Raw genomic sequence first — 135,987 nt, forward strand, 5'->3', positions numbered from 1 at the left:
CATTAAAGCTGTCAGCCACGTGTGCTCGCCCCAGGACCTTCCATTTCACTCCCAGGAGTTTATGTTAAAGAAATGGTTGTGGGGGCGCCGGGGGGGCTCAGTCAGTTAAGCGTCCAACTCTTGGTTTGGTCTCACAAGGTTTCCTGGGTTCGAACCCCACGTCAGGCTCCGCGCTGACAGCCCAGAGCCTGCTTGGGATTCTCTCTCTCCCCCTCTCTCTCTGCCCTGCCCCTTCTCTCTCTCTCTCTCTCTCTCTCAAAATAAATAAATAAGCTTTAAAAAATGAAAAAAAAAATTAGTTGTGGACGGTCACACAGATTAGCTCTCAGAGCATCTTCTGAAGCCCACTGGTGATAGAAAAGAAAAACAAGGTGAGGTTTCCTTAGTCGGATTAGTCGCAGTGTCCTAATCTCCGACAAGAGGAGATGGGCTAAGTCAGCAGTGGGGCATCCAGACAATGGACGTCGTACGGCCATTAGAAGGAGCCCCCGCGTGCCCCGCGAGGCCTGACCAGAAGGGTCCTTGGGGCTGCGGCGGAATGGAAAGCCCATTCTAGCATAGCCTGCCGGTTCCGTGAAAACAGCACAGCGTGCACCTGCGGATCCTCAAAGACACGGAGCTGAAGAAAATCCGCCCCACCACTGGTGACAGCTCTTTCTGGGGGCTGGGAAGGACGGCTGGACCGCCCGCCCTCTTGGCGCTGCCTCTAAAAGCAAGGAGACTTGGACTGGTTGTGCGTGTGGACTTTTCCAGCTGAAAAAACTTGAGGAGGAGATCGATTTTGCGGAATAGAGGTGTCGACACAGAAAGCCGGTCATGATCCCTGAAGTGAGAGAGCGGTTTAAAAATCAGTATGCGCCCTCCGATTCCATTTTGTCCCTCACACGCACGGAAGGAAGCTGGGGAGGATAGGGGACGGCGTTATCGACAGCCGCTCTTGCTGAGAAAAGGGAGCTGTGGGTATTTTCTCCCTGTATTTTTCGGCGTGTGTGTTTCATTTCTCGGCAGTGGGCGCGCATGATAACATTATCGCTGCCGTTAAGAAAGGCGCTTCCATCGCTCAAACATCGCTTCCCTGCTTTGAGGTTTGCCTTGTTGCACCTCTGCCCCCGACCCTGCTGCCCACCCTGCAGGCTCCCCGTCGCCGGACAGGTCCTTTTCTCCTTTACCAGTGTGGGAGGGCTGGCCCCCGGCTCCGCAGCCCAGGGAGCCCCCTCCCAGCAGGCACTGGGTCCAGTCCTTTGCGTCCCGGCCCCCCACAAGGTCTCGAGTTGAGGCTCCCCTGTGGCAGGCGGGGTGGGACCCCTAAGGGGAGGCCCCTGGCTTGGGGGTGGTGGGGCGGACCCTGGACACGCAGCGCTTCCTCTTGGCCTTGGCGATGGGCCGGACCCTCCCACGCGCCTCCCTGGTGTCCAGCTCTGAATGGGCCCCAGCCGGGAGCCAGGCGGGCCCCGGGGGTTCTGATGCTGGGGACCAGCTGCAGGAAAGCAGGAGGGAAATCTGAGGCAGGGGCATGTGCCGAGCGGCCGGGGCTCAGGTTTAGCCTGATAAGTTTATCACGCGGTGCCGGCTGCCAACCGTCGGCTCGGAGCAGGCCAGCGGGCCTGGGCAGGAGCGCGCTCCCAGCCGATAGCGCCTTCCAAGTGTTATCAAAGGCCCGGTGGCCCAGGGAGCGGGAGAAGCGGAGCAGGACGGAGGGAGAAAGAGACTTGCAACCATTTCACCCCCACGACAAGAGCCAGGGAGGGAGAGGGCCCCCGAGGTGCCTTGGGGGGGGGGGCCTCGACATCCCAGCTACACCAGCAAACACAGTTAGGAATTAGCCTCGTGCAGGCTGGACAACCCCACTTCTCCCTCGTCACGGATGCTGCCGGCAGCCCTTCTGCAAGGCCTCAAGAAAAAGTCTCCTTTTCTGGAAGGTTCTTCACCCCCGAACACGTGAGGGAACCGGGGGTGGTATTTCTCCACCATTCTTTTTTTTTAAATTTTTTTTTTCAACGTTTATTTATTTTTGGGACAGAGAGAGACAGAGCATGAACGGGGGAGGGGCAGAGAGAGAGGGAGACACAGAATCGGAAACAGGCTCCAGGCTCTGAGCCATCAGCCCAGAGCCTGACGCGGGGCTCGAACTCACGGACGGCGAGATCGTGACCTGGCCGAAGTTGGACGCTTAACCGACTGCACCACCCGGGCGCCCCTCTCCACCATTCTTGAGAGTGAGAGTCAGACTCAGTCTAGCCCCCCGAACGCCCAGCCTGGGGACCGGTCACCCCCCTGGAACCACCACTCAGGACTCAAATGCCTCATCCTCCCTGCCTCTCGCGAATGAGGAAACGGGGTCTCAGTGAGTGCAGACGAGGGGCAGGGGGACCAGGACTGGGGGACGGGAGGGACGAGAGGCTGAGGCCTGGTGACCGCCCCCCCCCCTCCCCGCCATGTTGGGAGGGAAGAAACGCTCGTGGCCACTAAGGGGAAGTCGCTCCCCAGCTGGTGCTGCTCCGGGCCACGGCATAGGGGCGCAGACAGACTGACTTCGGCTGTGAAAGCACCTGTCGGGGACCAGGGACACCCCGAGGTCCACAGGGCTATAACTGGGGGGCAGGCGTGGCATCACAGTAGATTTAAAAATTCCCTTTTCTAGGCTTTTTCTTTCTGCGTTTTCCGTGAAAGAAAAGAGCGGACAGCTGTGCTCCCAAGAGCCCACATGACAGCCCAGGCCCGTGACCTTCCAGAGGCACATGCCACAGGCCAGGCACCATCTAGGCCAGCGGGGAAGCTGACACAAGGCCCACCCTCAGTGGGGACGCGGAGGAGAAACAGAACAGGGAGGCGGGGACATGGGGGTCGCCAGTTCCCCGGGTGGCCAGGGTGGGCCTCATTGACAGGGCTAATTGTTCCCTTCCTCAAGAGGGAAGTGGGGAAGGAGAGAGCCCCAGACGGAGTCAGGAGGCTGGGGCATCAGTCTGGCCCCTGCTTGGCCAGGTAACTTTCAGGCACTGCCCTCTGGGCCTCTGTTTCTCTTGTCTGTAACAACGGCACCTGTGGTCTTTAGAACTCTCTAGATCCTGTCTGCAGGCTCCAGGGTCCCAGATGTCACGTCATCAACTCTTGAATGCCGGGATAGAGAGCTGGGTGTGGTACCCGGGGGCTTGGGGGGGCCTGCGGTGTGCACGGGCGCAGGGCGAGCATCCGCACGCGAGGCGCAGCTTCAGACGGAGGAGGCCTGGGAAGTGGTTCCTGACACGTTCCTGCGACTTAGGCCTCTGCCGCGAGTGTCTCACACTTACTGAACTCAGAAGTGCAAGCACTTTACAGGAACGAACCCTTCGAGGGAGGCGTCATCATTCCTGAGTTCCTGGGGAGGAAACAGAGGCGAGGCCGGAGAGGCGAAGCGACGTGCAGGCACCCCGGCCATTACCGGGGCCAGCCCTCAGGGACCCCTCTCAGCCCTGAGCCGCCGCTGTGCACAAATACAGTTGTCGTCCTTGCTGAAGGCTCTGACTTTGGAGCCCAGGCTTCCAGGCTGGCACCCGGGGCCCGGCGTCCTCCCTGCCGTCGCGTGGCAGGCTGACCTGGGCTCGCGGGGGCGCCCCTGCGGACAGCTGGAGCCACAGACACCAGAGCGAAGCTCGGAGCTATTTCTGCAAAGGGTGACTTGGGACTTCCTCCCAGATCTCTTAAAAATAAAGGGGTTATCGTGGCCCTCAGGCTCCTTCCTCCACACGAGTGAACCCTGACATGATTTCTGGGGAAGGCCTGAGCCCCCGGGCCTCCCTCGGCCCAGCGAGGACTTATCTCTGAGCTCAGTTGGGCAGCAGGAAGGGAGGGAGGCGACCACCGCGGGCAGCTCTTCCTGCCCCAGAAGCCCCTTTTGGGAGCAGCGGGGGATGTGGCCACTGACTCAGGGGCGTCAATCACCCCTCTGCCCCGGCCTGCGGTTGCCCACCAGACTCTGAGGGGAATCAGAAATCAGGGAGCAGAGAGCATTCTGGGGAAGTTCCAGCACATCCAGCCTGGCCTCTGCTCCAGACCCTCCCACTGCATCCAGCAGGACCCCTGTCTCTGTCTATGGCCCAGCATCAATGCTGGTGGCACATCTGTCTCCACTAGAGTGCCAGCCCCTGTGGGCACCTGAAGATCGGCCCCTCCCTGCAGGAAGAGTGAGGGGCAAGGTGGAGGGACCAGGTAGGCCCAGGTAGGCCCAGGCCCAGGCTACCCTGCCACCGGGTAGGCTGTGCGGCAGAGAGAGGGGCCAGGGGCCTGCCCACACCCTCGGGGGATCTTCTCCCCACTGCAGGTCTCAGACTTTCAGTCCCCATAGAGGGCAACTCTCAGGGTCCTGAGGAGCGAACCCCAAGACTCCGTTCCACAAGCATTTGTAGGGTGTCCACTCCGGGCTGGGCCCTGGTGGGGCAAGAGACAAGGCATCTAGGGGACGGTCAGAGGCTGAGGGGCCACCAAGCCCAGCCCTGGGGCCAGAGAAGTCTTCTTGGAGGAAGCAGACATGTGAGAGACAAAAGGAATTTGATCTGTCAAAAGTGAAAAGAGCTGCCCCAAGCCAAGGAAACAGTAGTACAAAGGCCCTAGGGAGACAAAGGCCTCAGGTTGGCCCCTAGCGACACTCTCAACCTGCTGGGGGCCTGGGGGCCACCCAGTGCCCCCCTTGGGCCGCCAGAGGCCAATGCGTAAAGCCAGGGTGACTTAGAGGGTCCCGGGAGCCGTCCTGTGGGGGCTCAGCGCCCAGCCACATTCGCCCTGCCTCACCGTTGGCACTCGTGGTCCCTGACATCCAGTCCCCAGTGGCTCACAGAGTGCCCCCCCGCGGCCCAGTACCCCTCTGGACTACTTTGGGAGGGAGATTCAGGCTTCCAGAGCTGAGTGTCCCCAAGGCACTCTGCAGAAGCCAACAATCTTAGCTGGAAACCGTCAGGGTTCGGGGTTTCCTCCTGGCCGGCTCCCCAGCGCCCCTCAGCTCAGCCTCAGACTTATCACTGCCCTCCAGCTGTCTCGCCCCCAAGCCCCCTCCAACCACCTCCCCCAGATGATTCAGCAAATCTTCCCTCTCTGGGGGGAAAACAAGGTGAAAAAAATCACAATGTCAGATTACAAAGCCCCAACCGTAGGGCAGGCCCCTGGCAGGGAGATAAGGGTCCCCCCCCCCCCCCACTCCCGCCCTCAAAGCCCCTCGGGTAGATAAACCTTCTAAAGCAGCAGCCGGCTGCTGCAGGTGCGGGGGGCAGAGACCCGGCCTCGAGGAAGTGTGGCTGAGAGAGACAGGTCGCTGGGTGGCCCTGCAGGGCCCAGGGCCCCGGGCCCCGGACAAAGAGGAAGCACCCACGACTGGTGTTGCCATCACGCCCCTCGCCTGGAAGGGAGAAAGAGAAGGGCGGGGGCTTTCTTAGAAAGTTCACTGGGAGGGTACCCACAAATGCCCTCCACCCCGGGTGGCCCTCTGCCAGTGCGGCCTGCAAAACATGCTACATGCAGGGCCCAGCTGTGCTGAGGAAATGGAGGCACCAGGCCTCACGGGAACCTAGGGCAGCTGGGTTGCCATTGACAGGCCCGGAGCCTCCTCTGGGGAGGGCAGGGCAAGGCCAAAGTCGGCTCGGCCACGTCAGCCTTGGAGACCTCTTCAGGGGCAGTCCTGGCTCTCCAGGCTGGAGTCGGGCCAGACCGGGGCCTCCCTGGGGCCTCAACTCCATATCCAGAGACCTCTGGACGTGGGGAGGAGGCTGGGGAAAGTGAGGCCACCCGGCCTCCCTCCACCAGCACAGACAGCGCGCTAGACAATGGGTTTGCAGTTAGGCCTCGTGCAGGGCTCTGTCACCCAAGGCAAGTCCCTTCTCGGCTCTGGGCCCATTGCTTGTCTGTAAAATGAGAACGAAAATAAAATTCACCGGCAGAGCTGTCCCGGGGAGTCCGTGGGCACACGTCCAGCACGAGTGGCCCCAGCCAGTCTCGGGTGTCTGTTTCCACGGCTGGGGGATCAGCATCTGGTTGGAATAGGAATGACTCAGGGACAAGTGCTCACACGGTGCTTGGCACACAGGGCCAAGTGTCCAGCTATCCAAGCGTCTGGCTACCTCCCCCGCTTTATCTGGGGAAGTTTGCGGAGGTCATTTGTCAGGGGACGGCGAGGCTGGCTAGTGGGCATCTGTGACACAGAGAGCTTTCCAGGTGCAGGCCTGATCCCCAGGGCCCTCTGCCTATTTTTTTTTTTTTTTTAAACGCTTATTGATTTTTGAGAGACAGGAAGAGACAGAGCATGAGCAGGGGAGGAGCAGAGAAAGGGAGACACAGAATCCGAAGCAGGCTCCAGGCTCCGAGCCGTCAGCACAGAGCCCGACGCGGGGCTTGAACCCACAGACCATGAGATCACGACCTGAGCCGAAGTCTGACGCTCAACCGACTGAGCCACCCAGGGGCCCGCATTACGTATATTTTAACACCAGAAACAAAGCTGGTGGTTGCAGGGTGGCCTTGGTATTTGCTGAACAGAGGCTCGGGAACCAGAGCCCGGCCCCAAATGGCTCGCAGTCCGTGGAGAGGCCCCTCCAGGCGGGCCAACAGAGCAAGGGGGCCCTGCTCTGGGCTGGAGCAGGGAGGGAGCTGCGGGGCTGCGGGAGAAGCTGCGGGGAGACCAGCTTCTCTTGGGGGTCAGCAGCTGAGTACTGAGCAGAGAGCAGCACCGGAATCCCCGCGTCCTTCTCCTCTTTCTGCCAGACTGGCTTTGCCTGCCTCTGGGCCTCCTGGAGCGCTGTTCCCGCTGCCTGGGAGGGGGGGTCCCCTCAGTTCTTCACCAGACTCGCGCTTTCTTCATTCTACCCCCATTGTACCCTGTAAGAGACATGCCTCATAGTTACAGACCCCCAGCAACGGCCCCATCTGGATGCCGATCACAACTGTCACTAAATAGCTACGTGTGCCACTGACCGAGCACAGTCTATGCAGGTCTCATAGCGTCCCAGCACTTAGCAAAGAAATACTTTCAGTGGGTGGGTGGATGGGTGGGCAAACAAATTAACGGGCCTGGCCCTCCACCCCCCCCCCCAAAGGGGCTGATGCACAATGAGTGCTCAAAGCTTGAGACAGGTAAGGCTGAGGGTGAAGGGACACTTCCTAATCCTTTGCCCCTCAACCTGAGCCTGTGTGGGTTGCGGACCTATCCCTCCCTCCCCCATGTCAACGAGAGGATACGGGGGACCCAGCCCAGGGCTGCACCTGGAGGGCAGCATCTCCACCCTTGGGGAAGACAGAAGAACCCTCTCAACCCACCAGCTGATCTGATCGGCCGAATGGCACCCTTTGTCCACGCTAAGCACTTCGCGCGTAGATAGCCTAACGGGGCCACATATCCCTCCCAGCAGTGGCACTGAGGCACAGGCTTGTCCAAAGTAGAACTTTGAAGAACCTCTTCCCCGTCTTTCTAAGCTGAAGGCAAGCCCTGCCCACGGAATTGAGGGGCGTCCTGATTCTGCTGCTCTCTCCTGGGACGCGCAGGTCTGGCTGTTGTGTCTCCCCCTTCACCTCCCTGCGCCCCCTCGCCCTTTCTTGCCCTGCTCTCCTCGCTCCCCACCTTCTTCCTTCCTCCTTGTATGTATGTGACCGCACGGGTCATCCCTCCCTGCTTCTCAGGGTCCCTGACCCCCTAGACTGGCCAGGCTCGGGGTGGTCCCCCTTCACTTGCTGAGGTGTTCCTCTGCTCGTCCTCACCCGACTAGGTGTCTGTCTGCCCGTGAAACTGGCCAAGGAGACCCAGCCCCCAACAGTCAGGCTGGGGTGCCACACGTGGGGGGCTTTCAAAGTGTGAGGCAGACACCCCTTCTCAGAGGTCACCCCCAGCTGAAGGGGAAGGGAGAGCAAAGGCAAGGAGGCCCGGGGACGGGGGCCAGGAGTTGGGGGGTTGGGGTGGGCAAAATGTGTGTGGTTGGAAGGAGGCAGGAGAGCCAGGGGGAGCTGGACCCCCAGACGCTCCGTCAATAGGGAGCCACGCCAGGTACTGAGGCGGCCCGGCGGGGAGGGACTGGATTTGCGATCCAGGGGAAACAGCGCCCCCTGGCTTCTGCAGGGAGAAGGTGGTGCCGCCCTGAGGCTGAGGGAGGTGAGGCTGTCCAAGGGGGGGGGTCCCCGCAGCCCCTCAAGATGAAGCAGCCTCCAGGTCTAAGGAACCCTGGCAGGCGGGTGCTGGGGAGTGCCCCGTGACCCGGACACAGCCTCCTGGCCTCACCCGGAGACAGATTACAAAGGGCGCAGGCCCTGATGGGGAACCATTTGGTGACGTCCCACAAAATCACAGGTGCACGTGCCCTTTGACCCAGCAGTCTCTTACAGACCTCCAGCCCGTGTGTGAGAAACGACACACAGCAGTGATTCATTGCTACGCTGTTATTTGCAAAAGGTTGGAAACAACCTAAGTATCCCTCAAAGAGGGTCAGTGGAATAAATCATGGGCCAACCTTACAGTGGAATAGTGGGCGTCTGTTCAGAAAAAGGAGGAAGCGCTGTGTGAATTGATGTGGAGTCATTTCCATGATACATTGCCAAGTGAAAAAGGAAGGTACGGAGGGGAGTGTAGAGCGAGCTACCATTTATGGTCAACTAATTTATAGTTGACTTTAACAGATCGAGGAGTCCTATTATCTCTCCAGGGAAGCCAGTAAAAGTATGTGCAACTATTTATTAGGGGGGAAAACAGAATAATAGCCCATTTGTGGGTTAGCTGTTCACATTTTAAAGGGGGTGGAGACTACGTATATATATGTATATACATATACACATATGCATATACAGTTTTGCTTACGACCATGCAGATTATTTCCAGAGAGATAAACGAGAAACTGATAACATTAGTCACCTCGAGAGAAAAGATGATCTTAGTGATTGGAGAAAGGAGTTGGGAGCTGGCTTTTCCTTGTAGGTTTTGTTTCCTTGTAGGTTTGAACGATGCGTATTATTGCCCAACCCCCTGCAGGAAAAATGTCAGGGGCCAGTTAGAAGCTGTTCACAGGGCTAACGCTGAGAGGTGATGTGAGCTGAATGGGGTGATAGAAGCGGTGGGAGACGATGGACCCCTGATTTAGGGGATGGAGTGGACCACATGGCAGTGGACGGACTGGGGGACCAGGGAGCGTGGGGAACCCACAGTGACACCCAAATTGCTGGTGTTTCCATTCCTGAGAAGGGAATCCTGAAGGAGGAGGTTGGGGGGAAAGAGGTTTGTGGAGAGACAGAGGAATCCAATTTGGGTATCATCGGTCTCTTCTCTCCTTGACTGTCCAGGACCCCCTCCGCCTCCTTCGTGGAGAAATTTCCCCCCGTGGGTGGTCTGGGGGGAGGGCAGTTTCGAGCACCACCCTGGGCTTGCCTACCTCCCGGAGCCCTTGGGCCCCAGTCTGGTTTCCCTGCCCCGTTGGTGGGGTGAGTCACTACAAAGAGAACCAGAAAATTCTTGGGGTGATTGGAATATTCTCTGTCGCGACTGGGGTGGTGATTGCATTCGCATATTTGTGACTATACTGAACTACTTAAACCGGGTCTGTTTCATTGCATATAAATTATACCCCCAGACAGCTGATTTAAAAGTACGTATGTGTTTTTAATAGAGAATACTTACACATTATATATTTTTGTATGCAATATATTAAAAATATGTGCATATTACGACGGGATGACAATAGTGTAAAAGGCAAGAGGGGTCTGAATGGGTCTTTGCGTTCCTAAGGAAGTGGGGAAAGTATCAATTTACATTTGGCTTTCATAGAACAAGGATTCACACCACAATCTCTACGGTGACCAGGAAAAGTGTGCCCAACTATGTAATAGAGGGAAAACAGAATAATAAACTATGAGTGTAAAAGAGGAAGTGAAAGGGGACGGGAAGACACGGAACAGGCAGGACAAATTAAAAAAATAGGAATATAAAAGATGTACACCCAAATTTATCAGCATTGCATTAAATATAAAACCATTAAACACTCCAGTCCAAAGACCAAGGATACTGGAAGACCAGAGCTATATCCTGTTTACAAAGACACACAAAATCTAAGCAAGCAGAGAGACCAGAAGTGATAGAAAATGATATATACCAGGGAAACACTAACCAAAACACATCTCCTGTAGTGATGTCAGTATCACACGATTCAGGCCTTCCTAGAGAGGAAGAGAAACATTTCGGGAGGACTGCAGGGCCATTGCTAAGTTTGTATACACACCGCAGCGCGGACCTCAATTAGAAACAAAATCGGGGCGCCTGGCTGGCTCGGTCAGTTGAGTGCCAGACTCCTGATCTCAGCTCGGGTCTTGATCTCAGAGTTGTGAGTTCTACTCACATGCTGGGTGTGGAGCCTGCTTAAAAAGAATAGAAAAAGAAAGAAACAAAGCAAGATTGACAAATCTGAGAGAATAGGCGAGGTCACGACTGCAGTGGGAGGTGGTAACGTTTCTCTTATAGACTGAGCAGACTCACACACACGTGTGCACGCATGCGCCCCAGGAAGGATCGAGGACATCGTACCTGACACGTTCTTTTTGGATGTACCTGGAACACTTCACAAGGCTGACCATAAAACAAGTCCCAATAAATTTCATTTTAAAAGATTTATTTTATTATTTATTCTGGGGAGAAGGGGCAGAGAGAGGGGGAAACAGAGGATCTGAAGTGGAATCCGTGCTGATGGCAGAGAGCCCGATGTGGGGCTCGAACCCATGAACTGAGATCATGGCCCAAGCCCAAATCAAAAGTTGGGCGCTTAACCCACTGAGCCACCACCCAGGTGCCCCCGTATTATCACATTTTGATAAAGAACTTCCACTCTAAGTGTTGACGAGAACCAACTTCTCTGCCTCCCATCATTTTTTTTTTTAATTTTTTTTTCAACGTTTTTATTTATTTTTGGGACAGAGAGAGACAGAGCATGAACGGGGGAGGGGCAGAGAGAGAGGGAGACACAGAATCGGAAACAGGCTCCAGGCTCCGAGCCATCAGCCCAGAGCCCGACGCGGGGCTCGAACTCCCGGACCGCGAGATCGTGACCTGGCCGAAGTGGGACGCTTAACCGACTGCGCCACCCAGGCGCCCCCCTCCCATCATTTTTAAAATGTGGTGAAACACACATGACATAAAAGTTACCATCTTCACCACTGGAAAAAAAAAATGTTTTTAAGTTTATTTACTGATTTTCAGAGAGAGAAAGTGCGAGTTGGGGAGGAACAGAGAGAGAGAGAGAGAGAGGGAGAGAGCATCCCGAGCAGTGCTCTACACTGTCAGTGCACAGCCCGATGCGGGGCTCGCACCCAGGAACCATGAGATCACGACCTGAGCTGAGGCTGGACACTTACCCACCCAGATGCCCCCATCTTAACCATTTTTAAGGGCACAGTTCGGTAGCGTTAAGTACACGCACAGCGTTGTGCAGCCATCACCACCGTCAGAACCTTTTCATCTTGCAAACTGAAACCCTAGATCCATGAAACACTGGCTCCCCACTTGCTCTGCTCCCACAGCCCCTGGCATCCAATGATCTACTCTCTGGATCTATGAACTCGACTGTTCTAGGTACTTCAGGTCAGTGGAATTAGACAGCTTTGGTCTTTTTGTCACTGGCTTCTTTCACATGGCAGAACATTCCCAGGGTTCGTTTATGTTGTAGCACGTGTCAGAATTTCCTTGCTTTTTTAAGGCTAATGTTCCATCGTAGGGGTGGACCACATTTTGCTCACCCATCATCTGTTGATGGACACTTGGATTGCTTCTGCATTTTGGACGTTTAAAAAGAATTTTGTTTAACATGTATTCATTTTTGAAAGACAGAGACAGACCGCAAATGGGGGAGGGCTGGACAGAGAGGGAGACACAGAATCCGAAGCAGGCTCCAGGCTCCGAGCTGTCAGCACGGAGCCCGACGCGGGGCTCGAACCCACAGACCGCGAGATTATGACCTGAGCCGAAGTCGGACGCTCAACCGACTGAGCCACCCAGGAGCCCCTCTGCTTTTTTTTTTTTTTTTTCTTTAAAGGTTATTTATTTATTTTGAGAGGCAGAGAGCATGAGCAGGGGAGGAACAGAGAGAGAGAGGGAGAGAGAGAATCCCAACCAGGGATTCTGTCAGCGCAGAGCCTGATTCAAGGCTCAAACTCATGAACCGTGAGATCATGACCTAAGCTGAAATCAAGAGGCGGACGGACACTCAACTGACTGAGCCACCCTGGTGACCCATTCAAGACTCTGCTTTTAATTCCTTTGGGGGCACTCAGTCACTTAGGCATCCGACTTCAGCTCAGGTCATGATCTCACGGTGCATGAGTTCGAGCCCCACATCAGGCTCTGTGCTGACAACTCAGAGCCTGGAGCCTTCGGATTCTGTGTCTTCCTCTCTCTCTGCCCCTGCCTGTCTCAAAAAGAAATAAAACTTTAAAAAACTTAATTCCTTCGGATATTTACTCAGAAGTGGGATTGTGGATTATATGGTCATTTGACATTTAATTTTTTGAGACCCTGCCATACTTTCGCCCACAGTGGCTGCACATTTTCCATTCCTCTGCTGGAATCTTCCAGACTGGCTTCTGGCTCTGACTGCTAGACTACCTTTGGCCCTGGACCTTCGTATCACAACATACCAGGTAGGTGTCACGGAAGGTGCTAGAGTGTGTATGCCTGGAAGCCATTCCTACATAGGACGGCCGGCGACAGATGAACTGTACCCAGATGCGACTACGGACCACGCATATGTATTCCACGCAATCCACACTGAACGTACTCCCAATGGGACTTCCCCTTTCTCAAGTCCCTTAAGTACCTGTGACCACTTCAATTTGTCCCAACACAAGGGCAAGTGGGATGGAGGGCAGGGTAGGTAGAAAGAGACAGTAGTCTTAACCGATTGCAGTTAAAATATCTTACTGTTTTAATTTTTATAAAAACAAACGCCCACGTGAACACAATGATAAGGCACCTCCCAGAGCCTTGCGAAAAGGTACCTGCAATCGAGGGGCCCTGATGTCTCCCATCCGGGTGCTAACCAGGCCCGACCTTGCTTAGCTTCCAAGATCAGACCTGATCCCGCCCGTTCAGGGTGGTACGACATAGACCCTGATATTTAAATTTTATTAGTGTCATTGTAAATTTGCCTCTGCCTGGCACATTTGTGAAACTATTTAACTTGGCAACCTAAACTCCATTTACGAACGACCTTTGAAGTTCAGTCCTGTATTTAACTTTGCTTTGGGACGACAAGCTGCCTAGGGAGGGGAAGGCTCCTGGCGACAGTGGGTTCCACTTTCAGCTGAAAAGAAAACTGAAGTCTCTGAATAAACCCTACTTCCCGGGTCCCCATCGGTTGCAGCGGTGGGATTGTGCGGGGAAATTCCTGCACTGGGGAGCGCGTGCAAGGGTGTAGAAGGGGCGTGGCGTCCCTGCGGTCGGACGTGATCGGAAGCTGCTGACCCCGGCGGCTCAGCACAGGACTCCTGGGAAGCTCTGTTCCCTGCGCTCACAGCCCATCTCTCTTCCTTCGGCGGCCACTTCCCCTTCTTCCGGGTGTCATGGGCACCGATGACCACCAGGTGGCGACGTTGCCTGCGAGGACGCTCTGTCGCCATCGGGTGGTCAAAAGTGAACACTACTTCTCTCCAATTCTAAGGGCGTAGGGAGAATCCAGCCCCCGCTGGAGAGGAGTTTAAACACCTGTGCGCTTCCCAGACCGACCCAGCGGCCCGGAAAGGAATATTGATTCGGGGGCCCACAGAAAACATTTTCCAAAGCCCTCCATGCCCTTCGCTAACACAGAATCAATAACCTCCCAAGCCCAGGGCTCCCCGTAGAAGGGGCTCCCCAGCCAGGACTCAGTATTGACTCATGGGTACCAAACGCATGGGAGTCTGATATAACACACCAATGTATTCATTTACAATTGTAGGGAGGGGTTCAATCCATATGCCATTTAGCGTCTCCCTTCTGGAAAATGGAACAAACCACCAGAAAACTGCTTGGTGAACATGGAATGAGAACAAAAGGACGCGAAAACCTTGAATGAAATTGCATCTCAAGGCGTGAAACAAATATGGAGGATTGTCCCAGCCTCACTGCGCTGAATCTTCTTTGGTGATAGCAAATGCACCAGTTCCTGCCAGAGAGGCAGGTCAGGGACTGCCAAGCCCTCACATGCGGGGGCCTTTCTTTCATTTTAGGGGACTCCTGGCTGGGTCTTCCAATTATAATATAATGACATATATTTCACACACAGCTTACAGGTTTTTCTTTTTAAAATACATTTAATGGCCTTTGCAGCCGTTTATGCAGCCTCCTTACATCCTCTAGAGCAATGAAGTAAATCTCCGTTTGATTTAAGAATCATTTCAGAAACCTAGGGTACCCACATCCAAGGGGTCCCCTGCTTTTTTTTTTTTAATTCCTCCTAATATTCGCAAATCCAGCCCCTTCTTCCCATTCTCACTGCCACTTCCCTGGCCCCGGGCAGCATCTCTTGCCTGGATTATGCAGCGTCTCAGTGGGTTTATCTGCGCGGGCTTCTGCCCTCTCTGATCCATTGTCTACACCACAGCTAGAGTCTTTTACATGCACAAGTCAGATCAAGCCACTCCCGGTATAAAACCCTTCAACGCTTCAACATCGCACTCAGAAAGAGCCGACAGGTTGGACGCACACATTTTTAGGCTCTGTCTGGCATATGTCGACCTCTGACCCCTCCCTCAATGTCCCCCAGTCTGCTCCCTACAGTTTTGTCCTCTGTCACTTCCTGGAATGGGCCATGCCCCTCGCTTCAGGGTCTGCCACAGGGCCGCTCACTTCATGCTCCGCTCCTCTGTTAGGTTCTGAGTAGTTCCCAGCACACGGTAGGCGCTTAATAACTACGAAACGAGGGACTTCACGCCGCTTTCCGACCCGAGCTCCGGGGTTTTTCTGTGCGTGGACGTGAGGAGAGCTTTCAAAGCGCAATGTCTTCACGCTGGCACTTCCAGGTCCACCTCCCCCCGCCGCCGGAGACTCCTCCCCGGAGCAGCCGGCAGGAGCGGGCGCCGGACCCCACGAAAACCCCTCCGCGCTCCAGCCCGGAAATCTACTCAGCGCAGGGACTGTCCGTCGCCGGAAGGCGGGCCGGAAGTCTGCCTCGGGCCCGCCCCCTAGCCGTCATTGGAAGGAGCCCTAGGAAGGGACGGGGACCCGGCCCAGTTCTGGCTCTTCATTGGGTGAAACCTAAGAGCTAGTAGAAGGGGCGGAAGCTGGCTTCCCCCTGACGCTTCATTGGCTAAAAGCGAGAACTGGGCGGTGTCTTACAGTCCGAGTCCCACTTGGGTTGCTGGGAGCGGCAAACCGTCGTCCCGCCCCTCGGGGTACCCTCATCATTTTAATCACAGAATTGAGGACCAGGCGGTCGATCACCCCGAAACCTTGGGGCCTCCCCTCGGGCCTTCGCTCCCAGAGGCCTCGAGTCTCGCTAAGCCCAGGGATGTAGAGAGACGCGAGCAGCGAGGGAACCCGGAACAATTCTTTGGCGGAACCACTGCGACAGGCCCCTAGGAACGCGTGGAGGGCCGGACCGCGACGAGCCGGACCAGACGTGCAGGGATGGCGGCTGCGGACGCGGGGCCAGGGACCGCGGTCCCCGTGGACCTGCGGCGCGAGCGACGCATGGTGTGCGTGGAGTACCCAGGCGTGGTGCGCGACGTGTCCAAGATGCTGCCGACTCTGGGCGGCGAGGAGGGCGTCTCCCGGGTGAGAAGCTGGGGTGGGAGGGGGAATCGCGCCGGGGGGGGGGCGGAGTCGCGGGACCTCGGCGGGAGGGACCGCCCAGGGAAGTGTGGTTTCCTTGGTAACGGCGCTTGAGCAGGGCGCTGGGCGGCCAGTGGGCGGGGACTTGCCTTGGAGTGGCGGGAGCGACGGGAGACCCCGAGAGGGGCGGGGTGTCTTTTCCGTCCCCTCCTCCCGGAGCCGCAGCCTCGGCGGCGCAGCCCGAGCGCAGCTCAGCTGCAGCCCCCGCGGTGTGCTGGGCTGCCCTGTTCTCATTCACAGAGAAGACCCAAGCGCTGCGGATCAAGACCGCTGGCCAACGGGACAGGGGATGAAGTGTGTGGTTAGGGTTAAAGATAGTAATGGCTAGCAACTTCTTCGGTATCAGGCTCAGTTCCAGGTGCTTTACTGACATCTGATCCAAATTAGAACCCTGCCCAGTAGCCACTGACGTCCGCATTTTACAAGGAAACCGAGGCAATTTGTTCAAGGTCTGCAGGAAAATAAGGGAGCTGGGATGAATTCTTGCCTTGTGCAAGGCTCCGGGGAAGTGCTTTTCCGTGCACCAAATATTGACATGTCTCTTCTGTAGAGAGTCCTTCTCTGCCCTAATTAAAGTGGCCTTAGTAGTTCATACCTGCCCCTTCAGTCTGTTAATTGCAGTCTGAAATTGTGTTTTAACGCGTTTATTGTCCGTCTTGGTCGCTTGGCTCTGAGACTGTAAACTGCATGAGAGCAGGACTTGGTCTCTCTTGTTTACTTCCATAGTCCTAACATCCATAACAGTGCCTTCTTCCAAAATACTTGTCAGATGCGTGATTGAATCCTCACAACAATCCAGGGAGTTAGGTACCATTATTCCCACTTTTCAGATAAAGATACCAGGTAAGAAAAGCTGGGTCAAAAAACTCCCGCGTGGTGCAGTGGGGGTTTGAACTCATGCATTTCTGCCCTCTGAAGTCTGAATTCTTACCTGCTGCTTCCTCCTCCTTAATGAATATTGAAAACCTGTCATTAAGCACAGGATGCCATAGAGGCTGTTAGTCACGTTTTGCTGTTTGATCCTGATTTATTGACTTTACTGTGGTACCGACAGAATCCTTACTGTCAGTAACCTCAGGGATATTTGTACCCAATTACAATGAGAGCCTTTGAGAAGACACTGGTCATTGGTTCATTCTGTCAGTGCTTCTTGTGCACGTCCTCTGCCAGATCCATGTCTGGGGTTATTCCCGGCCTCGTGGTCTCATAGGCCAGTGTTTGGCGAGAAGGGATTCCTGAGGGTTGGGCCTCCTGTTAACCTTCTTTCCCTCCACGTTTCCTGAGCACCTCCTAAGGGCCAGGCTGTGTCCTTAGTGTTGGGGAGCCAGCAAACTAGAGAGCAGATGGTCTGGGCTCAGTGAGCATCATTGGTGTTTTCATACGCACACAGCTGACACTACTCTTACCCTATGTGGGCGACACGTGCCGAGTGGTTACCATGACTTAGCAGACTGAGTGTGCTGCATACGTCTGCATACAGCAGTCCTGCGAGGGGGTGCTGTTAGTACCTCGTTTTAAGGAGAACGAACCAAGACTTCAAAAGGAGGAGTGATACTTAGCCATACCCGTGCTTGTTCCTAGTTGATTCCATTTCCTTCGGACTTGGAAACATTTGCACGGAAGTCTGAATGGCAGGACCCTTTGGAGCAGGTAGTTCCTGGAGTGGGAAGGTCAAGACAAGCCACTCCCCCTGCCAACCTCAGTTCCTCCATGGTAAACTCAGGGATGAGAAGACACCCCCTCACCCCCCGCCGCAGTCTTGCTGGGAGAGGTGCGTGACTGCCCACACCAAACAGGCATCTGCGAGGTGATGGCTTCACTTAACTGGTAGTTATTATCTCCAACTTTCCAGCCTCTCAGAAGGGAGAGACGATCCTCATTTTCTCTCCTACGTAAAAAACAGATACCTGGATTTGAAAAATGGGTCTTCTGAGAACTAAAAGCTCAGAACGAAACATCAGCCTCCTGGCCCTTCCCTCGTCAGCTGGGTCACCGTCAGGCTTTTGTTGAGACAGGAGCAGCTCCCTGCCAGCTGCGTAGGCGGGCACTGCTTCACTGTCTTCCTTGGCCTTTGCCACAGATCTACGCAGACCCCACCAAGAGGCTGGAGCTGTACTTCCGGCCCAAGGACCCTTACTGTCACCCGGTATGCGCCAACCGCTTCAGTACCAGCAGCCTGCTGCTGCGGATCAGGAGGAAGACGAAGCGACAGAGGGCGGTGCCGGGTCCCGGGGCCCACCCCGAGGTCACCTTCGACATAGAGATGCTTGGCATCATCTCCACCGTTTATAAATTTCAAGGTAACTGCAGCTTACTGCGTTGGCTTATTTCAGGACCTGTGCCCACACTCCTGCAGGTACTCTGTGGCTCATCCACACAGTGAAGAGGGCCATATATGCTCCGGAATCGGGTGGGGCATGAGCGGAGCGGGACAGTGCAGGCCATGGACTGTGGGCTCACTGCTGTTTCACCTTCTGCATTCTTAAGAAGAGCTCGATTCTATGAGTAATCTTTTAATTTTTAAGGCCATTATGTAGGGCCAAATAAAGCTGGTTAGCAGGCCTCCAATTTTTGACCCTCAGGGTTTTGGAAACTTCCCTAAGGCTTGACCCCCTGCCGGGCTTGCCTCTTGTCTGAAGCCCTCCCAGATCACCTCAGCCCCTTGGGACCTCATGTTCTGTGGACTCTTGGCCAATTGGGTGTGTCCCGTGGGGCCCTCGATCCAGTTTGCTACCCATAGGGAGCCCCAGTGAGGAGGCAGTAAGGGATAGGATGAGGAGGGCAAGTAAGGAACAGCAAGTCTGTTGGGTGGGTAGCTTGGCTTCCCTCAGCCTCGGGCTCTCGTCCGAACAGCGTGGGGCCCTGGTTCCTTAGGCCCTTGTGGAGGGTCCGGGTCAGGGGTGCCGTGAAGGGGCTGGTTCGCGCGCACAGGAGGCACCTGGCAGGTTACTAGCCGAGCCTTAGGCGCGTGTGGTTGCAGCCGCAGTTCTAGGAGAGAATCTGACCAGAATAAAGACTGAGAAGGAAGAGGGGGCTAGAAAGTGGCAAGAAACGAAACCAGGGCCTGGGACCCCTGCGTTGGGCGTTCTGAACGTCAGTCTTTCCGGTGGAACGTGGTAGTCACCGAAGAGGGCCGTCCTTCCCGGGGCACGGTCTTCCGTGATTCATCTTCTGTCTGTGTACTTGAGCCAGCACCCCTCGGCTCAGTGCGCGTCCCAGACAGCAGCACCGCCCCACCTGGGAGCTCGTGGGAGGTACAGCATCCCGCAGCCTGCGGCAGGGTCCCCCGTGAGGCGTGTGCACGTTACGTTTCAGGAAGCACTGACCCAGACCGTAGCCTCGCGTCCCACATAAGCCCTCAGCTCCTCCACGTGAGTCCAGGTGCGCGGAGTCAAGTGCACAGAAGTTTCCGGAAGGGTGTCCTTTCGGCTCCCGCCAGCGTTGCCTGGCAATGCCCACCGCACGGCTCCCTCGACGCCTCCCGAGAAGACGTGGGTGTGGGTGCGTAGCAGCTGCCAGTTCCTGGGAGGGGGTAAGAGGGTGTCCGCCATCTGGCCCCCTCTCTTTCCAGGAATGTCCGACTTCCAGTACTTGGCTGTGCACACGGAGGCGGGCGGCAGGTGCGTGTCTATGTATGACAAAGTGCTCATGCTAAAGCCTGAGAAGGAGAGTTTCTTCCACCAGGAGCTGCCGCTCTACATCCCCCCGCCCATCTTCTCTCGGCTGGACACCCCGGTGGACTATTTCTACCGACCGGAGACACAGCACCGGTAAGCCCCACCCCCACCCCCACTACGGCATCAGGGTTCAGAGCAAGGGCCCTGCGGTCACAGGGCCTGGGTCTGAGGCTCACCTCTGCCACTCGCGGGTCAGGCAGCCAGCACTGCCGGCTTCGCTCAAGCCTGTGGCTCCAGTGCCTCGAGACACAGAGCAGCCGGTGACTGTGCCCCAGCTGGAGGCCTCGCTCCGAACTCCCCGCACCATGGAGAGTGAATCAGGATGTCACCCTCAGCCTTGAAGTCCCATCCCCAAAAGCATGAAACACTTAGAAGGGTGAGTGCCTGGCAGAGTTTGGTAGAATAAGCAAGTGACCAGTCCATTCGTAGGGAGGTGGCTAATGGAATCACAGCCCTTCTGTGCCAGGGAGCACCACGTGGCCTCAGACAGCAGGCTCGTGGACTGACGTGGCACTTGCCCAGGGTACCTCGCTCTGTGAAGAAAGCAGGCGTAGGAGCACGTTCTATAGCATGAAAGTAAGCTGTGGTATGATCATAGAAATCTAGAAAGATCTGGAAGATTGGGCCCAGAGCAGTTATCTCTAGAAGGTGAGAAAATGTTCTTTCCTCACTAACTCTTGCCATCAACAAGCACTGACTGCCTGTTGTGGCCCGGGGCGCTCCTCGGAGCCTGCGTCAGCGTCAGCCGAGAACAGCACAGCACATAGAAGGTCCTGTGCTGGGCGGGGCCGGGAGCTGGATGGAACACAAGCAGATGATGAGTGAGCAATGGGCCCGTGGCCTGGTGCACGTCTCAGAGGAGATCAAAGGGGTGTGGGTCATAAGGGGCAGTGAGTGGGCTGAGGGCTGGGGGCCCCCAGAGGGGCTGACATTTGAAACAGACCTGGGCGATGACACAGCTGGGTAGGTGAAGATCCGGGGAGAACGTTCTAGAACAGAGGATTGGCACATGCAGAGTGGTCGCAGAGTGAGCCTGGGCGCGTGGTAGGGGTGAGAGTCTCATGGGCCATGGTAAGGGGCCTAGATTTGGTCCGAAGGAGAAGGTATGTTCTCTTCCTTTAACAAAATACGGAGAGTTCCAGACATAGCCCAAAGTAGTGAGAATTGTCTAGTGGAGGCCGGGCTGCGGCAGCAGCTTCAGCGGCTGGCACCGGTCTGCTGCTTGCCCGAGCCCGAGCCCCAGCCCGGCAGCGCGGCCTCGAGAACGCACCCTGCGTGCCTCCTGCAGGGAGGGGCTTGTTTTCTTACACGACCCTGTTGAACCTGCCGCTCTGTCACCAGAGCGAGGAGCCTTCCATGTTCCCCAGCACCTTCCGGCACCGGTCTGCTCGCAGTCTCCCCAGCCAGAAGCGGGCCACGCGGCAGCCTCTTCGCGGCCCTCGGCCTGTTGGATCCGTAGCCCCCACTCCCTCCTGACCGCAGGAGCAAGTGGTGGTTAGATGGGCAAAACGTGACAGAAACGTGGAAGCGCAAAGGGTCCGCCGCGCCCTCCCGGCCCGCGACCCTCCACATGGGATGATGGAGTTTTCCGTGTGTGTGTTCTAGTCGGCTGTCCTCGGCACAGGAGTTTTAGGGGAGAGACCATGTGCATATTTCTGAAATGCTCTGGTTATTTTTATCCCACAAGCATTTTACTCTCAGAGTCAGAGACGGACAAAATACGCAGAAGAAGAGGATAGGCCCTCTGCACTGCTGGCCCTGGCTGGCAGTGGCTGAGTCACCCTCTGTCCCCTAGGACCAGTAGGCAGCTGCTCTGAAGCTTCTGACGGGGTGATAAGGGAGGAAGGCTGGCCGCCATGTGGTTTATCGATTTTCCAGCAAATGGAAAGAACCTGCCTTTCTTCCCAGGGCCCCCATCGATCTTTCTGCCCTGCTGGCCCCTCTGTGGGTCCAGGGAGGTCCGGCTTCCTACAGGACGACGGGCAGAGGAAGGCTGGCCTGACGGGGGTCCCTCGTCCTTGAGGAAGTTAGCAGGGAGTCCTTTCCCTGTGCTGACGGGCCCCGGCGGGCAGCCGCTCCTTGCCGTGCTCTGGCGGGGGGCTGCCAGGGCTGGAGTGAGCCGCCACCCGTGCCTTCCCTCTTGGGAGTGGTCGGGGTCTCGAGGGGTAGCCTTGAAGAGCGGGTAATGTTGTACCTGTTCAGGATGGTTCCTAATGGAGCCATGTTACAAAAAAAGGCACAGACTTGCTCCCGTCTTTGTAATTGTGTTTTCCAGTGTGAAAAATCACCTTGTTCCTTGTAAGTATACAGATGGTTTGTACTCGTGTAGAAAATGAAGGTAAGATGGAAACAAATTTAAAAGGTAGCAATCACCTGAATGAAAACCTATGATGTCCAGGCCCACTTTAAAATGCATTTCAGAAGAATCTCGGGGTTTGGGGTGAGGTACAGATGCGATGGCAGTCACTGTTGGAGCTCGTGATGGATTGTGGGGCTTCTGGAGGCTGTTCTCCCTGCTTTCGCCTAGGCTTGACATTCGTGACCTCCCCCCTCAGCGACAGCCGGGCCTGGTGCCCAACGAGAGACCTGAGCAGACGTGGCGTTAGAATGCTCACTCGCTTCCAGCCTCTGTGCTGTATGATGGTAGTTCGGTAACGTCCGTCTTCCCTGCACCTGCCTGTTGCAGAGATGCTTCTGGGCCGAACGTGCTCTTTCGGAGGGAGGCAGACAGGCGTCACCGGGCCCCTGGCCAGCCTCCCCGGGTGGGAGTCCCGGCTCTGTCCACACGAGCTCTGACTCCAGGCGGCTTTCTGGCTGCTGTCGGTTACCTCGCAGGAAACTGGTTCCTTCCTCGTGCAATTGTTTTGGGGTTAAATAAGCGAATCATAAAAGCGTGGCTGTTGCCTGACAGCTGATCAGCCGTGTCCTGAGTGGCCGCGCCTTTCCCTGACCTCCCTGCTCTGCCTGACGGGCAGGCGGCTGGCGTCACAGCCCGGGGGGCTCCCTGCCTGGTCCGGTCAGGCCCGTGCCTGGGGTCTCCTCGGCACCCGGGCCCACGCCAGCTCTCTCTGCCCCAGGGAAGGCTACAACAACCCCCCCGTCTCAGGCGAGAACCTGATCGGCCTGAGCAGGGCCCGGCGCCCCCACAATGCCATCTTCGTCAACTTTGAGGAGGACGAGGTGCCCGTGCGGCCCCTGGAGGCTGCAGTGCAGACGTGGAGGAGGATCTCCACCAACCCGGTGGACCGGAAGGTGGAGGAGGAGCTGAGGAAGGTGAGCTCGGGGCGGCCTCTGCATGGACCACCCCCCGGGAACCCGGCCGGGCCCCCCTCCGTCCCTCATCATTTTGCCTTCGGCTGTGCTGACTTTTTAAAACCGGTTCGTCGGCACGTGGGAGCTTTTCACCTCCAGATGTCACACATCAAAGCCATGCCGGCACAAGCCGGTTCCTTGGGGGCGCTAAGCAATCGGTACATCGTCTGCTTGTGACTTCACAGTGGAGCCTGGGTTTGGGAAGCTTTTGCTCATGCATCGTTGGAGCAAGAAACCACATGGAGCACCTCCTGTGCTTCATCCCCAGCATGCTGGAGGGGACCGAGTGGCCTTCTGCCCGTCCCCTGGCTGGCAGGTCCTGGGAGAGCCGTGGGGCCTCTCACTCCTGCCTCTACAGGCACAGATGGCAGGTTCTCAGTGAGACCACGTTGCTGCTGGCCGAGGCTCACCTCTTCCCTTGCTGAAGCAGACTGTTCCCTTGGGGTTTTTTTCTTAAAGAGACTGTGTGGACACCTTTCTAGCGGTCACTGGTCGCTGGAGGCGGTACCTGGGGGACCACTGTCCGAGGCCCTTCCGTGTTCTCTGGACACAGTCCAATCCGCATCCTGGCATAGGGCGCTTCCAGCCCTGGCCCTGCCATGCACCAGCCACACTGGCCTCCTGCGGTCCTCTCTTGGGCCCGGCCGTCCGCTTCGGCCTTTACGATAGCCCAGCTCAGGCTCCGCCCTCTAGGCTGGAGCTGCTTGGGGTCCCAGAACACTGGCGTGTCCCCCTCTTGGCCCTGCCCTGGCTTCTTTGTTCATCTGCCTCCCCCACTGCCCTGTGAGCTGCATGAGGACAGAGACCGTGTCTTTCGTGGTCATTTCCGGACACGGAAGTCCGGAGGTCCTGCAGCCACACCTGACCTGTGCTGGGTGTGCGGGGCTCCACCTGTGAAGGCAGGGACAGTGAGTGGGTGCGGCCAGGCCCAAAGGCTGCCGTGTGCTTGTCAGCAGCCGCTCTCTGCCAGCTCCTCCCCCAAAGGGTCTGCTGGGGGCTGGGCCAGTCCGGAGAGGCAGAGCCGGTGGGGGGGAGGGGCGGGAGGCTGCTGGTGTTCATCCCGGTCTCTGCCTTGACCCCCCCCCCCCAGCTGTTTGAAATCCGTCCCATCTGGTCACGTAACGCTGTCAAGGCCAACATCAGCGTCCACCCTGACAAGCTCAAGGTTCTGCTGCCCTTCGTGGCCTATTACATGGTGAGTGTCTGCCCAGCCTGGCACCTTGGGTCCCGCCAGGATTGCCCTGATCTCCGCTGTGACCTCCCAGAGCCACGGCAAAGCTGGCGGCTCTGTCCTGGTGCCCCCGGGAGGCCTGTTACAGCCCCAGGCAGGTCCCCTACAGCCTCCTCAGCAATGCTGGCCGTCCCTCGGCGATCTTAGGATTAGAGAGTAATCGCATAACTTCCGAATAAAGGGATTGTATGCTTTTAAACGATCTCACATCGAGAACCTTCTAAGGACCAGGGGCTGGGTTAAATGCTGTGTACCTGTTACATCCTTTGTTCTTCCCTGGGGGGTGGCAACAGGATTCCCTTCTTCCTCTGAGGCAGAGCCAAGGCTCAGACAGGTGCCTCGATGTGCCAGGGTCCTGTAGCCAGCACGTGACGCAGCCACTGGGACCCCAGCCTGTTGGGCTGCAGAGACCAGGCTCCCTAACCACAGGGCCCCCAGCCTTGGCTCATTCTACCCGGGCAGAGTGGGGTGGGGGTGGGGCAGACCCACCTTGGACTCGGTCCAGGAGGGCACGGAGATGAGGTGTCATTACTGAGGTTGCCAAAGGTGCCGGAGGAAGGTGTCCTACCTGCCGAGGGTCCCCACATGGAGCACTGGGAGGCAAGCCTGAGATGTGACCATAACGGCGATGACAGATGGGGCACGAAGAAGGCTCATCCCTCCTGTGCTTGGACCCCAGACTTCAGAGAGCGGCTGTCTGTCTTTTAGCATAGGCTTTCTAGACATAAGGGCTTCAGGAGTACTGTTTGGGGACAGTATATCCTGTCCATTAGGATGGCAGTAACATTTATTGGGCACTTACTATGTGCCAGGCACCGTGGTGAAGGCTCCCGGGTCATCATCTCATTTAATCCTCACAGAAACAATGGAAAAGGGGGCTCCTGTCCTCTCGAACAGGAAGACCAAGTGGCCTGCCCAAGGTGACAGAGCTGTACCCGGCAGAGCCGGGGTGGGGGTCCAGAGCTGTGTCCCCAACTCATGTCCCCCCAGGCCTACATCTCTGAGGGAGCCAGGGACCAGCCTTGGCCCCACCCCACACTCCCGCCTTTTGTCCCCAGATAACAGGCCCCTGGAGAAGCCTGTGGATCCGATACGGGTATGATCCCCGAAAAAACCCAGATGCCAAAATTTATCAAGTCCTTGACTTCCGAATCCGTTGTGGAATGAAATACGGTAAAAATTACTAACACCTTGGTTTTCTTTCTCTCTCTCAATGTCTTTTTCTACAGCATTCTCTTCTGTAATGGGAATGTATCCCTATGGCGAAGATAAAAAAGTCTTTTCCTCCTGGGTGAGATCTCTGCAGAATAGCAGAGAGATGGGGATCCCAGCCTGGGTCCCAGCTCCACCATTGGCCTTCGAGCCGCTAAACTTGTTATTCATGCACTCGGTCCCTCCACCTGTTATGGTTCCTGCGGTAGGGGCCGGGCACCCAATACCGCCTGGTCCCCAGGCCTGCAGTGAGGCAGCGCACGCAGAGTGCCAGCACACGGTCCTGTGTGGTCGGTGCCGTAAGGGTGGCCGCTGGGGCCTGGGGCCTGGGGGCCTGGAGTCCCCTTCTCAGGAGCCGGCCCCAGCGAACCCTGGTGTGCGACTAGCGCAAAGCCACTTCTGATGGCCAGGAGGGCCCTGCACCCGCATGCACCCGACATGCCCTTCCTCGTCTGCAGGTTACGCCCCGAGTGATATGCCTGTCAAGGCCAAGCGCAGCACCTACAACTACAGCCTCCCCATCACTGTCAAAAAGATGCGTAAGTGCCCCGGCTCGGCCTGTGGATCAGGCTGATTTGCCCTCACGGAGACGCTGAGGGAGGTGGGCATCAGCATGCTGGGGTGGGGTGGGGTGGGGTGGGGTACGGTGGGGCTTCCCAAGGGGCCAGCGCTCCGGGAGGGGTGGGGAGAAACATCCTCCCGGATTCCAAAGTATTGTTGCTGTCCCCTTGCAGCCAGCCAGCTCGTCACCATGCACGACCTGAAGCAGGGCCTGGGCCCGTCGGGGACAGGTGGCACGCGGAAATCGACCTCTAACAAGTACAAGCTCAAGGTGGGTGCCCCTGAGCCCCAAAGGAGAGCATCCGCCTGCCTGGTTGGGGGTGCAGTGGACCGTGGAAAGGAGGCACCCCCCTCGTGCAGGCCAGACGCGCCCACACACAACTCGCACATGCTCTCATCTCCCGGGTCGAGGCCACCAGGAGGGGCTTTGACTGAGGCAGCTCTTCCCACTTGGTGCCTCTGCACAGCTCCCAGCTTCCAGGATGGCCTTGGGGAGCACAGTGAGAGCTCAGGGTGTGAGCCGCCCAGCCCCGGGGGCCTTGAGCATCTGGGCAAAGAGGCAGTGGCCGGTGTCAGCGGGGAGCGCAACACCGGCAGCTGTGCGTGGCTGCCCTTCATGAGCCCGTGGCCGCCACCTGGACCGGCCCAGTGGGGCGGGTGCCCACACGCACGCGGGGCCACGGCAGACCACCTGGCCCCGCTCTGGGGGGCTCACGGGCTTACGGGGTCCTTGGCTCACCGGACGTGGGATTCCGTGGGCCTCCCGCCCACTTGGGCTGCTGTGAGCTGCACCCCCAGCCTCGGCTCAGCTGTCTCGTAGGGGACACGTGCCAGGGGCACGTGCAGCAGAGGGGGAGAGGGCGGGCAGCGTGCAGGGCAGCAGAACGGGACCGGTTGGTAGGAGGCGGTGAGGAATGAGGGCGCCCCGCGAGGGCCCGCGAAGCTGGCACGACAGCCCGCGCCATACCGCGGCCGCCACGCAGGCGGCTCATGGTCGCGGGGGCCGGGGGACCCCTCCTGGGGAGTCGGAGCCTCTGCGCGCCTACTCCCGGCCTCTGGCCTGTCTGCGCCGCCTGAGTCCAGGGGAAGAGCCGGGCCCGCCGGGTGTGGACTGGCCGGGGCGAGCTCCGACCCACCTTCCCGCCCTGTCCTCTCCCCAGGACTCGGTCTACGTCTTCCGGGAGGGGGCCCTGCCGCCCTATCGCCAGATGTTCTACCAGTTATGTGACCTGAATGTGGAAGAGTACGTACGTGAAGGGGCCCTGAGACGCCAGGGTGAGGAGGGCGGGGCTCGGGACCAAGGTGTCCCGAAGCTGTTCCGCTCGGCCCGTCTCGGCGGGAAGCCCCGCCCAGGGCGGTGGGCACCATGGGGCTCCCGCGTCAGCCTGGCGGCTGCCAGGGACCATTTCTGGGGTCCGCCTGGGCTGTGCCTCTGAGCTGCGGTGCCGGGCTGGGCGCCGACGTGTCTTGTGGTTGAGTCTTGGGCCTCTCCCTCCTCTGCCCCCGTGGAGGTCTAGGACCCGGTGCCTGATCCTTCCCGGCGGACCGGAATCCCAGGAGCCTTTCACCCAGTTCTTACGGTGTTTAAAGAAGGGGTGGGGGGAGCTGGGATGGGAAGAGACGGGAGCACGTCAGACACGGCCTGAAATCTGGTGCGGGCCGGGGGTTCTCGCAGGAGAGCGTGCGCAGCCGCATCCCGATTTGTGCGCACCTTGGGGTTGGGGGCCACGCCGGTTAAGGACCTGGGCTGGGAGTGTCCAGCGTCCCGTGGGTGTTCGGTCCTGTGCTCGCCCCCCCGCGCGGCCGTCCGAGTGCTGTTTTTCCAGGCACGGCCCCACCGCTGCCAAACCCTTAGGGCACCTGTGGGCAGAAAGCCCACCCGAGACGCCGTGTCCTGACCCCCAGGTTACAGAGGATCATTCACCGCAACGACGGGGCCGAGAACTGCTGCACAGAGCGAGATGGCTGGTGCCTCCCCAAGACCAGTGACAACCTGAGGGACACCATGTCCCTCATGATCCGGCAGACCATCCGCTCCAAGAGGCCTGGTGAGAGCCGATCGGGGTAAAGGGATGCCCCGCTCTGGGGACAGAGCAAGTCTCCCTAGCGGACCCATCCCCCAAGAAATTGCACCCGGGTGGAATCGTCCCACCCCCCGCCAGGAGCCGGTCCCCCGGCCTGCCCACCAGGTCTCCACGGGTGGGAGTCACGGTGCTCAGCCCGGGGGCTAAGGCAGGAGACGGGCCCGGAGGACCGGGCTGGAGCAGGGCTGGTGCTGCCATCGGAGCCACCGCTTTGTGCCCTGACACCACCCTCCCTCTTCCAGCCACGCGTGGGCACGTTCGGCCTGTCTTCTTGCACTCGGAGAGCAGGGGCAGTGGGTGTGGGGGGGGGGGTGAGGAAGAGGAGTGGGCGCTCCTGGTCTGCGGGCGTGATGAGGGGCGGGGGAGAGTGAGCACGGCTTCCTCCCAGACCATCTGTGCTCCACGGAGCTGATGGGAGCAGGGGTCTCAGCCCCGTTTGGGACACGGCCTCTCGGAGAATCCTCCCGAGGCCGCGGACCTTCTCCCCAGAGAAAAGCACTCACACAAAATGTCCTGTGCATTCTCGGGGTCCCTTGGACCGGTGAAGCCACCCAGCCTCCTCCGGGGGGAAGTGGTTTTCAAAGCCGTTGGCCTCATACTCCCCTGAAGTGCTTGTAAAACTGCAGAGTGCCGGTCCCCCAGCCCCCCGCGCCCCCCCAGAGCGGCTTCCCCAGGGCTTGAGCCAAGCCGCCCATAAGTGTCAGTAGGCCTCCAGGAGCCTGATTGCTGGTCTGGAGGCTGGGGGACACCGGGGAAGCCTGTGCTGGGACACACACGGCCTTGTCTCCCGGCCCCAGCTCTCTTCTCCAGCCCGACCAAGGCTGATGGCGGGAAAGAACAGCTGACGTACGAGTCTGGGGAAGACGAGGACGAGGAGGAGGAGGAGGAGGACTTCAAGCCGTCCGACGGCAGCGAGAACGAGATGGAGACCGAGATTCTGGACTACGTGTGACGTAGACCTACAGCCACGGCTGGGCCTCCTTGATCAGACGAGACTGGTAACGGTGCCAGGACAAGCCGTGGCTCCCCAGTGTTGCCCACAGCAACCAGAACGGCCCTAGGAGACCCCTCAGAGGAAAGCTGGGACCCCGGCACTGGGTGCCACTGACCCTGGTCCTGCCCATCTGCCCCAGACACCTGCTGCTCCGGGATGCTCTCTGGCCCGGGGTGCCTGGGGACACCTCCAGAGGTTGTGACCTGGCTCTGTGCAGCCGTGAGCCAGCCCGGTGTCCGATGGGCTGAGCCGATGGCCACCACCTCTCTATGGTTGAGAACAGCTGGCGGTGGGGACGATGTGGCCTGAAGACGCTGCTCGTGCCTTGGAGGTTATGGCCGATGGCGGTCCTGGCGTGAGGAAACTGTTCCGCGGTCACAGACGGGCGAAGACGGCCCTTGCATTTGGATCCCATCCGCCTGGGGCCCAGCTGGAATCGTCCCGATCAAATACATTTTCCCAAGGAGTCTCGGTGTCTCAGTGGGTTGGGGGGGTGGGGGGGTCGGAGCCACAGTGGAGTTTCCTCTGGAGGTCGGGTGAGCATGTACGCGTCAGGCCGCAGACGGTCCCGCAGCCTCGAGCCGATCCCTTACTGCTCCTCATGGGCATGTTCTTGAGAGGCTCATGGGGAAATCTACCCTGTTGCCTCTGAGCTCCCTGCTGTGTAGCCAGAGGGGGTGCGCCTTCCTGGTGGGGCCGGGGCCGCCCTCCCTGGGGAGCACTCCCACCCGTGCCGTGGGGCGGCCGGGCCACCGTGCTGCAGAGATGCGCCCAGTCGCCCCCTCCATCAGCCTGCAGACCGGGCCACCTGGTGTGACAAGTCCCTAAGTCACTTTGACTCTGAAGTCAGGTGCCTCCGGTAAGCCTCAGTCTGCTGACCAGGCTCCTGGGCAGCCCTCTCGGATGACAGATCACGAGCCCCAGTGGCTCACAGTTGGCCTAAAGTGGCCAGTCCTGGGAACCTGCCTTCTGGAGGAGAAGCTGGCCAGGCGGACTGCCCCAGAGGGCCCCACTCCCTGCTTCTGGGGACCAGGAGGGGCCCCCTCCCCCCCCTCAGAATAATTGCCTGTGGAACACGTTCTCGGGATAGCCGGACAAAAGGCACAAGTTAACAAATACGTTTCCTTGTCCTGGGGCAGCACCCGAGCCCTTTGCACCCGTGTCCTCATGCTGCCCAGCTGAAGCCACACTAGTCCCGGCCTGGCCCGCACAGCCCCTCCCCCGTGTCCTGACTCCTCCCACCTGCAAATGCCCACCTCCCCCCACCTCTCCCCACCCCTCTCCAGCCTGTCGTCCACTCTGCGTCCCCAAAGGTTTGGATCTGGTGGACAGGCAGGCTTGGTGACAGCGGCAGGCATGATGTCAGGGGGGCCGTGGCCTGTGTCAGAAGCACTGGCTCCTGGGCGGCACAGGGCCTGCTGGGGCCCGGTCTGAGGGGCTGTTGGACGGGCTCTGGCTGTCCCCTGGCTCCTGAATGGGCCCCCGTTGCTGGAGGTGGTTGTGCAGCGGAGCCTGAACACCCTCTGTGAGCGGTGACTCCGCAGGCGGCCAGACTCAGAGGCACAGTCTTCAGGCCTTGTCCATGGTGGCCTTCCCACTTAGTAACCTTCTCTGACTACCGAAGTCCTACACGGTCACAGGAAACGGTAGTGGCTACCTCTGCTCTGTTTTCTCCCCCTCCCCGGCTCTGTGATCTGTCCCTTCCCTTGTCCGTCAGTTGGTCTCTGTCTCTGTTTGGCTTTGCTCCAGGGTCTTTGCCCGGCCCATTTCTGGGGCCAGAAAGCCCAGCGTTTCCTTTTCCTTAGGGAAGCCCTCAAGGCTGGGCTGGAGCCCCACTTCCCGCTTCCCGTGGGCCACCTGAGCCTCTGGTCTTCCCGTCCCAGGACTTGTGCTGAATGTGGGGTCTCTCCCCCACCCCAAGGGCAGGATCACCTACGTTGCTCCGGGTCCCCACCCCCAGTGGGCCTTTGGTGACAAGAGTCAGCCACACCCACCTGTGTCCCAGAAGTCCCATGCCCGGTCCCTTACAAACTCCTGTTGAGCTGGGGCTGGGGGGCAGGCAGGCCGTGGAGACCAAGCATGCCCATTTCTCCGAGGGTGAAACCAAACCCTTGTGAAGAAATGAGCCAGAATGCAGGGCAGTGGGCCCCCGGCCAAGCCGAAGGCCTTGTGGCCGTCTACCCAGTACCACCTGCGTCTGCTCCCAGGTAGGCAGTGACCTGCACAGGTGCGCTGTGGGCACCAGGGCATTCGGAGCAGCCAGCCCTGGGAAAGACAGACTGTCCCTGCACCCGTGTGCGTGTGTGTGTGTGCGCGCGTGTGTGTGTCCCCTACTGTGTGACCTTGGCCCAGCCTGAGGCTGGCTGGAAACAACAGCTGTCTCAGCCCCAGGTACGCTGCATGGAGTGTGGCCAGCCTGGAGGGAGGGCCGGAGGTAGGAGGAGGGAGAGGGGCCCTCTGCGGGCAGCTGGCAACTCGGAGGCTGGCTCCAGCCCCATAAATACGCAAGGGGCCAAACCAGGGCCACGCAGAGGCGGGCACACACCATGGGGCGCCTGGAGCTGGTTGTCTTGGGCCTCGCCTGCTGCCTAGCAGCAGCGAGTGCGGCCAAGGTAAGTGAGAGGCCGGCAGAGGGGGCAGGGGCCCCTCAGTCCTCACTAAGCCAGATCTGGAAGCTGGGCACAGGGCACGGTGGAGGGAAGGCAGACGGGCAGAGTCCGCGGCAGAAAGAGCCAGCCTGAGAAAGAGACCTCAACTCTCAAGACAGCATTTCCGGGGCACTTGGTGCTTTGCTCACGCTGCCAGATAAAATCCAGGATGCCAGGTTAAATTTGAGTTTTTTTTGGTACAAAAAGGGGCTTTTATTAAAGCGTGGGGACGGGACCCCTGGGCAGGAAGAGGTGCCAAATTTGAGTCTTATATAAAACATAGAGAGTTTATTGTAGGAGTATGTCCTGTACAATATTTGAGATATACTTGTACTCAAAAAAAAAAAAAAAAAAAAACCATCTACGTGCAATTTAAACGTAACTGGGAGCCCTGAATTTTTGTTTCCTGAGTCTGGGAACCTGACCCACAGCGTCCGTCTGGCTCCTTCCTCTCCAGAGAGGTCGCTGTCCCCTTTATATAGAAGGGGAGATAGGCCCAGAGCAGGTGAGCTATTTGTTCAATGTCACACAGCCACCGGTGGCTGAGCAGAAACCTGGAACCCCATTCGGAGTATGGTTCCCAACATAACCTCCATCTCCCAAGAGGAAGTTGGGAAAGTCCGGAGATCTCCTTGAGGGGGCGGGTGGGGGGGGGGGGCGCGGGAGGGCTGCCCTCCGTAACCGCCCTGCTGCAGCCTGAGGAATGAGGCGGGGAAAGTGCTTCGGGACGAAACCCCACAGACACGCAGCCCCCGTGTCATTCTCACCCCTATCCTGCCCTTCTGTCCCCGCTGCCTCGGGACCTGGAGGTTCAGGTGCTGCCCCGAGGGGATGCTGTTGTCTTTTGGGGGGGGGCAGGGGCTTGTCTGAGGGCAGAAAGGACTGGGACTGCCCCTCAGCGCTCCAGCAGCCAGCACCACCCTCCCACCTTGCCACCACGGCGAGGGGCCCTGGCCCTCACCCCTCACCCGGGAGCCTCAGGCCAATCTCCGTTCTGAGAAGTGACTTCCCAGTCCCGAGGCACTGACCTGGCCCACCTCGGTGCCCCAGTAGCCCGAAGCCGGCCAGGACAAATGCCTGGAGGCCTGAAACAAGGCTGCTTATCCTGAGATGGAGAGACAGGGCTGGGAGCAGACCTGCACCTGCCTCTGGGTCCCTTGCCCCACCCTCGGCACCGGGCAGGAACTCCGGCCTCTGAATGCAGCTCCCGCCTCCCCAGTCCCCTGTTAGCCTAGACCTTACAAGGTGCTGGGTCCCCGCCTGGGCGTGCGGGGCTGCCCCGCCCTCGCCCACCGGGAACCTAGTGCAGGTGAGAGCCAGGAAGCGGAGACCTGCCACTGGACCAGACGGATGGGGAGGCGGCCCTAGGAGGGGATGAGAGCCCGGCTTTGAGGTCGGACAGCTGTTTCCCTCAGGATGACTTCCAGCAGGAAAGTCTCCGTGTCCTCCTGGGACAACGGGGAGATGAACACCAGCCCCCAGGAGCCCCCCTAGCGAGGATTGGATGCATTGGCCGCGCGGGGGCAGGCTCAGTGCCAGGGCTGGGGACACAGCAGTGGTTCCGATGGCCCGGGGTGCAGAGGTCTTTCCCAGCAGTGAGAACTCGGCACGGGGCCACAGACTCCAGGCCGGCTGGACACTGGGGTGGGGGGCACGAGGGGGGCCGTGCTGCTGTCTAATCTTAGAGATGGGGAAACGGAGGCTCATGGTCACAGCCAGGTGGCCGGAGCCGGGATCCAAACCCACCTCTCCTGGCCTACTCGGAAGGCTTCCCAGGGTGGGAACACGCCGGTTGAAGCAGCTTCCTCCCGGATCCAGGGGGCGGGACCCCCTCGGGGAACGAGGGCAGGCGGCAGGGGCCTCGGTCTGGGGTGTGGACGGGCCCCTCCCCGAAGCTGTCTCCCGGGAGCCTCCGGACACCCTGGGGCGGCTCAGGTGGCCCCCACCCCCACTCGGGAGGGAGAGCGGCCCGAGCCCACCTGAGCCTCGGCCTTCACCCCCAGCTGGGCGCCGTGTACACGGAAGGAGGCTTCGTGGAAGGCGTCAACAAGAAGCTCAGCCTCTTTGGCAACTATGTGGACGTCTTCAGAGGCATCCCCTTCGCCGCCGTCCCCAGGCCCCTGGAGAACCCAGAGCGACACCCCGGCTGGCAAGGTGGGAGCGGGCAGGTGCTGGCGAGGCCCCGCGCGGGGGGGTGGCTGGTGGGGGCGGCTGCCGTCCTCACGCGGGCCCCGCTGGCCGCCCACAGGAACCCTGAAGGCCAAGGACTTCAAGAAGCGTTGCCTGCAGGCCACCATCACCCAGGACAACACCTACGGGGCGGAGGACTGCCTCTACCTCAACATCTGGGTCCCCCAGGGCAAGAAGGAAGGTGGGCTTGCCCTCCCCGAACCCTGCAGGAGGCCCCCGAGAGCAGCACAGGGCGCGGAGGGGAGCCAGAGGGGGACACGCGGGGTCACCGGGCCCCGCTCTGCTCCGCCTTAGTCTCTAGGAACCTGCCCGTCATGATCTGGATCTACGGAGGCGCCTTCCTCATGGGGGCCGGCCACGGGGCCAACTTCCTCAGCAACTACCTGTACGACGGGGAGGAGATCGCCACTCGGGGCAATGTCATCGTGGTCACCTTCAACTATCGCGTCGGCCCCCTGGGCTTCCTCAGCACTGGGGACGCCAACCTGCCAGGTCTGCTACACGTCTTGGGCACGGGGAGGGGAAGGAAGCGCGCCTGACCCCGTGAGCTCTGAGCCCCGTGGGGATGCCCCTCGACGCCCCTCGTGCTCGAGCAACTCCTGACAGTCCCCCGGGAAATCCGATTTGCAGAGCCAGGGGGCTGGAAACGGGCCGTGAGATGCGGGAGCCCCTCGGCAGCTGCAGTGAAAGAAAAAAGACTGCTGGACAGAGAGACAGACAGGCAGGGTGGGACCCGGAGAGGCCCAGAGGAGCCAGGGACACGGAGGCCAGTGAAAGAGACAGAAGAGAGGACATCGAGGTGGCGACACAGAAGCTGCAGGATAGACAGACAGACACGGGGGGTTGTGGCAGGGGGAGAGAGAAGTGAGCAGGCCGGCCCTCCCCCAGCCTGAGCCCCACATCTGCCCCAGCACCTGACCCGACCAGCTCCCGGGGGGACCATTCAACATCCTGGGGCTCAGCCAGGGTCTCTGCTGCCGAGGCCGCTCTCATCCCACCCACGTGGACCGTACACCTCGTGTGGGCCAGGCCCTGGCACCCCCAGCCCCGGCCAAGGGTCCCCGATGAAGGCCCACCCCCCACCCTGCCCCTAGGTAATTATGGCCTCCGGGATCAGCACATGGCCATCGCCTGGGTGAAAAGGAACATCGCAGCCTTCGGGGGGGACCCCGACAACATCACGATCTTTGGAGAGTCAGCCGGAGGTGCCAGCGTTTCTCTGCAGGTCCGGGAGACGCCTGGAGGGGGGACCCGCCCCCCACGGTGTGAGAGGGGGCCTCTGGGGGCAGGGAGGAGGGGGCCGGAACTGATGCATGGGGCGTCCTTGGCTGAGCCCAGGCTGGGCAGGGGGGGGCGAGGCCTCAGTGACAGGGCCTCTGTGTGTTGCAGACCCTCTCTCCTTACAACAAGGGCCTCATCCGGCGAGCCATCAGCCAGAGTGGAGTGGCACTATGCCCCTGGGCCATCCAGAAGAACCCCCTCTTCTGGGCCAAAAGGGTAAAGAGGGGCCGTGGTAGGCAGGGAAGGGGCCTCCCTCCTTCCCACTCCGTCCTGACTCCGTCCTCCTCTGCCTGGAGCACTGGCCTCACCTGCCTGCCTGCCCCCCCCACCCCCAGATCGCCGAGAAGGTGGGCTGCCCGTTGGACGACACCGCCAGGATGGCCAGATGTCTGAAGGTCACCGACCCCCGCGCCCTGACGCTGGCCTATAAGATGCCCCTGGCAGGCATGGAGTGTGAGTGGGGGCTGCCGGGCGGGGGAGGGCGATGCTCCTGGAGAAGAGAGCAACTGCCAGGTCCGAGGCGTGGCCCTGTCACCAGATTGCTGGCATCCCTAGGCAGCTTGCAGCCACCCCTGCAGGCTGGGTGGCCCCGGCTGCAGGAGGAGGCGGCCACGATTTCTTCTTATTCTCCTGGGTCCTGACCCCTTTGAGAAGCTGATGAGCATTTGGGTCCCAGCCCCCACGGTGCACACGGTTTTAGGGGGATGCACAGACCCAACACCGAGCGCCTCTGTACCAGACGACTGGTTCCTTCCCCCCGCCAACTCATTCAACGCTCAGTGAACCCCCGCGGCACAGCGTCGCCGGAGTGCCGGGGGGGCCCCCCAGCCCAGGGGGCTGGCATTTGCTCTCGCGCATCCTTTGATGCTAAGAGGCCCCCTCATTTTGCACCTTTGCCGGACGTGAAATAAAACCGTAAGTGCTAAGCAAACCTGAAAGCCAAGCAAACACGTGGCCCCAAATGCAAACCAGCTGTTTCCTCCGGCACGAACTGGAGGAAAAACAGGCTAGGCTGGGCCTCCTGAAGGCCGGGGCCTCCACCTGCCCCAAGCCGGCTCTCCAGTCCCTTTGGGGCCAGTTCAGGGATCTGGGGGACCATGCGGACCTGGCACCGTTTCTGGCGGGCACACCGGAACCCAGCCCAGAGCGGGGTGCCTCTTTGTCCATCGGTCCCCTCAATTCCAGATCCTCCCCCTTCCTGATTTAGGCCCAGTGAGAAGTGAGGCTGGTGGGAGGACAGCCTTGGCCTCTAGATCAGTGGTTCTCCCTCTGGGTGTTGTGGCCCCAGGGCACGTGCGGCAGAGTCTCGGAAACAGTTTTGGTTGTCACACTGGTATCCCGTGGCTTGGGGTCAGGGATGCTGTTAAACGTCCCGAAGGGCGCTGGCCGCCCCACCTCCCTGTGACATAGAACGATCCGGCCCTAAATGCCGATGGCGCTGGACCCGAGGAAGCCTGGTGTAGATCAGAGGGGGCAGGGGTCTACACCGCAGCCTCGCTGGGATGGAGCTGACTCTGCCCCAGAGGCTGAGGGGAGGGGCCTGTGGGTACCGGAGTTGTGTGATCCTGCCTCTCCCCTCCCAGATCCCATGTTGCACTACCTGGGCTTTCTCCCCGTCGTCGACGGCGACTTCCTCCCCGATGACCCCGTCAACCTGTACGTCAACACGGCCGACATCGACTACCTAGCAGGTACCAACAACATGGACGGCCACGTCTTTGCCAGCATCGACATGCCAGCCATCAACAAGCAGAAACAGGAGGTCACCGAGTAAGCAGCGGGTGTGGGGCCCCCGGGGGGCAGTGCCCAGGGGCCGCCGAGGGAGGCATCAGCAGAGATCAGCGCCAAGCCCAGTAGTGGGGGCGGGGGGGGGGGGGAACAGTCCGTGGGGGCACAGACACCCTCCCACCGGCACCGGGTGGCGGGTCCAGTGCTGGTGTGGTCCCCGCAGCGAGGATTTCTACAAGCTGGTCAGCGGGCTCACCATCACCAAGGGGCTCAGGGGAGCCAACACCACCTTTGGCATCTACACCGAGCCCTGGGCCCTTGACGCGTCCCAGGAGACCAGGAAGAAGACCGTGGTGGACTTCGAGACGGACATCCTCTTCCTGGTGCCCACCAAGATTGCCCTGGCCCAGCACAGAGCCAATGCCAAGTGAGGACCTGGGCAGGGAGGCTCCCTGGGGAGGGCCACCTGGGATCACGCACCTTCGCCCTGAGGCCCCTCTGCTGGGTGGCTCACGGGTGTCTGTGAGGCCTGGGAAGGCCGTGCCCACACCACCTCTTTGCCCGGACCCAACAAGAACTGAGAGAGCCCCTCCTCGCCTCCCAGCCTCGGGGGGCTTTACCAAACCCTCCCGCGGTCCTCTGCCCAGCCCAGTGCTGCGTGCCCTCCCTCACCCCACAGTCCTTCCTGCTAAAAAGTTCTTTGAGTCTCTCCTGCCTCCCTCGTGCTGTGGAGAAGGAAAGAACATGGGGCGGTGAGGATCTCTGTTATGGGTTTCAGCTTTACCAACTTTCAAAGTAACTTAAGACTGTGGCCGCATTAAAAAAAAAAACAAAAAACAAAAAAAAAACCTCCGTAGAATAATAGCCAATGAAAATAAAAAATAAGTGAGGAAGGCTTCAAAAGTAAGAAGATAATATTATATCTAGAATCTAGAACCAAAGCTTTGCAGCAACTAAGCGATAAATGTAGTTCCGAGCTTCCTGGCAGTCAAGGCAAAAAAGGAAAACATCCAAGGACATACACCTTGTCCAGTTACATCAAGATACAAGTTCACCTGCAGAGGAAAAAGAAATCTTTCTTGATAGCGAATTACAGGAAGGTGCCTCAGTTTGTTTCCTGGAGGTGAATTATAAATACAACTGAAATCGTAGAACCCACGGATCCACGGGTTTGGCCCACGGATCCACGGGTTTGGCCCCCGGCTTTCCCTTCCCCAGGTGTCAGGATTCTTCATGAATCTTGGGGGGACTCCCCAGATCCTTCCCTGCTGCCCCAGCCCCCGCCCCCCCCCCCCCAGGCCTCATCTCTGGGCTGAGGCTCCGGGTGAGCCCCTTGTAACTCGGCCAGTCTCCCCTCCCTTCCTCAGGAGCGCCAAAACCTACACCTACCTGTTTTCGCACCCCTCTCGGATGCCCACCTACCCCAAGTGGGTGGGGGCTGACCACGCCGATGACATCCAGTACGTCTTTGGGAAGCCCTTTGCCACGCCCCTGGGCTACCGGTCCCAAGACAGGACCGTCTCCAAGACCATGATCGCCTACTGGACCAACTTTGCCAGAAGCGGGTAAGGAAGGCGGGGTCGGGGCTGAGCCCAGGGCCTCCTGCCCCCTTGCCCTGCAGGCCTGGGTTCCTGTGCCCTCACTTAACCTCCCCGAGCCTCGGTGCCTCTGTCGTATGTGTGGATAGAGGTACTGCTAGGCCCCGAGACCTGTGCCTCTTGGGGCTCACGCCCAGCCAGTGCCCAGGACGTAGTGACGTACACCCTGATGGTGGGGTCGGTGCAGAGGGTAGAGGACTGTCAGGCAAGCCGGGGCCCAGGTGGGCTAGGGACACAGGTCTCCAGACTCCTGTGAGCCCCCAGCCCCCCAACCCAGCCTTTCTCCTCCCTGCAGGAACCCCAACATGGGCCACTCAGCTGTGCCCACACACTGGGATCCCTACACTGTGGAAAGTGACAACTACCTGGAGATCAACAGGAAGATGGATGGCAACTCCATGAAGCAGCACCTGAGGACGAATTACCTGCGCTACTGGACCCTGACCTACCAGGCGCTGCCCACGATGACCGGAGACGGGGCCCCCCCGGCACCCCCCTCCGGGGACTCGGATGCCGCCCCCGCGCCCCCCTCAGGCGACTCGGATGCCGCCCCCGCGCCCCCCTCCGGGGACTCCGACGCCGCCCCCGCTCCACCCTCCGGGGACTCGGATGCCGCCCCCGCGCCCCCCTCAGGCGACTCGGATGCCGCCCCCGCGCCCCCCTCCGGGGACTCCGACGCCGCCCCCGCTCCACCCTCCGGGGACTCGGATGCCGCCCCCGCGCCCCCCTCAGGCGACTCGGATGCCGCCCCCGCGCCCCCCTCCGGGGACTCCGACGCCGCCCCCGCTCCACCCTCCGGGGACTCGGATGCCGCCCCCGCGCCCCCCTCGGGCGACTCTGATGCCGCCCCCGCGCCCCCCTCTGGGGACTCTGAAGGGGTTCAAATGCCTGCAATCATTGACTTCTAATGTCTTCCGCCCCAAGAAGCCGTAGGGTGAGACCCCGGCAGCCCACTCCCCTCCAGAGCTCTTCCTGAATAAAGCCTCATCCCTCTCTGTCTGGTATCTTCCTTTGCTCTCTTGGTCCCCACTGCAGGACACAGGGCTCTCAGTTATGTGGTAGCCCCAGGCTCTGGGCCCACCGCCTTTCCCCATGGTCTCCCTCAGTCCTGAAGCCCCAGGAAGTCCGGAGGGCCACCCTCGCTCGAGAGAGCAGGACACGGGTTTGAAGAAGTGAAATGTCAGAGCCAGGACCGGGCTTCAGGCGCGGGTCCCTCTGCCCTGGGCCGCTGATTCCCAGGGGGCAGGGCCGGCGGTGGCCGCAGCTGAGAGAGGAGCTGGGCTCTGAAGACAGTGCCCCCCCACCCCGGACCGGTGGAGTCCAGCCACGCCAAGCCGTCTGGGGCATGGGCAGTGACCCCTGGGTTGTAGCCAGGGTCTGGGGAACTGGCCCGGGGATAGAAACTGGCTCTGCTTCTAGCTGGATGCAAGTCGAGGGTAAGAAAGCATCACACTGGAAGGTCAGAAGGAAGAGGGTGTAAGAGGACTGGGCCCTGGGTGGCTCTGGCAGAGCTGGTTGGGGACAGGGGGGGAGGGGGGCGGGAGGCAGAGGTCAGGGCCATTCCCACATGTGGGCGTCTGGGCCCGGGCATCGTGCCAAGTGCCCAAGAGCTTAAGCAGCCTGACCTCACCATGGCCGCACGAGGTGGGCACCGAGAGGGGGACACGTGCCCCAGGTCATCAAAGACTCAAATCCAGGAACCCCAAAGCTAGTGCTTGAGACGATATTGGGGAGCCTCCCCACCCCTCACCCATTCTTTTCTCTGTGGGGAGGTGGTGAGGGCTCACAGGAGAGCGGATTCTGGAGTCCTGGATGGCTCTGCCTTGTGGGACTGGGGACAGCAGCACACGGGGACCAGCCAGCCACTCTTTCCCTCTCTAGTCACAGATTGAAGACTGAGGCCTGGGCCCCACATGGCTGAGCTGGACAGGGGGCGAACCTGTGTCCCCCGTCAAGGAGCAGGGGGCACTCGGGCCGGCCTGTGGCCACCTTGGCTACCCTGGGCTTCTGGCTTGGTGGAGGGCTCTCAGGTGTGAAGAGGGGATTCTTCGTCCAAGACTGAGGGGAGCGACCTTCGCAGCCCTGTGGCCTCTACTGGTGACTGTCCCTGCTCTTGGCCAATGGAAACTCAAGAATGCAACAACGTGTCTCTCCACCACATTAGCATACACACAACTTTCCCTACGTGGTTGTACCTGCTGGGTCTGCTCTCAGGAGCCTCCTGACACAGTAGGAGAAACCCGTTGGACCCCAGTGCCTTTGACCGGCCCTGGACTGGCCCTGGGATGTGGCACTTCTCGCCCTTGTTTGTGGGGGGCAGGGGGAGGGGAAGCATAGTCGAGCCTGCCTGTCATTCGGGAAATCGCATCCCTGAATGGCCAGGCTGTGTCAGAGTGGTGGGGGCATCGGGGTCCAGGTCTGGGCGGAGAAGCCCTTTCCGGCAGAGGCCGGCCTTGCACTATGTCTGGGTGATACCTGCAGTTGTTGGTGACAACTCAAGGTCATCCCACAATTCATCTGGCTTTTGCCTTTACAGGCGGTATCCAGAGGATGAAGTTGAAAATACAGTTGACCCTTGACCAACATGGGGGTTAGGGGTCCCGACCCCCCATATAGAACTTTTGACTCCCCCAAAACTTAACAGCCTTACTGTCGACCAGAAGCCTCACCGATAGCGTAAGTCATCGATTAACACGTATTTTGTATAGGTATTTCAAATGGTCTCCTGGGGTGCCTGGTGGCTCAGTCGGTTGAGCATCTGACTTCAGCTCAGGTCGTGATCCTGCGGTCCGTGAGTTCGAGCCCCGCGTCGGGCTCTGTGCGGACAGCTCGGAGCCCGGAGCCTGCTTCGGATTCTGTGTCTCCCTCTCTCTCTGCCCCTCCCCCGCTCATGTTCCGCCTGTCTCTCAAAAATGAATAAACATTAAAAAAAAAAAAAAGGAAAATCGTAAAGAAGAGAAAATACGTTCACAGTACTATTGTGTATTGGAAAAAAAAAAGCAGTGAGGAATTGGGCCCGCACGTTCAGACCCGTGCTATTCAACGGTCAACTATGATAACCGGAGGTGCGGCCCTCTTTCTACCGTCCCCGCAGGAAAGGTTCCAGTGCACCCATCTCCTCCCTGACAAAGCAAAGCACAGACGTGGACAAAGAACCAACCCAGCCATCCAGGGCGCTTCAAGCTCTCAGGGCTCTGGCCTACCTACCCTTTAGGACAATTTGGCATCAACACGACTGAGTCTATCTATGTGCTGGCGATGGCCCGATACTGGACCTCAGACCCACATGGCTCCAGAATTCGTCTTGGCCAGGGGTGGGGGGTGTGGTGGTCTTTCACCGGCAGGACGCTTATCCCCACCAGCATTCAGCCGGGAGTCATCAGACCCCAGCCAGGATGGGCAGCCACCGTGAGCCCGGCAGGGAGAGGTGGGGGGTGGGGTGGGGTTTTAGCGTGTTTCTGGGCAAAATCAGTTATATGTAGGGTTGCAGGGAGGCTGAAAATCCTAGCTCACAGGTGGCGGAAATGCTTACGGAACAAGGCTCGGCTGTAGCCTTCAGGCGGCATTACAAATCTTTCCCCCAGATTCAAAGCAAGCAGGAGGAGGAAATCGAGGGACAGAGGCGAGGATCCCAGGAAGAATCCAGTCCAGGTAAAGGGCTGACCACGGGCCCCTAGAGACAGGTGCCTGACCATAGGCCACTGGCTAAAACACTCCTATTGCCAATTTTTGATCTGCTTACAACCCCACCCGCCCCCACCGCCACCGCTTAGCGCTGATGGAATTCAAATTTAACCCTGAAATCCGTAAGTTCCTAACTGGTGGTCAACAGAAACCCCAATAGAACAAGCAGAAAATATTCCCTCTTCCTCCAAAACCGTAGAAGGGCAGCCACCGTCCTGGGTCAGGAAGTGGTCTTTGCAAATGTCGCTCTTTGAAAATCGGCATAAAACGTATACAACATAAAATATGCCAGTTTAACTACTTTTAAGAGTACAATTCAGTGATGTTAGGGCCGGTCACACTGTTGTGCAACTGTCACCATATCTAGTTCCAAAACTTTTTCATCACCCCCAACTGAAACTTTGTACCCATTAGTCAATAACACCGTCCTCCCTTCTCTTCTCCCCCACCCGAGAGTCTCTTCTACTTTCTGTCCCAATTTGCCTGTTCTAGATCTTTTCTTTTAAGTTTACTTATTTATTTTGAGAGAGAGAGAGAGAGAGACTGAGGTAGGGGCAGAGAGAGAAGGAGAGAGGGAATCCCAGGCAGGCTCTACACTGTCAGTTCACAGCCCGACATGGGGCTCGATCTCACGAACCGTGAGATCATGACCCGAGCCGAAATCAAGAGTTGGACACTTAACTGACTGAGCCACCCAGGCAACCCTGTTCTAGGTATTTTTTAATTTATTTTTTAACGTTTACTTATTTTTGAGAGATAGAGACAGAGCACAAGAGGGGAGGGGGCAGACAGAGAGGGAGACACAGAATCCAAAGCAGGCTCCAGGCTCCGAGCTGTCAGCACAGAGCCCGACGCGGGGCTCGAACCCACAGACCGCAAGATCATGACCTGAGCCGAAGTCAGACACTTAACTGACTCAGGCGCCACCCCCTTTTTGTATATTTGTGTTCAAAGTGAGTCTCTTTAAATACAGCGTATTGCTACAGCAATTTTTTTTAATGTTTGTTTATTTTTGAGAGAGAGAGAGAGAGAGAGAAAGCATGAACAGGGGAGGAGCAGAGGAGAGGGAGAGAGAGAATTCCAACCAGGGTCCACACTATCAGGATAGAGCCTGACATGGGGCTCGATCTCATGAACCGTGAGATCATGACCTGAGCCGAAATCAAGAGTCGGATGCTTAACTGAGCCACCCAGGCACCCCTCTTTTCATCTTTTTGAGGGTGCCTTGTCCACGATCAATCGCTTCTTGCTTTCAGGATTGTCTCCTTGTCTCTCAGCAACTTGATTATCACGTGTCTCTGCGTGGCTCTCTTGGAGTCTATCTGCTTGGAGTTCAGTGAGCTTCTTTGGGTGTAGATCTGGGTCTTTCGTCAAATCTGGGAAGTTTCCAGCCATTATTACTTCAAATAATCTCTCTGGTCCCTTCTCTCTTCTTCCTCTGGGACCCCCTGTCTGCCCATGTTGTTATACTTGAGGATGTCACCGCAGTGCCTCTGGGACTGTTCGTTTTTCTTCACTCTTTTTCCTTTCTGCTCTTCGAGGAGCACAGTGTCGTCGTCCTGATCTTCAAGTTCACGGATTCTCTCTTCTGCCTGCGCAACTCTGCCACTGAACCCCCAGTGAGTTTGTCAAGTCTCGTACTTTGAACCCCTGAGTTTTTCTGTCTCTGTTAAACTTCCCATTTGTTCTTACATCGTTCTCTTGATTTCCTTTAGGGTTTTTTGTTTTTTTGGTTTTTTTTTTGCTTTTTGTCTGTGGTTTCCTTTAACTCGCTGGGCGTATTTAAGACAGTCGACTGAATGTCTTTGACTAGTAACTCCACCTTCTGGACTCCCTCGGGCACTTTGTCCGGTTTTGTCTTCCTACCTGCAAGCCCCATTTTCCTACTTCTCTGTAAACTTTGTCAATTTGTTGGGAACTGGATATTGGAGATGATAATGTGGGAACTCTGGAAACCAGGGCTTACTTTGGCTGCTGGAGAGCTACGGTCTTCCGTTTCTATAGTGACTTTCCCCAGCTCTGCCATTCCCTGTATTCCTTGTTGGTCAGGGACCGAAGCTTCTGTCCTGCTGCCTTGGTGGTCAGCGTGAGGTCTGGCAGAGGTGCCTGACCCGCCGATGTCCCGCTGTGCTGCTGGCCATCAAGCATGCCCCTGGCTCTCGTGCTGGATGAGGTCCCGGAGTCCCCGGACTGTTAATTCTGATCGTTATTCCCCCCGGCTGAATGGTCTTCTTGGAGAGGCTGGCCCCGGCGTGGCTTCTTCTACGATTTTCTCTCACCAATAGTATTTTTTTTTTTTATTATTCATTTTTGAGAGACAGAGACAAGAGTGTGAGCAGGGGAGGGGCAGAGAGAGAGGGAGACACAGAATCTGAGGCAGGCTCCAGGCTCCGAGCTGTCCGCACAGAGCCTGACGCGGGGCTCGAACCCACGAACTGTGAGATCATGACCTGAGCCGAAGTCGGACGCTTAACTGACTGAGCCACCCAGGCGCCCCTCACCAATGTTATTTTTAAACACACCCAAGTTTCCAGGCTTGTGGTTACGTCCCGTGAAAGTACCTCCAGCCTCTAATCCCAGGGTTTCTGGGGGGCTCGGTGCCCAGGTGAATGACACTGAGGTGAGCATCTATGTGCTCTGTGAAAGATGGGCTTGTGTGTTTCCGGAGGGGAGCCAGAGAACGGGGGCTGGCCGCTCTCGCTTCTCCTCCATACAAATAAGCCAGCCACGCAAGATTTCCTATCTGAACACAGAAGGTGAGCGTCTGTAGCTCACTGGATGTGCAAGAACAAAACCACGACTCCCAGACTATAGTAGAAACTGGATTTTAATAGAATATTCAAGTCTAGCATTTGCTATTTACAACAAATAAATATTGCCCCTCCCCAACTGGTAAACTTTTTGTTTTGTTTTGTTTTGTTTTTGCCTTTTATACAAATACTCAACACCCCTCCCCTTCCCCCAAATCCTTCTTTCCCACTAACCCCCGTCTCGTGCGGTCTCGTGAAGCCCAGGGCGTGGGAGTGAGCGACACCCGCGGTGTCGTGAGATTCAGTGTCAGCGGGACTCGTCTGAGACCGTCCTCACTCACCGGGTGAAGAGTGTGATCTGTGAAGAGGCTTCCCCCCCACCCCAACCTCCTGGGGGAGGGCTGGGCAGGGGGTGGGCGAGACTCCTTCACTCTGCTGGACCCGACGGTGGGATCTTTGGTGCGGCCCGGGAAAGGCTAGTGTGGTGGCCAAGAGGGGCCGGGACCCCAGAAGGGCACGGCCGATGCCCGCGGGCGGAGGAGAGAATTGCAGTGGTCAGACCCAGTGGATGAGCAGGTGCCCTGGGGTGCCCACGGGCACAGGTGGCAGTGACCCACACCTGAGCAGGTGTGAGGGGCAGCACACAGAGGGCAGTGCCCGGCGGCACGCGGGGCTCCGTGCCCACCGACGGCGCTCCTCGGCCAAAGTCAGCTGGTCCTCCGGTTCCGGAGAGCAGAAGGCACCTAAGGCGGCGAGTGGTCCACAGGAGGCCAGGTCAGCCCGTCAAGCAGCAGGCGTCAATCCCGGCAGCGGGAGACGTTGAGGGTGAGACGAGTCTGGGGGTGGCCTGAGCTGGCGGGTTGGGCAGAGGGTGCCCGCCTGGCCTGGGCCACCGGAGTCCGGAAGTGCTCAGTTACCCAGGCAGCCGGACCCTGCAAGAGGGGTCCCTGTGGCGGGCCAGCACCGGGGACGAGTTAGAAGATGCCCTTGGCGATCCTGAGCCCTTTCTGCTTCATGCGAGGGAGAGTCGAGCTGGCGCCATGCCTGACCTTTGCCCCCTTTGTGAAGGTCCGTTTCTTTAGGACAAAGTCATAGTTGGCAGTAGAGTTCATGGCGTAGAACACGTTAGCGTTGTCCGGGATCTTCAGCTCTGGTGGGGGAGGGGCGGGGGGTCAGTGGTGCTGACAGAGACCTCACCTGCCCCCCCCCCCCCCAACCCCAACGAGGGCAGGCCCGAGCCAAAGGCCTGAGACGCCCAGTCTAAATCCAGGAATACCAAGGACCCCTGGGAAGGACACCTGCCGAGGGTCGACTGCTGGGACTCGTGAAATCCAATGACTCTTGGTTACAAAGGGACTCGACTCCCTAAGTCCCTGCCTCGGCCTGGAGCCGGAAAAGGGTTATCCATCCTGCACACCTGTTGCCTTCACTGACCACCATCCCGAGCTGGAATCTAGAACCCCTCCCCTGGATCCCGTGCTACTCAGGACCAAGGCTGAGAGACCCAGCGACGGGCAGACCCTGCCCCAGGTCTTCTGTGCCCGGGTCCAGGACGCCTCCCTGCTCCGAGTGGCAGATGCCAGGCTTTACTTGGGCCCCTCCTACCCTGTCTGTAGCCCAGCGTTGCGCCCCTGCCTCACTTTCCCTACCTTGCCTGGGCCTCAGTCCTCCCGCCCTGCAAGATGGGGCACGCGCCTGCGCAGTCCCCCTCCCCACGCCACCGAAATGGTGCAAGAAGGTGAGAGAGGGTTTAGAAACCACTTGTGGGGACGCTGGGGGTCACTAACGGCCGGCAGCAAACGTGCGGCTCGTGGAGAGAAAACAGGGCGAGGACGGTCCGTACAGGTAACCTGCACAGCACGTGCTTCCAGGTGTGCGTAGGGATTAACCCCTGGCTCGCTCCCCGCTCTCGTGGGGAGGGGGACACAGGCACAGGCGGCCTAAGGACCTTGCCCGAGCTCTCCGAGCCCCGCAGCACGGCTCCGAGTCTGTGCTTGCTCTTGGTTCTGTCGCTTTCCCAGCTCTGACCCACTGAGCCACACCCTCGGAGCCTGTTTTTAGCATCTGCCGGGGGCGCCTGGGGGGTTCAGTCGGTTAAGCGCCTGACTTCGGCCCAGGTCACGATTTCACGTTTCATGAGTTCAAATCCCACGTCAGGCTCTCTGCTGTCAGGACAGAGCCCGCTTCGGATCCTCTGTCCCCCTCTCTCTCTGCCCCTCCCCTGCGCGTGTTCTCCCTCAAAAATAAACAAACAACTGGGGGGCTCCGTCGGTTACGCGTCCGACGTCGGCTCAGGTCACGATCTCCCAGTTCACGGGTTTGAGCCCCGCATCGGGCTCTGTGCTGACAGCTCAGAGCCTGGATCCCGCTTCGGATTCTGTTGTCTCCCTCTCTCTCTGCCCCTCCCCCCCTTGTGCTCTGTCCCTCTCTCTCTCTCCAAAAGAAACATTAAAAAAATGTTAAAAATAAATACATAAATAAATAAACATTAAAAAAAAATTTTTTTTCAATTGTTAACGTCTGCTATGGTCAGAATGATTGTGTGTGCCCAAGATTCGTGTGGGAATCCTAATGCCCCAAGCACTGGGGCCTTGGGGCAGTGATGAGGTCAGGATATTATAATAATCCCATTCCTGAGACCCCCACGCCCCTTCTGCCACGTGAGGACACGAGAAGGTGGCCGTCTGCCACCCGGAAGAAGGCCCTCACCAGAACCTGACCCTGCCGGCACCTTGATCTTAGACTTCCAGCCTTTAGAACCGTGAGCAGTACATTTCACTAGTTTAACAGCCCCTCCCCGGCCCGCGGTGTTTTGTCACGGCAGCCTGCACGGACGAGGACAGGGTCACGCGTGCGTGCATTTTCACATGTTTGAGGTTCTTTCGGAAGCACGTTTCCCCTCTCAGCCAGCCTGTCCCTGTGAACGGCCCTCGGGCTTGGCCGTCTGGCTGCGGGGCCCCAGGAGAAAAGCCTTTTCTCTTCGCTCCTTGGTGCCGCTAAGCTGCGAACTAGGTCTCCCGCGGCCGGTTCCCGCCCAGGAAGGGGCACATGCCAGGGGCCAACGAGGATGCTGCCCCAGGGAGCGGGGGGCCGTGGGCCTGGGGTGTGGTGCCGCCCTCCCCCGCAGCCCGCCCGCCTGGCCCCGGACTTACTGCGGTCGTCGGAGATAACCTGCACGAGCTCGTATTCGTCGGCCTCATCCTCTTCCAGGTTGTGTTTGTCCATGGCCTTGCGGATGACGGCTGGAGCCTTGTCCTGGCTGGTTACCTGGATCAGGGAGGGGGGGGGGCAGCCATGAGGTCGAGGGTCCGGGAGGCGCCCCCACAGAGCATAGCACCAGGGACCCTCGGAGCTGCCTCGCGCTGCGTTCAAAGGCTCAGCTTCTGGCTGGGTCCACGGGCGCCTCACCACCTGGTCCTGCCCCGGGAGGCCCCCCACACTATGATGAGGGCCTTTTCCCCATTGTTCCTGCCTCCCCCCCCCCCCCCCCGTTCTCCTACAAGCCTGCCACCTCCTCCCATGCCACCGTGGGAACCTGCCTGCTCCCGGGGGCTGTTCCCCTGGATCCCGGCCCGGCGGGACAATGGGATCAGTGAACCCAGGGAGGAGAGGGCGTCTAGTCCCAGCCCTGGAGGTAGGAGAGGAGCTGGCCAGATGCCCAGGGGCTGCCTGTAGGCCAGGCCTGCACTGGCTAGAGGCTGCTGTGGTGGCCAGCACAGGCCGCCCGTCTTGCCTCGACCCCAAAGGCCAGAGTGCAGACGGGCCTCGGACGTGGGGTCATGTAGGCGGCTCTTTAAGGACAGTCAGGCTAGTTCCTGGCGGGGAGAGCAGCTCAGTACGCGGTGGGTATGTAACGGGCACCTGACCCATTGTTAACGGCAGCCTGCGCGGACGAGGACAGCGTCATGCGTGCGTGCATTTTCACATATTTGAGGTTCTTTCGAAAGCACGTTTCCCCTCTCAGCCAGCCTGTCCCTGTGAACGGCCCTCGGGCTTGGCCATCTGGCTGCGGGGCCCCGGGAGAAAAGCCTTTTCTCTTCGCTCCTTGGGGCCGCTAGCTGCGAACTAGGTCTCCCGCGGCCGGTTCCCACCCAGGAAGGGGCACACGCCAGGGGCCAACGAGGACGCTGCCCCAGGGAACGCGGGCACTGTGACCGGATGGGGGACCTCCAGAGAGTGCACAGGGCTCGTCTACAGCCTGAGTTTAGGAACGCGAATCCCTGCCCCCACCAGCAGCACACACAGTGTCTGGAGACAAATCCCCTTGGCTTGATCTCAAGCGCTAAATGACATCTAACGTCTCATACTGCCCGTCACCTCCACAGCCACAAGCCTGGTGGCCACCGTTCTCCCCGCCTGACCGCCTCCTGACCGGCCCCTCCGCCTCTCCGGCCACCAGCCCACCCTCGCAGAGAAGCCCTGAGTCACCGGACCCGTCACCCCAGCCAGCAGCGGCTTCTGTCTGCCGCCACGGAGATCCAGGCCCCAAGCCTCGGACCTCAGGCCTCCCCCACTCCCTCCCTCCCTCCCTCCCTGCCCGCCTCGGGTGCCTTGTCTGTGAAGCCCTCCCCGGCCCCGGATCTCCACGGAAGCTGCTTTCTTTTTGTCCGCCGACCATCTGTCTTTCCTGACCCCCCCGGAAGGTCGGCTCCAGGACAGCGGGCAGGGGACGGAGCCCAGCACACGCGTGCGGCCCGGCAGAGCATGGGCACGGGGACGCCCGCCCGCGCCGCTCACCAGGATGCTCTTGTACATGTTGCCGTTGTCCACATCCAGGCTGACGCGGATGATACAGCAGTCGCCCACCTGCTGGTTGTAGAGGGGCAGTGAGGCGCTGTGGCTGCAGACCCCTGAGACGGAGCGCTTGTGGGTGCGCGTGGCAGCCACGGGCGTGGTGGAGGCTGAGGAGGAGGACGCGCTGCTGGAAGCCGAGCTGATGCCGGAGGTCTCCGGGGACGACTGGGAGGCCGACTCCCAGAACTGTGGGGACGGCACGGTCAGCAGGGCGCCCGGGCCAGCGCCCGGCTCCGGGGGACCCCGGGCGCTCTGTTCGGGAGCCGGGAGCGCCCCTCGGCCGCTCACGGGTGTGGCGTGGGGGCCCTGGGCCCCGCGAAGGGCCGTCAGGGAAAAGGGGCGGGCGGTCACCTTCTTTTCCTGACCATCGGGGGACTCCGGGACGAAGCTCACGTTGATCTCCTCCACGTCGGAGCTGGAGGAGCCGGCCGAGTGGACGCTGAGTGCGTCGGCGATGTCCCCGCTGCTGAGGTAGGGGCCGCACCTGAGCTGGTCACAGGACTTGGAGTGGGAGCTGCCGCTGCTGCTGAGCTCCGTGCTGGGGGCCTGGCGGCTGCATGGACGGCTCAGCTTACTCGGGGGGCCTCCCCTGGGACACATCCCACCCCTGCCCCCACCCCCACACTCGGCACTCCAGGCTCTGCGCCAAGGGCTCGGTCAGTCACCAGCACCACGTCTGTCCCTGCTTTGGAAGCGATCGATTTAGGATCACCCCATTTCACAGAGGAGGAAACTGAGGCCCAGGGAGGGTAGACAAGTGGCCCCAGTCGCGCTCAGCCTGAGGCTTCCGTAAGCCCCGAGGGAGCCCTTCCTGCCAGCCCGGGGCCACTCACTCGCTCCAGCGCTTGACGATGGCCGCGTTCTTCTTGGCCTTGAGGGTGTTGCTGGCCGACTCGGAGGGGGGCTCCAGCTCACACGACAGGTTGTAGCTACAGGACAGAGAGGCAGCCGTGAGGCGAGCAGGAGGCACACTCGGGTCTCCCTCCCAGAACCTGCCTGGCAGTGGGGGTCCAGACGCCCAGCCACCACCAGGCAACAGAGCCCGGTCCTGAGCAAGATCCCACACCACAGCCCGCCCGCCCCTGCCGTGCCCCACCCGCACCCAGCCAGCCTCACCTCTCCGTCTCGCTGAGTCGCTCCATGGCCCGGAACCAGGCCCCAAAGTGCTCCTCGGGTGTGATGCTGTAATTGTTGCAGGCCGACTGGAGCAGCTTGATCTGGGCGATCACTTCGAATTCCTGGGGCCCAGAGGGAAGGACGGGACAGTGATGGGATAGATGCGGTGCTGGGTGTGGCCCGAGGGGCTGCCGGGGAGGTCGTGGGTGGGGGTGCTGGGCGGGGCAGGGGCCCAGGGTCTCTGTGTCCTCTCCTACTCTCTACTCCCGCCCAGGGCCACTCTGTTCTAACAAAACAGCCCCTCCCAGGAAGCTGTCCTTGATTCTGGCCTCCTGTACCCCCCTCCAGTGGGAGAGGTCCCCCCTCCTCTGTGTATCCAACTCTCCCCACAAATATAACAGGAAGCAGGATGCAGCTGAGGCAGGTCTCTGATTTCCACCCCCCCCCCCCCCCCGCCAACACGTACGGACGGCAGCCGCTCACCTTCCTCCGCTTCTCGAAGTTGATCAGTCTCCCCTGGAAGGCAGACAGCCAGCGAGCATCAGAAGGCGTCCCCTTGCCCATGACCACCCCTTAGCCCCTCTCAGGCTGCACTACCGACAGCATACACCAGGGGGCGGGGTGGACGAACACACACACACACACACACACACACACACACACACACACACACCTCTGGGCCTGGGGAGGGGGTGGTCCTAGGATCTAGGGGGTGGTGGGCAGAGGGACAGAGCTTCAAACAACTACTGGCCCAGCCCTCTGAGGACAAAAGGATTGAGGCCTCAGGCAGGAAGGCCCAGCTTGGAGGGCGGGCCTCTATCCTCCTGTGGTTGCTGCCCAAGGGAGGGCCGTGGGCAGCTGGGCCAGACCCTGGGCAGCTCTAAGCCTCAGCGGCTGGGCACCTAGCTCTGTTTACTCACTGGTGAGCCGGGCAGGAGCCCAGGCACGTGGGGGTGGCTGGGGGCCCTCAGACAAGGTGTGCCCAGCGCTTGAGAGCTCAGGGCTCGGTGAGGCGCGCTTTCCCCTAGGGCTCCGGGACCCCGGCCCCACTCCCGCCCGGCCCCGGCCCCCGGGGCTCACTCACATACAGATAGTCCTTCATCGCGGTGTCCAGCATCACCAGGTCTGTGAGGAAGGTGCCCAGGTAGGGAACGGTGCCCTGGATGACACCCTGTGACGTTGGGGTAGGGCTGATGAGCAACGACCGAGGCCTCCCCCAGCCTCCCACTCGGAGCAGCCCGGGGACCTTCAGCAGTCTCCCCCAGACTCCCTCCCAGTGCCCACAGACCCCAACCTCGCCGAGGTTCTGTGGTCCCTGGACCCTCCCCACCCCTAAGCCCACCGAGCCCAGCTGCCATCGGCACCCTCGAGACCCCCTGCTGGTCAGGGCACAGCCCTGTCAGGGCCCAGAGGAGCTCAGGTCACTGCAGCGGCAGGAGGGGAAGGGCTGGGGGCGACCCCTCCTCTCCTGCCTCGGGCCGGCCCCCCCTCACCTCTCTCGGCGTCGAGTGTACTCACCGTCTCCTTTGGCCGCTTCTGGGCTCTCTTGGGGTTCATCTCCAGGGTGGCAAACTTGGAGGTGCCCTCCTGCCAGGGTTGGGGACGGGATCAGTGAGACCCTCCTCTCCTCCCCTCTTTCCCCTCCAGCAGACCTGACCTTGGTACTTGGTCACTGGTCCGAATGCTCTGCTGTCACCAGTGGGGTGCCCTGGTGCTCCCGGGGTGTGGGAATGTGGGGCCAGTGGCCTGGCCTCCCCAAGCCTGTTTCCTGGTCTGGAAAGTGCAGGTGAGCAAGACACCCACCTCCGGGAGGTCTCCAAGGACTCAGCAGCCCGTGCCCTCTCCGAGGTGGGGGCCCTGCACAGAACTCTCCCACACTCCTCTTCTCCTGGTATCTCACTGCCTCCCCGTGAGTCGTGAGACTAGAGGGACCCCAGGCTCATCCTTCCTCCGCTCTCCCGCTAAGGAAACTGAGGTCCCGAGAGGGGTAGTGACCTGCCCAAGGTCCTAGAGGGACTCAGAGGTGGGTGGGCTGGAGATCTGTTCCTGCTAACTGGTCATCCGGCTAATTTGAGGCCCTGCAGTGACAGCCTGCAGGATGTCTGGGATCCGTTTGCGGCGCCTGCCCCGGGGCGGGGTGAGGAGTCCCCCAGGGCTCCCAGAGCTGCGTCCCAGGACTGCTCGTTTGGACCCAAGGTCGAGCAGCCCCTTCGGGACTTAGCCTCTGGCACCCCCTGCGGTACCTTGTCCCCAGGGAGCCGGGGTGCGCCCACCCTGAGCTGCAGCACCGACAGAAGGAGCCTCCCACCCCAGACCCCAGCCGCCCAGCAGCCTGGAGGAAGCAGGAGACCTGCCGATCCAGCCACCCCCCCCCCCCCCCCCGCTCCCCGCCTTGTAGAACACCTCAGCTGCTCCCACACCATTCCATTACCGGGGCCTCCGGTCCCCCAAACTACCCCCCACCGGCCCATGCACCAAAAAGATCTCACTCTCCTCAAAGTCCAGCCCAGACAGGACTGGGACTTTTCAAAGAAACGTCCACCGAGAACCTCCCTGCTCTGCCCAGACTTTACCTTGATGAGCAGCTCTCTGCTCAGTGAGTAGTTGTTCTCATCCGAGAAAATCTCCGACAGCTTCTGGAAGATGCGGAAGCTGTCCCTGGGTGGGGGAAGGGAGGAGAACCATGGGAATGGCAGGGAGGGGTGTGAGTGCCCATCCATTTAGGACCCAAGGACCCAACCGCCCAGACGGGTGGTTTTCACCCAGGGTTCTGCTGGGCCCAGGGCGCTCTGTGGGCCGGGGGAGGCGAGCTCCACGTGTGTGGCTCTGTTTGGATCTCTTTGGATTTCAAGGGGACAGAGTGGTGTGGCTGGCAAGGAAACACAGGAAAATCTCCAATGTGGCTGTGTCTAGTGCTTGACAGATAGGGAAACTGAGTCCCAGGGCAGAGGTGCTGGCCTAAGGCCAACGGACACTTGGACCCCCAACCGGCAGGCCGGCCTCAGGATTTGCTGCCTCCTGGCAGGTCCCAGGCTCACAGAGGGGACAATGCTTAGTCGCTTGGGGGGTCCCGGGTCCCTCCAGGTGGAGCTCCTGCAGAGAGAGGTCTCCCCACCTGGAAACTTCTTCCCACGTCTTCTTCAGCCTGTGGATGGAGTTGCTCTGCAGGGCCGACAGGATGGCGTAGAGAGACGAGAAGTTCTTGAGGACACGGCACTCCTGGCAGAGGAACAGAAGGGCCGTGGGGTGCGGGTGCAGCCCCCTGAGCTCTGACCTTCCATCCTGGGTGACACAGACTCCCAGGGAGCCCCAACGAGCACCTGGGCCCCCGTCCATGACACTCCCAGGGAGGAGGCTCTGAGCTCAACACGAGGGAGGACGTTAAGCGGGCAGTGAGCATCGAGGCAGTGGGATGTGTGAATCAAGGCCAGCGAGCCGCTGGGAAGGGAGGGCTGGGGTCTCTGCAGGCTCGTGGACCACAGACCACAGCCCTGAGGGCAGATGAAGGCGAGAAAGGGGTTCCCCAGGGCCCCTCCAAGGCATACCCTGGCCACCTCGATCCAGTGCTCCACCACCCTGGCCCTGTCCCGGGCCGTCACAGTCCGGTCCCCCAGGCAGGTGGTGATGACGCAGTTGGCCACACTGTTGAACTGGGTGACTGTGGCGCGGACAGTGGGAGCCAGGTGTTCCTTGCCCTTCTTGTCCCGCTGGGACCAGATGGAGCCCAGGCAGTGGTAGGGCACCACCTTCTTGAACAGCTCCTGGGGGATCATGGGGAGCGTCACCTAGCACTGCCACGGCCCAGCTCAGCGTCCCCGGTCTCCCTAGTCCCAGGCAGGGTCCCCGGTCAGGGCTGGAGCTCAGAGAAAGCTGAGGATGTGGCTCGAGCCTCGCAGGCCCGGGGTGGGGGCCGTGCCTCTGGGCTCTGTTCTCCGCCGACCGTGGGCGCCCAGCGCACTTGTGACCCAGATGACGCACGGGCAGCGAAGAGCGTCTGGCATTTTCAGACGCCCACCCTCACTCACTGCAAGCACCAGAAGCTGGCTCACAGCTGCGCACACCAGGCGGCACCTTCGGCTCCCCCGTCGTGGCTCAGGTCCCCCCACCCTGTCCAGATGCACGCTCACCGCGGGCGCTCCGCCCACAGGCTTTGTCTGCCGTAAACTCCAGGACACGGCAGGTGCCTCGTAGGTGCCGAGGCCTCCCGAGCAGATGGTGGGGTGACCCACGGAGCTGGATGTACCACGGTGAGCTCCACCCCCCCCCCTCGAATGGGCCGGGCTCCACCCAGCCTTCTACCGCCCCGTCTCATTTAATCCATCGTCACTGCGCACAGGGATGGGGTGGGGAGGGTCCCATCTCTGCATCCACAGTCCAGAGACCACGCAGGAACGGAGCTGGGATATGCCGGGGAATGGCAGGGAATGGACCAGAGGCTGGAGGAAAGCGCTCCCCTGCCCCGCCCGGCTGAGAAAAACTGCTCACCGCATCCATCAGTGTGAACTGCTCTGCCACCAGGTCGGGAGGGAAGGCCAAGAGGTGAGGCTTCTCATTCAGGCCATTTTCTGCAGCCACAGGTGACTGCCAGGGAGGCTCAGGCACCGGAGCTGCCTCCAGGTCTACAGTTTGCGATAGAGCTGGCTCTAGTTCTGGAGCTGGGGCTGGAGCCGGTTCCGGAGCCGGTTCCGGAGCCGGCTCTAGCTCTGGTTCTGGAGCCGGTGTTGGAGCCGGCTCTAGCTCTGGTTCTGACTCAGGTGCCAAAGCCGGCTCTAGTTCCGGAGCTGGTTTTAGAAGTGGCGCTGGAGCTGGCGACAGAGCTAGAGGAGAGAAGTTTCCAGATGTCTTTGCAGAGACAGAACCCACTCCAGAGCCTCCCGGGGAAGCCGCGGCCAGGAACCCACACCGGGACCTCTGCTCCCCTGCGGTCCCCCGCCGGGGCTCTCAGTCTCTGCTCCTGGCCCCACATCAGCCCCCGGGGGCTCCTCCCTGGGTGGCCCAGCACCGCCCCGGCCCCGTGCACCCCCATCCCCCACCCCCCAGCCTTCTCACCCTCGGGCTCGGCCTCCGAGAGCTCTGCGTGCTCCAGCTGGGCCAGGAGAAGCTGGGCACGGCGCTCTAGGTCAGAACCAGGCATGTTGAGCTGCACATAGGCCACCAGCTGCTTGAGGCAGGGAAAGTCTGGGGGCTGACAGAAGTCCTCCGAGTACTGGTCCAGCCAGGTGCCCAGAATGGAGGAGATGGCACTGGAGGGAGGGGGGGCAGGCAGCAGAGTCAGTGGCCCGGCCTTTCCTTCCGCACGGCCCCCTGCGGCGCCCCTAGGGGTCCTCCATCCAGAGGCCAGGCCCACCTGAGCACCCCCCTCCCCCCCCCCCACCGCCACTAGCCGTCCAGGCAGGGGCAGGTCCGGTCAGAAGGCGGGGGCCTGGCCGTCCCCACGGGAGGGAGCCCTCCATCGATGGTGTGGGCACCCCTGCCTTCCCCAGGGAGGCCTGCCCCTCCCCTGTCTGTCCGGGGGCCTCCTGGCTACAGCGTAAACTCCAGGACGGCAGAGGGCTGCCGTGTCTGCTCTGTCCCTGCCCTGGCCGCACACAGTAGGTGCTGCGTAAGTGTGTGAGGAGGAGGGAACAGGCAGCGTCCTCCCGCCCAGCCTGCGTGGGCTCTCATGGCCCCTCGTCCCCAGCTCCTGCACCCATGGCTGCCGTACTGCCTCCGAGGCGCCTGGGGGTCTCCTCTCCCCACAGACACTATTCTCAGGAACACTGTTCTCAGTCCGGGCAGCTGGACTCAGGGGACTGACGCGTGAGGTCGATGGGTGAGCAGGTGGCCCCCACACCTCCGTCCTGGGACCCCGGGTCGGGGCCGGGCAGGAAGGGCTGGGGTGGGCTGTGGGGGGGACCCACTCTCTCAGGGGCCAACCTCAGCCCCCGGCCTCTCTTCTGCTCCCCAGGGCCCAGGACCCCAGCCACGGCTGTCTGACTCCTCTCCTCCTGCAGGAGAGGCCCCTGCCCCTCAGCCCTCCAGCAGGAATCACAGCTCGTGTGGGAGGCGTGGCTCTGCCCAGCGCCCCCGCCCCCGCCCCCGCTCTAGATGTCCCCCACCTTGGAGACGGGGGTCCTCCCATCAGCTCCCAAGTCCGCTCACTTTTTCAGTTGGTCCTGGGGTCCGCCGTCCTCGTCAGAATAAGGAAGGATGCATCCGTATCTAGAGGAGGCCGTGAGGGCATCACATCTACCGTACCTGCTATGATGTCTAGGGTTACTGGCTGACTTCTGGACGGGAACGGAAGCCCAGGAGGGTAGCGTCTGGTCTGGGGTATGCGAAGCGTCTAGAAGGGGCTCCGTGCCCACTTGTTGAGTGAACGACGCCCAGCCAGCACCATACAGACATCTGAGGGGGTCGGGGACCCCTCCCTGGCCACCCCCAGGATGGGTCCCCCATATACAATCGAGGGCGAGAGCAGCTTTGCCCCAGGCACGGGACACCCAGGCTGGAGGCAGAGAGGAAGCACGGCAGCCCCAGGCAACCCCCTCCACGGGCCGGGCACAGGGTGGGGGACTTGTCCCAACAGTGGGACACGACCCCATGTGGGGTGTTCCTCCTGACACCCAGGGTTCCCACGAAACACCTGAGGCTCAAAAAGGTGCCAGGAGGGGGCGGGGAGCCGCTGTGCTGTGCGGGGGCCGTGCTCACCTTTTGAACAGCAGGTCCAGCACCTGCTGGGTGGTGGTGAAGGCTCGGTACGTGCACAGGAAGATGGTGACGTAGGAGAGGTCGCTGCCCTGGAAGGCGGGCACCAGGTGCTCCACCAGCTTCTCCAGCGTGCCGGCCTTCACCGTCCGCACCTTGCAGGTCTCATACAGGTTCAGGGCTGACTCATTTTCACACTGGGGTGGGACACAGGGGCTCAGATGAACTCCCAAGTGCTCAGTGACATGTGGCAAGGGTGCAGACATGCGTGCCCCCAGCAGAAAAAGGTTCTCAGCTTAAGAAGTGGAATCGGAAGGGGCACCTGGGTGGCTCAGTCGGTTAGGCATCCGACTTCAGCTCAAGTCATGATCTAGCAGTCCGCGGGTTTGAGCCCCGCGTCGGGTTCCGTGCTGACAGCTCAGAGCCTGGAGCCTGCTTCCGATTCTGTCTCCCTCTTTCTGCCCAACGCCCCCCACTGCCGTTCGCACTCTGCCCCTCTCTCTCTCTCTCTCTCTCTCTCAAAAATAAAATAAAGCATTGAAAAAAAAAGTGGAATTGGAGATGGGGAGGGCTAAAAAATACTAACCCAACACTTTCTGGCCATTCTGTTAGGGGAACTTAAAACGACCGCCCCTCCTTGTATTAGGAGCATCACTCCCGTGAGCCCTGGCAAAACCTGCCCATTCTAGAGACCAGAACACAGAGGCTTATTCTGGGGTGAGAAGAGATACAGCATGTTCAGTGCAGCCCCGGGGAAAGCTGTGGGAAGGAATCAAGACCAGGTCCTAGAGCATGAAAGGGTGAATCACCGTGACGACCGGGCCTCCCCTTTGGAATGTTGTGCTGCTGAGTCCGGCCCTACCTCTGACCTGGAGGGGTCACAGGGCTGTGCCCCAGGAGACCGCAAGTTATATAGTAGCCTGAGCCTCCGCCCCTTTTGGGTCAAACTAGCCCTTCTAAGCGAGGTGCTGCGGAAGGGCTTGAGGGTCTGCAAGGGCGGGCTCACGGCCCCTGACACAAACGGGGGCAGGAATTAAAACGAGAAAAACTGGGGCAACGTACAAAATCACTTGCAGCCTAACGTGAAGTAAAAACAGCAGAAAAGTGCCTTTGTTGTGTTTTTCGAAAAGGGTCTTTTGGGGGGGGGGGTGCCTGGGTGGCTCTGTCAGTTGAGCATCCGACTTTGACTCGGGTCATGATCTCACGGTTTGTGGGTTCGAGCCCCGCGTCGGGCTCTGTGCTGACAGCTCAGAACCTGGAGCCTGCTTCCGATTCTCTGTCTCCTTCTCTCTCTGCCCCTCCCCCCCGCACAAGTGTGTGTGTGCTCTCTTTCTCATAAATAAACATTAAAACTTTTTTTTAAATATAAATGTTTTACCAAAGAGCGTCTTTTTTTATATTCATCAAACACGTGCAGAGGGATGCTCCCGGCCGAGCCCAGGACCGGACAGTGGTGGGGGGGGCACGAAGGCCCATGATCCTCTGGGAGGGGGGGCTGTGGGCCCTCAGGCAGGAAGGCCCTGGGAGGGAACCCAACAGAGTCGCCGAGCGGCGTCTGGCCCCCGGGCCTCCGCAGGGTTCCGGCGGTGGGGGCCCCCGTGCCCGCACTCACCCCGAGCCAGCGTTGGCCCTTGTTGGCGCCATGGTGTGCCTGCACCTTCCGCAGGGAGATGGAATGGATGACCCCGTTGACCAGCTCCTCGCCGATCTCCTGCGTGCAGCTCTGTGGAGACAGTGCCCGGCCACCAGGCAGGGGCGTCAGGGGCTGCCTCATGAACCTCCGGTCCGCAGATGAGGCCCGGTGTCCACGCAGATCCCCAGGCCAGGACTAAATGGGCCGACGGCTCGAGGGCTCTCGGGAGTAGTCTCGGGGCAGGTGGACACCACCCCCAGCCTCGCCCCCTTCCCACTCCACCAGCCACAAGCTGGGTACGAGCGAGACAAGTCCCCAGGCTCCCAGACCCCCAGCCACCTGCTCGTGCCACCCGGAAGGTGCCTCCCCCACGGTCTGGGGCCCCAGGCCCTCGTCATGTCTCCCCAGCTCATCATCGTGCCCCCCCCCCACACCCCTCGGCTGACCCAGCAGCTCCTACGGACCCAGCCCCGGAGGCAGCATCACGGGTCTGGGGCAGGTGCAGGGCATCCCCGAAGGCCACATCCGACGCCACTTCCTTCCCTTTCTGCTCATTCAAGCCCGGGCCCTTTCTTGGGTAACAGAGGAGTTCCCCTTCTGTGTCCATCATCACGTGCATGGGGACGGGGTGAAAATGATGACGGTGCAGGCATCTGGGCAGAGGACTGGGCTTTCACGGGACTCAGAATCACAGGGCTGTAGAAAGGGGGATCTTCTGGCTGCTCCCTGGACCAGGACCAGAGAGGAAATGCCCTGGTTTTAGGGGGCAGCCACCCCTTCCATGGAACAGGCTGGCCTGGGGGGCCGTGACCATCAAGCCCTGGCTAAGGCCACTTAGTTGCGTCAGCCTGGGCCTCACAGCCCCGTCTCCCACCTGCCCCTGTCCAGGGAAGGGCGTGCCCGCAGTGGGAAGGGGACCTCTGAGAGTTGAGGGAGGAGCTGGGAGGTTCCAGCTGGCAGAGGGCCACACTGCCGGTCCTCACCTGCAGCTGGGAGTGTGGGTCACTGCCCTGACCCGAGGTGAGCTGCAGCTTACAGAAGACCCAGGCGAAAGTGCCCTCCCTGAAGCCCTTGGCCTAAGCTGGGCCCCACTGCGCCCCTGGGGGCAGCGATGGGGCGCCTGGGCCTCTCGCCTCCTGCCCACCTTTGAGGGCCCTGGGGGGGCTGCCCTCGGGAAGGCCACTTCCTTTGGCCTGTGGCCGCCCTCCCACACTGGGCACCATGCCAACGGGGAAGCCACTGCGATCACATTCTCTCCAGAGAGAGAGCCAGCCGGCTTCTGGGAAGCCAGGGGGAACCACAGGCGGAGGTCACCCCAACCCCGAGCGGCACCTCCCACGCCCACGCCCGTCAAAGAGCCGGGACACGAGGAGGTCCGGCCTTTCCACCGAGGAAGGGAGATTCCTGAGACAGAAAAGCTGAGCCATAGGCTCACTCTCCCTTTCCCTGCCTGGAAGAGGCGTCAGAGAAGACAGGCTTCGGGGACCAGCTGTCCCCCCGCTGGACTGGGGACCCACCACCCAGGCACGTTCTCAGGGCTCAGAATGCTTCCTGCAAAGGCCGAGGCTCGAGTGGAAGCACCTGCCCTTCTCCAGGGTTTCTGAGCCACAACTCGGCCCAGCTGGGAACCAGTCCGTGTCCAAAACACCCAGGTTGGTGGCAGCGATTTGGAGGTCCCCGTGCAGGACCCACCCGCCAGAGGGCACTGCACTTGAACTCCACATAGCACCTGGCTCCCAGCGGGGCTCCGTCAAGTCCGGCCCTAGCAGGGGCCTCGGCCAGGCAGTCGCACCGCACCCCCCGCCCCCTTCCCGCGGGGCCAGAGAGCAGGCCCTGCACTCAGCCACCCGCCTCGCTGGCAGAGCAGCTGGTCTGCGTGTCACAGGGTTCCTGAGCCCCTCCCCCACCCCCTGGGGCCCCCTTCTGAAGCCAGTGGGGGGTGGGGGGCAGGGCCGGACACCGAGAGGGACAGACTACCCCTGTCACACAGACACAGGGCTGCTCTGGCCCCTTCACGTAGCAGCCGCCACAGACAAAACCAGACGCTCAGAGCAATGCCGAGTGCAGGCGCCATTGAAACCATCTACCAAGAGACAGAGGGCCAGGTTCTCAGGCAAACTGCCCCGGAGCCTGGGCAGAAACTGGCAGATGGGGGGGGGGGGGGGGAATTTGTTTCCGGCTCCTACTCCCTTCCAGGGACAGAGAAGGAAAGCAGCCAAGCCCGGCATCTGCCCCCGCCCCCACCCCTCTAGGGCAGGAAAGGCAGGGCCCTGGAACCTGTGGGTGACCCTGGGCCACCCTGCTGGCAGTGTGCACAGCACGCAGGCCCAGGAGCAGGCAGCCTGAGAGGGCAGGTCTGTGGCGAGGGGCCGGGGGGTTCCTGGGGGAGAATGAGAGCCGCCCAGCAAACAGCAGGTGTCCTGAGGGGAGGCTTCTGTAGGGAAAAGATGCCACAGGGATGGCTGTGTCCTTGGGGGGCCAGTGTCCCCGGGTCCCCGAGACCCAGGTGGCGGCCATGCCCCACACACTGTCTGACCTTCCACGGCTTGGCTCAAGTCGGGGGAGGGGGGAGGGTACCCCCAGGCCCCGGTAAGCGGAGGCCGGAAGCATGGCACCTCTGTGCCTCACCCTCTGCTGTCCCTCTGAGTACAGCTCAGAGCCCCAGGGACAAGGAGAAATGGCCTGGGTGGCATCTGGTCGTGTGTCACCTGATCAGCCTTCTTAGGGTGACAGGCCAGCAGGATGCCTGTCCCCAGCTGACTTCAGGCCAGGCCCCACTCGCTCAAAGGAGAAAAATGGGGTCGCCCGCCCCTCCTCCTTTGGGATGGATCTGAGGGGACCTACTGGTCTTTCCCCAGCCCTGCCATCTGTCCCACAAGGTGGCCGGGGCCCACACATCTGGAGACATCACGGCACCTTCATTCCAATCGCCCCTCTGCCCTCCTTGGGTATACGTTTCCCGTGGAAGCCACAATGAGGGGCCATAAGGGGCCTCCAGACCCACAGGGGCCTCCACCTCGGACTGGATCCTCCTAAGAGACCTGGTTGAGGGCTGGGGCGGACAAAGAAGGGCCCGAGCTTGTACCACAGTGTCCTCCTGTCTCCTCTTCAGGCTACACATGGAGACCCGGTCACACTCAGGCAGGGTGGGGGCCGCTGCCCAGGGCCACTGACTCACAGAGGTTACCCCAGGCCCTCACTGGACACTGACCGGCACCCTGCAGCCCTGGGCACAGGAGGCACCCGCCAGACCCCAGGGCACTGCCTCTCGTGAAAGGCTCTGACTTCCAGCTCTGCTGAGCCTCTCTGGCCCTGGCCTCAGTGAGCTCATCTGTGAAATGGGAAAAAGAGCAGCAGCTTCCTACAGGGCAAGAGTGGGTGTTAAGAAAATGCACGCAGCATGCCCAGCTCGGCGCCTGGCCCGTGAAAGCTCCCAGGAAGGGGGACAGGTGGCACCCAGGAAGCGGGACAGGTGGCGCCCCGGAAGCGGGGACAGGTGGCACCCAGGAAGGGGGACAGGTGGCACCCAGGAAGGGGGACAGGTGGCGCCCAGGAAGGGGGGACAGGTGGCGCCCCGGAAGCGGGGACAGGTGGCGCCCAGGAAGGGGGGACAGGTGGCGCCCAGGAAGCAGGGACAGGTGGCACCCAGGAAGAGGGGACAGGTGGCGCCCCGGAAGCGGGGACAGGTGGCGCCCAGGAAGCGGGACAGGTGGCGCCCCGGAAGCGGGGACAGGTGGCGCCCAGGAAGGGGGGACAGGTGGCGCCCAGGAAGCAGGGACAGGTGGCACCCAGGAAGAGGGGACAGGTGGCGCCCAGGAAGGGGGGACAGGTGGCGCCCAGGAAGGGGGGACAGGTGGCGCCCAGGAAGCGGGGACAGGTGGCACCCAGGAAGAGGGGACAGGTGGCACCCAGGAAGAGGGGACAGGTGGCGCCCAGGAAGGGGGGACAGGTGGCGCCCAGGAAGGGGGGACAGGTGGCGCCCAGGAAGCGGGACAGGTGGCACCCAGGAAGGGGGGACAGGTGGCGCCCCGGAAGGGGAGACAGGTGGCGCCCAGGAAGGGGGACAGGTGGCGCCCCGGAAGCGGGGACAGGTGGCACCCAGGAAGGGGGGACAGGTGGCGCCCCGGAAGGGGAGACAGGTGGCGCCCAGGAAGGGGGACAGGTGGCGCCCCGGAAGCGGGGACAGGTGGCACCCAGGAAGGGGGGACAGGTGGCGCCCAGGAAGGGGAGACAGGTGGCGCCCAGGAAGGGGGACAGGTGGCGCCCCGGAAGCGGGGACAGGTGGCACCCAGGAAGGGGGGACAGGTGGCGCCCCGGAAGGGGAGACAGGTGGCGCCCAGGAAGGGGGACAGGTGGCGCCCCAGAAGCGGGGACAGGTGGCACCCAGGAAGGGGGGACAGGTGGCGCCCCGGAAGGGGAGACAGGTGGCGCCCAGGAAGGGGGGACAGGTGGCGCCCAGGAAGGGGGACAGGTGGTGCCCAGGAAAGGGGGACAGGGCGCTGTTGCTACTGGGCAGTACCCAACAACCAGAGCCCCCAGGAGCTGCTGACAGACATTTAGCTGGAAAACCCTGAGGGCACCTAGGGAAACCTGGAGGAGAGCCAGTACGGAGAGGGCAGGTGTCCTAAAACTGCCCGAGCCAGCCCTGCAGGCTTCGGACTTTTTGGCGTTTTGCTCAAATGCAGGAACCACAGGGGGAGACAGATCAGAGGGCCTGATCAGCCCTCCTGGGATCCAAGGCTCCTGGGACAGTTTAAACACGGCACCCCACACCCATTCAGAGTGGAAACTGAGGATCTGGGCTGAAAAGAAACAGGGACTTCTCAAGTTCAAGTCCTGGTTCATCTCTTAGACCATAAGCTCTAAAAACTGTGGGAGAAGAAAAAGGCCGCTGTGTGCGGCAGGGCCCCGCCTTCAAGCTCTGGGTGGGTGTCCTGCACCCTGAGTCTGAGGACACAGACAGGACTGAGTGGGGGACCAGAGGTCAGCCCTGGACAGGGGCGAGCCACAATCCCGCCCGCCCCCCCCCCACTGCAGCCGTAGAGGCAAGGGGACCTTTGCTGGGGACCATGCAAGGTGCCCGGTTGCCAGGGCAACTGGGGAGCTTGGGGACCCCAGAAGCTGGGGTTTGGGGACCAGCCTCGTGGAGCCCCCAAAGAGGCTGTCCCCAAGAACCCTTGCCATCAGCCTGAGTCCAAGTTACTCATCAGCATTTAAAGAGGAGGAAGTTTGGGGCGCCTGGGTGGCGCTCAGTCGGTTAAGCATTGGACTTCGGCTCAGGTCATGATCTCCCGGTTCGTGGGTTTGAGCCCCGCGTCGGGCTCTGTGCTGAGAGCTCAGAGCCTGGAGCCTGCTTCAGATTCTGTGTTTCCGTCTCTCTCTCTGACCCTCCCCTACTCATGCTCTGTCTCCCTCTCTCTCGAAACTAAATAAAAAACAATGAAAAAACTTTTTAGGAGGAGGAAATGTGCCTTGAGCGGGGAGGGGGGAGGGCGCCCCCAGCCTGGCCCTGCCCACCACCCATCCTTCTGTCCATCCGGGGCCAGCTCCTGATTGTCAGGTCAGCAGGCCACCACAGACCAGGCCTTTGAGGGAGTGTAACTGGTGACAGCTGAGGAGGAGGGGGGCCTGGTCCCGAAGGGGGTGCAGGGCAGGGCCGGCTGAAGGTCCAGTCCAAGAGCGACACCACCAACCACAGCGCCCAATGTCTGCGGGCACTTGCTGGGTGCCGGGCTTTGCACACACTCCTCACGTTTAGACCCCGCAACGCCTCACCTGACGCGTAAGGGAAGAGCTGGGCAGGGAACTTACTCAGGTCAGCAGCCAGGACGCGGCGGCCGGCCGGGGCAGGGATTTCAACCTTGGCCTAGGACCCTCCTGGCCGGGCCTGGCCGCCACCCTGATCCACTGTGGCTGCTGCAGTCACAGCCTCAGAGCAGAGTCCAGAGAGGGGAAGGCCTTCTTTAGAGGGCGCAGCCCGTCGGGGATGGCGGGGCCCGGCGCCCACACCTTTCCACGGAGCGGGTGGTTGGTTGGGGCTCCTGCCGCGGGGCCCTGAGGTCAGCTCCAGGACCCAGGCCTGAGAAGCACCACGCCAGCTGCATCAGACAGCCGTGTGGCCCAGTCCAGGGCCCAGGCACTCCCCTGGCACCTTGTCAGACCACACGACCGTGGCAGTCATGACCTGCCTGGCTCTGACACTGCATCGGGCACCGTGGGGACTGCTTACCAGGCCGCCTCTCTCAGTCTCCACCTGAACCCTAGGGGAGGAACCGGTATCAGGTCCATTTTCCAGATGGGCAACCAAGGCTCAGGGATGGGGAGCAGGTCTAGGGTTTCGAGGGGTCGAGCTGGCACTGCCCCGCAGCTCTCTTCCCTAGAGACCCAGCTCTGGACCAGCACGCACGACGCCGTCCCCCGGTTCAAAAGGACATTCTGCCTCCAGGTGTGACTGGCCAACCAACAGTTCCCCAGGGCGGAGAGGGAAATGCCGAGGCAACACCCACGCCCGAGAGCTCCCCAAACGCGGGCCCTTGAGCCTTATGTCCCGGCCCCGCTCACCAACCAGTCTCCCAGCCATTCATCTGCTCGCTCCCAGCCAGGGGATGCGGGCCCGGGACAGCTCAAAGTTCTGCTGCTCCTGCCCGAGGCTGCAGATTTCTACTCCCATCCCCTGAGAAGCAGAGTGGGGAGTCGCTTCGCTAGAGCTGTGTGTCCAGGAACACGGCGTCTCAGAGCCCGGGAGGCCAGAAGCCCGAGCCCGGGACAGGGTGGCCACAGCATGGTACTGAGCCATGGGAGCTATCCGGGTGGCCGGTCAGCAGCCCCGGGAGCCAGTCCTCGACTGCCTGGGGCCAGCGCGGGATGACTCCAACCCCTTCTAGCAGCCGTGAAGGCTGGGCCTAGAAACACACGTCTGACTCCTAGGTTGAGGACGGAACGGAGCCCCGCCGGTGAGCAGTCTCACCTCGGCTGCCCCAGGGAGGCAGCTTGGCAGAAGGCACGAGGACCTGGTACCAGCCAGCCTGGGCCCCCCCTTCCTCCTCTCCTGGGGTTCATGGGGGCCCAGCAGGTGGCAGTCAGTCCCCTCCTGAACTTGATTCAGCCAACAGCCTGGAGCCTGCTCCCTCTGAGTTAGCTAAGGAGCCCTCCTCAAAGATTGCAGTGTGCAGATAGAGACTCCCTCCCACCCAAGGCTATGCCTCTAGGGCCTCCGGTGTCAAAGGCAAATGAGCCCTGGGGGTGAAGCTGAAGAGCTGCACAAAGCTGATCAGGAGACCAGACAACCGGGAAGGAGGCAGGAGACTGGGGGTGGGGAGACTCTCCTATTTATTTCTACCAGAAGAACAGAGAAGCCCTCCTCATTCCGTTCCATCCAGACTGTGCTCAGGTCTTACCGTCACATGGTGTGGGTCAGAATTCCATCTCTGCCACTCACTAACTTGGGGCGTTTGTGCAGTCTAACTTCTAGGACCTCAGCTGTTTCATCTGTGAAATGGGCAATCGATGATCCTGGCAGCAAAGAGAAATGCTGCCTGTGTGTTACTTAGCACAGGGCCTCCCACAAAGCGCTGGCTGGCTCGTATGAGCTATGACTTTAAACCTTTGGGGTCCAGCTGTGGGCTCGCTCCTTCCTAAAAGCCCTCCCCGGGTTTGCCTTCTCTGGTCTAGAAGCATTGCTACCCCTCACTTGCCCAGGGGCTTCTGAGCTGCCTGGACGTGGTTCTGTTCCCCTGACAGCTCCGCTGCCCTCCCCATGAACTTATAATTGCCTCAGCAGTGAGCTCTGCCCTATCCTTCTCTGATCCTTGCGGTGGGCTCTCAAATACAGCAGGCCCCCAATAAACAACAGCCCATATTCAAATCCTGGCTGCGCGTCCTCGGCTGGGTGTACGTTAAAATCAGGGACCTCATTTCTCTGCCTCCCTTTAGCTGCTATAAAGTGGGGCTGGCTATTACTCTGCAGGGTTGGTCAAAGCCAGCTGGAGAGAGGGGTGGTGCCTGCAGCCAGTACGTGCTGCACCCTGAGAACTCCTCCCTGCCTGGCCAATGTCGTGGCCTGCCCAGAGACGAGGGCATGGGCCAGGTGACCTCCAGAAAGCACAGAACTCCTCAGGCCAAGCTGGGGGCAGCAGTGACTTGGCTTTCTCGATCACGATGACGAGTGGATGCCCAGATGTGCAAGGACATCTGGCAGCCCAGAGAGGGAGGGCCTGGGTGGAGGCGTGGTGGGGAAATGGGGGTTGGGGGGTGGGGTTGGGAGGGGGCAAGCAGAAACTGCCTGGTGGTTTCCAGACAGGACAGGGCCACGAGCAGGGCCGCTTCGGCTCTGGCTCGCTACAGAGACCAGGAAACCAGCCCCAGGATGGTGGTGGTGGGGGGGGGGGGGGCGCACTGGGTTGGCAGGAGGGACAGGGACTTCCCTGGCCCCCCTCCCTTCGGCCCATGGTAAATGGTCATTGTGTTTGGTTTCCGGCAGTGGCCTCCTCTTCTGCCAGGACCCTGGTTTTCCTGCCCCAACCAGAAGCTTCCCCTTTGATTTCTAAACAGCGGCCATGGCCTGGATCTCAGCGCTGAGGCCGGGTGAGGGAGAGTAGCAGCTAAAGAGGGAGACAGAGAGGGGGAGGGGAAGCAGGGAGATGGAGGGAAGGCAGACCCTGGGCAGGGGTAAGGGCTCAGATCTGCCTCTCCCTCGGTTCCTCGACCCTCCAGGATGCAGATGGACAGGGAGGGAGGCATAGAAGCCGCAAAGGCCCGCCCCACCCAGGCCAGGAACCTGCCCGGCCCCTGTGCGCACGCACGCCGGACCCTCCCAGCACACAAAGCCGGAGCCACTGCCAGACATAATGAAAGTCAGATGAGCACTGGGCTGGTGTCAGGCCTCCCACCCCCACCCTCCCTGGGGGGCTGCTCCAGCCGCCAAAGAAGACTGGAGCTGTGGGTGGATGAGGGTTGGAGGACTCGCCTGGCCCCGCCATCCGCCAAGCTCAGGAGGAGTCTTCCAGACCCACAGTCCCCTCAGCGAGCTCCCCGCCCCATCTTTCCCCCATGCGGGGCACGGAGACACGCTTTATCCTCGGGCAAATACCCATCTAGGCCCCATCTAGGCACTGCGGATGCAGAGGCACAAGATCCAGGCTGGCAATCTCCAGCAATGACAAGGTACTGTGGCCCTAAATGATGGAAGGGGAGGGGGCGCCAAGGGGGAGGGGCTCTAACCAGCAGGGGGCTCAAACTTCACTCTTAAGGCTCTGGCTTGGCCTAGATGTACCCTGAGCCCCGGGACCCAGGGACAGCCTCTGTCCAGGCCCCACGCTCAGGCAGAACGGGGCGAGGGGGCCCATCCCTGGATTCTGCCAGACTCTGCTGCAGAGTCAGGTGCACAGTCAGGTGGCAGGTGGAGACCCCATGAGCCACTGAGCCTCACTGCCCAGAGCACACCGGAAACGAGGAACCCAGCCCTCACCTAGGTATCCCCAGCCCCCTTCGTGGCAGGCACATGACCCTTCTCTGAGCCCTCCTAAATCCTTATGAATTCAGGGTGTCGGCATATTTTCTCGTCAACCAGAAACGAGTCACCCCTTCGGCCTGAAACGCCCTTCTCCCAACCTCCCTGCCTGGACACCTAGAGGCACAGTTGGGAGGCCTGCCTGTCTGCCCTCCACCCTGCTTCTCGGGGCAGCTCTGAACATCGGATCCCTGTCTGCCCCCAAGGGGTGTTGTCTGGAAGGCCCTTGTGGTCCCAACTGCCTGGGAGGACTCTGTCATCCTAACCACTAGTTCACCTCCTGCACCGCCGAGCCTAACCGCCGGTGCAGGCCCAGCCCCTGCTGTCAGAAGTTCGCAGACATAAACAGTGACAGCGCGCGGGAACAGATCTACCTGGGCTGCAGGGGGCGCGGGACTGGCACACCTAGAAGCTCGGTGGGGCCAGGTCCCGGGACAGATGGTGGCGGTGGGGGGAGGGGGGAAGCACGAAGTCTCGGCTCTGGCCCCCAAAGCGTTGGACCTTTTGTGCGGCAGCCCCCACGCCCCCCTCGCCGCCCCGGGTTTTGTGCGGAAGGCCCCTCCCCGGCCCGCTCACCCACCTCCAGGCGCGGCAGGTCCGGGTCGAGCTGCGTGAAGCTGTGCAGCACCACCGGGCAGCTGTCGGGGCCGCCCACCTCCAGGCGCACTGCGTCCCACACGCTGCGACTCCGCCGGGAGCCCGGAAACAGCGGCTCGGCGCCGCCCGCAGGCCCGGCCGCCTCGGCCCACATGCGCTGCACCATGAACGGCTCGCGGGCGCGCGGCCGGCCGGCCGGGCCGCGATACCCGGGGCGGCGCGGGCGCGGGGCCGGCCCGGCGCGCGGCGGCGGCGACGGCGGCGGCGGCGGCCCGCGCGGCTCCGCGCAGCCTGCGCTCTGCGCCGGCGGCCCGGCCCCGCGGAGGTCAGGCCGGGGGCGGGGCCTCGGGGCGGGGCCGGCGGCGCGGGGGGCGGGGCCGGCGATGCCGGGGGCGTGTGTATGTGTGTGTGTGCGCGCGCGCCCTCGCGAGCCTGCCCTAAGCGTGGCCCGGAGTGCACGTGCTGTGCGTGCCGTGGGCCCGCGGTTAGGCGCCCTGCGTGGGCGCGTGCGCTGGTGCAGTGCCAGCGTTGTGTGGGCGTTGAGACTTGGTCGAGAGGCCCTGGTGTCAGACCTGCCTCCCACGAATTCCAGTTAAGGCTAGCTCTGTGGCCTCGGACAAATTGCTAAACCTCTCTGAGCCTGTTTCTGCTTCGGGAAGCATCGCAGCGGGGAAGTCCTGCACAGCCCTCAGCCGCTGCCTGCGCCTGGCTCTGTGCTCCTGAGTCCTGGAATGGTAACTGTGCCTCCGGTACACCCGTGCGTAAAGTCCTCAGTACTGTGTGTGTGTGTGTGTGTGTGTGTGTGTGTGTGTGTGTGGTGTGTGGGGACAAGCCCTGTCCTTGCGGGGGCCGTTGCTGCACTGTCACCTGTCAGCCCTGGCAATGCTACCGACCTCCCCAGAACCGGTCTCCCACCGCCGGGCCTCGCTTTCTCTATTTGTAAGAGGAGAGGGAAGGCCAGACTGCACATTCCGTAAGCGTATCGTGTGTACCCACTGTGTGCCAAGCCTCAGCTATCCACGGATAGTGGGGCCCCCGGCATGCCCCACCCACACGGCAGCTTGAACACCGTCCAACCCTGAAGCAAGGCCTCGACAAGGACTGGCAGAAAACCATCCGGCAGTTTCTATGAAGGGTATTAAAAAAAAAAAATGCTCATGCCCTTTGATTCAGTGATACACTAGTAGGAATTCACCCGAAGGAAGCAATCAGGGGGAGGGACGTGGGTCTCTGTCAATACAAGCTTATTTATGGAAACGTCGATTACAGCCGTGCAGAACTGGGGCACCTGGGTGGCTGAGTCGGTTAGGCATCCGACTCTATTTCAGCTCAGGTCATGATCTCATGGCTCGTGGGTTTGAGCCCCGCATCTGGCTCTGTGCTGACAGCATGAAGCCTGCTTGGGATTCTGTCTCCCTCTCTCAGAAACAAACAAACAAACATACACCCGGGCTCCCGGGTGGCTCATTCGGTTAAGTGCCCGACTGTTACTTTCAGCTCAGGTTCCGATCTGACGGTTTCGTGAGTTGGAGCCCCACATGGGGCTCTGTGCACTGATTGAGCAGAGTCTGCTAGAGTCTCTCCGCCCCCCCTTGCCCCTCCCCTGCGCGCATGCACGCTTGCGCGCGCGCGCCCTCTCTCTCTAAATAAATTTAAAAATTTTTTTAAGTTAAAAATAAATAAAGCAAGATGGGTAGATTTAGTTTGGGGTGGAGATCCCTAGGAGGCTGTTTAGGAAGCTTCTGGGCTCTGCCACCAGGGAGGGCGAGAGGTGGGTGGTGCGCATTTAGAGGAAGGAGGGCCTCAAAGAGCAACAGAAGGGTGACCTGCTCACTGGCCCCTGCCCTCTGACTAGCAACTCCTCTTCCCACTCCTTCCCCTGGGGCCACGCTCTCAAGGCGCTGCTGGGAATTCCGGGCTAATCCAGCAGGGGCCTGCCCTCACTTATCTCTCTGCTCTCTATCTCCTTCTCCCAGGGAGGGTCCTGGAAAGCGAGCTCAAGCCCATTTTACAGCTGGAAAGGGGCCCGTGCAGGCCAAGTGACTCAAGGGGGTTGGGGGATTCCACCTGCTCCCAGCACGTCTCCAACCTTGAAGGTCCAGGTGCTGGGGTTGGGGCCCAGGTAGGTTGGAGAGGTGAGGGGGGGGGGGATTCCATCCCGATACCACCTGCCCCCAGCACGGCTGGAGGGGGGGATGGGGGGGGTGCGCTTCACTCGACCAATCTCTCTGGTTCACATCTGTCTGTTTTTACAAAGTCCCCTTCCCTGCCTTGTTCACCCCCACTTTGGGGCTCCCCTCAGGGGTCCTGGCCAACCTGCCCACTGCTCCAGCTGCACGCACATGAGTGTGAACACAGGCACGTGCACACACGCCTTAGCTCCCAGGGTGCTGGTGTAGCACAGGACAGGTTCAGACGCTGAAATACCTGGGTTTGAAGCCCAGCTCCACTTTTCTCTTCCTAAGTGACTCCTTTACCTGTGGGCAAATCACCTCCCCTGCAACGCAGTTTTCTCCCCTGCAAAGGGGGCATAACTAATGAGACAGCACAGGTGAAGCACCTCACAGAGGTGCTTGGTGCCCCCGAGTCAAACGGGCCAGAGACTCTGCCCCACACGGTCAGTGACGGGGGCCGCGAGTCACGGCGCACCTCCCGCATGCAAGACCCTCTCCTGAGCCCCGACGCGCCTCCCTTCCTAATCCTGCCCCAAAGCGGGGACCTTACCAGGGCAGGGGCAGCCCCAAAGCGGGGAGGTGCTGCCTGATAGAAGAACAGAGCCATCCACAAAGTGTTCCTGGCAAAAACTAAACACGCATCCAACCAGGCTTGTGTGTGTAACAACCGTTTTGGGGAATTACAGGGGACAGGGGACCACGTTAAACACAGCCCTTGAGGATGCAATCCACAAACTCCAGACTGTGGGAATCTCGACGGGACAAACCACCCAGTTTCTTCAACAAATGCATTTCGGGGGAAAAAGTAATGGGAAAACCACAGATTAAAAGAAAGGTAAGAGACATCACCGAATGCAACATGTGGGTTTTGTTTAGTAGGGCAACTATTATAAAAAAAAAAACAAAAACAAAACCTAAGGGACCACTGAGATTACGTGAACCCTGTTGGATATTTGATGATATTCCGTATCATTTTCTGGGTGCGATCACGGTATTGCAGTTGCTATTAGAGTAACATACTGGGATTTTTACGGATAGAATGACATGCCCGGGATTTGCACAAGCCTTGTCTGCTGCGGGGGACGGTAGGGCACGGGGGTGGTGAGCGGAAACAAGAGAGTCCCTGCCTGGAGTTGTTAGAGCTGGGGATGTGTTTATGCACTTTCTCCATTTTTGTGTCTGTTTGGAATCTGCCATCGTAAAAGTTAAAAAGAAAAAGGACAGAGTTTGAGACTCACCCTCAATGCATGCGCCTAGGGCCTCACTTTGGGGGCCACGGCAGTGGGCGGCTGGGAAACTGAGTCATACTGCGCACATGGGGCTCATGGCAGCCCAGTGACCTTGGGTGGGTAAAGACCAAGGTTATAACCCCTGCCCTTGGAGGGTCTGCTGGGAGAAACAGAAAGAGCACTGTAGAAAGCGGGGGTGGGGGGGTGTTAGAATCGGGGCCCTCCTTTCATCCCTCATCCCGCTTGCAGCTCACCCCACCTCCTGCAGTCCCAGCTTCCCAACCTTTCCCTGGGGAGTGCACCTGCCCTTCCCCGGGGGTCACAATCAGCCCCCAGAACAACCGTATGCTGTTCAGACCGTTCCACCGCCAGGATGCTCCCCGCAGAGGAAGCTTACAAGACGGGCAAAGAACTGGCAGTCAGGGGCTGGAGGCAGGCCACATCGGCCCACACGTGTGTTTTGTTTGGCTTGCAAAGTATTTTTACATTTTTGAGCCGACAGTAAAAGGTCAGGTGATTTCATATGAAAATCCGCAGTTCTGGCTTCTCCCGTAACTTCAGACAATCTGGCCACATGGGGTCTGTGTTCCTGGGCAACCGGAGGCTGGGTGGGGGCTGGCGGGCAGCTGTCCCCTTTGGGCAGGCCCTGTGCTTGTGGGTTTGCCACAGACCCCACCGGGCCTTCCATCGCTCCCTGGCTTGGAGAACCCCTGGACAGCCAGCCGCCCCCAGTCGAAGGGAGAGGGGTCCAGAGGCCAAATCTCTGGGGCACTTTTTCCTTCCCGCTGGTCTTGACCCTTCAAAAGTGCCCCCGCTGCCCTCGGGGCAAGCCAGGCTCACACAGGACCGCTACGTCCCCGGCACCTCAAGCCATCCCCTGCCAGCCACCTGGCCCTGCTTCCTACCCACTGCCCACCCCTTGCCCTCCCTGTACACGGAAGGGGATTCATCAGTGCTGCTCCGGTGGTCGTTCACATTGAGACCCGGCCCTGCCCCTGCACAGGGTCTCGGGGAACGGGGTTGGGGCCTAGCTGCAGCTCTGGGGAGGTCTCGGCGCGAGAATTGGGCTCCAGGCCACGTCCAGGCGGCCACGCAGGCCTTGCCCGTCACCGCCTCCAACGTGGGCTCAGCCAAGGCCACAGAGGGCGCTGGTGGCCTAGTGAGAAATAGCAGCCAGGTACCCAGATTTGGGCCGGCCCTCAGTGGAAGAAGACCTTTCACCTCTTTCTGAGCAGGTGACCACCTGTGTTTTGCGGTCTATATTTAGAGCCTGAGGAGGACACGAAGAGGGTGTAGCCTGGCCAGGCTCCTGGGTCATTTCCCGACATCAACGTCACTATTCCTGGCCTGCCTGGCTCCCGGGTTGGCCCTCTGTGGGCGGGTGAGCACGCACCTTGGCAGGAGGTGACACACCTGGGCTAAGAGCGTAGGCTTAGGCCCACCTCCTCCGTCACTGGGTTCCTGGGAACCTCCAGGGGCCTCCTTCTCGTCCTCCAAGTCCTCCTCCTCCTCCTCAGGGGGAGGGGGTTTCCCACAGGCTGGAGGCCGAGCTCCGGGTTGGTCAGGAGGCGGAAAATGAAGCATCCAAACCTCCCGGAGACCATCCTGGGTGGAGGGGTGTGATATCACTGTCACCCCCAGTCTCTGACCTCACAGGGCGTTACTGTCCCGGGGCAACTAGAACAAAATACATCATCGCCTGGAGCCACGGAAACGGCCCAGGAGGGGCAGGCCGAGGGTTCCAGACCAGCCTGGAGCTTGCTGTGGGGCCTCCCGGGCCTCCCCAGGAAGTGGGCTCTCGCCGCTCCTGACACTGACTCCCAGGGTGTCGGGGGGAGGGGGGTCACTCAGAGGAGCACAGGGCAGCCGGCTCACCCTGATAAACAGCACCCACACCGGTGGGAGCCAGGGGCCACTCTGACAACGGTCCCCCACTCCTGGAGAGTTTGGGGCCCACCACCCCAGGGGTCGCTGACCCCTGACACTTCTGAAGGCCACCCAGCCACCCTGCGACGGCTGGAGGTGAAGGAAGGAAGGAGGAAGAGGCAGAAAGAGACACAAGTAGATGGAAATGCAGACAGAGACCGCAGGGGAGGCCGAAACACGGAGAATCACAGAGAGGGGAGCCCTGGGAAAGGAAACGGAGTCGGAGGCCGGGTCCTGACCCTCGCAGAGCCCGCGCACACACGGCCGAGGGGGAGCCCCGTAGGTCTGGGAGACTCTCTCTTGAGATCTGGAGCCTAGAGTTGTGCTCGCCCCTGCTCTGCACCTTCCCGGCCTCAGTTTCTCCATCAGTAGGATGGGGTGATAATAATAACGCCACCACCGGGCCCTCAGGAGAGCGGATGATAAAACAATGCCCAGGAGCCCTTGGTAATCTGAGAAGCACAACAGGAACAGGAGACGCTGGACGCACGGCTCCCCGGCAGCGGCCGCCCAGGCAGGGGGTTGGGGGACAGGCCGGCCTGGGGGGGCCCCCTCCTCTCAGACACGGATGGCGATGCCCGCTGGCTTCCGGCCAGACTCCTTCAACCAGTTCTGAGGGAGGGGCGGCGGGCCCTGGCCGTGACCCACCCGGCCTCCCTGGCGGCGGCCCCGGTTGCCCTGGAGACTCACCTCGGTGGCTGGAGCTGGCACAGGTGTCGGCCAAGGTGCGGGGCTTCGGAGCGTGGCGAGGCGGGCGATGGCCCAGCGCCTGGCAGTCACCACAGAGACACAGGCAAAGAACACCCAGCCCTTCCGCACCCTGGGCGCAGCGGGCCTGGCTTCCCGGGCCATGGCGGCACGGGAGCCAGGCAGGGGCTGGGCTCCCAAGGAGGCCCTCTGCCAGTCTGCCTGGCTGCCCCGGTGGAGTCTAGCACCCGAGTGCCTAGGCCTGGTGTCACCTGCGTGGCTGTCATACCTGCTCCCATGATGGGCAGGGCCAGGAATTCCCGCTTGTCCCAGGCCGTGGGCCAGCCGAGGCTGTGTGAGCAGCTCCAGCCAGATCGGCCCCTCCAGGCTGGGCCCCGCCGTCCCCTCCAAAACCCACCCCAAGGCCCCATCCCCATTCCCCAGAGTTACAACAGTGGCAGGTATAAGTCACCGAGATCAAAACAGGGCTCAGCCAGCGGGGCCACCAGGCAGGTGTGAGCCTGGCCAGGCGGCGTTGGAGGGAGCACAGGACATCCTCACTTACTCAAAGCCACCGCCCCATTCCTGAAGCTTCCCTGCACCCTGCCCTCAAGCTCCTCGGCTGTGGCCCCCAGATACAAGACTTCACTTTAATGTTTATTTATTTTTGAGAGAGAAAAAGAGAGAGAGAGCGTGAGCAGGGGAGGGGCAGAGAGAGAGGGAGACAGAATCCGAAGCAGGCTCCAGGCTCCAAGCTGTCAGCACAGAGCCCGACGCGCCGGGGCTCGAACTCAGGAACCACGAGATCATGACCTGAACCGAAGTCAGTCGCTCAACCAACTGAACCACCCAGGCGCTCCCTACAAGACTTCATTTTAAACTGCAAGACGAACCGAGGGTTGACAAGTATTTACTTTGTCAAGTAGCGTACAAAAAAAAAAAAAAAAAAAAAAATACCATCGTTCCAAAAAAGATGCCACCAAAAATAACTAGGAGACACCATCAGAAAAGAGGGCAGTTATTAAACGAGTGCATTTGGCTTTAAGAAAAGCGCACAACCCTGTGCCCACTTTTCTCATTTTGCTGCAAACCAGCCATCGGAAAGCACTGAACGAGTCCAATACACCCATCTGACGAATGGGGAAACCGAGGCCCGGGGGGAGCAGGGGCTTGCCCGAAATCTCACAGGGAGAATTCAGGACTTGTGTCTGTCTGAAGCTCTGCAGAGCCCACAGACGCTCCTTCCATCAGTGCTCAGAGCCCGGATCCCCAAACCCAGAGGTCCCAGGGCAAAGAGAGAGGTTGAGAGGCGGGGCTGCTTCCTTACCCTGCAGGCCCCTGGCCGGATGGACGTCCTGCCCCTGGCTGCAAGGGGGCTGACAGGGGCTGGGAGCAGAGAGGGCTGCGCAGGGTCTCTGGAGCCGGTCTGCACGCACATCGGGGCCCCTGGCTGTGGTGGGGTGGCGGGGGCCCAGTATGCTGCCCTGACACAGAGCCACACCAGCACTCACTCTGCCTGAGTTTCACATCCTCTTCCGGTGGCTTTGTGAGGCGCAGGGGACCCGGCTGAGCAGGCTGCTCGAAGCCCAGGGGCTGAGACCTGGTTCCTGTCCCCGCCTGGCACTGCCTCCCTGTGGGACCTGCCTGTTCCTCTTCTCTTTGAGCCTCAGTTTCCTGATCTGTCGTGGAGGTGGGGGTGGGAGGGGCAGACACAGAGGTTTTCACACTTGAACCCTCCCAACCCCTGGCCCCCTTGCACCTCTTGGCCTCGAATTCTCATTGCTGGGCTCCAGAGGAAAGTTTCTTTCATGCGCAAAAGAATCCCTGCGAGCACAAGTTAGGAATCCGTTGGGCCGCCTGGGTGGCTCAGTCGTTAACGTGTCCCACTTCGGCTAGGGTCATGATCTCACGGTTGGTGAGTTCGAGCCTCACGTCGGGCTCCGTGCTGACAGCTCAGAGCCTGGAGCCTGCTTCCAATTCTGTGTCTCCCCTCTTCTCACTGCCCCGCCCCTGCTTGCGCTCTGTCTCTCTCTCTCTCAAAAACAATAAACATTTAAAAAAAATAGGAATCCCTGGGGAGGTGGGCATCCAGGAGTGGGGGGCTGGGCGGGCATCGGAGAAACAGAGCTGGAAGTCCCAGGTGGAACCTGCCTCCCGTGCCACCCTCGTGCCCACCGTGACCTTTGAGAAACGGCACAGGCAATGGGGCTCTGAATCAGCCAGTGCTGAGACCCTGGGCCAGTGACGTAGCGTCACTTACTGCCTCAGTTTCCTCATCTGAGGATTGGCAAGACCTCAGCAGGGGCCTGCTGCTGGCCGGCACCCAAGGTATGTGCATTCTGATCCTCTCCCACAGTCGTAAGCCTGCTCCCGTGCCGGGCTCATGATAGACACCCAAGGGATGTTGGCGGGTGCTGTTGCCTGGCTCCCATCTCCGAGGGCCAGCTCCAAATGGCAATCTGGGGTCTGTCCGGTGCTAGCATGGGCCCCACAACTGGATCCCAGTGGATAACCCAGGAACGTCTGCTGTCTACAAGCAGCAAAGAGGCCCGGAGCGCCGGTGGAGGCGCCAGGCCCCCGGGAGTCAGTAGAGCTCCAGGGGGCAGACAGCCCTGGGGTGCGCAGGCTGTTCAGAACCTCGGCCGCTCGGCCCCCCGTGCTGCCGGCTGCCTGGCTGTGGGACCTCGGGCGTTGCCTGATGCGGCCTGGCTGTCCTCCATGCATCCCGGCGAGCTCTCCTGAGCCTTTGGGGGCCTTAGCTGAACTGAGGGGGTGGGGAGTGCCTTTCCCGAGACCTGGCCTCCTCATCCCGGTGCTGTGGAAGGAGTCAGTGGAGGGGAAAGTGCTTCCGACTGGGCGAACGTGTTTGGGGGCGGGGGAGAGCTTCAAGAGGCCCTTGGAGGAAGTGGGGGTGGGTGGTGGGAACCACGGGGGTACAGGCTGCCCCTTAGGTGCATCTGTGTCTTAATGCCTCTGATTCCACGAGCATCTCCCGAGCCCTTCCAGGTACCAGGCCCCTTGCAAGGCACCACATCTCCCTTCCGTCGTTCCTGAGTGTCACACAAGGGTCCCCGTGATCTTCTCCAGCGACCCCCCCCGGACATCTCGGGCTACTGCCTTTGGAACCAGGCCGCCAGGACAGGGCTCACCGGGAAGGCCCAGGCTGGGGAGACCAGCTGCAGGCAAGGAAAACACGGGAGCCCCGGGAAGGCGGGGTTAGGGGAGGGGAGGGGCAGCGCATCCACCCCTCCTCCCACCCGGGAGGGGGAGAGCAGAGGCGCCTTTGTTCCCTGCCAGTCTGGTGTCACCACATGGTGCGCCATATCACTGTCACTGCCTGGAACGAAAGACCGGCTGCGGAGAGCCAGGGCTCTGGGGGCTGGGGACAGTCAGGGGCACTTCACCTGCACCCCCACCCCTTTGCCACCTTCGGGGGCTGGGCCTCCTGAGGACTGAGGCGCACGCAAGCATTTCCTATGCACGCCCACTGTGCACGGAGCTCTGCGTGAACTCGGCACCCGGGGACACTCACGCCAGCCCTGAGATGCTCGTCCCAGGACCCGAGGTCACGTGACCTGCCAACAGTCCTGTGCTCTGCCCACCACACCAGATGGCTCTGGGTTGACGCACCTGGCCGGCCACACACAAGCCCAGACGCAGCAAAACCCCACTCCCGAGCACACATGCATGCACAGACGCGCCGACGCTCCCCGCCACCCAGACCTAAGCCCTTTGGCGGGGGAGGGACTCCTGGGTGGGCCCCTGCTACATCCCACATCTGGGGGGGTTCCTCTCACGCTTGGCGGGCTCCTGGGGGGCAGGCCCTGGTGGGTGCAAAGCACATTGTTTATAAACATGTGTGGCTGTCGCTAGGAGCTGTGACTCAGAGCCCGAGCGAGCCGTGACTCTTCTCGAAGTTGTTTACTCGGCACAACATCCTGTCCAGGAAGCAGATAGGAGAGGCCTGGCCGGCTTTGGCTCCTCTTTCGGCAGCCTCCTGACCCGACTCGGGGTCCTGCTGGGGGCGCGGGACAGCCCAGTTCCCCTGCCCCTCATCTCCGGGAACCTGCAGCCCCATCATCACACGGTCACTGCCAAATTGCTAGGTCAGAGCCATTGCCAGACTGCTAGGTCAGGTGACGCTGCAGCCTTGCGTGTGAGGGACCAGCCTTCGGAGCCAGGAACAGGGCTCAGAACCAGGGTGCATCTCCTCTGGCTTCCCCTCCCTCTTCAGCTCTGAGAGAGGCCCCTGGCCCGGGACACTGCAAACGCTGCCGCCCTGCAGCCAAAGGCAAAAGCTGGCCTGCACTTAGAAGCCTTGGAGGCCGGAGCGGCTCCTGATGCCTCCTGGGCCCCCAGGGCCCAGCCTGGCTCCGCCTTTGTCCCTCCTCCCTCCTCTCTGGGGACAGAGGACTTTTCCACGCAGCATCTGCGAAACAGACGCAGCCGCGGTGATCATCTCTGCCGTAAAACTAAGATCAAGGCCCAGAGAGGGCAAACAACTTGCCCAGGGATGCACAGTGGGTCACTACCAAGGCCAGGTACATACCCTGGCCTGTCTGGCCCCCAAGGCAGCTCAAGTTCCTCCGCTCTGTGCCGGGTCAAAGACCACACGTGGGGCCGCCGGGTCCCTGTCACAGGTGGGTGGTCTGTTCCCTGTACGAGGCCCAGCTCGGGATTCTGACTTCAGTTTCTCCCGCCCCTCTGCCCCCCCACCCAGTGTGTAAGCTGGACTCAATGACCCGCCGCCCTAGATGTTTCTACCATTCACCGATGTGCCGCTGTGGATATAACACGTCCCCATAGGTGAAGCAGATTTACAGGTGGGCTCGGGGACAGAAGCTTGGAGACCCATCGGATTCGCAGTCACACGGCAGTCTGGCTTTGAGGCTGGTACTGTTCTCCTGGTGCCCTTCTGTGAGCAGAGGACCCCCCCTCCTTTATAGAAAGGGGCCCGAGGAAGGCCATGGACGCAAATGGGGCAGCCCTTTCCTCTGCTCCGGGCTGGGGAGACCCGGGGACCCCCTGGAACGGTGGGGCAGAGCGGCGAGGAGGGGCTCGTTACTTCGGCAGCCGAGGCTCAGCCCCGCCCCACGCAGAACAGTAACCCGGCGGTAGGGAGGTAGGTCCCTGGACCTCTCCAGCTGCTGACTCACCCGCCCAGGACTCCCCTGTGCTGGCTGCCTGCCTGCCTGCCGGCCCTTTATACCGGCCCACTGAGTCACCCAGGTTGCCAAGAAGCTGAGGATCCGAGAATCCGGGCCCTGCCCCAGCTGCTGCTGCTGGCTTCATGCCCGGCAGGCTCCAGCCCCGCCAAGGGGACCACAAGACCCCCTCTCACGGCAGCCGAGGACACAGCCCCCTGCCCCTCTGGGCCTGCTCCTCGTGCCCGTCTTGCCAACGAGCCCAACATCTAACTTTAAGGATCAGAGTGGCAGCCACGAGCTGGGGGCCCTGGGTAGACGGAATCCAGGTTCAAACCCGCAGCCTGTCACTTGCTGAGACTTGTCCGGCCCTACACAAGGAGACGGCTTCTGTCTCCAACGGATGGGGGCGCTTGGGAAGAGGGCCTGGCGTAGGCCCCGTGGTCAAAACAACATTACCCCAAGGTGGCCCGGGACGTGCCAAGTCAGGGACAACTGATACTTCATAAGATGCCACAGAAAGTCCTCCTAGCAGAGTCCAGCTGCCGTAAAAATCTCCAAACAGGTTCACTCCACCCCACGTCCCCGAGGACCAGCAGTCGTTTCGAGGACCTCATCGCAGACCCGCCCTGGGGAGTCTACAGGGCACCTGCCAGGGAGGGACCAGGCCACGGGCAAGTGCCAAAAACACACGAGGGAACCAAACGGGTCAAAGTCACCTTCTGGTCGGGGGTACAAGAAGTAAAATACGGCGTTGGGGGGTGGGTGTGCTGGAGAAGCAAAACCAGAAGAGGGTTAAGAGGGGTGGAGCGTCGCCGCAGCCTTTGATAGGGTGGGGGAGCCAGGAAGTACCCTGTGGGGGAAGACTCACAGAACAATTCATCCACTGTGGGGTGGCTTCACACCCCCTCTCCCACCCGGCCCCCGGGCTCCCAGCTCTTCATACCCAAGTGCCCAGAAGGATGCCTGGCCCGTGGTGCTTTCTCGTAACTGCCAACAGGTAGGTGGGTGGCCATGCCACTCACGTATGCACACGCCACCCCTGGGCGTCCCACGTGTTTTCAGTTCTTCCCTCTTTTGAACACTGGAAGGGGCGTAAGCCCTGGGAAGGGCAGGGACTCTGTCCCCGCTGACGTACCAATGCCTAGGGCAGCTCCAGGCACACGGTGGGCTCTCAACCAACACCTGGATGGTCCACCCAGTCTCTCCAGTCTCAAGTTCCTGGACTCGAAAAATCTTCGGGGTTCAGGGCCAAAGGGTTCCTTGTGGGGAGACCGCCAGAAAAGCTTCCTGGAGGAGCCATCAGGGCTGGAGAGGAGCCCGAGGGATGCCAAAGAGCACAGGAAGGGCAAGGCCCTCTCTGCCAGCCTGTCATGACAGCGCCTTCCGGAGAGCGAGGCTGGAGGCGAGCCAGGCTTTCTGGGAAGCAGGAGCCAGGAGGTTCCCAGAAGCCAGCCTGCCGTGGGGTGTCAGGGCGGGGAGGCAGGCAGTCGGCTCAGCTCTGGTTCAACCTGGGGTTTGTTTCTCCTTCCGCAATTCCTGGGGAATGGGTCTCCGCTGATCGGGTAAGTAGAGGTTTGGCCTGCGCTAAGGAGCCTCTCCCTGAAGTACAGGCAGGGCTTGCTAAAGGTTGGGTGGGTGGGGGGAGCGGAGCCCACAGTCAGGCCGCTGTGCCCAGCAGGGCCTGGTCACTTGGGGCCTCAGGGCCAGGGGAGTTGGGACAAACGGGCCGTTGTGGTGAGGAGGGTGCCCGCCGTGCCAGGGACACTGTGTGCCCGGTGCTGCCACCCGCCTGCTGTCTGCATGCGGGGGCCCAGGGCCTGGGAAGCAGGGCTACCCTTTCAGAGGGGGGCCTCCTGAGCTGCCCTGGCCTCTGGAAGGGACCTGGGGCTCCAGCTGGCTGCCGGGAGGTGCGGGGGGGGGGGGGGTGTGCTGGTGCCTTTCCGACAGTCTTCCGGCAAGGAAGTTTCCCCAGGTGCGGAGGGGGCAGGAGAGGATGGGGGCAATGCCTTGGGTTCCCAGGGCCTTGGGGCTGACAGCTTCGGAGACACAGCCTGTGTCCCAGCCTCCTCCTGCCACCCACGGTCCCTCTGCCAGTCTCAGGACTTGGCTCCTTCCTTGGTTTCTCCTCCTTGGCAAGGTTCCAGGGCCTCTCCTCCCTGCCTCCACCTGCTCGTACATGGGATATGTGCTGAGCTCTGCAAGGCACCGTGTGGACCCCCCCCTGCCGGGCACCCGCCAAGAGCGGTGCAGATCTCCGGCCGCCAGCAGGCAACAGAGCGGCTCTGTGCGCCGGGCACAGGGCTGAGTCCTTTAAAGCCACCCAGCCTTGTAAGCTTTTGTACATTTATTAACCCCTTTAACAGATGAGGCACGTGGGGCGCCTGGTGGCTCAGTCGGTTAAGCGTCCGACTCTTGATTTCAGCTCAGGTCATGGTCTCAAAGTTGGTGAGACCGAGCCCAGTATCGGGCTCTGCGCTGGTAGCACTGAGCCTGCTTGGGATTCTCTCCCCCTTTCCTCTCTGTCTCTCAAAATAAACTTAAAACAAACAAACAAACAAAAACCATGAGAAACGGACACTGAGAAGTTGAGGGGGTAGGAACACTCGGGGTTCCTCATGGTCAAGACCTGGGGGGGCTGGCGCCTTGAAAATGCAAGATGCAACCACACACGCGCGTGCGCACGCGGATGCACAAACACACGCGTGAACTCGGGCCGCACATGCACCCCCGTAACCAGTCGTGTTTCCACACGAGCCCCCTCACACGAGCCCCCTCACACACGTGCTCACTCAGCCACCGCTGGGCTTGTCGTGCACACCGGGGACACACGACGAGGCACGTGGATACAGATGCACTCAAATGTGCCGGCACCCAAAGGCATGGGGCTCCTCCCAAGTCACGCGCACCCACGCTCCCACGCGCAGGTGCAGGACCGCACAGACAACCCCAGAAGCCCCCACGCATCTGCCAGCCAGTGACGGCCACCTGGTGTCCCCAGACCCTGAGCGTGTGCCCTCGGGGCCCACCCCGCACCTGCTTCTGGCTTGGGGAGAAGGGAAGGAGCCCCGTGTGCTGCACAAGGGTCTCCCGGCCCCACGTGGCTGCGAAGAAGATTCCTTGACATAATGGAGAACCACTGTCCCCTGCTGCAGCGAGGGGGGGCAGGCGGGGGCAGCTCAGCCTGTCCACACGGGGCACTGCCTGCCTACCTTTCTGCTCCCCTCTTTTGGGAGCCCACAGCTGTCACCTCTCGGGCCGCCCAGGGCCTCAGGCCAGGCGGACTGCCTCACCCTTTTCAACCCTATCAACTAGAGGGCCAAAGGGCACCCCCGGGCAACTTCCTGCTCAGCACACCCCGCGGGGGGGGGGGGGGGGCGGGGGGCAGGGCGGGGACCTAGAACTCTGGCCTCAGGGAGGAAGGCGATCCAGGTGGGGCTCACCCTCTGGCCCCCACGCCATCTGCCTTCCTTGGAAGAGACCTTTCCTGTCACCTACGGAGGGCTTACTGGTGCCAGTACCTGCTTCCCCAGGCACATTCACACACCTTGACATCCACAGGTGAGGCAGCCAAGGCACAGAGGAGTCAAGGAAAGTACCTGCCGGGGATCCAGCAAGCCCCAGCCACGGCCTTCCCAGACTTCTCTCTCCCCGTTGACCTCCAGACAGACTTGACCTCGCGTGCTGAGAGCAGCGGACAGAGATAACCAGGGGACAGAGATGACCAGGGGACAGAGATGACCAGGGGACAGAGATGACCAGGGGACAGAGATGATAACCAGGGGACAGAGATGACCAGGGGACAGAGATGACCAGGGGACAGAGATGACCAGGGGACAGAGATAACCAGGGGACAGAGATGACCAGCGGACAGAGATGACCAGGGGACAGAGATGACCAGGGGACAGAGATGACCAGGGGACAGAGATGATAACCAGGGGACAGAGATGACCAGGGGACAGAGATGACCAGGGGACAGAGATGACCAGGGGACAGAGATGACCAGGGCCGGGCTCCTTATGCTCCCGCCTCGGCCCAGCCGCAGTGGCTGCAGCAAGAATCAGGCCGAGAGATTCAGTTCGGGTGGCGGCAGCCCCCAGGGCCCGCACGCTCCGGTCCTCCCCACACACGCTCCCCCGCCCAGTTTTGACCCGCATGGTTACAGGGAAAGGAGCTCCTGGAAGGAAGGCCTGCGCCCGCTCGCCCAGATCTCAAGAAGGGAGGGGAGGAGGGGGCGGGGCAGGTTTCTGGCCTCAGCCCCTCACTGGCCCGGGCCACGCCCTCCCTACCCCAGCGCGGACCCACAGGGCAGGTGGGCACACTTGGAACCTCAGGCCGGGGTCCAGAGAAGATGCCTTGTGCCTTCCCCAAGGGAGCCCACTCCGGATCCCAACCTAGAAAAGGGAGGGGGGGGGGGGGGGAAAAGCCGAGGTGGAGCGCGCCCGCCTCAGTCGTGGGGGCGGGGCAGCGCTCCGGCCTCTGGGCTCCGGCCACCTTGCGGCCCCTGCCCCTCCTCCCCCGGCAGCCCGCGGGGCTGGGGCTCACCTCGTCCGCCCGCACGCTCGGCGGGACCACCAGCATGAACGCGGGCAGGGGCCGCACCCCGCCTGGGGCCGAGGGCTGGAGCGCGCCGCCCGCGGTCGCCGGGCGCCCGGCTCGCAGCGTCCCGCCCCGCTCCGGGCACCGTCGTCGCCACCCGGGCCCGGGCCATTGTCTGCGCCGCCCTCGCCCCGCCCCCTCCTCCCGCCGCGCACGAGTGAGGGGCGGCGGGGCACAGCGGGCAGAGGCGCGGGAGGCGCGGGAGGCGCGGGAGCCGCCGCCTCCGCCCCCGCGCCGAACGTGCGTGCCGGGCGCTGGCAGAGGAGGCCACCACGCCGCCTCCCAACGCCAGAGGTGGGCACGCCCCCTCCCCTTTGGGAGGCCAGGGGGGCTCAGAGGGTGGGATTATAGTCGAAGGTCACAGAATGACTTGAATGGTCGAGGTCAGACTAGAATCCAGGCTCCCTGAGGGCACCCAGGACCCCTCACCGACGAGACCACCCATCACCGCCCTCCCCAGGGGGCACCTGGGCTTCACGACCTTCCCAGCTCCAAAATCTACGACCCACCCCAGGGCAGTCTGGCCCTCGGAGGCCCTCTCTCCTCCATCCCAAGGCATGGCAGGGGCTCCAGGGCTTTGCGCCCTCCCTGCTGGACACAGCCCCGGCCGGTGCGCTCACTGATAGTACAGGGTCAGCACCCACGAGGGAAAGCAGCCCCTAACAGCCCGCAGGGCCAGACCTCCTTCCATTCCCATATTTTGCTCAAAGCTGGAGGAAAAGCAAGAGGTTTGGTGCCCATTCTAGGACATTCAGTAACAAGCATTGTGCTGGGATATAGACACAGGTTCCATTTCCAAAGCCAATGGCCTTAACCGTGAGGCCGCCTGCCTCCCCCCAGCACCCTGATGGAATCAGGCCAGCCGATGAGCAAGCCCAGAGGCCCCTCCCTGCCCCACCCCCAAAGCCCCAGTAGATGACATGATTTACAGGGCAGTGTTCGTGCGCTGAATGGTGAACACACAGGCACAGGGGAAGATGGGGCCACAGATGGGGAAACTGAGGCTGGTGAGATGGGACCTGCCAAGGTCACAAAGCTAGTCTCAGCTGGCTCAGACCAGAACCACAGCCCCCTATTCCAGGGGCTCTACCCACCCCACCCTCCCAGCCACACCTCCCTGCCGCTGCACCACCCTGTCCCCAGGCCCAGGTCACTCGTGGCTGCAGTGGGTACAAAGTACAGGGCACCAAGCCCAGCTCCCCTTACTCTGGCTGGCGCCTGGCCCCATCTACGGCGCTCTCTGACCCTACATTTTCTGACGTCGTGCCACCATCAACTGTCACTCAGGTATCCAGGAAATAGCCTCTGTTGCTAGGGGACCGGCCTGATACAGGGTGGCCGGCTGGCAGGGTGGAGCTACAGGGAGGGAGGAACAGACCAGGGTTTCCCTCAGGCAGGATCCAGGGTGGGGGCTGCTGGGCGGGGGCGGGGTGGACCAGACTCCACAGCTAGCGTCTACACACAGGCCATTGGAAAGCCCCAGCCCTGAGCCTTCCCGCAGGCAAGTATTTTGGGGGCCTGTAGTTGCCAAGCAACCCCTCTAGGTTACCATGGGAACTCTCCCTCCTTCTGGGGCTTGTCATTTTTAGGGGGATGCCCTCTCTTTTCCACCTCCTCACCCTGGCTTGGCCGCCCTGGAGGGAGATATCCAGGCTCCCTAAGCTCATTCCCCAGCCCCCACGGAGACACAGCCGGCAGTGACCCTAAGTGAAGAATCTGAGCATCAAACACCCAGAACTCCGAGAAAACGCAGAGCCCAGAGCCCAAGGCCTTCATTAGAGCGAGGGGAGGGGGCGTGGGGGCTGAGGAGGAGGAAGGGGCTCATTAACTCTGTTTATGTCTCCACTCCCACTGTTAACCATCACCTTGGGGCCTGCCCAGCCCAGACTTCGGAAGCTTATTGTAATTGCAAGGAATTTGGTCCCAGCACCTACGCCCAGCCCCTCCCAGGCGTGTCTGCGCGCAGGGACACGTCCCCACCAGCCCTGCCACTACCTAGTCGGGGAGCCCGTTCACCTTCCAGTGCCTTAGTTTCCCCTGCTGTAAATGAAGATGGCTGTGGTACCTATCTTGTGGATACAATGAGACAGTGCAGGCCAAGGCCAGGGCCAGGGCGGTGGGGGGGGGGGGGGGAGGGGGATGTGTGTGTCAGGGGGTGGCGTCCACACCACCCGGCAGCAGTGTGGGACGGTCCGGGGGTTATTCTGCAGAGCACAGTCCAATGGCTGGTGTGCAGGTCCCCGGGGTCCCAATGCCTTCTCCCAGGATCTGCGGTCGGTCCTACACCCCTTTTCCTGTATTTCTTCTCTACGGTCTCATCCTCCCACAGTGAAGCCCAGGCACGATGCTCAGAGGCCCTTGGGTAAGTAACTCTTGTAGAAATCAGCGAATGACCCACTGTCGAGGGCTGGCGACTTGAGCCTTGTGGGACCCAGAAGTGCCCAGGGGGCCACAGTAAGAAATGGCCTCTCTTCTGGGGCCAGGCCACCCTGGGCACTTTGCTTCATTTCACTGATGCCCCTAGGAGCCTACTCGCCCGTGGGGAGTCCAGGGCCCCTGTTCCTCAGCCCCAGATGGCCCTCTCCGGTTTGTATGAGGACAGGGCAGAACCCCAGCAGGTGAGCAGTGGGGGGACCCTTTGGGCAGGGTCTCTGGGGACAGGGACCCCTCAATCTCGACAGCCCACCCATCCAGACGGCTGCCTTCTGCGTGCTCCTCAGACACAGCTACCCTGCCCTTCGGTAACGGTAACGGGGGAGCTGCCCAGAAACCACAGAGCGTAATCATAGCTGCAGGGCCCTTGAAAAATGGCTGGGAAGGGCCGGCTCAACTCGCAGGTGTAGGAGGAAGCACAGACTCTTGACATCGGAAGGCCTGTTCCTGCTAGGTTCCCTGGCCTCCTGTCCAAGATGTCCCCGGCTCACCATCCCGTGGCCCCACCTTGTTTGATTTTGATGGTACGTGTCACCCCTGAAATGTGCTTCTGGTGTTTACAGTTGAGTGTTGTCTCCTCGCAACTGAGAGGTGAGATCTTTGTCTGCTCTAGCGCCAATCCAAGCCTCCGAGCCCTGCTAGGGCGGCAGTAAGAAGGTCACAGCGCCACCTGCTGTTGGTGACAGCACACCCTCAGGCTCCCCTCACACCCACAAACTGGGGGCAGAGTCCCCGAGACCTCCGCAGACACCAACTGTGCCCCCTATCCCCGTGGGCACCTGACCTTCAGAGGGGGAGGGAGAATCACTCCAGCGCCCCTTGTTGTGGGTTGAACCGTGTCCCCAAGAAGCTATGCTGAAGTCCTAACCCAGCACCTGTGCATAAACCTTACTTGGAAAGAGGGTCTTTGCCTATGTCATCAAGTTAAGATGAGGGCACGCCGGATCTGGGTGGGCCCTAATCAAACGACCGGTGTCCTTACACAAGCAGGGGATAACCGGACAGAGACACGCAGAGAAGGCCGTGTGAAATGGACGCAGGGTTCGGAGCAAAGCATCCCTGAGTCGAGGAACACTACAGCTTGCTGGAGCCACCAGAAGCTGGAAGAGGTAGGAAGGATCTCCTCCTAGAGCTTTCAGACAGAGCACGGAACTGCCCACTCAAAGTCCTGCTGATTCTGGACTTCTGGCCTTCAGAACTGACAGAGAATACATTTCTGTTGTTTTGAGCCACCCAGCTTGTGGTCCTTTGTGACAGTGGCAACAAAAAGTGAATATCACCCCTCACCCAGGAGCATTTCCCACCGCTGCTACCCTAGCCAAGTGCAGGCAAGCCAGTGTCCCGGGCAGAGCCCCAGGAACCTGATGGCAATGCAGGAGGTGACCTAGGCAGCGAGGACAGAGTGCATGTGAGCACACAATAGACAGAGGCCCCAATTATCACCCTCACCTTCAGCCTCCCTGCCTTGAATCAATCCTGACCACAGGACACTTCCTTCTGGAATATCTCTCTGCCCACACCCGTTGCCCAGCTGAATCCTGCCAAGAGCATGTGCATGGTCGCGGTCTTGGAGGCAGACCCTGCCCCAGTCGAGCCTCAGCTGAGCCTACAGCCCTGGTCTCCTGGATGATCCTGGGGCTGAGACTCCCAGCCGAGCCGAGCCGAGCCGGGAGACTGGTACAGAAAGTGTGAGGTGGTCCAAGTAAGGTGAATGCGTCCCCCAGCACAGACAACAGCCCATCCTCCAGGCTGGGGGCTGGGCCCGCCCTCCTCCCTCCCGAGCTCTCTCCGGCCACACTGGCTCCTCCTCAGCTCCTCTCCGGACAAACCCTCTGTGCCTCCGAGTCTCTGCAGCTTTGCTCGTCCCCGCAGCACACTGCTTGCAGACGTGTGCGGGACTGGCTCCTCTTGTCCTTCTGGGTCCCAGCATCAGGGCCACCCTGGAGGTCTCACAGGCCAGGGGCCCCTGGCCGCCCTCCTTCACCCTGCTTCATTTCCCGACAGTGTTGGTCTTTCCTTTCACACGGATTCGCTCTTGTGCCTTGACCCACCTCCCCCTCTGGGCTGTGAGCTCCTGGAGGGCTGGGACCTCACGGGACCTTTGACTCTGGCCCCCGGGCCCAACAGCCCCTGCTTAGGGTGAGAGGCACAGGGGCTGAATGCGTCCAGAGAGGATCTCAGAGTCCCTACCTGCCTCTGAGCAGCTCACGCTGTGCACATGCAGACTAATAGTAAGAGGTACATGTTGGGTTGGGGGCAGGGGACGCCCAGCATGACCCTTGAGCTTCCCTTCCCTCTCCAGAGGCTTCACTGAGCACAGCGGACACAGCCTGCCCCCTGGTGGTCAGCACCGGCATGACAGCCCCAGGCAGGGAAACCAGAAAACAAAACACACACCTTTGTTTGGGTGTAGTCAAGGCAGCAGCCCTCCCTGGCCCTAGAGGGGCACAGGGGCAGGACCTGCGGGCTCCAGGGGCGATGTGAGGACTTCAGAAGCCTCCCTTGTCCCCCGTTCCACCTCTCCCGTCCCGGTGCCCCGTTCACTCCTAAGGCTTCCTCACCCCAGTCAGGCCACTACCTCTGGAAGCCCTTCCTAATGAGGCCCCGGGGCTCCGACAAGGAGGGTCTTGACCTCGGTCCCCACACCAGGGTCCATGCTCGGCCACGTGCTGCCCACCCAGGTCCTCGGTCCTCCAAGCCCCCAGGCTGCTCCGCTCAGAAGGACCTTGAGGGAGGAGAAAGCATTTTCCCAGGACCAGGAGCATCTTGGGGCAGGGGTGGAGGTCCAGGGCCAGCAGACAAGCCTGTGGGACCCTAGGGACACCACGTCTATGCAGCCCAATTTACACAGGAGTAAGCTGAAGCCTGTCCCGTAGCCCCCTCCCAGTACGGGGGTGTCTCCTTCTAGCTCCAGGCGGGTGGCGGACACAAGACCCCAAACCCCGACTTCTCCGGGTGCCCCGGGGAAGTGCCCAGCCCAGGCAGCCCCCTGGGTACCCTGGAGACCCCGCTGGCCATCAGGCAGGCACGTCTCCCCACCCCACGGATGAGCCCTGGTCATGCTGCCAGCACACTGGGTGCCCCTGCCCCGTGGCAGAGCTGCCTCCAGTCCCCTTCTTCTTGCCCCCTTGTCACCTCCCCAGTGTCCACTCCTCCTCTGACCCCATCCCATGGTCCCCATGTGTGAAGTCAATGTGTGTATGTCCCTGCGGGCTCGTCGGGATGTCGAGAGGAAAGGGCCCCACATGGTAAGGGGTGGACGGAGTCCCTCAGGATCTTAGGGGCTCTCGTTTTCATTGGAAACTGTATGGGAGGGTGGAGCCGTGGCCCCGGAGCCGGGACCCTCCCTTCTCCTCTGGGCTCTCCTCACCTCACGGCTCCGGGCAAGTCCCCGCCTCTCCTGCTCTCAGTTTCCCAGTTGTACCAAGAGGGGTCGGACGCGGAACTGCGTCAGCGCGCGCTCCGCGTGGAGCGGGTGCCGTGCACCCTCCTCGCCGGATGGGGTGTGGGTCGGGGACACGTGGTCCTCCTTCCACCGCCGCCGGCCTGGAGGGCGGCCGGGGCCGGGCGGGGGCACTCACCTGGCAATCTACCATCATCCTCGGCCCTGGCAGCGCATCGCCGGCCCCAGGGCGGGGCCCGGGGCTCGCAGAGGCCGCTCGCCTCGGCCCGCGCGCGGCCCAGGGGGGCGCCCGGCTGCGGGGCTCATGGCGCGGCCTCCCGTCCTCGCCGGGCCCGGGACTCCGCGACCACCGCCGCCCGCGTCGCCGCCGCCGCCGCCGCCCGCGCCGCTCCCATTGTCTGCACCGCCCTGCGCCGCCGGCCGCTCGGGCCCCGCTGCTCGGTTCCGCCCGGGCTCCCGGGCTCCGGCCGGGTGGGCGGGGACAGCCGCGGCCCCGCCCCGCCGCGCCCCGCCCGCCCGCCGCAGGTGTGAGGGGCGGGCCGCGCGCGCGCGCGCGCGCTCGGGGGCGCGCTCGGCCTCCCTCCCGCCGGCGAAGGTGGGGGGACCCTGCCGAAGCTCCCGGGCCTCGTCCACTGTCGCACGCGCACGGGGCCCGTGCGGGCCCGCGGACAGCGCGTGCACGGGCGCCGCGCCTCGCCGCAGCACAGCGAGGGTTCAGCGCGCGGCGGGTCCCACGCGTAGCTCACGCCCGCTGGGACCTCGTGCCACCCCGAACCCAAGCGGCCGGGGGCCGTCGGGCGCTGGGCCGGGTTGGCGCGGAGACCTGGAGACTTGGGAATCTCTGAATATACAGCACTGTCCTTCTGTGCTGGTCCCCACATGTAGCCTGCAGTGGCCAGCTGGGTGCATGGCTGGGCCAGGGGACCTGGAGGCGGCGGTCGACACGGAGCACGGGCAAGAAGGTCAGTGCGCCCCTTCCCCCTCCTCCTCTACGCCTCTTCCCCTAATCTCTCTGGCGGGACCCCGGGACACGCGATGCAGCGTAGACCTGGCTGCAGCCCTGGTTGGGGTCAGGGGTGTGGGAGGGGGGCCCTCCTCGGGGGTGCCGGAGGGATGGTCCGAGTGTTGCAAAGGACTTCCCTGGGCAATCGGTGATTTCCTTCTCCTTTTTTAAACAACCAAAAAAAAGTGTATTTATTTTGAGAGAGAGAGTGCAGGAGGAGGGGCAGAGAGAGGAGAGAAACAGAATCCCAAGCAGGCTCTGCCCTGTTAGCGCCACCCCGTGGTGGCAGGGCTGGAACGCACCAACGGTGAGATGGTGACCCCCGCAGAAATCAAGAACGGATGCCTGACTGACTGAGCCTGATTTAACCCACGTGCCGCATCACCCCTTTTTATACATGGAGCAGTGCCTCCAACGGATCAAGGTCACTTGGCTCTGGGTGACCAAGTCCAGCCGTGAACACGAACGGGGGGGTTCAGAGTCATTTGTCTGCACCCTCACTGAGCCCTGCACTAACCATCACAGGCGTTGTCCTGGGTTAGGGCTCCCCCTGTGCCTCCAGGTCACTCTTCTGGGGTCGGGGCCACAGACCCCATTTGCAATGAGGCTCTAAGAAGCCACCACAGGAGCTTGTTGGTCACAGGGCTTTGTGTGACATAGCCCCACTGTGGGTTTGAACTCAAGTCAATCTGACCCAAAGGGTGTGGCCTCTGATCCCAGCCTTGGATGTGAGGATGTCCTGGGTGGGAGCCATGGAGAGGGGCACTGGTGGCAAGGGGCTCTGAGGGGCGGGCTTCCTGGGGGAGGAAGGCTCTAGGGAGGCTGGAGTAGGGTGACGGGTGCACACTGGGGAGGGCGTCTGGACCAGTTCATGCAATGCTCTGGATATCAGGTAAGGAGTCGGGGGTCACCGCAGGTTGGGGAGGGAAGGGGACACAATTCAGGCAGCCTTTTTGGTTTTTTTTAAGTTAATTGATTTTGAGAGAGCGAGAGAGCATGTGTGATCAGGGAAGGGCAGAGAGAGCAGGAGAGAGAATCCCAAGCAGTCTCCACGCTGACAGCTTGGGGCTTGAACTCACGAACTGTGAGATCATGCTCTGAGCCAGTATCGGGAGTTGGATGCTTAACGTACTGAGCTACCCAGGCGCCCCTGGGCAGTCTTATAAGAGCCACAGCACCCTTGATTTGGAGGGAGTTTGGTGGGCGTGTTATTTGGCCCCACTCAAGCATGGATCCCCAAAACCAACCAGGGAGGAGGAGGCTGCCTCAGTTTCCTCCTGTGTAGTGGGGGCTCTGGGGGTCATCTGCTGTCTCCTTCCAGGCTGGGGGCACGCTGGTTGGAGGGCCCAGACCTAGCCACGTCTCAGAAGCCACATCTCACCAACTGCCCAAGAGGAGTGGGTGTCCCAGCCATGATCTCATTTGGCCCTCACCCCAGGGCCTCAGATGACCTGTCCAACATCCCACAGGTGCTGTCTCCCCTCCCACAGTCATTCAACATTTATAGGACGCCCCCTGGGTTCCAGCTACCGGGGGAATCTGGGCCGCCCCATTCTATCCCCCCTTAGAGTTTACCAGCTGGGGCGAGGGGTGCACATAGGCAGACGTCGTAAGTGACACAGGGTTGCGGAGGGTTCGAGGAAACACTGAAAGGCACCCACTCTGGAGGGGGGCACAAATCAAGGCAGACTTCCCGGAGGTGATGTCAGGCACGAGTCCCCAGAAATCAGCCGGGTGATGGGACTGGCAGACCCGAGTGGCGGGTAGTGTGAGCAGAGGTGTGGGGGCCAGGCCCGATGGCCGAGTGATGGCGCGGGGAGGAAGCTGCTGGCCGTGAAGGGACAGGAAGCCTAAGTTTCAGGGGCCTCCACGGCAGACATTTTGTATTTGGGCTATTGTCTGTTTCTTTTTTTTATTTTTTTTAAATTTTTTTTTTTTTCAACGTTTATTTATTTTTGGGACAGAGAGAGACAGAGCATGAATGGGGGAGGGGCAGAGAGAGAGGGAGACACAGAATCGGAAACAGGCTCCAGGCTCTGAGCCATCAGCCCAGAGCCTGACGCGGGGCTCGAACTCACGGACCGCGAGATCGTGACCTGGCTGAAGTCGGACGCTTAACCGACTGCGCCACCCAGGTGCCCCTTGTCTGTTTCTTAAAGAAGGACCTTTGCAATTTAGAAAACTTCGAAGCCCCCCAGACTGATGGGCCCTGACAACATTGGTGCCTGGGGCTCAGACCCGATCCTGCCAGTCAGGGGCTGAGGACCGCTGGGACTGTCTCTGAGCCCTCTCACCTCTGTCTGCCAGGTCAGGCCCCGTCCCCGTCCCCCCTGCACCCCCGCCAGGCCCCTCACTTCTCCCCACCCGTGGAGCAGCTGTGGCTCTAAGCCCTCAGCCCTTCTTTGGCAAGTAGCTCGGACCCTGGTTGGGGTCTAAGAGTTGGGTCCCGTCACTCCCTTGTGTCTGAGAGCTGGGTCCTGCGATGGCGGTGTCAGCCGTACTCCTTGGGGGCTCGGGCCGCGGCTGGGAAGGTCCGTCAGCTGGGGCCGGGAGGGGCCGGGCTGGGAGCGAGGCAGGGGCTCCCCACCGGAACACGTGGACTGTGGGCCCACCCTCGCCCTTCTGCCCTGCAGGCACCTCAGCGCCTTTCCCTGACCTGCCCTCCCCCCTGCTCATTTTCTGGTAATCTGTCCTTGCCCGCTGGACAGACTGCAGGCCACGGGAGTGCGCCTTGGGCTGACCCCCAGCTTTGGAGGGGGGCCGTGCGGCTGGGTGCCTGTTCCTCCCTATGTGGCCAGAACGTACCCCTCTGTGCCCCGCTTGGCAAAGGTGATGCTGCCCCCAGAGGGGACACTGGGCCACCAGACCCTGAACCCTCCCTCCCCCCCATCTCCGTCCTGCCGGGCAGACACGGCCACCGAAGGGGCTCTGAAGTCCCTCTGCGGCTGCCACGCTGGTGAGGCCGCCCTCCCGCGCCCACTAATCCTGGGCCTGCACCATAGCTGTGGAGCCCGACGCCCGCAGGTGGCCTCCCAGGGTCAGGAGGTGCCGGCAGAGGGCCGACATCAGGGGCCCTGCGTCAGGGGCTGAGAGGCCACCGTGGTGTCCAGCTGATGAGCTCTGCCCCCCTTGTGGTCGGGGGTATGGCTCGCTGTCACCTCACCCCTCTCCCAGGACAACGGGAGCAGAATCTCGTCTGCTGCAGCGGCCGCTGTAATGCAGGCTTTCTAGAAGACCGGACCCTCCCTCCTCCACCCCCACAGGCTGACTGTACGTGGGATCCAGGCTGCCCGCATCCCCGGTGGCTGGCCGCGCAGACGCTCGGATGTGCAGGTGGAAACACCCCGGTGAGGACTTCGTGCACGCCACCTTTATTAAAAACTGCCCAAACCCCCTTACAAAGGTGGGGCTGGTGCCAGAGAGTGTGGTCCGCCGTGGGGTGCGGGCTAGACTCGACGCCAGAGAGGGCCAGGCCCGTTCTGTCGCAAAGACTCACTCCGGGGCCGAGCGCGGTGTGGCTGGGGGACGTCCCAGCACCCGGGACCCCTACAGCCAGAGAAGAGGCATCTGGATGCCTTTCACGCCGGGGTCTGAGAAGTGCAACTTGAGGGGCAAATAGGCAACAGAAGTGGGTCAGAGGCGGGATTTCAGGCGCTGAGTAGGGCTGACTCCGGAGCCTGCCCCGAAGGCACGTCTGCTGGGCCAGGCCTGCGGCTCTGTCTTCTTCACCTCTTCCCGCCTGACCATTCTCGGGCCACGCTGCCGTGTGATCTTGGTGTTCCGCTCGTGTGGGCGCGGCCCTTCACAGTTGACAAAGGCCCTTCCGCATCCATTTCCCAGGTGAACTTCTGCTAATAGACTGAGGTAGGCAGGACCGGATGGATCTCACCTGAGGCCTGAGAGGGGGGGCGCTGGTAAAGGGTGCTCTGCTGGGACAAGCTGGGGTGCTCCGCCGGGGGCGAGCAGGGTGCTCTGCCGGGGCGAGCTGGCTGCAGGGCTTGGGGCCCCCATGCACAGCAGCCTGGCTCAGCCATCAGCTCCTCAGCCAGCTGCTGTCCTTGTCCAGCGTAGAAAAGCGGATCAGCTTCAGGCTCGGTGGCTGGGGCTTCCTGTCATCCCAGAGGTACTCAGGGGACAGCACTCTGGAGGGCTTGTAGGAGATGAAACGACGGTTCAGGTGGCTCTCCTCCTGCCAGGCGGCCATGATGCCATTGGCCTTGTCCGCCAGGATGGCCATGTGGCAGCCTCTAGTAAACTCGTACACCCTGGCCACCCGCCCCCCAAAGACCGCCCCACCATAATAGAAGTCCCCCTCGTCGTCTGCCACAAAGGCGGTGGAAGCATGCCTGCGCTCGTAGGGAAACTGCTGGCGGGGCACAGCATAGTAGCCCGGGTGAATGGCCGCCACCAGGTCCCCCAGGGTCTCAGGGCCCCACGGGTTCCGGAACACCATGTCCACGTCGAGGCAGAAGATGTAGTCCACCTCCCGGTGCGCCCTCTCGGCGATGTGCCGGCTGATGGTCTCCATCCGGCGCGTGGAGATCTCCTCCCAGCGCGAGTGCCTCTGGATGAGGACGATGCTGAGGAGGCGGCCGGGGCCCAGCGGGACCCGAGGAATGGCCGCGGGGTCGTTGGTAAAAACATAGTAGTGCACCCGGTGACCCTGCATAAAGAACTGCTCGGCCGACTCCAGGAAATGCTGGACGAAGCGGGTGTACCTGGCAGGAAGAACCCCGTCATCCAGCCCGGCCCTATGGGGCCGCTGCCTGTGCAGGGCGTGGGGCTTGGGGTCCACCTCCCAGCTCCCCACCTTGAGAAGCCATGCAGGCGTGACCCTCGGGGCCCTTCTCTGTCAAAGCCCCACAACTGCAGTGTCAATCTCTTTAAATTTTTTTTTTTTATTTTAGAGAGAGAGCGCGCACCTGAGTTGGGGAGAAGGGCGGGGTGGGGGGGGGGAGACAGAGAAAGGGAGAGAGGGAGGGAGAATCTTAAGCAGGCTCCACACTCAGCATGAAGCCCCACGTGGGGCTCAATCCCACGACCCGGGGATCATGACCGGAGCTGAAATCAAGAGTCGGATGTTCAACTGACCGAGCCCCCCGGGCGCCCTGCAGCACCAGCCTCTTACAGCCCTCGTAGGAATGATACCTCACGAGGATTCCTAAAATCTGCAAACTCGCAAACTAAGCTGACTTAGTTTAAGGAGTACCTCCTACGTGTCAGGCAGAGTTTCAAGGGATTCTTAGCTCCTTTGAGCCTCTTAAACTCCCTGAAGGCAGGCAGGGTACTCCCCATTGTAATGTTAATTTTTTTCAGGCTCCACCAACAGAGCCAGCCAGTGCCTCCCCCATAATCCCCGTTTTAGAGGTAGAGACACTGAGGCTCAGAGAGAGGAAAGTGATCACATGGCCCGTATGTGCTGCCTCCAGGCCAGTTGAGTGGTGCTGGGGGCTTGGGGCTCTTGAGGTCCCAGCTGGAGGAACCCACAGGGCCGCACCCCCCAGGTCGAAGCTGGTTGGACCAGAGGGTCACCTGACATGCCCCCCCACCCCACCCCACCCAGCGCTTTAGGTACTGGGGCCCCACTGGTTTCTCTCTCAGGAGTCCCAGCGAGAGCCCCGGGGGGAAGCTGTCAGGTGGTATCCCCTGAAGGAAAGGCCAGGTGGGGTGAGGGACAGGAGAGGAAAACAGGGGGGAGGCCCAGAGTGGGAGAGGGGAGAGGGCCCCGAGGGCGGGCCTTGACCTGCCTGTAGCCTGACCATGGCCCCCCAGTTATGCGACGGTCTTGAGGGATTCTGTTCCTTCCTACCTGCCCGGACCGTTCAGGGGAAGCAGAGAGGGGTAAGGAGGCAAGGGGGTGTCGTCACAAAGTCTCCTGCTGCTCCGTCACCGGGGCTGGCTCCCCGCTTCCATGCCAGGGCCAGATCGCCTCTTCCAGGAAGCCCTCCCATCATCACCCTCTACCCCCTATCTTCCCCCACACACACACGGGGCCTGGTTCAGGGCGTCCCTGCCGTCCAGGCAGGGTCCTGTGTCCAGGTCCTGTCTCTTCCCAGACCGGCAGCTCCCGTGGCTCAGTGAGAACCACCCACCGGGCCCACTACTCACTTGCCCACGGCAAACACTGTGAGCCCGATGGTCAGGTTCAGCGGCTGGTAGATGTGTTGCAGCAGCTCGGGGTTGAAGGTTCCCTCCGAGACAATGGGCGCCAACCAGGGCGTGAGGGTCAGCAGCTCTGCAGGCCTGGAAGTGGGGGAGGCCGTGGGCACGGAGGCCCTTTCCCTGTGAAAGCCTCAGCCTCTCCCCGGCCAGGCCTCCTACGCTGTGTGACCTTGGGCAGCTTCATCCCTGTCTCTGAGCCTCACTATCCTCATGTGGAAGGCGGGGTTAGGAACACTTCCTTCCCAGCACGGTTGAGAGGACCGGGAGTTAATGCACACCGAGTGTCTAAGGGGGCCTGGCATCTCAGGTGCCTGCTAAGTGCCGAATACATGAGGGGTGTAGACTGGGCACCTGCTATGGAGCTGTGCTTCTGCAAACACCGTCCCATCATGCAGTCCTCCAAGCTGCTAGGAGGTGGCTCTTATTAGCCACTTGCATAGAAAGAAGCCCAGAGCTGTTGAGTAACCTGCCCAAGGTCACACAGCCAGTGGCAGAACCGGGCTGGACCCCAAGGCCACCTGATACCCCCACCACCCCAACTTACAAATCAGAGCTCTGCCCACCGCAGCCTCCCTCCCCACACCAGATCTCTCCGTCCCCAGGCCCTGCCCAACACCTACCTTTGCTCCAGAAGCTTGGGCTGAGGGTACAGTGACCTGTGACCAAAAAGGGCCAGTGGTGAGGGGAGGCAGCCCCCAACCCCCCGGGGCCACAAAGGGGGAAATGACGGTCTGCTTACTGTGTCACAGGCTGAAATGGCTTCTGCCCCTTGTACTGCAGTTTCATGTTGCTGGTGGCAGAGGACAGAGAGAGCTGTTAGTGCCAGGGCTGGGGACAGACGTATTCGGTGCGGGAAGGACAGGGTGGAGAATAAGCAACCACCCGCCCCCCCACCCCCCCGCAAGGGCAGGCACCCTTCCAGGTTCCGTGCAGACTCCCTCTGCGCGCCCTTCCCCACTGCGTGCCCACTCTGCTAGGGGTGGGGGGCTGGGCTCCTACAGAAGCAGCCTGTCCAGGGTCACTAAGTGGCAAGGCCATGATTGGTACCCGGTGCCGGCTGTCTCCCAAGCTGATGCTGTCTCACACACGTCACTCTGGAGGGGCCTGGCAGCGGACAAGTCTTGAGAAGCTGCAAAGGCCTGGTGAGCGCCATTCTGTTGCTTTCTAGCCTGGGGACCTTGGGCGAGTCCCTTTACCTGAGCCCGCGGCAACGGTTAGGCAACGGTTATCGTAACCAGTTACACCAACACCAATCACCAATCGAGGGAGGCCTCGCGGTGATGGTGCCTGGCGGGTGTGATTAACATCTACACCCGCTGCCCTTAGGTAAAGATTATCCCAGGGCGCCTGGGTGGCTCCCTCGGTTCAACATCCACCTTCGGCTCAGGTCATGGTCTCGCAGTTTGTGAGTTCGAGCCCCACGTCGGGCTCGCTGCTGTCAGCGTGGAGCCTGCTTAGGATCCTCTGTCCCCCTCTCCCTGCCACAACCCCGCTTGTGCTCTCTCAAAAATAAATAAAACATTAAAAACAAAAAAGATATTCCACGTGGCCTGGATGGGGTTGGTACAACCAGGTGAAAGGCGTTAAGAACAGAGCTGAGGTTTCCGTGATGAGATTCGGTCAGTGTCCAACCCGGGGTCCAGCCTGCTCCGCGGAGTCCAGACTGGCTTAGCCTAGCGGGTCAATCTTTCTCCCTCCCGCCTCCTGTTTCTTTAGTGGAACCCCACTTTTCCTCATCTGTAAAACAGGTAGCCATCCTTCACCCTGAGAGCTGCCTTGAGACTTAAACAAGGTGTGTGCCCAGGCCCAGCACAGGCAAACGCTTGTTAAGACCAGGCGTCTTGTCCCCTTCTCAGCAAGCGGCCTGGGCGGCCAGCCTCCGCCAGCAACAGCCAGGTTAGCCTGGGTGGGCAAGTAAGAAGGAGGTCCCTAAGGACAGAGGCTGCAAGGTGCAGAGAGCCTCTGGGTCTGCCATTAACTGGCTGGAGATACCTGGGGCCAGACATTTGACTCCTCGGGCTCTAGAGTCCTCCCGATAAAGTCCTCCCCCGAGGGTAGAAGTGAGGCCCAGAGAAGGCAAACCCCTGCCTGAGGACCTTTGGAGTGGATCAGCTCCTGAAGACACCTGAGGTTGGCTGTAAGGGGCAGACCACCTGAGGGGACGGTGACTGCCCACTCTCTAAAGAATTTTCTTTTTGTTTTTTAAATGTTTATTTATTTTGGAGAGAGGGAGAGCACGCATGTAGGGAGAGAGAGAGAGAGAGAGAGAGAGAGAGAGAGAGAGAGACACAATCCCAAGCAGGCTCCAGGCTTTCAGCACAGAGCTGGACGCGGTCCTCCATCCCACAAACTGTGAGATCAAGACCTGAGCTGAAATCCAGAGTCAGACGCTTAACCGACTGAGCCCCCGCAAGAGCCCCGAGAATTTTCAATATGGCATATTTGAGAGGATAGCTTAAGCCTCCTTGAGCTTTCCTTCCAACGTTTAGTCTATGCTTCTGCTGCTGCTCTTTTTGTTTGGTTGTTTTTGGTGGTAAAATGTACAAAACAAAGATTTACTACTTTAACCATTGGTAAGCGTGCCCTTCAGGCGCATTAGGCACATTCGCACTACTGTGCAGCCGTCCCCGCCATCCATCTCCAGAACTTTCTCATCTTCCCCAACCCAAACCGTGTCCCCTCTCAACACCGACTCCCCTCTGCCCCATCTGCCCGGGCCCTGGTAACCCATTATTCGAGAGCTCTGACTGTTCTGGAGATCTCTTACAAGTGGAATCCTGTAACACTTGTCTTTCTGTGATTACTTTGACCTCTTGAATCAACAGTTTTTAGAAGTTAGTCCATCAAATTGGCCGCCCGTGCCCGCAGACAAGCACGCTTCAGGTCCCTGCTCAGAAAGTGACGGCGTTCTGGGAAGGCGGGAAGTGAACAGGAAAAGGGCCCACAGCCCTGGCGGTTGGACCCCCACCCCCGCCTCCAAGCCCAGCCAGACTCCAGCCGCCTTAAAGAGCACGGTCAGTCGTAAGAACACCGAAGCCACACGTGAGCCAGAGCGAAGAAAAAAAATCAGCTTCATGTTTTCACACTGGAAGGTAGGAAAACTAAAAGTGGAGACCTCCAGGTGAAAAGCAGGGAAGGTGTGACCATTTAACACCAACCAAAATCTCCACCTTCAATCCCTTAAAAAAAAAGAGCCAAGTAGAACCCAACGATAGACATAGACGAGCTGGAAGGGAAAAAACGTAGCGAATGCTTTTGGCCAAGGGTGATGCTTCGAGAAGCCGCAGACGGACCAAGGGGAGAGGCCAGTGGAGCAGGTGCATCAGGGGAAGAGGAAGTCCAGCTCGTGGGAGGCGGGTGGGAGAAACGAGGCCCTCGGTAGGAATCGAGGAAATGAAACTGAAACCCAACAGCTGGCATTCCGGGTCTCTCGAACCAGCAGGGTGCTTTGCTTTTTGCTTTTTGCTTTTTGCAACACCTAGCGCTCCTCCCAGCACAGGCCCGCGAGAGGCATCTCTGTGAAGGTGACACTGAGAGCGTGGTCCTTCTGGAAAGCAACAGACAAGATGGACCGAGACTCTCTCCATGGCCTCTGGCCCAGGGAGGGAACGTACCAATGAAAGGATTTTTATTGTTGTTTTTAATCTAAAAAAATTTTTTAACGTGTATTGGATTTATTTTGAGAGAGAGAAAACACACGCGAGCAGGGGAGGGGCAGTGAGAGGGAGAGAGAGAATCCCAAGCAGCCTCCGTGCTGTTAGCGCAGAGCCCGACACGGGGCTCAAACTCATGAACCGTGAGATCGTGACCTGAACCGAAATTCAAGAGTCATACGCTCAACCGACTGAGCCACCCACGCACCCCATGAAAGGATTTTTGATATGGAAAAAGCTTTATATCCAAAGCTGCTCATTATAAACTAATTTAGGACACTGGGGAATGGGACACAATGAAAATACCCGCCCCGGTTGTTGGAGGGAGAGGGGGAGGGGTTCAAGAATTAGGACCCAGTTCCTGGGGGCGGCAAAATGATGGTGGCCATGAAGAGTACACATATGCCAATTCTGCGAAAACAGGATAAAAATTGCAAAAACATTATGATCATAGCTTTTTTTTTTTTAACGTTTATATATTTATTTTTGAGAGAGAGCGCGTGAGTGGGGAAGGTTGCAGAGACAGAGACAGAGAGAGAAAGAGAATCCCGAGCAGGCTCCGCACTGTCAGCACAGAGCCTGACGCCAGGCTCGAACTCACGAACCGCGAGATCATGACCGAAGCCGCAACCAAGACTAACCGACTGAGGCCCCCAGGCGCCCCAATCACGGCTCTTTTCAACAGCAAGCAGGCTTTCTGCTTTTAGAACCAAGTAAGAGGCACCGTCTGTTCAACTGGAAAGTAGAGCAGCCAACAAGTTGACAAGGAACTTTGGAAGCAAAGTATAACTCAGACCCGTAGGACACAAGAGCGTTTTGTTTTTGTCTTTTCTGCTTTCTAGCTTCCTAATTTCCCATACTCTGTGTTTCTAACCGCAAAACCCGCCTATTGTTAATTAGCAAGCAGTCTAGGATCCGGATTGTAAACATCCCTTTAGCTATCATGAAGACACCCCCTTGAGACTGTGCCAACCTGTTTTTCCACTCTAAACTGTCAAAGCATCAGGTTCCTTATGTGGGGGAAGACTGGTCACATGTTCATTTGTCCCTTGAATCCTCACTGAACACAAAATTTAGCCAAAAGGTCAGGTCCTAAGAGCACTGTTTCCTGAGCACCTCCTATGTGCCACCTGCTACAGGAGGCTATACAGACGTCCTCACACTGCATGCTCCAGACGGCCAGGAGCGACACCTCTATCAGCCCATGTCACAGATGAAGCAAGTGAGACTCAGAGCCATGTGGCAGGATCAAGGTCAAACCACGGAGGGGGCGCTCAAAGACACTGGAGGACTGAAATAGGAATTTTACTCCATATTTGTGGCGGCCCACAAATTACCCAAATACTTCTCAAACTGATCGGAATCATGAGCTTAGGAACTGATAATCTGCAAACTGGCCGTAAAACTCTCCCACTGCCTCCACGCCAGACAGCCCACAGGGCCCCAAATTCTCCCAGCCCCATACTTACAAGATCTCTGGGCAGGGGAGATAATAGGGAACATAGGAGACCCGCAGCCAGTTCTCAAAATACATCCTGGGAAGGAAAAACACCCACCTGTTGACTGTGCACACGCTTGGTGCACGTTAAGGGAGTGGAGGCCTGCAGTGCAGAGCATCTGGGGACCCCCCCACTCTTTGGGTCTGGCTGACCTCAGAGGTCAAAGCCTCCTGGTCTTCTGCAGTGCAGTCTTTCATTTCCCAGGGAAGGAATGTTCTTAATACCAGCCCCCCCCCACCCCCACAAGAGCGTGGTGGTGAGTGGGGGCGGGGGTGGTGGGGCTTCAGAGAAGGAACACATGAGGTGCATTTTGGGGTGTGGACACGAGTGCTTCGTTAACGTGGCTAGAAGAATGGTCCAGGCAGAGGAAGAAGCAAGTGCCAAGGCCAGGAGGCCAGTGCAAAGCAAAATCCAGAAGCCAAAACCAGTTTGGTCTTACTGGGGCTGGGGTTGGGGGACAGGTGTGCCGAGAGAGGTGGATGGGACCTGGGAATCCATAAAGGGGTCAAGGTTTGGGGGTTGCAAGGCCAAGAAAGGGAGGAGTCGGGTGAGGGGTGGGCTGCATGGGGCACGCTCACCACAGCAGGCAGAGGGCAGTGCCCAACAGCAGGCAGAATCCTAGGCCCAGGGCCAGTCTGTGGCCGCGCATTGCTGGGTACAGCATTTGAGCCCGGGCTCTTGCAGAGACTGAGCGTGCCTCGGTGAGTCAGTCCACCTCTCCCGGGGCTGGCAGGCTCTAAAACCCGTGTCACCTGCAAAGGAATGCGCCCTATTCAGGGGAGAGCGGCCCCATCCTTGCGGCCCTGCCCTCCCCTGGGTGGCAAAGGCTAGGAGAGCTGCTCTCGGATCTGCCTCCCAACCGCCGCCATCCGCGGGACGCCGCCCTCGGCGGGCCAGGGGACCCGCAGCAGCGAAGGGCAGGGCGCCTGGGCGGGGCTGGGAGAAGGATGCCCGCGGGCAACAGCGGGGACACCGGAAGTCGAGTCCCGAGTCAGCCCGGCGGGGACACACCCGGCCTGGATGGGGGCTGCGCGGAGAGGGGCGGCCGTGATGCCCCCGGGGTGGGGTGGGGGCAGCCGTGTCCTCCTCCGGGAGGCCGAGCCAGGGCTCTCCAGGGGGCGGCGGGAACGCGCTTCCGCTCTCAATGGCCCGGTACCCTAGAACAAGTCACTTTACTCCCCCTCGGCCGGTGTCGGTGTCCTCCTAGGCCAAAGCGGTCCGCACCCCGCGCCTGGGGCCGAGACGCTCAGCCGACTTCCGCAGGCCACTGCGGGCGCGGGGGGGAGGAAGCGCGACTGTCCCCGAGGGCTGTAGACTCACCCCTTGCCGCCACACCAGCTTGAGGACGGAGGGTCGCACCGAGGCCGGGAGAGCAGGGACTCGGCTCGCCAGGGCCCCGGCGATGCCCGGCGGCCGCGCGGCGCTGACCCTTGGGGCAGGGCCGGCTTCCCAGCGAGCGGTCTCCGGCTGGGGGCGGGGCCCGCGGGGGGAAGGGACCCGCGCGCCCCTCCCCCTCCGCTGCCCCGCCCCCGCCCCGCGAGCCCAGCCTGCAAGCCGCGCCCCCCCGCCCCTCGCGCCCTGCCCCCCGCCCAGGCCAGGGCCCCAGTCCCCGGGTCCTAGGGAGCGGAGCGTCCCCTGGGCTCTGCCGTCCCGTGGCCCTCTGGGCGGCAGCCGCTGGCGCAGCGGGCCCAGCTCCGGGCGAGAAGAGCCGATCCGGGAACTCGGGGTGGGGGTGAGGGCCTGAGAAGTTAGAAACACTTTCGTGTTTTTAGAACAGCGTGGAAACAATCACAGGAAGGCAAAACCAGCTGAACCGTGCGCTTATTCCGCGGTTTCGGCATTCCCCCTTTGCTCAGGGCCTAGCTGCCTGCACGCTGGCCTCGGGCGCCCGGTGCGGTTCCGGAATCTCCCTGAGCCTGTTTCCTCCCCTGGAAAAGGAGTCGAAATAGTTTCCTCCCAGGCTTGTTGGGGTACCATTGCCCTTTGTTCACCGCAGAGACTCTAGAGCCCCATGGGGACCCTCTTACGTGTCACCAAGGGCTGGAGGGCCTGCAAAGGAGAGAGGCCTTTGCTTAGGCCTGGATGAGGGAGGGGTCATAAAGAGGGACAAAAAAGGAAGGCACCCTAATGGTAAGTAACAACAAGGAGCAACAAGGGAGAAACAGAAACAGCAGGGGAAAGTAAGGACCCATGCAGCTCAGAGAGGTTACAGGTTTGCTCAAGGTCACAAGGAAGCCGCTTGAAGTTGGACCTCTTCCTGGACCCTGGGCATAGCCTCTCAGGTCCTTTGGAGGTGTCACCGTGTCCTTAGGGTTTCCCTTGACGACCGCAGGTTTCCCTCAGGTGGGGCTAGTGTCCCCAGAATACGCAGGAGCCTGGCACATGACTGGGGAAGCTGGTAAGTGCCCGCAGAAAGGTCATGCTTCCATTTTTAGCTGCAAACACTGCTTCCCTGGGACCTGGTCTGGGACTGAGTGGGGTTTTTTTTTCTTTGTTTGTTTTGTTTTTTTCTTTTTTTTTAAAATGTTTATTTTTTATTTTTGACAGAGAGAGAGACAGAGCATGAGTGGGGGAGGGGGAGACACACAGACACGCAGACACACACACACACACACACACACACACACACACACACACAAACACACACACACAGTATCTGAAACAGGCTCCGAGCTGTCAGCAGAGAGCCTGACGCGGGGCTTGAACTCACGGTCAGCAAGATCATGACCTGAGCTGAGGTCGCACGCTCAACCGACTGAGCCACCCAGGCACCCATGTGTTGTTTTTTTCTGAAGTGAGCTCTGTCCTCAAAGTGGGGCTTTGAAGACCCTCACATCAAGAGTCGCATGCTTTACTGATTCTTGACAATGTTTTGCTGATTCTATTGCAACTGTATTGCCAAGACACATAGCCCAGAAATAGTCTAAAGGCCTCCAGACTGAGGCTCAGGAATCACCTGAGTGATTAGTATGTCAGCGGAACCAGAGTGAAGTGTCGGGACAGGGACAGCCCTGAGCATCCAGGAAGACAGGCACAAGCCACCCTCCGAACCTGAGTGGTTTTTCCTCAATCAGTTTTCCTGGTGCGCATTCAGGACAAGGATGCCACCCAGTAAGAAAGAGGAGAGCCAGGTGGGGCTCACACAGCCCGGGGGCCCTGGCAGACAAGCCAGCACTTGGCCTGTGGGCCACAGCCCTCTCCTGCCCCCACCGGCACCGTCTGCCCTCTGTCCCCTGACCCCCAACTCCCAGGAGACGAATCCAGCCTGAGGACAGACTCGGGGCCGAGCTGGGAAGAGCTGGGTGGAAGGACAGGTGAGGGAGGGCACAAGGGGTGTTCACGGCTCCCAAATCTGACGACCAAAGTCTGGGAGGCGAGAGGAAGATGGGAGGAAATGCAGGGTGTGCATTTGCATGTCTTCCTAATAGGAGAGGTGGATGGGTGACCCAGGGACTCGGGCAGAGGCCTGACAACTTCAAGGGAGCCGGGAGGAGGATGCGAGAGAACCAGAGCAAACCCAGAAAAGCACAGGGGCGGCGGGAGGTGCAGGAGACATACGTGTGCGGGTCCTCCAGGGCCCCCACCCTTCGCTCTATGTGTGTCTGTGTGTGTGTGTGTGAGTGTGTACAATGGTTAAAAACCTTGGTGAATATGGCTTACGTGTCTTCTTAGGGTGAGGAGGGCCATGGGAGGGCGCTCCCCCTTGCTGGCTGTGGGTGAGAGGCCGTACCACCTCCTGGGTGGGGTCCGGGGCTCGCTTTTGGGATCCAGGTGCGTGCACACAGCGGGGAGCAGACAGGGTGCTGAGGGCAGGCATGGACGCATCCACAAAGGAACAAGGACAGAAGCGGTTTCTGTCAATGACAGCACCTTACGCATATCAAGTCATCTGCTTATTCGAGAAAGGTAAACGTCCACTACGTTGCGGGAAGGTTCTGGGGACTTGGACTCAGAGCGATGAGCCAACCTAGTTCCTGCTCGCATGGAGCTGACTGGAGCAGGGAGGGGTTCACTGAGGACTTCTGGTGACAGCCATGTGGTCTCGCTGGGATCAGCAGGCTCGTCCAGCAGCTTAGGACCAAGCCAAGTGAGGCTCGCGGTGGAGGGGCTGTGCCCCAGCTACCCCGGAGAAGCAAGCCTCCATTCCCTTGGCCTGTCCTTAGATTTCCCATCTGTCAAATGGGTGTGTAGGGAAACACGCCCCTCGATTTGTCCGTGAACGTGGTCTCGACTCTTCTGGGCAGGTGAGGAAGAACTTCCTGGTGGTCGGTCTCCCCACTGGTAACTCCAGGAGAGGGGTTGACGTCACCAAGGGGATGGGGCGGCACCCCCGGGGGAATGGCTAGGGATCCTTTTCTGGTTAGCGGCCAAGCTGGACCGGGAGCCCTGGCCTCCACACTCCGTCCTCAACCTCCCTACCGCCCAGATCCTCCCGCTCGATCCCTTGCTGTGACCTCCGCCTGAGATCCCGGAGGAGGCCCGGGAATGTCTCCCAGGAAGGAGGGGCTACGTGGTCGAGCAGGTCTTAGAACCCTGGAAGGAGCAGGAAGACAGGGCTCCCCAGACCTTACTCTCCAAGGGCAGGCGGGGGCAGGGCCTCTAGCCCAGTGAGTGCATGCACCTCCCTTTTCTTACCGGAGGGCAGAACCTTCTGTCTGGAGCAAGGGCCGGCGTTTTCCCGGGAGCCCCGCAGACGGCTCTGGAAAGCTCAGGGTAGACCCAGACATCCATGTCAGGCCCCGCGGGGCCTCGGTACCGGGACCGGGCGACAACAGGAGACGTGTCTCTGTGGACAGATGCCAGGTCTCAGGCCACCTGCCACGGGCTCTGCCCTCCAAGTTCTGGGTGACCTCGGACAAAACCTCAGTGTTCCCTGCTCTAAAAAGAAGCGATGGGTTCCTCATGGGCTCGTCAAGCTGTGCTTCTGGGATTGGGGGTCGGGCCTCTAGGGGGCCGTGGACGTTCGGGGAGTCCACGCCTCATCCCGATGTCACCCTGAGCAGCTCTGCCCTGTGTTTGCCACACAAGGCTTCTGCCTTAGGTACCGTCGGGACAACATATGCCCGCCCCCATATAGGTGAGGTTCAAAAACGTAAGGGCAGTTGAGCGCTGGGCCAAGCCTGTCCCTCCGGGTCTCTGCTCCTCTATTCCGTGTTGTCCTGTGTGCTCAGGGGGCACCAGTGGGTATGCAGTCTGGTTGCTCAGTCTACAGGAGTCCAGCTGAACCTGCAGGTCATTCTTTTACCAAATCCCATCGTCCCGCACTCGCTAAGGCCTGGCCTCCACCCACAGCTCCCATCCTGTCCCTGATCCCACGCCGGTCACGGGGAGCAAATCTGCAAGCTCTTCTGAGACCAGCAGGCCAGGACCCCAGGAGCAGACCCAGGGAGAGGAGAGGGCTCCTCCTGCATCCGGCAGAGGAGCTGAGGGTGGGGCAAGGGGCCCAGACCCAGATGTGAAGGAGGGCATGTTCGGAGGGCCCTGTGTGCCCAGCAGGCTCACCCTGGGCTGGAGAGAAGGCCTTGCACTTTGGAGAAGGCTGGGAGGGACGAAGGTCCAGCCTCCCTCATCCACTGTGGGGGTTGGGGCCGCCTTGCCGTTCAGGCTCCACAGGCTGGGACCTTGGGCAGGTGGTCTGGACCCTCTGGACTCATGCTTCCTTGCAGGCACATGTGCAGAGGCCTCCCTCCCAGACTCGCCAGAGGGGACACAGCGCAGGAAGATTCAGACCCTGCAAAGGAAGAGGTCACGTGGGGGACCCCGTAGGGTCGTGCTCACTGACGAGGTTATGGTGCTCAGCACACAGCAGGGACCTGAGATCCCCGGCTGAATCAGGGAAGGATGGAGGGAAGGAGGGAGGGAGGGGAACCATAGAAGCGGGGTCCAAACCAGGTCAGGTCAGAGGTCCGGTCATAGGGCGTCACAACTCAGGCCTTGGAAGGGGACACAGGACACGTCCTTCTGTCCCTCCAGCGCTGACTTTCCTCCACGTGGGACCTGTTGACCTCCTGGATCGTCTCCACCTCCTTCGCAACCAACGCTGCGTGTTCCCAGAAGGGGGACAGCGGGCATGGGCCAAAGAGGGGCTACCGGAATCCTGTGCCCCGGGGGACTGGGGACAGCCTTCCAGGTGGCCCTTTATGTCCTCCAGGGACCAGGCCACGATTCCACCTCATCTCTCAGGGAATGCGCCAACCCATCTAGAAGGCCCGTTACGTCCCCATGTCACAGATGGGGACACCGAGGCTAATAGCACAGCCTGGGTCACTAGTAAGATGACCTGGGTCAGGAAGCCCATCTCTTGACTTTGGATTGTCCTACCCGCAGGCGTGCATCTTGGCGTCCTGGGGCTAAGGGTCCTTCTTCCTGAGAACCCCACCACCTGCCGAGGGCCCCCCCCGAACTCAGGGGAGCAGAGCTGACCAACCTGCCTGGGGCCCCACCTGGGGCTGGCGAAGGGCCGACTCCGGGCTCTGGGGGCTCTCCCAGTATTGGGCCAGCTGGTCCCCTGCAGGACAAGGAATTCTCCCTGGGGATCGGCTGGGGCTCTGCTTCCTCACGTGGACACCAAGGCTGCCAGTCCCCAGACCAGAAACCTGCCCATCTGAAGATGACCAGCGCTGCCTCCCTCGGGTCTCATTTACCCGAGACCCTCCCCAGGACGTCCCGCATCTCTGACGCCTGCACCCACGTCAGAGGGGGTCGCCTCCCCTTGGACTGGGACGGGTCTGGCCTCCATCCCGGGGAACGCACTGATTTGGAGCATTATTTGGCCAGAGGCCTGTGAACCATTCAGGCCCTGGGTCATGAGGGATGCTCTCCCCACTGTGGTGTGACCGTCCAGCCTTCTGCATCTCCCGGTTTCTGTTTGGGCCACGGGAGGACCAGCTGTGTCCTGTCTGGCTTCAGGCTGTGGTGTCACAGCACGCACAGGGGTCTCCACCCCGAGACCGTGCCCATTGTCACCGAAGGGGCCTCCATATTCCCACCTAATCCTTAGTCCATTGTGATTTCAATATCAAACGAGAAAAAGTCTATTTCAAACGGCCACAAAGTACAAAAATGAATCTGTCCCGTCTGAAAAGTCGGTGCGGACCCAAAGGTATCTCTGGCAAGATTCCACTTGAAGGAAACCTCCAGAGTAGGTAACGGAACACGGAGAGAAAACAGACTGGGGGTGCCCAGGGGCTTGAGGGGGCACGAATGGGGAGTGAGGGCTCCGGGTACACGGTGACCCTTGGGGACCGAGATATTCTGCAGCAAAATTCTGTGCCGTGGTTCACAGCATCGTGAGCGTACGCTGTACTCAGGAATTGCACAACGTAAAGTAAATAAATTTTTATTGAAGATTAATGTGGATTTTAAACATACCATGAACAAATAATGTACCAGCTAAAAAGTAGAGGAGAGAAAGGATAAGGGAGAAGAGGAAGAGTCATTCTGGTGGAGGGGTCAGGGACTGGGACTGGAGCAACAATTAGAAATACAATAAACACCCCTCGAAGGCCTTTGAGCCCTTGATTTGTGGCCGGAATCCATACGGGAACAAGGGCGGTGGCAGGAACGGTGTCGGGAGCAGAAGCAGGACCCAGCTGACTCTGTTCAGGTGCCCGCTGTCCCAGCACAGGTCCCAGGTCACCTGCTGGCTCTCCAGCCCCTGCAGGAGTCGCTCCAGACTCCACCTCTGCCCGCAGAGATGCCGAGGACCCGGATGCCCTTGGGTCGGGCTCTGGAGTCCCACCGGCTTCTGCTCCTGCCCCAAACTCTTGAGAAGGAAACAGAGTGGTGGTTGCAGCGGCTCCAAGGCCTCAGGGTGAGAGGAGGGAAGGCTCCCCCCCGCCCCCCACCCAGCGACGGCCTCTCCAGGGGCCTTTGCAGACACACAACTCACCCCAGAGCCTCCCCGAGAAGCCGAGGCCAGGGACCCACACCAGGACCTCTGCCCCCTGCAGTCCACAGCCCGGGCTCTCAGGCTGCTCCTGGCCCCACACCAGCCCCCGGGGACTCCTCCCTGGGTGGCCCAGCACCGCCCTGGTCCCATGAACACACATCTCCCACCCCAGCCTTCTCACCCTCGGGCTCTGGCTCCGGGGGCTCTGGGTCCTGATCCCAGGACCCGTGAACCAGGACCCTGTGGGGGACCGGGGCGGTGAAGGAGGCCTTCCCAGGCCATCTCCAGGCTCTGCTTCCCAAGACCTCCCTGCAGCCACTCTCTCCCTCGGTCCAGGGTGGCCCTCCTGGGCGACGGGGCACACGCACAACTCTGTAGGGCAGATACATCGGGATTCGGCCAGAAGTTTCCCGATGTCATCGGTTGATTTCTGTAAAGACAGTGACCCACGGCCATCCCGGAGACATCACAGCCGTGCCTGGCCATCCTCAGTGTCCTTCCACCCTCTCCACTGTGGCTCCCAGATCGGACACAGACCTGAGTGTGCATACACCTGTGCCTGGGACACAGTGACATCCACCTACAGGGCTCGGGATGAACATCGGGGACAAGAGGGCCGCTCCGGCACACCCTGTCCCTCCCAACCAGCCTTGACCGAGTGTGAGCCTGACCCGCCCCCCAGGCATCTGACCCCTTCATCAGCCTGCACCTGCTCGGGTGGACCCTCCACACACGACCCCTCCATCCACACAGACACAGACACACACACACAGACACACACACACACACACACACACACACACACACGGTGGGGGACATGGGGCCGCACAGGTCAGATCAGAGCGGTGTCGGGCTGGACTGGATGTCTCTGGGTCTCCCTGTGTTACCTTTGGGTCCCTGCGAGCTAGAGACCTGAGGCGTCCTGCGCACGACCTGACCCACTGTCTCCAGGGACGGGAAGCGTCGCGGCCACGGGCTCCCCTGAGCCGGCAGCCGCGGGACACGGGCACACAACAGGAGAACATGTTCGTCAGGCAAAGGTGTCCCAACGAATGAGCCCAGTCGGGCGCTGTCTCCAGAACGTGGGTGCCTGGTGACCCGGGTTCTGAGTTCAATTGGGCTTTGTGACCAGGGAGGTGAGGTCACTTCCTGGGGTCCCCTTACCAGGCTTCCTGCTCCTACAAGAGCCCCTCCCAGGCTGCTAGGGGCCCCTCCACCCCATGCCCTGAACCTACAGTGACACCAACACAGCCCAGACACGTCCCCGCGAGGCCTGGTGCGGCCGGTGCCACGGCTTTGGGGCCACAGACCTGGGTTCAGACGTGGGTTTTCCTCCTGACCAGTGCTGGGACCCCGCACAGACCCGTGCCTCCTGGGGCCCCCCAGTCTCCCCATCTGCACAGTGGGGTCCTTGTGGCATCTACTTGTAGGGGCGCCATCAGGGAGCCACCTGTAGACACGTCCCATGCCTGCTATCCCGTGAGGCTTGTGGATACACGTGGCCGTGGAAGGACGAGGAAGGGGTGCGCCTGGCACGGAACACAGGAGAGGGCAGAGTGGAGTCTCTTTGAAGTCATGGCCTCCTGCTCAGCCCAGACCCTGGTGTGTGCCGACCCCTAGCGCACCTGGACCCCAGCTTCCGGCCGGGCTCGGGGACGGACGCCAGAATGTGTCCCTGTGTCCTGTAGCTCTACACAACTCACCCTGTCCCTCCCAGTCACCCTTGACCTGGGGTGTGGACATGACCCTCCCATCAGCCTGCTCCTGCTCTGGGTGGCTTCCCCCCACGTCCCATCCTTACAAACACACACAGCCTCACACACACTCACAGACACAGGGAGGCTCGTGCGACTCACCAGTCGGATCAGGGCCGTGTCAGGCTAGACCGGCCAGTCCTGGGCCTCCCGGTGTCACCTTTGCGTCCCTCCGGGCACGTGACCAGAGGCTTCGGCGGTGAGACCGGACCCACCTTCTGCAAGTGGGAAAAGGCTCTCCCTGTGGGCTTTCCTGAGACCACAGCCTCGAGATATCAGGACATAGCATGAGAACACGTTGCGCATTTGAAGGTCTCCAACCACAGGAGCTGAGTGGGGTGCTTCTCCAGAATGGGGGTGCCTGTGATACACACGGGGGCATTTGGGGATCCCCTGGTCATCGGCCTGGCGTGTCTCCCCTCTTGGGCATGTTCCCTGGAGACAGTGTCCCCGCCCCACACCTCTTTTCTCCCCCAACCCCTGTCACCTCCAGGTTCCACTCATCCTTTGACCCCCACGCGGGTGGTTAGTTACTGGGGGCGGGGGACTGTGTTTCCATGCAATTGCGTGGACCTGTGCCCACTCGGGGATGCCCAGAGGAAAGGACCCCACACGGGATGGGTTCGGTGGTCCTCCAGGATCTTAGAGGCTCTCATTCCCTCGAAAGCCCCACAGGAAAGTGAAGCCCTGGCCTAGGAGCCCGAAACCTCCCCCAGCCCCTCTAGGCTCTGCTCACCTGGTGGGTCCCCGGCCAGTCCCTGCCTCTCCTGGCTTCAGTTCCCCGACTGTTCCATGCGCGCTTGGAGGAGGAGCTTCACCAGTCCGGCTAGAGTGGACCCTGGCTCCCACCTTCGGGTAGGATGTGGCGCGGGAGCCTTGTGGGCGGGGAGGTGCTCCCACCAAAGGTCGAGGCAGGTGGAGCCTCCGCAGGTGCACCGGACCATGGGAGTGCGCACACGGGACCACCTCGTGGCAAGAGTCCACGACACATGGGGTCGCACGTATCCAATCTCCACCGCCCGCTCACTGACCCTCATATCCTCTTAGGCCTGGGGCCATGGCCACTCCACCCAGGCAGGGCAGCTGGACGCAGCGGGTATGGAGACACGGGGGCAAGAGGGAAACGACACAGACCCCCACCCTGCTGACCTGGCCCCCACACTCCACTCCACTGTTCATTCGGGCGTCTGGCTGAGCAGGGGGAGGGGGAGGTGGACACCAGTCTGGGCAGGGAGAGGTCAGGCCGCCTTTCCCACTTCCCATCCCCTCCCCGTGCCTTCCCGAGACCCCCTCCCCCCACAAGCTCCCCCACTTCGGACACCTTCACCTCCTTGCTTTCATCCCCCACACATCCACCGGAGGTGGGAGCCGCCGACCCCATCTTCAAAAAAGAGCACCGAGGTCCCAGAAGCTGGCATAGAGCTTGCGTGTCACAGGACTCTGACGTGGCCCCGCTGTGAGTGTGAACCCGGGTCGCTCTGACCCGAAGCCTGGGCTTTCGCAGGACCCCGAGGAGGTGACCTCTGAAGCCAGCCTTAGAGATGAGGGTGCTCTGGATGGGACCCATGGTGCGGGGCGGTGGTAGCAGGGGGCTCGAGGGCAGGGATGGTGGGCTCCCTGGGAGGGGAAAACACTAGGGAGGAGGGAGGGGAACACCCTGGGGAGGGCATCTGGCCCAGTTCACTCGGGGCTCGGACGTCAGGTAAGGGACGGGGGTAACCGCAGCTTGCCAGGCTCAGGGGACGTGACCAGGCAGTGTCGTCAGAGCCACGGCATCCTAGATGTGGAGGGAGCTCGCGGGCTTGGTATTTGCCCCCAGGCAAGCATGGATTCCCAGGCACCGGCCTGGGAGGACGATGTTGCCTCAGTCTCCCCCTCTGTAGAGCAGAGCAGGTCGTCGCCTTCTCCCGGGGCTGGATTCCCCGGCAGGTCCAGAGATGGTCTCCTGTCAGAGGAGTTGTTCAAGTGAGGTCTGTACCTCGGTGGTCTCGGAGAGGGGACCAAGGGACGTTCCCCCTGCCACCTCGGCGGATGCTCTCGTCCAAGCTGCTGATCCTCACGTCCAGGCCGGCACCGGTGATGCGGTGGCGTCCGCCGGCTGGGGGGACAGGGGCAGTGAGGAGCTGTACTTGCGGACCCTGAGAGACAGAGCTCATGAGCGCCAATGTGCCCTGGGGCGTGTGGAGGCTGAGGCTAAGCTGACGCCTGATGTCTCTGGGAAGGACCGGGAGGACAGCCTGGGTCCTGGGGTCTCTGGGGGGGGGGGGGACCACGAGGACATCCCGGGCCCAGGAGTCTCCGGGGAGGACCGGGAGGACAGTCCAGGCCCTGGGGTCCCTGGGGGGGACCGGGAGGACAGCCTGGGCGTTGGGGTCTCCAGGAGGGACCGGGAGGGCATCCCGGGCCCTGGGGTCCCGTGGAAGAACCGGGAGGACAGCCTGGGCCCTGGGGCCTCTGGGGGTGAATGGGAGGACAGCGCGGGCCCTGGGGTCTCTGGGAAGGACTAGGAGGACAGCACGGGCCCTGGGGACCCTGGCGGGGACCGGGCTCCAAATTGAGACTCACAAGTTGCCGAAGCAAGTTCCTGCTGGGTTTTCAGTGAAACTGCCTTTCAGTGTACATGGTGAATTTGGGGGCTCACACATTCAAGTGCAAAGTCACTGTCTACAGCCAGTATAACCCGCTGACCCCCTACCCCCGCCAGGGAAACAGTAATGGGGAAGAGCTCTCTGGGCTGGGGGAGCGCTCCTCCCATTTCTCCTGGCCTGGGGGGACCCCAGAGAACGTCTCCATTGTTCTCTGTCTCCATTGTTCTCTTTCCCTCCAAGGGAGGAGCTGCCCCGAGCACCCCTGCACCCTCGGTGTCCCCGCCCCCGGGTCCCCACTGCTGAGAAAGAGGCCACAGTGACCTGTGTCAGGAGTCTGGTCGGCCGCCGCCTCTGGGGCCATGCCAGGCCCTGGTGGCTGGATAGAAAGGCTGGATGGCTTTGGGGGTGGGGCCTCACTGGCGTCCCCTCTCCCCTTCCCCACTGCGGTCTGCGATCCGGGCCCTGTACGGGTGCTCCATCTGTCACCGGTACCTGCCTTATTCCTGCCATGGGAGTGATTGCTCTGCATCACCCATGTCACAGAGCAGGAGAGTGAGGCCCAGAGAAGGGAGGCAGGTGTTTCTGGGCACAGGGCTGGTCAGCAGAGAGCTGGAATACCACCTCCGGAGCTCCGGCCAGCCCGGGCAGGGACCCCCCGAGTCAAGGGTGATCCTTCCCCTTGTGCCTGGCCGCTCATTCTTCCCAGACCTTGACGGTGGCCTGTTCCTTTTGGCCACAGATATTGCTGGCCGACCAGGAGGGAGTCCAGCTGGTAGGACAGGTCTCACTACAGGACACAGGGACACCTGGGAGCTCCCAGGAGCCACATTGTGGTCTCTGTCCCCGAGCCTGCCCGGCAGCTGGGGTCCAGGTGCCCTAGGGGTCGGCACACACCTGGGTCTGGGCTGAGCAGGAGGCCATGACCTCAAGGAGCCTCCACTCGGCCCTCTCCTGGCTCCTGCCCGGTCTCACCTGTCCTCCCCGAGGGGCTCCAGGGCCCGGATCCAGGCCCCTGATGGCTGCTCGGGCTCCAGCCGCGAAAGATGTAGAGCCTGTGGAGCAGCTGGACCTCTTGGGGCTGGAGGGAGGGCCAGCCACCCACGGGCCTTGGCTGGGGAGGATGAGGGCCTCTTGGGGTGAGGAAGAGGCCGGGACCTGGTCCCGGGGTCACGGCTCATGTATACAAAGGGCTGAAATCACTGAGTGCCCGGGGGATGGCCAGTTCAAGTAGCCCCCTGACACTTGGTTTTCCTGGAGGTGCCCCCTGGCCTCCAGGGGCCTCTTCCCACCCTCTGACTCCGCCCAGGGCTGCAGCCAGGCACAGACAGGCCGGACCTCTGTCCAAGGTCCTGCCAGGAAGACAAGGCGGAAGGAGGAAAGGAGAAGGGCAAGGGGAGGATCGACTTCTCCCTGCCCTGAGTCGGCCTCCACTGCTGCCTCCAGGAGCCCTGGCCCAGCCATGCCCCAGGGTCCAAGCACCTGGACCCCGGGGTGGAGTCTGCGGTCCAGGCCAGCTGGGTGGGATGGGTGTAGTCACTGGCCGTCGTGTCCCCAGATGTCCAACCCACCTGGCCCCGCACCCTGAGGCTTGCCTGGATGGGGAGGGCATGGTTCTGGGGCTCAGGAAGGTTGGGGTTCCAGAGTAGTTGGCGGAGGTGGGAACATGGGGGACCAGCCAGGTGGGGAGCGATTGGATTCATGCTCGTCAGCGTCACCTCTGGATCACCCACGGGTGCTGAGTGCCGGTCCCTGGCCATACCTGGCCATGACACAGACGCGGCTGACCCTGGAGAGGGAGGCCTGTGTACCCGGGGCACCTCCCATCCACCTACCCCCGCGGGCGAGCCTGGGCCCCGGCCACGCTGATGCACTTCCCCGTCTGACCCTCAGGGACAGGGGGGACACTGAGGTCAGGAGAGGCAAGGACTGGCCTGGACAAGTGAGGTGTGCAGGGTCCAAGGAGCAGGGCTGGTCTCCAATCCTAGGCCAGCCTCTACCCCCACATGGGGTTCTCCCTGGGAATGAGAGCCCCTGAGATGCTCAGGGGTCCCTATGCACCCCATCCGTGTGAGGCTGTGACCTCTGGGCATCTCCAGAAAGGCGCGTGCACACACACACACACACACACACACACACACATTCTGACTGTCCCACCGGAGATCAGAGGGGAGTCTACACTGGGAGGGGGTGGGTAATACGGGGAAAGAAGAGAAAGGCTGGAGGCAGTGGGGCCATGGGGCAGGGACATCAGGATTCCTGGCAATAGCCCGGGACCCACCACATAGGGAGGGGATATGTGCCGGCTGAGGGTCAGGGGGTCCACAAGTGTCCGGGGGGATTGACAGGAACTAGGGTAGAACGGGGTCTGGGGTCCTGTGTCCACGACGCTGAGCCCATGGAACTAGGAAGTGTGGATGGGGCTACGGCACAGAAGGACTCAGCTTCCTCCTCCTAAACTGGGCTGCGTCGACAGTGTCCCAAGGGTCCCACAGGCTCGTAGATGAGTCTGTGTCCTGGGATCTTCGTCCCTGGCCCTCTGTTCTCCCCTCCTGGGAAAATGCTTCCTACTCCCTCAAGGTCCTTTGGAGCGGAGGGCAGCCTGGGGGCCTGGAGGACCGAGGACCTGGGTTTGCAGCACGTGGCCAAGCAGTGGACCCTGGTGTGGACACCGAGGTCAAGAGCCTTCTTGTTGGAGCCTCGGGTCCTCATTAGGAAGTGGTTCCCCAGGCAGAGTCCTGGCTGGGGAGAGCAGGCCTCGTGAGGGACCTGAGCACCGGGCCAGGGGAGGGCCACGGGCCACAAGGGAGGCTTCTGAGGGCTGTCACCTGGACCCTGGAGCCCACAGGACCTGCGCCTATGAGACACAAAGAGAGAGACAGAGTCCGAGGCAGAGACAGAGAATGGACCCACGAGAGAGGAAACCAGAAATTCCATGAATCGGCTCAGAAATGACACCCGGTCATCATATTCTAGCCCTTAGAACCCGGTCACATGGGCCGTCCACCCGGGGTGCGGGGGGGTTGACAGAGGCACGTAGGAACAGAAATCGGGAAGGCTGGGAGCCACAGTGGGGACCGCCCAGCACGTAGGCCCAGACCAGGCGCTGAGACCCGAGTCCAAATGTAATGGAGCCCGTGGCATGCGTGTCTGGTGGGCACAGGGTCTGAACGAGTTCACCTCCACCTTCCCTGGGCCTGGGACCCAGGCAGGAGGGGTGGCTGTGCCTGGACCCGGAGAGGACCCAGGCCCGCGTGAGTGTGTTCCGTGCCAGGCCCACCCCTTCCTCGTCCTTCCACGGCCACGTGTGCCCACAAGCCTCACGGGATAGCAGGCACGGGACGTGTCTACAGGTGGCTCCCTGATGGTGCCCCTGCAAGTAGATGCCACAAGGACCCCACTGTGCAGACGGGTGACCGGGGGCCCCGGGAGGCACGATGCAGGGTCCCAGCACTGCTCAGGGGGAAAACCCAGGTCTGAACCCAGCTCTGTGGCCCCAAAGCCGCGGCACCGGCTGCACCAGGCCTCGCCGGGACGTGTCTGGGCTGTGTTGGTGTCACTGTAGGGACAGGGCATGGGGTGGAGGGGTCTCCTTTGCAGCCTGGGAGGGGCTCTTGTAGGAGCAGGAAGCTGGGTAAGGGGACCCCAGGAAGTGACCTCACCTCCCTGGTAACAGACCCCAACAGAACTCGGAACCCGGGTCACCAGGCACCCACCTTCTGGAGACAGCGCCCGACTGGGCTCATTCGTTGGGACACCTTCACCTGATGAACATGTTCTCCTGTTGTGTGCCCGTGTCCCACGGCTGCCGGCTCAGGGGAGCCCGTGGCCGCGATGCTTCCCGACCCTGGAGACACTGGGTCAGATCGTGCATAGGATGCCTCAGGTCTCTAGCTCGCAGGGACCCAAAGGTAACACAGGAGACCCAGAGACATCCAGTCCAGCCCGACAGCGGTCTGATCTCACCTGTGAGGCCCCACGTCCCCTCCCGTGTGTGTGTGTGTGTGTGTGTGTGTGTGTGTGCGTGGAAGGAGGGGTCGTGTGTGGAGGGCCCACCTGAGCAGGTGCAGGCTGATGAAGGGGTTAGATGCCTGGTGGGCGGGTCAGGCTCACACCCCTGTCAAGGCTGGAGGGCAGGGACAGGTTGTGCTGGGGTGGCCCTCTCGTCCCCAAGGTTCATCCCGAGCCCTGCTGGTGGATGTCACTGTGTCCCAGGCGCAGGTCTGTGCACACTCAGGTCTGTGTCCGATCTGGGAGCAGCGGGGAGAGAGGGCGGAAGGACACTGAGGATGGCTGGGCGGGGCTGTGATGTCTCCGGGCCGTCCGCGGGTCACTGTCTTTACAGAAATCAACCGATGAAATCGGGAGGCGACTGTCGGAATCCCGATTCACCTGTCCTACAGAGTTGTGCGAGTGCCCCGTCGCCCAGGAGGGCCACCCTGGGCCCAGGGAGAGAGTGGCCGCACGGAGGTCTTGGGAAGCAGGGCCTGGAGTTGGCCTGGGAAGGCCTCCTTCACCGCCCTGGCCCCTCCACAGGGTCCTGGTTCACCGGTCCTGGGATGAGGACCCGGAGCCCCCGGAGCCAGAGCCCGAGGGTGAGAAGGCTGGGGTGGGAGATGTGTGTTCATGGGACCAGGGCGGAGCTGGGCCACCCAGGGAGGAGCCCCCGGGGGCTGGTGTGGGTCCAGGAGCAGAGACGGAGAGCCCAGGGCTGCGGCCTGCAGGGGGGCAGAGGTCCTGGTGGGGGTTCCTGGCCGCGGCTTCTCGGGGAGGCTCTGGGGTGAGTTGTGTGTCTGCAAAGGCCCCTGGAGAGGCTGGCGCTGGTGTGAGGTGGGACCTTCCCTCTTCTCACCCTGGAGCCACTGCAACCATCACTCTGTTTCCTTCTCAAGAGTCCGGGGCAGGAGCGGAAGCCGGTGCGGCTCCAGAGCCCGACCCAAGGGCATCGGGGTCCTGGGAGTCTCTGCAGTCAGGGGTGGAGTCTGGAGTGACTCCTGCAGGGGCCTGGGAGCCAGCAAGTGACCTGGGACCTGTGCGGGGACAGCAGGCAACTGAGCGGAGTCAGCTGGGTCCTGCTTCTGCTCCAGCTTCTCCTGGTTCCACTGTTCCTGCTTCTGATCCCAACACTGTTCCGGCCCCTGCCCTTCTCCCCGCCCCTGCCCCCGCCCCTGTCAACGCCCTTCTCCCTGCCCCTGCCCCCGCCCTTGCTCCCACATGGATGCCAGTCACAAATCAAGGGCCTGAAGGCCTACACGGGGTGTTTACTTTACTTTATTTTTGTTATGTTTTATTTCAAATTTATTCTCCAATCCCTGACCCCGACCCCCCACCAGAATATCTCTTCTTCTTCTCCCTTATACTTTTTCTCTTCTACTTTTTAGCTGTTACTTTATTTGTTCATTAGTTATAATCTATATTAATCTTCAATAAAAAGTTTTATTTATTTTACATTGTGCAATTCCTGAGCACTGGGTATGCTCACAACGCCGTGAACCACGCCACAGAATTTTGCGGCAGAATATCTCGGTCCCCAAGGGTCACCGTGTATCCGGAGCCCTCGCTCCCCATTCGTGCCCCCGCCAGCCCCTGGGAACCCCCAGTCTGCTTTCTCTCCATGTTCTGTTACCTCCTCTGGAGGTTTCCTTCAAGTGGAATCTCGCCAGAGATACCTTTGGGTCCGCACCGACTTTTCATATGGGACAGATTCATTTTCGTACTCTGTGGCCATTTGAAATAGACTTTTTCTCCTTTGATATTGAAATCACAATGGATTAAAGATTAGGTGGGAAAAAAGAGGCCCCTTCGGTGACAATGGGCATGGTCTCGGGGTGGAGACCCCTGTGCGTGCTGTGACACCACAGCCTGAAGCCAGACAGGACACGGCTGGTCCTCCCGTGGCCCAAACAGAAACCGGGAGATGCAGAAGGCCGGACGGTCACACCACAGAGGGGAGAGCATCCCTCACGACCCAGGGCCAGAACGGTTCACAGGCCTCTGGGCCAAATAATGCTCCAAATCAGTGCGTTCCCCGGGATGGAGGCCAGACCCGTCCCAGTCCAAGGGGAGGCGACCCCCGTGGGAGCAGGCGTCAGAGATGCGGGACGTCCCGGGGTGGGACTCGGGTAAGTGAGATCCGAGGGAGGCAGCGCTGGTCGCCTTCAGACGGGCAGGTGTCTGGTCTGGGAACGATAGCCTAGGTGTCCACGTGAAGAAGCAGAGGCCCCAGCCAATCCCCAGCGAGAAGTCCTCGTCCTGCAGGGGACCGGCTGGCCCAATACTGGGAGAGCCCCCAGAGCCCAGAGTCGGCCCTTCCCCAGCCCCATGTGGGGCCCCAGGCAGGTTGGTCAGCTCTGCTCCCCTGAGTTCAGGGGGGGGCCCTCAGCGGGTGGTGGGGTCCCCCAGGAAGCGGGACCCCGAGCCCCAGGACACCAAGATGCACGCCTGCGGGTAGGACAATCCAAAGTCAAGAGATGGGCTTCCTGACTCAGGTCATCTTACCATGACCCAGGCTGTGCTATTAGCCTCGGTGTCCCCATCTGTGGCATGGGGATGTAACGGGCCTTCTAGATGGGTTGTCACATTCCCTGAGAGATGAGGTGGAATCGTGGCCTGGTGCCTGGAGGACATAAAAGAGCCACCTGGAAGGCTGTCCCAGAGTCCCCCAGGGCACAGGATTCCGGAAGCCCCTCCTTGGCCCCTGCCCGCTGTCCCCCTTCTGGGAACACTCAGCGTTGTTTGCTGAGGAGGTGGAAACGATCCAGGAGGTCAACAGGTCCCACGTGGAGGAAGGTCAGCACTGGAGGGACAGAAGGACGTGTCCCGTGCCCCCTTCCAGGGCCCGAGCTGTGACGCCCTCTGACCGGACCTCTGACCTGACCTGGTTTGGACCCCACTTCTATGGTTTCCCTCCCTCCCTCCTTCCGTTCCTCCTTCCTGAATTCAGCTGGGGAACTAGGCCCCTGCTGTGTGCTGAGCGCCGTGACCTCTCCAGTGAGCACGACCCGATAGGTCCCCCACGTGGCATCTTCCTTTGCAGGGTCTGAATGTTCCTGGCCGTGTCCCCTCTGGCGAGTCTGGGAGGGAGGCCTCTGCCCACGTTCCCGACAAGGAAGCACGAGTCCAGAAGGTCCAGACGACCTGCCCCAAGTGCCAGCGTGTGGAGCCTGGACAGAGGGTGGTCCCCGAGCAGAGGAGGACTTGGACCCACGCAGCCCGGAGGAGGAGGGGGAGCACCGGGGCGGCCTGGCGCTCAAGTCCGCTGGGAGACGGTGTCCTACCCAGACCGGCCCTGTCCCCACGGCATTCGGGGTACCTGCGCTCCCAGGTGGCAGGCTGGCCCCGCCTGGCAGGAGAGGAGGTGCCCCTGGGACAGGACAGAGCCCTCAGGCAGAGCGGAGGGTCGCCCGTGCTCTCCCAGGGGCAGGTGGACTCGGGTGCCCTGAGGGGGCGTCACCGGGACAGCTGTGCCTTGCCAGCCCCAGTTCCCCAAATCCAAGCACAAGACCCTAACAGCCTCTGCCCCACCGCCCAGAGCAGAAACCGCTTCTGTCCTTGTTCCTTTGTGGATGCGTCCATGCCTGCCCTCAGCACCCTGTCTGCTCCCCGCTGTGTGCACGCACCTGGATCCCAAAGCAAGCCCCGGACCCCACCCAGGAGGTGGTACGGCCTCTCACCCGCAGCCAGCAAGGGGGAGCGCCGTCCCCATGGCCCTCCTCACCCTAAGAAGACACGTAAGCCATATTCACCAAGGTTTTTAACCATCGTACACACACACACACACACACACACACACACACACACACACACAGAGCGAAGGGTGGGGGCCCTGGAGGACCCACACACTTATGTCTCCGGCACCTCCTGCCGCCCCTATGCTTTTGTGGGTTTGCTCTGGTTCTCTCGGATCCTCCTCCCGGCTCCCTTGAAGGCGTCAGGTCTCCGCCCGAGTCCCTGGGTCACCCACCCACCTCTCCTCTTAGGAAGACGTGCAAATGCACACCCTACATTTCCTCCCATCTTCCTCTCTCCTCCCAGACTTCGGTCGTCAGATTTGGGAGTCGAGAACACCCCCTTGTGTCTTCCCTCACCTGTCCTTCCACCCAGCGCTTCCCAGGCCGTCCCCGAGGCTGTCCTCGGGCTGGATTCGTCTCCCGGGAGGTGGGGGTCAGGGGACAGAGGGCATACGGTGCCGGTGGGGGCAGGAGAGGGCCGTGGCCCACAGGCCGAGTGCCCCGGTCCCTCCTCTCTGCCTGAGGACTCTCTCTTCCGGAGACGGGAGTCTGTCACACTTGTCTCTGGGGACCTGTGCTTCCTCACCTTGTCAGCTGGGCGGCTGGTTCCCAGAGCAGAAACCTGCCCGTCTGAAGGCGACCAGCGCTGCCTCCCTCGGGTCTCACTTACCCGAGTCCCACCCCGGGACGTCCCGCATCTCTGACGCCTGCTCCCGTGGGGGTCGCCTCCCCTTGGACTGGGACGGGTCTGGCCTCCATCCCGGGGAACGCACTGGCTTTGGCGCGTTATTTGGCCCAGAGGCCTGTGAACCTTTCTGGCCCTGGGTCGTGAGGGATGCTCTCCCCTCTGTGGTGTGAACGTCCGGCCTTCTGCATCTCCCGGTTTCTGTTTGGGCCACGGGAGGACCAGCCGTGTCCTCTCTGGTGTGTCAGGCTGTGGTGTCATGGCACAAAAAGGGGTCTCTACCCCGAGACCAATGTCACCGAAGGGGCCCCTTTTTCCCCCCTAATCTTTAATCCATTGTGATTTCAATATCAAAGGAGATAAAGTCTATTTCAAACGACCACAAAGTACAAAAATGAATCTGTCCCGTCTGAAAAGTCGGTGCGGACCCAAAGGTATCTCTGGCAAGATTCCACTTGAAGGAAACCTCCAGAGTAGGTAACGGAACACGGAGAGAAAACAGACTGGGGGTTCCCAGGGCCTGCCGGGGGCACAAAAGGGGAGTGAGGGCTCCGGGTACACGGTGACCCTTGGGGACCGAGATATTCTGCAACAAAATTCTGTGCCGTGGTTCACAGCGTCGTGAGCGTGCCCCGTGCTCAGGAATTGCACAACGTAAAGTAAATAAGTTTTTATTGACGATTAATGTGGATTTTAAACATACCATGAACAAATAATGTACCAGCTAAAAAGTAGAGGAGAGAAAGGATAAGGGAGAAGAGGAAGAGTCATTCTGGTGGAGGGGTCGGGGACTGGGACTGGAGCAACAATTAGAAATACAATAAACACCCCTCGAAGGCCTTTGAGCCCTTGATTTGTGGCCGGAATCCATACGGGAACAAGGGCAGTGGCAGGAACGGTGTCGGGAGCAGAAGCAGGAACCAGCTGACCCTGTTCAGGTGCCCGCTGTCCCAGCACAGGTACCAGGTCACCTGCTGGCTCTCCGGCCCCTGTAGGAGTCGCTCCAGACTCCACCCCTGCCTGCAGAGACTCCGAGGACCCCGATGCCCTTGGGTCGGGCTCTGGAGCCGCACGGGCTTCTGCTCCTGCCCCGGACTCTTGAGAAGGAAACAGAGTTATGGTTACAGCGGCTCCAAGGCCTCAGGGTGAGAGGAGGGACGGTTCCCCCACCCACCCAAGGCCGGCTTCTCCAAGGGCCTTTGCAGAGACACAACTCACCCCAGAGCCTCCCTGAGAAGCCAAGGCCAGGAACCCACACCAGGACCTCTGCCCCCTGCAGGCCACAGCCTGGGGCTCTCAGTCTCTGCTCCTGGCCCCACACCAGCCCCCGGGGGCTCCTCCCTGGGTGGCCCAGCACCGCCCTGGTCCCATGAACACACATTTCCCACCCCCAGCCTTCTCACCCTCGGGCTCTGGCTCCGGGGGCTCCGGGTCCTGATCCCAGGACCCGTGAACTAGGACCGTGTGGGCGGGCCGGGGCGGTGAAGGAGGCCTTCCCAGGCCATCTCCAGGCCCTGCTTCCCAAGACCTCCCTGCAGCCACTCTCTGCCTCGGTCCAGGGTGGCCCTCCTGGGCGACGGGGCACACGCACAACTCTGTAGGGCAGGCGTATCGGGATTCGGCCAGACGTTTCCCGATGTCATCGGTTGATTTCTGTAAAGACAGTGACCCGCGGCCATCCCGGAGACATCACAGCCGTGCCCGGCCATCCTGAGTGTCCTTCCACCCTCTCCACCTGTGGCTCCCAGATCGGACACAGACCTGAGTGTGCATAGACCTGTGCCTGGGACACAGTGACATCCACCTACAGGGCTCGGGATGAACATCGGGGACAAGAGGGCCGCTCCGGCACACCCTGTCCCTCCCAACCAGCCTTGACCGAGTGTGAGCCTGACCCGCCCCCCAGGCATCTGACCCCTTCATCAGCCTGCACCTGCTCGGGTGGACCCTCCACACACGACCCCTCCATCCACACAGACACAGACACACACACACAGACACACAAACACACACACACACACACACACACACACACACACACGGTGGGGGACATGGGGCCGCACAGGTCAGATCAGAGCGGTGTCGGGCTGGACTGGATGTCTCTGGGTCTCCCTGTGTTACCTTTGGGTCCCTGCGAGCTAGAGACCTGAGGCGTCCTGCGCACGACCTGACCCACTGTCTCCAGGGACGGGAAGCGTCGCGGCCACGGGCTCCCCTGAGCCGGCAGCCGCGGGACACGGGCACACAACAGGAGAACATGTTCGTCAGGCAAAGGTGTCCCAACGAATGAGCCCAGTCGGGCGCTGTCTCCAGAACGTGGGTGCCTGGTGACCCGGGTTCTGAGTTCAATTGGGCTTTGTGACCAGGGAGGTGAGGTCACTTCCTGGGGTCCCCTTACCAGGCTTCCTGCTCCTACAAGAGCCCCTCCCAGGCTGCAAAGGGGCCCCTCCACCCCATGCCCTGAACCTACAGTGACACCAACACAGCCCAGACACGTCCCCGCGAGGCCTGGTGCGGCCGGTGCCACGGCTTTGGGGCCACAGACCTGGGTTCAGACGTGGGTTTTCCTCCTGACCAGTGCTGGGACCCCGCACAGACCCGTGCCTCCTGGGGCCCCCCAGTCTCCCCATCTGCACAGTGGGGTCCTTGTGGCATCTACTTGTAGGGGCGCCATCAGGGAGCCACCTGTAGACACGTCCCATGCCTGCTATCCCGTGAGGCTTGTGGATACACGTGGCCGTGGAAGGACGAGGAAGGGGTGCGCCTGGCACGGAACACAGGAGAGGGCAGAGTGGAGTCTCTTTGAAGTCATGGCCTCCTGCTCAGCCCAGACCCTGGTGTGTGCCGACCCCTAGCGCACCTGGACCCCAGCTTCCGGCCGGGCTCGGGGACGGACGCCAGAATGTGTCCCTGTGTCCTGTAGCTCTACACAACTCACCCTGTCCCTCCCAGTCACCCTTGACCTGGGGTGTGGACATGACCCTCCCATCAGCCTGCTCCTGCTCTGGGTGGCTTCCCCCCACGTCCCATCCTTACAAACACACACAGCCTCACACACACTCACAGACACAGGGAGGCTCGTGCGACTCACCAGTCGGATCAGGGCCGTGTCAGGCTAGACCGGCCAGTCCTGGGCCTCCCGGTGTCACCTTTGCGTCCCTCCGGGCACGTGACCAGAGGCTTCGGCGGTGAGACCGGACCCACCTTCTGCAAGTGGGAAAAGGCTCTCCCTGTGGGCTTTCCTGAGACCACAGCCTCGAGATATCAGGACATAGCATGAGAACACGTTGCGCATTTGAAGGTCTCCAACCACAGGAGCTGAGTGGGGTGCTTCTCCAGAATGGGGGTGCCTGTGATACACACGGGGGCATTTGGGGATCCCCTGACCAGCGGCTTGGCTTGGCTCCCCTCTTGGGCATGTTCCCTGGAGACAGTGTCCCCGCCCCACACCTCTTTTCTCCCCCAACCCCTGTCACCTCCAGGTTCCACTCATCCTTTGACCCCCACGCGGGTGGTTAGTTACTGGGGGCGGGGGACTGTGTTTCCATGCAATTGCGTGGACCTGTGCCCACTCGGGGATGCCCAGAGGAAAGGACCCCACACGGGATGGGTTCGGTGGTCCTCCAGGATCTTAGAGGCTCTCATTCCCTCGAAAGCCCCACAGGAAAGTGAAGCCCTGGCCTAGGAGCCCGAAACCTCCCCCAGCCCCTCTAGGCTCTGCTCACCTGGTGGGTCCCCGGCCAGTCCCTGCCTCTCCTGGCTTCAGTTCCCCGACTGTTCCATGCGCGCTTGGAGGAGGAGCTTCACCAGTCCGGCTAGAGTGGACCCTGGCTCCCACCTTCGGGTAGGATGTGGCGCGGGAGCCTTGTGGGCGGGGAGGTGCTCCCACCAAAGGTCGAGGCAGGTGGAGCCTCCGCAGGTGCACCGGACCATGGGAGTGCGCACACGGGACCACCTCGTGGCAAGAGTCCACGACACATGGGGTCGCACGTATCCAATCTCCACCGCCCGCTCACTGACCCTCATATCCTCTTAGGCCTGGGGCCATGGCCACTCCACCCAGGCAGGGCAGCTGGACACAGCGGGTATGGAGACACGGGGGCAAGAGGGAAACGACACAGACCCCCACCCTGCTGACCTGGCCCCCACACTCCACTCCACTGTTCATTCGGGCGTCTGGCTGAGCAGGGGGAGGGGGAGGTGGACACCAGTCTGGGCAGGGAGAGGTCAGGCCGCCTTTCCCACTTCCCATCCCCTCCCCGTGCCTTCCCGAGACCCCCTCCCCCCACAAGCTCCCCCACTTCGGACACCTTCACCTCCTTGCTTTCATCCCCCACACATCCACCGGAGGTGGGAGCCGCCGACCCCATCTTCAAAAAAGAGCACCGAGGTCCCAGAAGCTGGCATAGAGCTTGCGTGTCACAGGACTCTGACGTGGCCCCGCTGTGAGTGTGAACCCGGGTCGCTCTGACCCGAAGCCTGGGCTTTCGCAGGACCCCGAGGAGGTGACCTCTGAAGCCAGCCTTAGAGATGAGGGTGCTCTGGATGGGACCCATGGTGCGGGGCGGTGGTAGCAGGGGGCTCGAGGGCAGGGATGGTGGGCTCCCTGGGAGGGGAAAACACTAGGGAGGAGGGAGGGGAACACCCTGGGGAGGGCATCTGGCCCAGTTCACTCGGGGCTCGGACGTCAGGTAAGGGACGGGGGTAACCGCAGCTTGCCAGGCTCAGGGGACGTGACCAGGCAGTGTCGTCAGAGCCACGGCATCCTAGATGTGGAGGGAGCTCGCGGGCTTGGTATTTGCCCCCAGGCAAGCATGGATTCCCAGGCACCGGCCTGGGAGGACGATGTTGCCTCAGTCTCCCCCTCTGTAGAGCAGAGCAGGTCGTCGCCTTCTCCCGGGGCTGGATTCCCCGGCAGGTCCAGAGATGGTCTCCTGTCAGAGGAGTTGTTCAAGTGAGGTCTGTACCTCGGTGGTCTCGGAGAGGGGACCAAGGGACGTTCCCCCTGCCACCTCGGCGGATGCTCTCGTCCAAGCTGCTGATCCTCACGTCCAGGCCGGCACCGGTGATGCGGTGGCGTCCGCCGGCTGGGGGGACAGGGGCAGTGAGGAGCTGTACTTGCGGACCCTGAGAGACAGAGCTCATGAGCGCCAATGTGCCCTGGGGCGTGTGGAGGCTGAGGCTAAGCTGACGCCTGATGTCTCTGGGAAGGACCGGGAGGACAGCCTGGGTCCTGGGGTCTCTGGGGGGGGGGGGGACCACGAGGACATCCCGGGCCCAGGAGTCTCCGGGGAGGACCGGGAGGACAGTCCAGGCCCTGGGGTCCCTGGGGGGGACCGGGAGGACAGCCTGGGCGTTGGGGTCTCCAGGAGGGACCGGGAGGGCATCCCGGGCCCTGGGGTCCCGTGGAAGAACCGGGAGGACAGCCTGGGCCCTGGGGCCTCTGGGGGTGAATGGGAGGACAGCGCGGGCCCTGGGGTCTCTGGGAAGGACTAGGAGGACAGCACGGGCCCTGGGGACCCTGGCGGGGACCGGGCTCCAAATTGAGACTCACAAGTTGCCGAAGCAAGTTCCTGCTGGGTTTTCAGTGAAACTGCCTTTCAGTGTACATGGTGAATTTGGGGGCTCACACATTCAAGTGCAAAGTCACTGTCTACAGCCAGTATAACCCGCTGACCCCCTACCCCCGCCAGGGAAACAGTAATGGGGAAGAGCTCTCTGGGCTGGGGGAGCGCTCCTCCCATTTCTCCTGGCCTGGGGGGACCCCAGAGAACGTCTCCATTGTTCTCTGTCTCCATTGTTCTCTTTCCCTCCAAGGGAGGAGCTGCCCCGAGCACCCCTGCACCCTCGGTGTCCCCGCCCCCGGGTCCCCACTGCTGAGAAAGAGGCCACAGTGACCTGTGTCAGGAGTCTGGTCGGCCGCCGCCTCTGGGGCCATGCCAGGCCCTGGTGGCTGGATAGAAAGGCTGGATGGCTTTGGGGGTGGGGCCTCACTGGCGTCCCCTCTCCCCTTCCCCACTGCGGTCTGCGATCCGGGCCCTGTACGGGTGCTCCATCTGTCACCGGTACCTGCCTTATTCCTGCCATGGGAGTGATTGCTCTGCATCACCCATGTCACAGAGCAGGAGAGTGAGGCCCAGAGAAGGGAGGCAGGTGTTTCTGGGCACAGGGCTGGTCAGCAGAGAGCTGGAATACCACCTCCGGAGCTCCGGCCAGCCCGGGCAGGGACCCCCCGAGTCAAGGGTGATCCTTCCCCTTGTGCCTGGCCGCTCATTCTTCCCAGACCTTGACGGTGGCCTGTTCCTTTTGGCCACAGATATTGCTGGCCGACCAGGAGGGAGTCCAGCTGGTAGGACAGGTCTCACTACAGGACACAGGGACACCTGGGAGCTCCCAGGAGCCACATTGTGGTCTCTGTCCCCGAGCCTGCCCGGCAGCTGGGGTCCAGGTGCCCTAGGGGTCGGCACACACCTGGGTCTGGGCTGAGCAGGAGGCCATGACCTCAAGGAGCCTCCACTCGGCCCTCTCCTGGCTCCTGCCCGGTCTCACCTGTCCTCCCCGAGGGGCTCCAGGGCCCGGATCCAGGCCCCTGATGGCTGCTCGGGCTCCAGCCGCGAAAGATGTAGAGCCTGTGGAGCAGCTGGACCTCTTGGGGCTGGAGGGAGGGCCGGCCACCCACGGGCCTTGGCTGGGGAGGATGAGGGCCTCTTGGGGTGAGGAAGAGGCCGGGACCTGGTCCCGGGGTCACGGCTCATGTATACAAAGGGCTGAAATCACTGAGTGCCCGGGGGATGGCCAGTTCAAGTAGCCCCCTGACACTTGGTTTTCCTGGAGGTGCCCCCTGGCCTCCAGGGGCCTCTTCCCACCCTCTGACTCCGCCCAGGGCTGCAGCCAGGCACAGACAGGCCGGACCTCTGTCCAAGGTCCTGCCAGGAAGACAAGGCGGAAGGAGGAAAGGAGAAGGGAAAGGGGCGAACCGACCTCTCCCTGCCCTGAGTCGGCCTCCACTGCTGCCTCCAGGAGCCCTGGCCCAGCCATGCCCCAGGGTCCAAGCACCTGGACCCCGGGGTGGAGTCTGCGGTCCAGGCCAGCTGGGTGGGATGGGTGTAGTCACTGGCCGTCGTGTCCCCAGATGTCCAACCCACCTGGCCCCGCACCCTGAGGCTTGCCTGGATGGGGAGGGCATGGTTCTGGGGCTCAGGAAGGTTGGGGTTCCAGAGTAGTTGGCGGAGGTGGGAACATGGGGGACCAGCCAGGTGGGGAGCGATTGGATTCATGCTCGTCAGCGTCACCTCTGGATCACCCACGGGTGCTGAGTGCCGGTCCCTGGCCATACCTGGCCATGACACAGACGCGGCTGACCCTGGAGAGGGAGGCCTGTGTACCCGGGGCACCTCCCATCCACCTACCCCCGCGGGCGAGCCTGGGCCCCGGCCACGCTGATGCACTTCCCCGTCTGACCCTCAGGGACAGGGGGGACACTGAGGTCAGGAGAGGCAAGGACTGGCCTGGACAAGTGAGGTGTGCAGGGTCCAAGGAGCAGGGCTGGTCTCCAATCCTAGGCCAGCCTCTACCCCCACATGGGGTTCTCCCTGGGAATGAGAGCCCCTGAGATGCTCAGGGGTCCCTATGCACCCCATCCGTGTGAGGCTGTGACCTCTGGGCATCTCCAGAAAGGCGCGTGCACACACACACACACACACACACACACATTCTGACTGTCCCACCGGAGATCAGAGGGGAGTCTACACTGGGAGGGGGTGGGTAATACGGGGAAAGAAGAGAAAGGCTGGAGGCAGTGGGGCCATGGGGCAGGGACATCAGGATTCCTGGCAATAGCCCGGGACCCACCACATAGGGAGGGGATATGTGCCGGCTGAGGGTCAGGGGGTCCACAAGTGTCCGGGGGGATTGACAGGAACTAGGGTAGAACGGGGTCTGGGGTCCTGTGTCCACGACGCTGAGCCCATGGAACTAGGAAGTGTGGATGGGGCTACGGCACAGAAGGACTCAGCTTCCTCCTCCTAAACTGGGCTGCGTCGACAGTGTCCCAAGGGTCCCACAGGCTCGTAGATGAGTCTGTGTCCTGGGATCTTCGTCCCTGGCCCTCTGTTCTCCCCTCCTGGGAAAATGCTTCCTACTCCCTCAAGGTCCTTTGGAGCGGAGGGCAGCCTGGGGGCCTGGAGGACCGAGGACCTGGGTTTGCAGCACGTGGCCAAGCAGTGGACCCTGGTGTGGACACCGAGGTCAAGAGCCTTCTTGTTGGAGCCTCGGGTCCTCATTAGGAAGTGGTTCCCCAGGCAGAGTCCTGGCTGGGGAGAGCAGGCCTCGTGAGGGACCTGAGCACCGGGCCAGGGGAGGGCCACGGGCCACAAGGGAGGCTTCTGAGGGCTGTCACCTGGACCCTGGAGCCCACAGGACCTGCGCCTATGAGACACAAAGAGAGAGACAGAGTCCGAGGCAGAGACAGAGAATGGACCCACGAGAGAGGAAACCAGAAATTCCATGAATCGGCTCAGAAATGACACCCGGTCATCATATTCTAGCCCTTAGAACCCGGTCACATGGGCCGTCCACCCGGGGTGCGGGGGGGTTGACAGAGGCACGTAGGAACAGAAATCGGGAAGGCTGGGAGCCACAGTGGGGACCGCCCAGCACGTAGGCCCAGACCAGGCGCTGAGACCCGAGTCCAAATGTAATGGAGCCCGTGGCATGCGTGTCTGGTGGGCACAGGGTCTGAACGAGTTCACCTCCACCTTCCCTGGGCCTGGGACCCAGGCAGGAGGGGTGGCTGTGCCTGGACCCGGAGAGGACCCAGGCCCGCGTGAGTGTGTTCCGTGCCAGGCCCACCCCTTCCTCGTCCTTCCACGGCCACGTGTGCCCACAAGCCTCACGGGATAGCAGGCACGGGACGTGTCTACAGGTGGCTCCCTGATGGTGCCCCTGCAAGTAGATGCCACAAGGACCCCACTGTGCAGACGGGTGACCGGGGGCCCCGGGAGGCACGATGCAGGGTCCCAGCACTGCTCAGGGGGAAAACCCAGGTCTGAACCCAGCTCTGTGGCCCCAAAGCCGCGGCACCGGCTGCACCAGGCCTCGCCGGGACGTGTCTGGGCTGTGTTGGTGTCACTGTAGGGACAGGGCATGGGGTGGAGGGGTCTCCTTTGCAGCCTGGGAGGGGCTCTTGTAGGAGCAGGAAGCTGGGTAAGAGGACCCCAGGAAGTGACCTCACCTCCCTGGTAACAGACCCCAACAGAACTCGGAACCCGGGTCACCAGGCACCCACCTTCTGGAGACAGCGCCCGACTGGGCTCATTCGTTGGGACACCTTCACCTGATGAACATGTTCTCCTGTTGTGTGCCCGTGTCCCACGGCTGCCGGCTCAGGGGAGCCCGTGGCCGCGATGCTTCCCGACCCTGGAGACACTGGGTCAGATCGTGCATAGGATGCCTCAGGTCTCTAGCTCGCAGGGACCCAAAGGTAACACAGGAGACCCAGAGACATCCAGTCCAGCCCGACAGCGGTCTGATCTCACCTGTGAGGCCCCACGTCCCCTCCCGTGTGTGTGTGTGTGTGTGTGTGTGTGTGTGTGTGCGTGGAAGGAGGGGTCGTGTGTGGAGGGCCCACCTGAGCAGGTGCAGGCTGATGAAGGGGTTAGATGCCTGGTGGGCGGGTCAGGCTCACACCCCTGTCAAGGCTGGAGGGCAGGGACAGGTTGTGCTGGGGTGGCCCTCTCGTCCCCAAGGTTCATCCCGAGCCCTGCTGGTGGATGTCACTGTGTCCCAGGCGCAGGTCTGTGCACACTCAGGTCTGTGTCCGATCTGGGAGCAGCGGGGAGAGAGGGCGGAAGGACACTGAGGATGGCTGGGCGGGGCTGTGATGTCTCCGGGCCGTCCGCGGGTCACTGTCTTTACAGAAATCAACCGATGAAATCGGGAGGCGACTGTCGGAATCCCGATTCACCTGTCCTACAGAGTTGTGCGAGTGCCCCGTCGCCCAGGAGGGCCACCCTGGGCCCAGGGAGAGAGTGGCCGCACGGAGGTCTTGGGAAGCAGGGCCTGGAGTTGGCCTGGGAAGGCCTCCTTCACCGCCCTGGCCCCTCCACAGGGTCCTGGTTCACCGGTCCTGGGATGAGGACCCGGAGCCCCCGGAGCCAGAGCCCGAGGGTGAGAAGGCTGGGGTGGGAGATGTGTGTTCATGGGACCAGGGCGGAGCTGGGCCACCCAGGGAGGAGCCCCCGGGGGCTGGTGTGGGTCCAGGAGCAGAGACGGAGAGCCCAGGGCTGCGGCCTGCAGGGGGGCAGAGGTCCTGGTGGGGGTTCCTGGCCGCGGCTTCTCGGGGAGGCTCTGGGGTGAGTTGTGTGTCTGCAAAGGCCCCTGGAGAGGCTGGCGCTGGTGTGAGGTGGGACCTTCCCTCTTCTCACCCTGGAGCCACTGCAACCATCACTCTGTTTCCTTCTCAAGAGTCCGGGGCAGGAGCGGAAGCCGGTGCGGCTCCAGAGCCCGACCCAAGGGCATCGGGGTCCTGGGAGTCTCTGCAGTCAGGGGTGGAGTCTGGAGTGACTCCTGCAGGGGCCTGGGAGCCAGCAAGTGACCTGGGACCTGTGCGGGGACAGCAGGCAACTGAGCGGAGTCAGCTGGGTCCTGCTTCTGCTCCAGCTTCTCCTGGTTCCACTGTTCCTGCTTCTGATCCCAACACTGTTCCGGCCCCTGCCCTTCTCCCCGCCCCTGCCCCCGCCCCTGTCAACGCCCTTCTCCCTGCCCCTGCCCCCGCCCTTGCTCCCACATGGATGCCAGTCACAAATCAAGGGCCTGAAGGCCTACACGGGGTGTTTACTTTACTTTATTTTTGTTATGTTTTATTTCAAATTTATTCTCCAATCCCTGACCCCGACCCCCCACCAGAATATCTCTTCTTCTTCTCCCTTATACTTTTTCTCTTCTACTTTTTAGCTGTTACTTTATTTGTTCATTAGTTATAATCTATATTAATCTTCAATAAAAAGTTTTATTTATTTTACATTGTGCAATTCCTGAGCACTGGGTATGCTCACAACGCCGTGAACCACGCCACAGAATTTTGCGGCAGAATATCTCGGTCCCCAAGGGTCACCGTGTATCCGGAGCCCTCGCTCCCCATTCGTGCCCCCGCCAGCCCCTGGGAACCCCCAGTCTGCTTTCTCTCCATGTTCTGTTACCTCCTCTGGAGGTTTCCTTCAAGTGGAATCTCGCCAGAGATACCTTTGGGTCCGCACCGACTTTTCATATGGGACAGATTCATTTTCGTACTCTGTGGCCATTTGAAATAGACTTTTTCTCCTTTGATATTGAAATCACAATGGATTAAAGATTAGGTGGGAAAAAAGAGGCCCCTTCGGTGACAATGGGCATGGTCTCGGGGTGGAGACCCCTGTGCGTGCTGTGACACCACAGCCTGAAGCCAGACAGGACACGGCTGGTCCTCCCGTGGCCCAAACAGAAACCGGGAGATGCAGAAGGCCGGACGGTCACACCACAGAGGGGAGAGCATCCCTCACGACCCAGGGCCAGAACGGTTCACAGGCCTCTGGGCCAAATAATGCTCCAAATCAGTGCGTTCCCCGGGATGGAGGCCAGACCCGTCCCAGTCCAAGGGGAGGCGACCCCCGTGGGAGCAGGCGTCAGAGATGCGGGACGTCCCGGGGTGGGACTCGGGTAAGTGAGATCCGAGGGAGGCAGCGCTGGTCGCCTTCAGACGGGCAGGTGTCTGGTCTGGGAACGATAGCCTAGGTGTCCACGTGAAGAAGCAGAGGCCCCAGCCAATCCCCAGCGAGAAGTCCTCGTCCTGCAGGGGACCGGCTGGCCCAATACTGGGAGAGCCCCCAGAGCCCAGAGTCGGCCCTTCCCCAGCCCCATGTGGGGCCCCAGGCAGGTTGGTCAGCTCTGCTCCCCTGAGTTCAGGGGGGGGCCCTCAGCGGGTGGTGGGGTCCCCCAGGAAGCGGGACCCCGAGCCCCAGGACACCAAGATGCACGCCTGCGGGTAGGACAATCCAAAGTCAAGAGATGGGCTTCCTGACTCAGGTCATCTTACCATGACCCAGGCTGTGCTATTAGCCTCGGTGTCCCCATCTGTGGCATGGGGATGTAACGGGCCTTCTAGATGGGTTGTCACATTCCCTGAGAGATGAGGTGGAATCGTGGCCTGGTGCCTGGAGGACATAAAAGAGCCACCTGGAAGGCTGTCCCAGAGTCCCCCAGGGCACAGGATTCCGGAAGCCCCTCCTTGGCCCCTGCCCGCTGTCCCCCTTCTGGGAACACTCAGCGTTGTTTGCTGAGGAGGTGGAAACGATCCAGGAGGTCAACAGGTCCCACGTGGAGG

The 135,987-nt window shown here is 61.1% G+C and overlaps 4 protein-coding genes and 4 long non-coding RNA genes across 19 annotated transcripts; 6 read left to right on the top strand and 2 right to left on the bottom strand.

The window, feature by feature from the left end:
- The first annotated feature begins 15,294 nt into the window (after window positions 1-15,294).
- Window positions 15,295-29,324, top strand: GTF3C5 (general transcription factor IIIC subunit 5). 2 transcript variants are annotated; one of them, XR_015243161.1, is made up of 11 exons: window positions 15,295-15,730; window positions 17,868-18,087; window positions 19,359-19,557; window positions 22,542-22,737; window positions 23,867-23,971; window positions 25,066-25,180; window positions 25,678-25,758; window positions 25,954-26,051; window positions 26,941-27,027; window positions 27,686-27,828; window positions 28,662-28,800. XR_015243161.1 is itself a non-coding variant. In XM_086684400.1 (11 exons), the coding sequence occupies exons 1-11, from the start codon at window positions 15,584-15,586 to the stop codon at window positions 28,814-28,816; spliced, it is 1,542 nt and encodes a 513-aa protein (XP_086540526.1). In that variant the 5' UTR covers window positions 15,296-15,583; the 3' UTR covers window positions 28,817-29,324. The 2 variants fall into 2 exon arrangements, 1 of the variants encoding a protein (XP_086540526.1); XM_086684400.1 differs by having other exon boundaries at window positions 15,296-15,730; window positions 26,941-27,023; window positions 28,662-29,324.
- A 1,989-nt stretch (window positions 29,325-31,313) lies between these two features.
- Window positions 31,314-39,298, top strand: CEL (carboxyl ester lipase). Its single transcript, XM_086684399.1, has 11 exons — window positions 31,314-31,470; window positions 33,510-33,660; window positions 33,755-33,877; window positions 33,991-34,188; window positions 34,791-34,921; window positions 35,086-35,193; window positions 35,313-35,430; window positions 36,561-36,747; window positions 36,929-37,132; window positions 38,073-38,270; window positions 38,599-39,298. The coding sequence occupies exons 1-11, from the start codon at window positions 31,405-31,407 to the stop codon at window positions 39,209-39,211; spliced, it is 2,097 nt and encodes a 698-aa protein (XP_086540525.1). The 5' UTR covers window positions 31,314-31,404; the 3' UTR covers window positions 39,212-39,298.
- A 5,498-nt stretch (window positions 39,299-44,796) lies between these two features.
- RALGDS (ral guanine nucleotide dissociation stimulator) lies at window positions 44,797-84,913 on the bottom strand. Of its 7 annotated transcripts, none has more exons than XM_086684407.1 (18): window positions 84,778-84,913; window positions 58,947-59,057; window positions 57,338-57,531; window positions 56,789-56,887; window positions 55,697-55,890; window positions 55,133-55,464; window positions 54,193-54,408; window positions 53,763-53,866; window positions 53,221-53,305; window positions 52,166-52,234; window positions 51,732-51,818; window positions 51,131-51,163; window positions 50,648-50,769; window positions 50,365-50,460; window positions 49,883-50,084; window positions 49,475-49,717; window positions 47,890-48,004; window positions 44,797-45,887 (listed from the first exon to the last, which is right to left on the bottom strand). In XM_086684407.1, exons 1-18 carry the CDS (start codon window positions 84,811-84,813, stop codon window positions 45,712-45,714), a joined length of 2,514 nt encoding a protein of 837 aa, XP_086540533.1. In that variant the 5' UTR covers window positions 84,814-84,913; the 3' UTR covers window positions 44,797-45,711. The 7 variants fall into 7 exon arrangements, with proteins under 7 accessions (XP_086540533.1, XP_086540532.1, XP_086540529.1 ...); XM_086684406.1 differs by lacking the exon at window positions 84,778-84,913 and adding an exon at window positions 76,416-76,870; XM_086684403.1 differs by lacking the exon at window positions 84,778-84,913 and adding an exon at window positions 75,092-75,287.
- On the top strand, window positions 69,475-74,943 carry LOC147575122 (uncharacterized). 3 transcript variants are annotated; one of them, XR_015243164.1, is made up of 4 exons: window positions 69,476-69,829; window positions 71,049-71,194; window positions 71,933-72,081; window positions 72,744-74,943. It is a non-coding gene; the product is annotated as an uncharacterized LOC147575122 (long non-coding RNA). The 3 variants fall into 3 exon arrangements; XR_015243165.1 differs by having other exon boundaries at window positions 69,476-69,806; XR_015243166.1 differs by lacking the exon at window positions 72,744-74,943 and having other exon boundaries at window positions 69,475-69,829; window positions 71,933-72,175.
- A 2,079-nt stretch (window positions 84,914-86,992) lies between the features above and the next one.
- LOC147575123 (uncharacterized) lies at window positions 86,993-88,494 on the top strand. Its single transcript, XR_015243162.1, has 2 exons — window positions 86,993-87,193; window positions 87,719-88,494. It is a non-coding gene; the product is annotated as an uncharacterized LOC147575123 (long non-coding RNA).
- A 2,794-nt stretch (window positions 88,495-91,288) lies between these two features.
- LOC147575124 (uncharacterized) lies at window positions 91,289-95,039 on the top strand. 2 transcript variants are annotated; one of them, XR_015243168.1, is made up of 4 exons: window positions 91,289-91,629; window positions 92,992-93,139; window positions 93,849-93,977; window positions 94,934-95,039. It is a non-coding gene; the product is annotated as an uncharacterized LOC147575124 (long non-coding RNA). The 2 variants fall into 2 exon arrangements; XR_015243167.1 differs by lacking the exon at window positions 94,934-95,039 and having other exon boundaries at window positions 93,849-94,326.
- On the bottom strand, window positions 95,026-104,462 carry LOC147575125 (globoside alpha-1,3-N-acetylgalactosaminyltransferase 1). Of its 2 annotated transcripts, XM_086684408.1 has the most exons (7): window positions 104,305-104,462; window positions 103,563-103,736; window positions 102,955-103,020; window positions 98,572-98,622; window positions 98,453-98,488; window positions 97,779-97,913; window positions 95,026-96,388 (listed from the first exon to the last, which is right to left on the bottom strand). In XM_086684408.1, the coding sequence occupies exons 2-7, from the start codon at window positions 103,646-103,648 to the stop codon at window positions 95,704-95,706; spliced, it is 1,059 nt and encodes a 352-aa protein (XP_086540534.1). In that variant the 5' UTR covers window positions 103,649-103,736; window positions 104,305-104,462; the 3' UTR covers window positions 95,026-95,703. The 2 variants fall into 2 exon arrangements, with proteins under 2 accessions (XP_086540534.1, XP_086540535.1); XM_086684409.1 differs by lacking the exons at window positions 102,955-103,020; window positions 103,563-103,736; window positions 104,305-104,462 and adding an exon at window positions 103,042-103,178.
- Window positions 99,215-102,296, top strand: LOC147575126 (uncharacterized). The gene is made up of 2 exons (XR_015243169.1): window positions 99,215-100,924; window positions 101,977-102,296. It is a non-coding gene; the product is annotated as an uncharacterized LOC147575126 (long non-coding RNA).
- Window positions 104,463-135,987: the final 31,525 nt, after the last annotated feature.

This window comes from Puma concolor, chromosome D4, assembly GCF_028749965.1.
Source record: "Puma concolor isolate L17-30 chromosome D4, mPumCon1.1.hap2, whole genome shotgun sequence".
Taxonomy (NCBI): Eukaryota; Metazoa; Chordata; class Mammalia; order Carnivora; family Felidae; genus Puma; species Puma concolor.

Coding starts and splice junctions, on each gene's coding strand:
- LOC147575125 (XM_086684408.1), bottom strand. CDS start 103,648: ATGCTGTACCCAGCAATGCGCGGCCACAGACTGGCCCTGGGCCTAGGA. Junction 98,489..98,571: donor CCATTTCAGCCTGTGACACA/GTAAGCAGACCG, acceptor TTTTGGTCACAG/GTCACTGTACCCTCAGCCCA. Junction 96,389..97,778: donor ACAGTGTTTGCCGTGGGCAA/GTGAGTAGTGGG, acceptor TCTTCCTGCCAG/GTACACCCGCTTCGTCCAGC.
- RALGDS (XM_086684401.1), bottom strand. CDS start 69,238: ATGGTGCAGCGCATGTGGGCCGAGGCGGCCGGGCCTGCGGGCGGCGCC. Junction 54,409..55,132: donor AGTTCACACTGATGGATGCG/GTGAGCAGTTTT, acceptor ATGATCCCCCAG/GAGCTGTTCAAGAAGGTGGT. Junction 52,235..53,220: donor GCAGAGAGCTGCTCATCAAG/GTAAAGTCTGGG, acceptor CAACCCTGGCAG/GAGGGCACCTCCAAGTTTGC.
- CEL (XM_086684399.1), top strand. CDS start 31,405: ATGGGGCGCCTGGAGCTGGTTGTCTTGGGCCTCGCCTGCTGCCTAGCA. Junction 33,878..33,990: donor CCCCCAGGGCAAGAAGGAAG/GTGGGCTTGCCC, acceptor GCTCCGCCTTAG/TCTCTAGGAACCTGCCCGTC. Junction 35,194..35,312: donor CCCTCTTCTGGGCCAAAAGG/GTAAAGAGGGGC, acceptor CCCCACCCCCAG/ATCGCCGAGAAGGTGGGCTG.
- GTF3C5 (XM_086684400.1), top strand. CDS start 15,584: ATGGCGGCTGCGGACGCGGGGCCAGGGACCGCGGTCCCCGTGGACCTG. Junction 15,731..17,867: donor GCGAGGAGGGCGTCTCCCGG/GTGAGAAGCTGG, acceptor CCTTTGCCACAG/ATCTACGCAGACCCCACCAA. Junction 27,829..28,661: donor CATCCGCTCCAAGAGGCCTG/GTGAGAGCCGAT, acceptor TCCCGGCCCCAG/CTCTCTTCTCCAGCCCGACC.